The sequence below is a fragment of the Lacerta agilis genome, chromosome 8 (assembly GCF_009819535.1).
Source record: "Lacerta agilis isolate rLacAgi1 chromosome 8, rLacAgi1.pri, whole genome shotgun sequence".
Lineage (NCBI taxonomy): Eukaryota > Metazoa > Chordata > Lepidosauria > Squamata > Lacertidae > Lacerta > Lacerta agilis.
The window spans coordinates 1,188,610-1,330,895 of NC_046319.1; the positions used below are offsets into that span (position 1 = coordinate 1,188,610).

The 142,286-nt window shown below is 46.2% G+C and overlaps 5 protein-coding genes and 1 non-coding gene across 6 annotated transcripts; 2 read left to right on the forward strand and 4 right to left on the reverse strand.

The window, feature by feature from the left end:
* Positions 1–13,537: 13,537 nt before the first annotated feature.
* Positions 13,538–39,656, reverse strand: SH2D6 (SH2 domain containing 6). Its single transcript, XM_033158998.1, has 16 exons — positions 39,507–39,656; positions 35,251–35,285; positions 34,818–34,834; positions 34,421–34,538; positions 32,008–32,069; positions 31,253–31,328; positions 28,652–28,771; positions 26,249–26,277; positions 25,698–25,746; positions 21,862–21,931; positions 20,300–20,330; positions 19,581–19,605; positions 18,759–18,790; positions 17,549–17,632; positions 14,918–15,076; positions 13,538–14,177 (listed from the first exon to the last, which is right to left on the reverse strand). The coding sequence occupies exons 4-16, from the start codon at positions 34,452–34,454 to the stop codon at positions 14,061–14,063; spliced, it is 888 nt and encodes a 295-aa protein (XP_033014889.1). The 5' UTR covers positions 34,455–34,538; positions 34,818–34,834; positions 35,251–35,285; positions 39,507–39,656; the 3' UTR covers positions 13,538–14,060.
* TRNAR-CCU lies at positions 27,403–27,476 on the reverse strand. The gene has a single exon. It is a non-coding gene; the product is annotated as a tRNA-Arg (tRNA).
* Positions 39,657–46,588: 6,932 nt separating the features above from the next.
* On the reverse strand, positions 46,589–65,261 carry LOC117050824 (N-acetylglucosamine-6-sulfatase-like). The gene is made up of 14 exons (XM_033156708.1): positions 65,062–65,261; positions 64,526–64,799; positions 62,174–62,233; positions 61,237–61,440; positions 61,021–61,086; positions 59,383–59,481; positions 57,732–57,896; positions 57,032–57,114; positions 55,953–56,071; positions 53,661–53,764; positions 52,500–52,601; positions 50,376–50,486; positions 48,327–48,434; positions 46,589–47,390 (listed from the first exon to the last, which is right to left on the reverse strand). Exons 1-14 carry the CDS (start codon positions 65,259–65,261, stop codon positions 47,247–47,249), a joined length of 1,839 nt encoding a protein of 612 aa, XP_033012599.1. The 3' UTR covers positions 46,589–47,246.
* Positions 64,910–80,688, forward strand: POLM (DNA polymerase mu). Its single transcript, XM_033158999.1, has 12 exons — positions 64,910–64,968; positions 67,453–67,669; positions 68,372–68,558; positions 70,424–70,522; positions 71,774–71,944; positions 72,577–72,648; positions 73,692–73,812; positions 75,216–75,348; positions 76,977–77,079; positions 77,790–78,077; positions 78,642–78,725; positions 80,402–80,688. The coding sequence occupies exons 2-12, from the start codon at positions 67,473–67,475 to the stop codon at positions 80,486–80,488; spliced, it is 1,542 nt and encodes a 513-aa protein (XP_033014890.1). The 5' UTR covers positions 64,910–64,968; positions 67,453–67,472; the 3' UTR covers positions 80,489–80,688.
* Positions 80,689–100,117: 19,429 nt separating this feature from the next.
* On the forward strand, positions 100,118–101,170 carry LOC117052217 (heparan sulfate glucosamine 3-O-sulfotransferase 1-like). The gene has a single exon (XM_033159001.1). It carries the CDS (start codon positions 100,125–100,127, stop codon positions 101,031–101,033), a length of 909 nt encoding a protein of 302 aa, XP_033014892.1. The 5' UTR covers positions 100,118–100,124; the 3' UTR covers positions 101,034–101,170.
* A 3,556-nt stretch (positions 101,171–104,726) lies between these two features.
* Positions 104,727–116,212, reverse strand: LOC117052218 (histone H2A.V). Its single transcript, XM_033159002.1, has 5 exons — positions 116,069–116,212; positions 110,476–110,553; positions 107,408–107,521; positions 105,930–106,059; positions 104,727–105,059 (listed from the first exon to the last, which is right to left on the reverse strand). Exons 1-5 carry the CDS (start codon positions 116,069–116,071, stop codon positions 104,998–105,000), a joined length of 387 nt encoding a protein of 128 aa, XP_033014893.1. The 5' UTR covers positions 116,072–116,212; the 3' UTR covers positions 104,727–104,997.
* Between the last annotated feature and the right edge of the window lie 26,074 nt (positions 116,213–142,286).

Sequence of the window (142,286 nt, forward strand, 5' to 3'; positions counted from 1 at the left end):
GGGACCAAACAATGGGAGCTCACCCCATTGCGGGGATTTGAACCGCCAACCTTCTGATCAGCAAGCCAAGGCTCAGTGGTTTAGACCACAGCACCACCCACGTCCCTTAGCCTGAGAAGATACACACATTCAACAGGACTTACAAATGAATCTTACAAATCTCGTACTTCCACACCAGAGACAAGATAGTAGCATTCAGCATCAACAGGCTTTCTTAAGAGGCACAGGCCAGGTAGAGGGGCACAACCTCCTCTCTCACTGCCCCCCATCAACTGCCTGAGGCAGCCCCCTCACTCTGCCTAATGGTAGAGCCCTCTCGGCTCATAGAAGCATCTAAAAGCAACCTGTGTAGCCTGCTTGCCCAGAGCCTGTCTCCTCCCAAGCCCTTGGGACTGTTTTCTCAAGCATCACACATGGAGGAAGCAACATCTGCACAATAAACATTAAAAGCAATGATGAATCTTGTTGCTCTGCCATAGTCAAAACAAAATAAAAAATAAAAAAATCCTTCCAGTAGCACCTTAGAGACCAACTACAGTAAGTTTGTTCTTGGTATGAGCTTTCGTATCTGAAGAAGTGTGCATGCACACGAAAGCTCATACCAAGAACAAACTTAGTTGGTCTCTAAGGTGCTATTGGAAGGAATTTTTTATTTTTTATTTTGTTTTGATGATGAATCTTGTGACACTTTAAAGACAGAATGCATTTTTAATGGCACAAGCTTTCATGGACTAGAATTATTTTCATCAGATTTGAGAAATATAAACTTAGACGTTTTCTGTAGCAACAGTAGACACACCTGAGCATTGTAGAGCAGCAAGCTGTAAGCTATGGGGTTAAATTAGCAGTGAAATGTGAAAAGTACAGTCTGTGCTGTCTTGACAAACAATACAATGTTTAGTGTTTGAAATTATCAGATCCCTGTCCTTCCAAAGGCAAAAACACTCCTCAAGGAAATCGTAAGCTCAGGAACAGGAGTCGTTTCAATACTTGGCATTTATCGCCAGCTCTGCTTCTCTGAGACCATCGAAGGTGCCTCCAGACATTTTGCTGGGTCAAGGGGAGGGGGGATTCCAGTTCGTGCCAGAAGTTAAGCTTTGCTGAGTTAAAGTGGATTAAAGTGCAACAAATCTATTTTAAAAAAAGAACAGACGTTTTATGCTTACGATGGGGAACAAATAATTAACAGTTACAGGTAGGTAGCCGTGTTGGTCTGCCATAATCAAAACAAAATATAAAATCAAAAATTCCTTCCAGTAGCACCTTAGAGACCAACTAAGCTTGTTCTTGGTATGAGCTTTCGTGTGCATGCACACTTCTTCAGATACACTGAAACAGAAGTCACCAGACCCTTATATATAGTGAGAGAGTGGGGAGGGGTATGACTCAGAAGGGTGGTGGGAATGGGGGATTGGCTGATGGGTGTGGAAAACCTGTTGACAACTGTTAACGACTGCAATTAGTCCTAAAGGAAAAAGCAAGGGGTGAGATGGCTAAAAATAGCTTTGTCGTGTATAATGAGATAAGAATCCAATGTCTTTGTTCAGAGCAGGTCTCTCCATGGTTTTAAGTTTGGTAATGAGTTGCAATTCAGCAACTTCTCTTTCCAGTCTATTTCTGAAATTCCTTTGTAGTAAGACAGCTACTTTGAGATCTTGTATAGAATGTCTTGGGAGATTGAAGTGTTCTCCTACTGATTTCTCTGTCTTGTGATTCCTGATATCAGATTTATGTCCATTTAACCCTACTCGCCAAAGGATTGTTAGGCCATTGTTCTCCTACCTAGCTGCTAGGTGAGCTAGCTGGGATGTGGGAAGGCCCACTCTTCTGTTCTATGGTACAGAGCAACTTCTTTGGTTATGCTAATCATGGTGCTTAACTAGTCAGCCAAAGCCATTGCCCAGAGAAGGAACTGGGCTGGAAAACTTGCTCTTACACATTCTACCCCCACAGATACAGGATCCCAAGAGCTGGAAGAGACTGACCTACCGAATTCACCTTGTTGCTCCTTATTTGGGGAGTATAGGGTTAACTTAAGGCACATCCCTCCTTTGTGGGTGGGACATTTTAAAGCTCCACACTTCCATGAACAGGTATCCCAAGGAGAGGAGGAAGGGAATGACAGGGAAAGTCTATAAATGCAGAAAGACAGGCAGATAAGAGACAGGTGGAGCAAGGGGATCTCAGTGTGATTACAAAAGTTTTCAAGCCTAGGAAGGAGGCTTCAAGGAACAAAGAGCTACATGTGAGTAAGGATTCCGCTGAAAGCCTGGTGAATTTTAGGGTCGGAATGATAAGAGTATTGTGTTTACTCAGTTTTGGTTTGTTTTTTGCTCCAAATGGAATGTTTTGGGTTTTTGAAATTTTGTGGGATGCAGCATTTGCATGCCTTATAGTCCACATTTCTTCCATCATAGTAAACTCACTTTTTGTTTGATAACCTTTGTGTGGACTTAGCTTATTCCAACCACTCTCACACCTAAATTCTTAGATTCCATGGTACTGTATCTAAGGGGGCAGCAGAGAGACTCCAGGGAACTTGTGGAGGCTGGTAAGAGGCAGCCCAGCAAATACCGTATATTGCGGCGTATAAGAGGACTGGGCGTATAAGACGACCCCCAACTTTTCCAGTTAAAATATAGAGTTTGAGATATACTCAACCACAGATTTTCCACCCGGCGTATAAGACGACCCCCGACTTTTGAGAAGATTTTCCTGGATTAAAAAGTAGTCTTATACGCCAGAATATACTGTAATATCTTACCTGGTAGCAGCAAGTACTTCAAAGGGGGAAGAGGAGGGTACAAGAGAGGGGTACCCTCTGTTGTGGCTAGATCAGGGGTCAGCAACCTTTTTCAGCTGTGGGCCAGTCCACTGTCCCTCAGACCTTGTGGGGCGCCGGACTATATTTTGAAGGGGGTAAATGAACGAATTCCTATGCCCCACAAATAACCCAGAGATGCATTTTAAATAAAAGCACACATTCTACTCATGTAAAAAACATGCTGATTGCCGAACTGTCCGCAAGCCGGATTGAGAAGGCGATTGGGCCACATCCGGTTGGTTGCCTACCCCTGGGCTAGATCTCCCGTCCCCTGGTGGTTGCGACATGGCTATCCCACATATAAATTGGCATATTTATGGTTATGCGCAAGTGTCAACCTGAAACTCCTGAGAACTGGGTCCAATCTGGGGTGTTTCCTCTTCCTCCAGCAGGCCTGTGCCTCAGCTCACCTTGTTCACCCACCCCAGCCCTTCAGAGGGTTTTTTTCAGGGGGCTGAAGAAGGGAGGGAGAGATGGACAGTTTTCCCTCTGGGAACGTACTCAGCTTGACTTCTCATAAGATCCAGGGTTCCAGGCCATAGTAAAAAACAAAACAATCTTACAGTCTGAGCAAAAAGCATCTTGGCATTCAATTTAGATACTAAATATACTAGGTAGGTGGCCTTTTAAAAGACTGTATGTATTATCTAGGCCCGGGGTATTCCCTCCCATAGAAAGAAAGAACAAGAATGTCATCACGGGATGCAGTAAGAAGGTGGCAGGGGGAGGGGGAGCTCAAATGAAATGAGGCGATGATTCAGTCCGACCTCCACCCTGGCCAAACCTTTCCCTTCTCAAGCTGCCCTCTCCTCTGTTCCAGGTCTTCTGTAGCAGTTGCCAAGGCAACACAATGGTTCAGCATCAGGTGATTTGGCATTGAGATCCCTGCCTGGGGTTTCTTTGGGCTGCCAAGAAACAAAAGATGGCACAGATCGTCTTTTCTCTCGTCCTCCGTCCATCCGCTTTTTAGAGCCAAATGTGCCCTAAAGCGGATTCCAAAAATTATTCAGCCTTTGATCACGCATACTCCATTGAACAACTCACTAAATGGATGAATGAGTGAAAGAATGAATGAGCAAACAAACAGCGCATCTGTGCATTTATATGTGAACTGTGTCACAAAAGCAATCAAGTATGTACATTTGACACATTTCACAGAAAACTCAAGAAAAGTGGAGCGGATACCTCTCTCAGACAAACTGATCATGGGCTCGGCAGCAGCTGCTCACATTAGTCACATTTACTGACTAATGGCCAAGCTTATTAACACACCTTGTAATATATCTTGGTATTCAGAAACAAAAACCCAATAGAATTGTCCAAGAGATGTTGATAAATAAAATGTCTCTCTGAGCATAATTTACATTTACACAGTAAGTAAATGAGAGAGAAAATTTGTTACCATTGTCTAAGGTGCAGACAGCAATGGTCACCCCTAACTGTATGGGCAGGGTGGGGGGAGGGAAGAAAGGCATATGCAGCGGGAAGAAAGGGAAACAGCAGATGCGGAGAAGCTTGAGGCTCAGGTGGCCTCAGTGGCCAGAGTGCCTTCCACCCATTAGCTTCGGCTGGTGGCCCCGCCCTGCCCCCACCTGGACAGAGATAAACAGCTTTACTTCTCTTCTCTTTGATCTAGTAGCTTCTGGGTTAGATTACTGCAACACGTTACATGTGGGGCTGCCTCTAAAGATGGTTCAGAAGCTTCAGCTGGTGCAGAATTTGGTGGCCAGGTTGCTCACTGGGGCAAGCAGATTACGCCGACCCTGGCCTGATGGCACTGGCTGCCAAATAGTTTCTGGGCCCAAGGTAAAGTGCTCGTTTTGACCTGGAAAGTCTTAAACCTCTCAGCAATACCTCAAGGACTGCCTCTCTCCATACAAACCTACCTGGACCCTGCAAGCACTAAATGAGGCCCTTTTTCGTGTGCCTCCCCAGCAAGAGGTCTGGATGGGCCTTTTTTGCAGTGGCTCCCTGCTTGTGGAATGCCCTGCCCAGGCAGGGAGGCACGCTGCGCACCTTCATTATGGGTCTTTAGACACCGGGCAAAAATGTTTCCCTTCAACCAGGCCTTTGATTAACATCCTGTATCCTTTTAAATGTGATTGTGGGAGGGGGTGGGGTGGGGTGGTAATTAGTTGGTTCTGTTCTTGTTTTTATGTTATATTTTGTGTTTTTATCTTGTATATTTATGCTGTGAACTGCCCTGAGATCTTCAGATGAAGGGCAGTGTACAAATTTAATAAATAAATAAAATAAAAATTAAATAAAATTAATAACTTGCAGCCCCCCCACATTGCACATTCAGGGTGTTTTGGGGGCGGTCACACACAATTCTACTTTCAATACTTTTTGCGCCTGTAAAAGTTTTTTGGTTTTCATACTGCTTCATTTCCATTCAGTGCCTATGCTGTAACATTCTTCTGAAATCCCAAAACCTTTCCATGCCATGGCTTTCTCTTGCTGTGTTCTCCCAGTTTTGTTGTGCTACAGCAATCTGAATACTTCAAGGCCTCCCCACACCCACATTTCATCCTCACAGCGTCCCTGCAGGGTAGGCTAGATTAAGAGTGTGTGACAGGCAGCTCAAGTGAACTGAACCCTTTGATGCTGTTGCAGACGCTATAATAAGGTCCTGTAAAAGTGTTCCTTGAATAGATATGGGCACAAAGTTGGTGACTGGATTTATTGTAGGATCCAGACCCTGTCTTGGTGCCTCTTTAGAGTGGCCTGTTCTTGGTGCTGAGGAGCTGTACTCGGTTGGAGGACTGCCTAAATATGTCGAATCACGAGTCAGAAAATGCAACCTCTCGCCCTGGCAAAGAAAACACAAAGAAATCGTGAAAGGTTCTGGCCCTCTGGGGTTTTGTTTGTTATCCCTTGTTGGAGAGGCAAGATCTAGTGAAAACTGAGGACACCTTCGGGTCATTCAATGAGTTACCAGTAGATTGACATTTCCGATTTTTTTTTTAATCCTTGTTGAGTTCTGCAAAGAAAAAAACCTCCCAAATGCACAACGGGCCAAACCTTTATTAGGACCCCTCAAAATATCACAAAACAGGCATGTAGTTTGGCCAGATGCAGAAGAGACCAGGACTCCTGCACTTTTGATGATTGCATTGTCCTTCTGCATGCAAGACAGTTGCTCCACCGCGGAGCTACAGCGCTCACCCTTCTTTTTTTTTTTTTTTTTTTTTAATTAAATTTTATTATACAGCAAAATCATACACATAACTCAACAGAATACATAACAATTTCAAAACACACACAGAAAGGAAACACACACACCTCTATATACAACCCGTACATAATTTAACAATATTAAAAGAATAATCCTAAAAAGAGGGTCAAAGGACAAACGAAAAAGATAAAAAAAGAGTGGGATTAGGAGGGAATGGGAAAAAGGAAGGGGGGGAGGAAGAAAGAAAAAAAAGGGGGGGAAAGCAAAAGGGGAAAGGGAAAAAAGAAAAGAGAAGGAGTAAAAAAAACTACATTAATTTTACAACTTACAACACTAATACAATATACAAATACATAAATTGGACTTCCGTTCGTGTTCTTTGTTTCTTTATCTTAACCTTTTTTTTTTCTCACACAGGTCTTGTTACATCCAGTCTAGTCTTCTATTTCTTTCTAATGATATGTTGATATTCAGTACCTACGCAGATTTCACCTTCCTATTGCCAGGAGATTTTGATGTTACTGTACTGGTTTAAATAATCAATAAAAACTTCCCATTCTTTTTGTGTTTTTTGTTTGAATTGACCTCTCATTCTTCCCGTCATTGCCGCTAACTGCATATATTCTGTCATTAAAGCTTGCCAATCACATATTGTGGGGATACTCTCTCCCTTCCAGTTTCTCGCTAAAAGAATTCTGGCCGCTGTGAGGGCATACATTGTTAATGATCTTTTTTCTGTCTTAATTTCTGGAGGTAGTATTCCCAGGAGAAAGGTTTCTGGCTTTTTCTTTATAGAGATTTTCAGAAGTTTTTTTAATTCATTATGAACCTTTCCCCAGTACTCCTTAACTTTCTCACATTCCCACCACATGTGGAAGTACGTTCCCAAACTACTTTTACATTTCCAACACAGGGGCGACTGATTTTTAAACATTTTTGATAATTTGACTGGGCTATAGTGCCACCTGTATATCATTTTCATGACATTTTCCCTTAAATTAATACAGGCTGTAAATCTGATGTCATCTTTCCACAGTTTCTCCCATTGCGTCATGAGAATATTGTGCCCAATATCTTGAGCCCACTTTATCATGGCACTTTTTACCAGTTCTTCTTTGGTTTCCCATTCTAGTATCAGATCGTACATTTTGGAAATGTATTTTCCTTTAGATTGAATTAACTGCGCCTCAAATTTAGATGTTTCATTGGCTATTCCCTCCTTTTTATCTGTCTTGAACCTTTCATTTAACTGGAAGTACTGTAACCATCCTGTCAGTTGATTACTTATCTCTTTGTACTCTTTTAATACAATATTTCCATTCTCCTCCTTTATTAATGTTCTATATCTTGCCCATTTGCCCTGCATATTCTTCCTCCTCACTGTGATTGTTTCTATTGGCGATGTCCATAATGGGATTTTTGGCTCCAGCATCCATCTATGTTTTGTCCAGATTTTAAACAGGGACTTTCTTATAATGTGGTTCAAGAAACCTTTATGGGCGCTTACCTTCCCGTATAACAGGTAGGAGTGCCACCCAAAGCGGTTATCAAACCCCTCCAAATCTAATGTTTCGGGATTTTCCAGATCTATCCAATCTTTTAACCATGTTAAGGCAGCAGCTGTATGATATATCTCTAATTCTGGAAGGGCAAAGCCACCTCTCTCTTTTTTATCTATAAGGATCTGATGCTTTATCCTGGGTTTTCTCCCGCTCCAGATAAATTTAGATATGTCTTTCCTCCATTTTTTAAAGCAGTCCATCCCTCCTAATATAGGGATGGTCTGGAATAAATAACACATCTTAGGCAAAATATTCATTTTCACCACAGCTATCCTTCCTGTTAGCGAGAGGTACAACTTATTCCATGTTTCCATATTACTTTTTATTTCATTCCATGCCTTGGTGTAGTTGTCCTGGTACAGATTGATGCACTTTGCTGTGATCCACACACCCAGGTATTTAACTTTGTTTTTGATTTCCAGGCCAGTTATCAATTGTAATTTTTTAGCTTCTTCTATTTCCATATTTTTAATTAAAAGATTTGTTTTTTTCCCATTCAGCTTGAATCCAGCTAAGTTCCCAAAAGTATTAATCGTTTCCAGTGCTGCTGGGATACTGTTTTGAGGTTCCTCAGTAGTGATTATTATATCATCCGCGAATGCCCGGATCTTATGGGATGTTGCTCCTATTTTGATTCCTCTAATTCTTTCATTATTCCTAATTGAATTTAGCAGAGTTTCCAATACCAAAATGAATAGTAATGGAGAGAGGGGACACCCCTGTCTCGTGCCCTTCTCAATTGCAATTCTTTCCGTAATATTTCCGTTGATTATTAAGTTTGCACTTTGTTTATTATAAATTGCTCCAATCCCTCTCTCAAACTCCTTTCCTAATTTCATTAATTGTATTTGTTTCTTCATAAACTCCCATGAAATGTTGTCGAACGCTTTTTCAGCGTCGATCAACATTAGGGCTGCAGGTTTATCATGATTAAATTCCAGGTATTCTAGGATATTGATAATATTTCTAGTATTGTTCTGGATGTACCTTCCCGGCAAGAAACCCGCTTGATTATGATGTATTATGTCCTTCAAAATCTCTTTTAGCCTATTTGCCAATATTGTTGTAAAAAGTTTGTAATCGCTGTTTAATAGCGATATTGGCCTATAGTTTGTCATCTGTTCAGGGTCCCCACCTTGTTTCGGTATTAATGTAATAAATCCTTCTGTCCATGAGCTCGGTACATCACCCTTTTCCATAACCTCATTGAATAGTTCTTTTAGTTGTTTACATATTGTATCCTCTATCTTTTTATAAAATTCAGCTGGTAATCCATCAGGGCCTGGTGTTTTCCCTGCTTTAGATTTCTTTATTGCGTCTTTAATATCCATTATTGTTATCGGAGCATTCAATATTTTTATTTTATCTTCTGTAATAATTGGTAGTTTGTGATTAATTAAATATTGTTCCATATCTTCTATATTCTGTTTTCCTTTTTTGTACAGATTTCCATAATGTTTTACAAAATTTTGTATTATTAATTTCGGGTCATCAATATAATTTTCTTCAATTTTTAATCTTGTAATTAGCCTCTCGTTTTGTTTTTTCTTCAACTGCCACGCTAAGAATTTGCCTGGCTTATTCGCAAATTCAAAGCAGCGTTGTTTCATTACTTTTAAATTCCATTCTAATTCTTGATCTATTACATTAGAATATTCAATTTTTAATAACCTAATTTCTTGTTTCAATTTCTCATTTTTTTGATCCTTATTCAATTCTTTCTCCTTCTTTTTTAATTCCTCCATTATTTTATTCTTTTTCTCCTCTTTCTTTTTTCTACTTATAACATTTTGTTGAATGAAGTAGCCCCTGATAACTGATTTTCCTGCATCCCACGTTATCTGTCTGTTGACCTCTTTATTCCAATTATGCTCAAAATATTCCATCATTACTTTTTTGGCCCCAATTACTACGTTTTCATCATTTAGTAGGGTAGTATTTAATCTCCACCTTCTCCTTCCTTGCTGGACTTTCCCCCTTAATGTCAATGAGACTGGGTTGTGGTCTGATATCGTTCTAGGTGAAATCTCTGTTTTCCCTATCCTTTCAATTAGTTCTTTCGTCATCCAAATGGCATCAATCCTACTGGCCGAATTGTTTGGTTCTGAAAAGTACGTAAAGTCCTTTTCAGACCTATGCTTGAATCTCCATACATCCACCAAGTCCATGGTTTTGACCAACTCAAAGAAGCTCCGAGGTAGCTTCCCCTCCTTTTTCCCTTTTTTACTTGTAGATCTGTCTATCTCTGGATCAATAACTCCATTAAAGTCACCCATGAGTATCATTTTCCTCCCAACGTACTCCAACATTTTCCCCTCCAGTCCTCTAAAAAATTCTGCCTTTCCTTCATTAGGAGCATATATTCCAATTACAATTATTTCCTCTCCTTGATTTTTAATTTTGATTATTAATATCCTGCCAATATCATCTTTGTATTGTAATTCCGGTTCAAGATTTGGCTTAATGTACATTACCACCCCCCTCTTTTTGACTTTATCTGATGCCACAAAAGTTGATCCCAATTTTGGATTTATCAGAATTCTCCTATGATCTTTTTTTACATGTGTTTCTTGGAGGCATGTAATGTCTAATTTTTTTCTTGCCAATATATGCTCAATCTTGTTTCTTTTTTTCTTTTCATTTAATCCATTAACATTCCACGATAGGATGGACAAGCTCATTCTTTATTTATATATATTCAACGTTTGTTAATTTCAGCAATGTAAAGTAAAGAATGGGGAAGAGAAAAAGAGAAAAAAGGGAAGGAGGAAAAATAAAAAGGGGGGAGGGGAAGAGGGGGGAAGGGAGTGAAGGAAGGGGGAAAAAGGGGGGAGGGAGGGAAAAGATAGGATAGGTGGGGAGTAAAGAAGTTTCAAAGTATCAATAAATGTTAGCAGCTAAAATGGACTGCAAGTTTAAGGTTAACTATAGATTACACTTTGTACACTGAAAAGATTTGGGAGTTTTGAATTAAGGTTTTTACTCGCTCTCAAGTTCATTTTCCGGAGCCACAGATTCACCATCTATTCCTGGTCCTTTTCCTCCTAATGGTTTCCAGTATTTCCTCCAAAATATTTTGGCATCTTCACGTGTTTCCATTCTCCTCCTTTTTCCTTTATATGTAAAAGAAATTCCCTGTGGGAATTCCCATTTAAAGAAAATTGAATTTGCCTTAAGTGCTTTAGTTAAAAATTGGAAGTTGTCTCTTTTTTTCAATAGGCGTGGTGGGATTTCTTTCCGTATGATGACTTCTTGTTCCTCTATTTTTAGTTTTTTCTTTCCTTGCGTTTGTAATATTAGATTTTTCATTTTGTTCGTAGTAAATGTTATCAGGCAATCTCCAGGCCAATTGTTTGATTTTGCTTTTTTGGAGTTTACTCTAAATGCACTTTCTACATTTTGTGATACTTCTACTTCTTCCATATCAAGCCAAGCTGCTAGTTCTTTAATAATTTTTATTTGTACATTTTCCTCCGCATTTTCTGGTATCCCCCTCATTCTCAAAATCCTCTCCTTTGACTGCATCTGAAGGATTGCCATTGCATCCCATGTGGCTTCTTGAGTTATTTTGAATTCCTCATTGTCCTTTTTTATTCTTTCACATTCTTTCCTATTGTCTCTAGATTCTTTTGATAATTTTTTATTTATTTCCTCTAAATTTTGGACTTTAATTTGGAGTTCTTTTATTATCTTTATTGTTTCCTCATTTTTCCCTTCTACTTGTTTTATTTTTTGGTTTAACTCCACAATTGATTTGGAGTTTTCCTCTATTTTCCCTCCCATGTTGTCCAATTTATCATTAATATCTCTCACTTTCCCAGTCAGTTCTGTCTTTAATTCATTGAACTCCTTTTTCATGTCTCCAATATCACTTTTTAAACTCCAAATTAAGTCCTTCAAATCCATTTCCGGATCTACACCAGAATTCCTCCTTACCTGTTGGCTCACCCTTCTTAGCGTTCCTTTTCTTTAAACTGGACTTGGACTGAGCAGGCCTTCAAATACAGGATGGCTTAAAATAGAGGACCATCCTCTGTAAAGGAGGGCACCTGGCCACCTTCCTCTTTATAATGTTTTATTGAGTTCACATGGCAGGTCATACTGAAAACAACGAACAGAACAAACCCACAAATAAGTCAACCAAGTTGAGAATAAGCATTATCATTTTAGAAAAATCACCACAAACTAGAAAGCAATATATTCTGAGGCAATTAGTACAGATACATAGTTTTGTACTGATTTGGCTGGTTCTCGTGGGCATTCTCTACATGTTCCTGGAAGCCATTCTCCCGAAGCTCCTTTGTGCTGAATAGGAGGGGAGAATGCTTTTCTACTAGATGGGCTGTAATTTGCAAGTCATGCAGGGCCTTGCATCAATTTCATGCAGAATAAAATCCTTGTAGTTATTAGAAAATACAGCAACAGATGAGTTGAGTTAATATGTTACCGTAATTCATTTTTCTTCTGAGGATGAGCAGCCAGGGAAATTGGAATAATGTTTTCAAAAGAAAAGCCTGGGCTTTGCAATGTAAAATATTTTAACATACATTAAAACAAAACTGTATATCAATACTATATACGAAAACCAATATTTTCTAGAATTGGGGTGAGCAGAAGTGAGACAGGGATCTACTGGCAGATTTCAGGGTGATTTGCAGTAGATCAGAAAGGGTTTATGACTCCCAATGTTTTAACAATAGCAAAAGGAAACTTACATTTCCCCCCAGATAAATTAGGCTACTAAAATGAAGGCGAAAGCCTGCCAGGAGTGGATTTTTATGTCAGCTAATACTGGCAGTTCTTGCGAATTTAGGAAAAGACAAAGTAGATCCAACAAGCCTGAAAGCTACCCACCTTTGAGTTGAGGGTGTGGTGTTTTGAGTTTCAGGCTGGGGCTGGTGGCTAGGCTGTATGCCTGAGTCCCTTCCAATTCCTGGATTCAACAAGGACTCATTTGCTGGAATGGCCTGACAAATTTCTTGGTAATGGCCCCCAAAGTATGGGTCATTAATGTACCAAAGGAAGTGGCCCATGCCAGAGGGCAAATGGGTGGGTCCCCATTCCTCAATTGTCTGTTAGTTAGAAAGACAAAACACAGACTTTCTCCTGATTGAAGTGCAGAGTGTTTGAGGACTGGGACATTCACAGGGAAACCAAAATGCTTGTTTACAACGTGTACTACCAACCTTACTGTATGCTTGTGAAACATGGACCACTTATAAACACCATCTCCAACTCCTTGAAAGATTCCATCAATGGTGTCTCCGAAATTTTTTACACATCACTTGGGAAGAAAGGCAAACTAATACCAGTGTCCTGGAAGAAGCAAAGATCACCAGTGTTGAAGCAATTATTCTTCAACATCAACTTCGTTGGACTGGTCATGTTGTGCGGATGCCTGATCATCTTCTTCCAAAGCAACTACTCTATTCTGAACTTAAAAATGGAAAGCGTAATGCTGGTGGTCAACAAAAGCAGTTTAAAGACTCTCTCAAGACAAATTTTAAAAAAATGTGGTATAAACACCAACAATTGGGAAACACTTGCCTGCAAGCGCTCCAGTTGGAGAACAGCCTTTACCCAAGGTGTCATAGGTTTTGAAGACACTCGACCTCAGGACGCAAGGGAGAAACATGCTAAGAGGAAGGCACACTTGGCAAATCCACACCGTGATCAACTCCCACCTGGAAACCGATGTCCACGCTGTGGAAGGATGTGTGGGTCCAGAATTGGCCTCCACAGTCACTTACGGACTCATTGTTAAAACAGTGTTTATGGAAGACAATCTTACTCGGCTACGAGGGATCGCCAAAGAAAGAAGAAGAAAGACAAAAGGCCAGAGTTGAGGTGTGTGAGCGGGAAGCTGGCAGCAGGAGGCTGCAGGCTGGGCAGCTGAGAGATAGGGCCATGCCTGGTTTCTGTTTGAATCCAAGGCTGTGCCTATGGGAGAAGCAAGACGCTCTTGGGGTGCTAATGCTGTGAGCCCTTCCATTGTAGGCTCAGTGTACATAAGTCACATATCCTAAAGATGCCACAGTCTCCGCTGCCCCTCATTCCGAGGAAACTAAGCCCTGGGGAAGCGCCTGGAACCCCTGGAATCTCTCACTGCTCAGAGATTGGAGTGGTGTGCAACAGTGTTATTAACTCGGTACAACACATCAATTTTATAACAAATAAAACAAACAGCAGGACTGGTGCCTTAGGTGGGAATTCCTGCTAAACTCTCCCTTCCATCCCACCAGCCCACAAGTTCCCTTGCTTTGCCGTATCAGTACCAGTGGAATATTTTTGCAGATGCACTGCTGTTTGCCAGAAGAAGGCTACTGAGGAATACCGAAGAATGATTCATAAGAACCTTTTGCAGAATGCCAGGGTGCCACGCTGATCCGTTGGCCTTGTGTCAGTCCAGCCAGGCAAAAGAAGCCGTTCCGTGCCTGAGGTCAGGGATGACACCCCATCTTCCCCCGCAGCTGGTCCTACTCCCCAGGCCCCAAAGTCATGGCTTCACTGGAAACAGCAAGCAAGTCTGTTCCTTGGCAGAAGTGCTGCCATCAACCAGCACCAAGGGTCGCTCAGTGTAGCTTTGGATGATGCTGGAAACGCTGTCGAAGAGCTGGCAAGGAAAAGAGCAGAACAGGGAGCAGGTCAGCTTCTTTCTGTACCTCAAGTGACTGGCTTTTTTAGTCCAGTTTCCCTCAAGTCATGAGGTGGCTGCCTCAGGTGGTTGATTCGGAGCTCTGCTGACTGAGGTCACATTCACCCTATATATTGAACATACACCTAGGCCACTTTAAGAATCCTGGGGACAGTAGTTTGCCAAGGGTGCTGGGAGTTGTTAGGGGGTCCTCAACCACTACAGCTCCCAGAATCCTTTGGGGAAAGCCATGGCTCTTGAGGTGGTACAGCAGTGCTTTAACATGCAGAGTGTGGGTGGGAACTGAGAGGGAGATGGGCACATTTGTTTCCTCCATCATGGAACTCTGGGTGGTGGGCAGGGGGTTACCAGGTGGTTATCCAGACACTGAGGAGACCTGGACCTCCTTCTGCAAGGTGGCCCTCCGGCTGGGGATGGGAGAGAAAAACAGTTCAGTTCACATTTCAGTGTAAACTTAACTAATTTGCGATTCCTGAATCAGCACACAAACTGGCATACAGCTTTCTCTGAATTCTATCATGCAGTTCTCTGACCAAAAAATGTCTAAGGAACTACTAGGGAGACTAAGCTGATTGCCAGTGGAGCTCCAGGATTGCAAAGAGAGGGTCTCTCAGCCTTTTCTGCAGGTGCTGGGGCCTTCTGCATGCTCTCCGGCTGCGCCACGGACGGCCCTCCTAACCTAGAAAGAGAGCACTCACCTCTTTGTGGCTCCTGCCGTCCTTGCCAAGTGTATATTGACGACTGCCCTCTAAGTAGCGGATGGGGATGTTGTAGACGTGCTTCTTGAAAAGCACAGCCAGAGTGAACGGCTGGTTCCAGGCATGTCGTGAGCTCTGCCTCACCAGGTAGGCACTGTCCTTTTGGGAAAAGAGAGGGTGGAGACATTCAGGTTAAGGGAGGAGATATCAAATGCAGGTGAAAATCTGGATCTTGGAATTGGAATAGGTTTTCTCCCCCAGCCCATAATTTAAGTGTCAACCGCACTGCTAAATAGGGCAAGTGCAGCCGACACCTGCTTGCCGGTACCTCCCTTGACTCTAGTTCTCCCTTGTGGAGCAACTGCTCCATCTCCTCCTTTTCAGCCCTTGGGATAACCCCCCCATATTTTTTTTGCTGATTTTTCATTGCATGTATACAATAAATTCAACACAAAGAGAAAATGTAAAGCCAAATTTCCTCCTCCTCTTGTTAAAAGCCAGTAACTATTATTCATATTCTACTGTACAATCTTCAATCCTGTTTTACTATACATTCTTATCATTCCTTCAACCAAATCTTGTATACCAAATCATCATGGTCTCCATCAACCAAAGGAGACAAGACACACATGACCTTAGTTTTAAGAAAAGGTAAAACCAGTGTGAGAGACAGTGTGGTGCAATGGTCACAGTTTCAGACTAGTACCTGGGAGACTAGGGTTCGAATTCCCACTCAGCCACGAAGCTCACTGGGTGACCTTGGGCCAATCACCATCTCTTACCCTAACTTACCTCACAGGGTTGTTGGGGAGGAGGAGAACCATATACAACAACTTTAGTTCCTTGGAAGGAAAGGTGTTATATAAATGTAATAAATAAATTATTATCTCCATAAGTGCCATTCACCATACAGTCTTAAAACATTAATCTAGTCCTTTCCCTTGTAAAATCTGCCAGATTCTCGCTGCAACTAGTAAAATTCTTAACAGGCCCTCAGTGTCTTCATTTACCCCCTCAGAAGGAGAGAGCATGGCCATTCTGAGGACTATGCTGCAATGACTGCACTTCTTCCTTCTCCAGGCTAAACATATCCAGCTCTTTGGATTTCCCAACTCTCACCATCCTGGCTGCCTCCCCCCCCCATGGACACTCCAGCTGGTCAATGGAGCATAGGAAGCTTCCTCATGCAGAGCGCTGATCCAGCCAACCTTGTACTGCCAACACTGACTGGCAGTGTCTCCACAGGATTCCAGCTCTCCCTGAAGATGCCAGTGGGGGTTGACCCTGGGGCCTTTGGGATGCAAGGCTTGTGCTGTGCCCCCGAACGGAGGCCCTTCTTGAAACATGGTGCCCAGAACTGGACACACTACTTCAGGTGTGCTCTGACCCAAGGCCGGCCCAGCCATGAGGTGGACTGAGGCAGCTGCTTCAAGGCAGCAGAATGCCCAGAGGTGGTTCCCTCCTGGGTTCCCCACTCACTTTGCCACCTCTGCTGCTGGTGGAGAAGTGGCGGCGGCAGCAGTGTCTTCTGGCAAGATCTCAGGAGATCTCATTGAAATTGCGCAAGATCTTGCTGGGATCTTCCACCACCACTTTGCGGCAGTGCTGTCAAGTATCCCGTTTTCCCCGGGAATCTCCCTTATTTCAAGCAGTTTCCTGCTGCTATCCCTTATTTTTTATATCCCTTTAATTTCCCGTTTTTTCAAAGGAAGCAGCTCCTCCCCCTCCCCCTGCTGCCCAGGGACTGGGAAGACTTCACCTCCTTGCAGCCTCAAAGCAAGTGGGAGCCATTTCCCGCGCTTACAGGTGCCGTAGCCCACGGGCAGTGTTCCCAAAATACAGTAAGCCTACTGCGCGCGTTCACACCAGTGTCGCCCACTTTTGCTTCTGGCTCCACCCACCACTGCCATGTGACTGTCCCCAGGATAGGTGAGGCTGCTGACCCCTTATTTTCAAATCTGAAACTTGACAGCTATGCTTTGCGGGCACTGCTGCAAAATGCAGGTAAGGGAGGTGGTGGTGGGGAGGGGCAGTGGGGCTTCCTGTTGCACCCCAGGCAGCAAAATGGGATGTGCTGCCCCATGTCCAACCAGCACTGATTAGAGATTTAATATTATTTGAAAATCACCTCTCTGGACTCATCATCTGGACATCCTGTTGTGCTGCGTTTCTAGGCTTAAGTGTGTGCTTTAAAGCTCTGTGTCTGAGTATTCCCCCCCATTTGTCATTTATTCCAATTCAGAGTTAAAGAGCAAAAGGTTTAGAAAAAACATCGCACAGACCTGTGCCTCGAAAGCACAGGGCAAAAAGAAAGTGTGGAGAAAGCCTCTGAGTTTGGTGTGTGTGCCCAAGGGTGTCTTCTGTGGAAAATTCCTCCCTGACGCCTTTAAAATGGAGCCCCCAAACCTGCCTCCCAAGCTGGCTCCCTGCAGGGTCTCTCTCTCTTCTGGTCTCATGACATTCAGAAATCCAATTCAGCCACAGCTGCTGGACCTCGGAGTTAGTGCGCTGCAGCTAATTCAGCTGGTGAGCAGCCTGGAGACTTTGTGGCTCCAGAAGGCAAAGGGATTGGAAGAACCTCTTCCTTGAACAGCAGCAGCTGCTTTATGACAGTCTTGCAGGGCAACTTACCTTATTAAACCGGAGGAGGGCAGCCTCAGCTGTATGTCGGCCACAGCTACCTGCATACCAGGCCTTGTTTTCCATGCAAAAATCCTAAGGGAATGTAACAGGTGATAAGGCAAGCCCAGTCACAGGGAACGGTAGGGGGGTAGGGGCACAGCTTCTTTTCACACAGACTAAAGTGGCAGTTCCATTCGGACCGTCACTGAAGACCTCCGCCCACAGGTACCATTTCAGATTTCCCTGGGGAGGTGGCAAGATTACTGCTGCAGAGCTATAGAAAACTTGGGAGATGGGAGACACCTGGAAACCATATGTTAAAAGTGCTCTTTGTTCTAGTCAGAGGAGCAGAGAACAAGGGCAGATTAAACAAATGCCATGTCAAGCAAAGGTGAAAGGCTCCCTCCTGGGTGTTTTTAAAGTCCAACTGTAAAAAAATAAAAAAAAATAAGGCAAAGCAAAACTCAACAAAAAGTAAAGTTTTATGAGCACTGGTTGAGATCACACACACACACACACACACACACACACACAAACGTACCATAGAGAGGTTCAGTGCGAGGGTGGGGAGAAATGTGATTTTGCTTGCATTTTGATGAGAAACTATATAAATTTGCACTTCTCAAAATTTTGCAGTGCATTTCTCAATCAAACAATGAGTACAAAAATGCATCCGCAGGGTCAATTGTGCATAATAATGTATAAGTTTTTGAAAACAACATACAAAGTTTATATGGGGGGGGGAACTGCTTTAAAATGTGTGTATTAGGAGGAAAGGGCACTAAAATGACAACTTTTAACAGGGACTTAAAAATATTAAGCACACACTGAAAAAACCCACGGTGGAATGAAATGGACAGATTTGCCCACCCATAATACCACTCTTGGGCACATTGCAGCAATAAAGTAAACTCAAAACCCCAAACCCACTGCAATTCTAAATAAATATGTGCCCTGATAGTGGGAGGGGAAGGAAGAGGCCACAAAACCTTATGTCATAATAAATGCATTATCCTTAAGATACTGCAAGACTCTTTGCTTGTTGGTTACAATCCTGTGCTGGCTACAGCAGTGCCACCCCCTGCAGCAGCAATGCCCTTCCCTCTCTCTGGTGTTATGCTTAGCCCCATGGGATTAGGGAGGTTAAACTTTAACTGCTGCTCTATAAGCAAGAGGACAGGGCAGCCAAAGAATCCTCAGGCAAGATCTTCTTGCTCACCTCTGGCACGGATCCACTCTTCAGACACACACCTGAAACAGAGATAACATTTCAGGGTTTCTGAGATATGTATTACATAGCCAAATATTCCCTGTGCCACATCAGTGCATGAATGACACACACATTGTGTGAGCAATCAAGATCAGGGCACAGCTATCGCTTGGGGATCGGGAATCTGCTCTGCATGAAGATGATCCCTGGTTCAATCTTCATGTACAGCTGAGCAGGGGCACCAAGCCCCCCTGCAAAAAAAATTCAAGGCAGGGGCTAGACCCCTTCAAAATTCCATGGCAGCCGTGCAAGTCGTGCAAAGAGATATTCAACACACTTGACTAAAGCCATTAACTCAAAAAGAGACTTATTTGATAATTTTAGCAATCTCTGTTTTTACAGAATTTCATCTTACAGATATGAAACCACAGACTAGGAGGGGGTTCCAAAGATGGCCACTAGAATAAGCCCCCAATCCTCAGCATCACATGGCCCTGCTGGTTGGGGCTGGTGCATTCACCCCGCAAGTGTCCTGGAAAAAAACAGGACACCCCCCCCCCCCGGTCACCATGTTGTCACACAATTTTGCGCCAAGATCTTGCCCCAGAAACAATCTTCTTTTCAGGGCCACGATCTTGTGCAGCACCCCAAAACACGCATTTTGGGGCATAGTGAGAGCACGGTCCTGAAAAAAGCACATCCTTTGGGCTCCATGATCTCGTGCGCCCGAGTTTTGGGACTCCACATGTTGGAGGCTATGCTGGTGGGAGCTGTAGTCCAACAACATCTGGAGGGGCCAGGTTGGCAAAGACTTCAGAGTGTGGCACTTACCTTTGCACAGGTTTTCCGCAAAGGCCTGGAAAGAAAACGAGCGCACAGAGTTTTCACTTCCTGGTCCCATAACCTAGGTATCACTACCTATTGCCCAGCAATTGCATAGGGCTAACTCCATGCACCCCTGTTCCCAAACATCCTCTTCCTCAACACAGGCCTGATTTATAAACCAGCACACACAAAAATTACAAACTCACTAAACTAAAAGCAATAAATCCATTTATAAAAATTCACAGGTTTTATTCCCTAAAATGACTTCACGTACTTCAGGGCAAGCCTCCTTAAACAAAAATGTTATCAAGGAGCCAGGCACCTGTCTAATTTCAGTTTGTGGTTTACTCCAGAGGGCTGGAGCTGCAACCCTAAAAGCCAGCCCTCAAGTGCTTATTAAGTGAGAACTCTAAGTTCTCTTAGTGATGCCTCCTCTGAGGAGTGCAATTGCCAAGCAGGAAAATCTGAGGCAAAGTGGTCCCATAGGTCCCTTTTCTTCTCATGAACAAGTTCCTCTCTTCCCTCCCCCCATTTTTGCAGCACAACAGCCCTGTAGGTTAAGCAGTTCGGTTTGCTGCATCCTGAGTTTGTGGTGGCCTGCCTTAGCATAGCAAAACAAAACAAAACAACAGTTAAGCCCATGAATGCAAAGTTCCAGAGACCTCCCCTGGCCACCATCCTCATCTCAAGCGCTCTGGTGCTCCCTTGTTAGTCCCCACACCTACCTTCTGGGGTCCTGATGGAGTGACTGCTGGCCTAACATCAGAGAGAGAGAGAGAGAGAGGAGAATAGGATTGTGGTGTGACATTGGTCCTGTGATGTTTAGGATCTAGAACCTCGTGATCCACAAATTTGCAAACCAAGGTCTCAGACTGAGCATTTGATTATGAAAAGGGAACAAACTGTGAGCATGTCCAGTCCCTTGGTGAATTTCAGAGAGCAGTTAATCTCTGTTCAAAACAGCGCTGCTTCTCAACAACAACTACTGTCTTTATTTCATGCACTTACATGCTGTTTTTTATCCCATTGTGATCTCAAAGTGAAACACAATGTAATTCCAATTCATAATACATAGTTAAAAACCAGTGCTTTCCCCCCCTAAAAAATGTTTAGGGGTATTCTCATTTTCCTACTCATATTGAAATACTGCACCTCAATGAGGCCAAACTTAGATTCACAAAATGTTTAGGGGTATGCCTACCCCTGCATCCCTCCAGAAAAAAAAACACTGGTTAAAACCATTAACAGTTTAAATGGCAGCAACAGTAAAGAGAAGCCTTGGTAGACACACTTCAGAAATCTGAGAAGGAGCAGCTCACAGGGTGAGGCAAGAGCTTCTGGGCAGGTGAGTTGGGGTTGGGGAATCCATGCCCTGCAAATGTGCTGGGGGGAGTTCTGGAATGGCTCCACTGCTGTCCATGCACTGCACGGAACCCTCTGCCTCTCGCCCTCTCAGTAAACAACAGTGACCTGTTGGGGAGCTAGCGCAGCCACATTGTGCAGCTGCCCAGCCTGACTGCTTCTGAATCAGAACAGGAAATTTCTAGAGCATGCAAAACTGTGCTCAGACCACCTTGGACCAGGGATGACCATAGCTGTTGAACCAGCTGCAGCTGCAAAAAGGTGCTCCTTGGCACAAGACCTGGGTCTCAAGCAACAAGGCTGGATCCAGGAGCACAGCCAGCCTAGGTACTGGTTCCTCCAGTCTAGAACAGGCCAGCTCACTATGCTGATCGCTGAGCACTTGTTCAGGGCAGGGCTAGTAGTGGTTAGTGAGGCAGTGCAGGGGACCCCTCCCTAATACTGAGCATCACCACTGGCTTCTGAAAGGGGGGGGTGTGTGAGCTCAGTGCGGTGCAAGTACAGAAGCAAGAGTGTCGGATTGACCCCTGGCTCAAAGAAAGACCACTTCACTCAGCTCTCAGACTCTCCAGTGCAGTGAGTCCCAGAATGCAGGGCTAAGGTGAAGGATACCTGCCAGGGACCCTGAAAAACAGCTGCCCCTCTGTAGAGACTAATATCCTGCCTCAGTGTTCATGGATCTTTTCACTCTCCTCCTTCTTGACTAATGGCCATGGTGCAGTGGCTGATGAGGGTTGGAGCAGAGGTTGGGTGGCCACCTGTCATGGATGCATTGCAGGGGGTTGGACTGGATGACCTTTGGGGTCGCTTCCAACTCTACGATTCTGAGATTCTTTGAATATCTGGAGGGCACCATGTGGGCTTCCCCTGATGTACAGATCCTGGGATTTTCTCTGACCTACTTCTGGAAGGAGGACACACTCACCTGGCTTGCTTCAGAGGCTGGATAGGAGGCACTGGGGTTGGACAAGGAAGCACTTTGTGGGGCACGGAGGCTGGAAGGAAAAAAAGAGAGGATCAGGCCACAAGGAAGGCGGCAGGCTGGAGCTCAGCACCCCTCTTTGGGCGGGTTTGGTACCAGCTGGTGTCTGCTGGATACAAGCACCTAGCACCACTGGGGAGCATGTGAAGCTGCCTTATTCCAGATACATCAGACCATCCATCCATTTGTCACAGGTTTGGATCACTCAGATGATCACCCTTAACAAAATAAAAAAGCCCTAGCAGTGGGTTAACAATAAAGTCCAATATGCAACAAATGCAGGCTCCCTCGGCCTGAAAGCGAGGTCAGTGCCACACCCCATCGTCACCTTTGAATGGACCTAAGTGTCGAGAGTTTGGACCAAACGTGATCCACCTGGAGGAGGAACTGGCAACCCACTCCAGTATCCCTGCCAAGAAAACTCCATGGACAAAGACAACAGGCATATAAAAGATATGACGCTGGAAGATGAGCCCCTCAGGTCGGAAGGCGTCCAACATGCTACTGGGGAAGAGCGGAGGACAAGTACAAGTAGATCCAGAGCTGATGAAGCGGCTGGGCCAAAGCCGAAAGGACGCTCGGTTGTGGATATGCCTGGAAGCGAAAGGAAAGTCCAATGCTGTAAAGAAAAGTATTGCATAGGAACCTGGAATGTAAGAACCATGAACCTTGGAAAGCTGGATGTGGTAAAAAATGAGATGGCAAGAATAAACATTGACATCCTAGGCATCAGTGAACTAAAATGGACGGGAATGGGCGAATTCAGTTCGGATGACTATCATATCTACTACTGTGGGCAGGAATCGCGTAAAAGAAATGGAGTGGCCCTCATAGTCAACAAAAGAGTGGCGAAAGCTGTACTGGGATGCAATTTCAAAAATGATAGAATGATCTCGATACGAATCCAAGGCAGACCTTTTAACATCACAGTAATCCAAATTTATGCACCAACTACCAGTGCTGAAGAAACTGAAATTGATCAATTCTATGAAGACTTACAACACCTTATAGAAATGACACCAAAGAAGGATGTTCTTCTCATTATAGGGGATTGGAATGCTAAAGTAGGGAGTCAAGAGATAAAAGGAACAACTGGCAAGTTTGGCCTTGGAGTTCAAAATGAAGCAGGGCAAAGGCTAATAGAGTTCTGTCAAGAGAACAAGCTGGTCATCACAAACACTCTTTTCCAACAACACAAGAGACGACTCTACACATGGACATCACCAGATGGGCAACATCGAAATCAGATTGATTATATTCTCTGCAGCCAAAGATGGAGAAGCTCTATACACTCAGCAAAAACAAGACCTGGAGCTGACTGTGGCTCAGATCATCAGCTTCTTATAGCAAAATTCCAGCTTAAACTGAAGAAAGTAGGAAAAACCACTGGGCCAGTAAGATTCAATCTAAATCAAATTCCTTATGAATACACAGTTGAAGTGAAGAACAGGTTCAAGGATTTAGATTTGGTGGATAGAGTGCCTGAAGAACTGTGGATGGAGGCTCGTAACATTATACAGGAGACAGCAACGAAAACCATCCCAATGAAAAAGAAATGCAAGAAAGCAAAGTGGCTGTCCAATGAGGCCTTACAAATAGCGGGGGAGAGAAGACAAGCAAAATGCGAGGGAGATCGTGAAAGATACAGGAAATTGAATGCAGATTTCCAAAGAATAGCAAGGAGAGACAAGAGGGCCTTTCTAAACGAGCAATGCAAAGAAATAGAGGAAAATAACAGAATGGGGAAAACCAGAGATTTGTTCAAGAAAATTGGAGATATGAAAGGAAGATTTCGTACAAAGATTACCACAATTAAGGACAAAAGTGGAAAGGACCTAACAGAAGCAGAAGACATCAAGAAGAGGTGGCAAGAATACACAGAGGAATTATACCAGAAAGATACGGAGGTGTCATACACCCCAGGTAATGTGGTTGCTGACCTTGAGCCAGACATCCTGGAGAGTGAAGTCAAATGGGCCTTAGAAAGCCTGGCTAACAACAAGGCCAGTGGAAGTGATGATATTCCAGCTGAACTATTAAAAATTTTAAAAGATGATGCTGTTAAGGTGCTACACTCAATATGCCAGCAAATTTGGAAAACTCAGCAGTGGCCAGAGGATTGGAGAAGATCAGTCTACATCCCAATCCCAAAGAAGGGCAGTGCCAAAGAATGCTCCAACTACCGCACAATCGCACTCATTTCACACGCTAGCAAGGTTATGCTTAAAATTCTACAAGGCAGGCTTAAGCAGTATGTGGACCGAGAACTCCCAGAAGTGCAAGCTGGATTTCGAAGGGGCAGAGGAACCAGAGACCAAATTGCAAACATGCGCTGGATTATGGAGAAAGCTAGAGAGTTCCAGAAAAACATCTACTTCTGCTTCATTGACTACGCAAAAGCATTTGACTGTGTCGACCACAACAAACTATGGCAAGTTCTTAAAGAAATGGGAGTGCCGGATCACCTCATTTGTCTCCTGAGAAATCTCTATGTGGGACAAGAAGCTACAGTTAGAACTGGATATGGAACAACTGATTGGTTCAAAATTGGGAAAGGAGTACGACAAGGCTGTATATTGTCTCCCTGCTTATTTAACTTATATGCAGAATTCATCATGCGAAAGGCTGGACTGGATGAATCCCAAACCGGAATTAAGATTGCTGGAAAAAATATCAACAACCTCAGATATGCTGATGATACTACCTTGATGGCAGAAAGTGAGGAGGAATTAAAGAACCTTTTAATGAGGGTGAAAGAGGAGAGCGCAAAATATGGTCTGAAGCTCAACATCAAAAAAACTAAGATCATGGCCACTGGTCCCATCACCTCCTGGCAAATAGAAGGGGAAGAAATGGAGGCAGTGAGAGATTTCACTTTCTTGGGTTCCATGATCACTGCAGATGGTGACAGCAGTCACGAAATTAGAAGACGCCTGCTTCTTGGGAGAAAAGCAATGACAAACCTAGACAGCATCTTAAAAAGCAGAGACATCACCTTGCCGACAAAGGTCCGTATAGTTAAAGCTATGGTTTTCCCAGTAGTAATGTACGGAAGTGAGAGCTGGACCATAAAGAAGGCTGATCGCCGAAGAATTGATGCTTTTGAATTATGGTGCTGGAGGAGACTCTTGAGAGTCCCATGGACTGCAAGAAGATCAAACCTATCCATTCTCAAAGAAATCAGGCCTGAGTGCTCACTAGAAGGACAGATCCTGAAGTTGAGGCTCCAGTACTTTGGCCACCTCATGAGGAGAGAAGACTCCCTAGAAAAGACCCTGATGTTGGGAAAGATGGAGGGCACAAGGAGAAGGGGACGACAGAGGATGAGATGGTTGGACAGTGTTCTCGAAGCTACTAACATGAGTCTGGCCAAACTGCGAGAGGCAGTGAAGGATAGGCGTGCCTGGCGTGCTCTGGTCCATGGGGTCACGAAGAGTCGGACACGACTGAACGACTGAACAACAACAACAACAACAAGTGTCGAGGGGCCCTTTACCTTTTTACCTTGATATGGCTTAAAACACAGAGGATTGTTCTGCTGTCAGTGGGGGCGGGGACAAGATGGGTCTGGGAGCAGCCCTTAAGAAGGCCCCAAAGGTCCTGGACAAAAGGTCTTTCCCATCCTAAGTCACTTGAGGTCCTTTAATCAGAGATGGCAGGCAGGCAGGCATTGGTGAACCCGGGACCTTCTGCTTGCTAAGCCTGTGACCCAGAACTGAGCTACAGTCCTTTCCTAGAAGCATCCCAGTGGTGGCTTCTGGTGGGGAAAGGGGCTTCACCTGTTCTGGGCTCACATTCCACGTAGATCGATTCCTCCTGGGTCTCCTCCTGGGGGTGGGGGGGGGGAGAGATTGAGAGAGAGGGAGAGGGAGAGGGAGAGGGAGAGAACATCACTCAGATGTTGATCACTTGCTTCCCTCTGATTTCTTCTTCTCCAGCCAGGGCTGTCCTTATCATTAGGCCAAATGAGGCAACAGCCTCAGGCAGCAGATGCTGGAGAAGGAAGCGGCAACAGCCCCTGCCCTGGCAGTTCCTCCTCAGCTCCTCCCGCCATTGGAAGACATGGCCTGCCTGGGTCCCCTAAATCTAGCCTGCTTTCCTCAGGTTCCTTGGGAGAACTATTCTTTCTTCAGTGCTGGAGATTCAGCAGCCAGACAGGTCAGCTTCTGCCCATGGAATGGCGAGGGAGTGCCCACCTTGTCCTTCCTAAAGGTCTTGGTCGTGTCTCCAGCTGCCCACAGGAAAACTTCACCTGCAAGTTACCCTTGCTGCAAATGGGCTAACCAGGGGCCGTAATCTGAAGCAGCAAATGTTCTTAGTTCTTAGTTACCTCGTCATCTTTCAGGGCTGGCAAAGGATCTGCAAAGTGGTGCAAAGGAAGACAAGAATTAGCAGCCAACAGCAATTCCTCTTCTGCCAAGCTCCCACCCCCAGCCACCATTCTCTTCACCCCTCCCTCCCAAAGGCAGCAGGAGTAGGGCTTCCTTTCAGCCAGAGCTAAGCAGAGCTCAGTTCCAGCACCTCTCAGGTGGGCGCCATTGCCATTCTAAGAGAACAAGGGAAAAGTTCATGGTGAGCTCCAGCACCTATTTTTTCTAGAAAAACAGCACTGAGCATGAGCCCCTGTATTCCAAAACATCTGGAGGGCACCAGGTTGGCTGAACCAGACTCCAATTTTATATGCTGCCTTTCCACAAAGGAAATTGTGCTCAAGACAGCTTACAATATGCAAGGTATACAGACCAGAACAGAAATACATAAAACTAAACATTAAGCAGTTCAATAATAATCAACCGCAGTACATTTCAAACATGTAATAACATCATTTCAAGAATGTCCAAATAAAAATTCATTCATTCATTCATTCATTTTTTTAAAAAAACGCAGTTCAAACGAAAATATCTGCATATATATTAAGATCTGACTCTACAAAGGCACCACTAACAATCAGCCCAGTAATGGGAATTGTTCAGTGTTGTACCCCTGATATTGGTAGGGCAGAGAGCAGGGAGCCCCACAGCTGATGGCGCCAGAGCCAATGACGGGCAGAGACAAGGAATGCTAGTTTGGTCCCCATCTTCTTCCTCCTTGTTGATACTGGGTATGTCAGAAGGCAGGCACTTGGGGCTGGGGGGGAGGGGAGTGCCCTGTTTGCCCCCAAACCCAACAAACTTTCTGGCAACTTGCCTCACACCTGTGATACCTCTCCCCCCATCTATCACCTGGGGCCATGGCTCTCCCCCTCCCCACACCAGAGGCATTCTCAGCATATTACCCCATATAGTTAGGGCTATTTGGCTGTCACCTTGGCAGAGGCTCGTCCCCTGGGGCTCTGGCCCACCAACCCCACTCTAAGTCAGCTTCCACCTGCCTGCCAGGAGGTGGCACCATCTGTCATCTTAGAATCTTGGAAGGTTAAAATCATAGAGATGGACGGGACCCCTGAGGGTCATCTAGTCCGGCCCCTGCAATGCAGGAATCTTTTGCCCCAACATGGGGCTTGAACCCATGACCCTGAGATTAGGAGTCTCATGCTCTACCAACTGAGCTATCCCAGCTCCCTCCTTCTTAGTGTAAATGAAGCCATATATCCTAAAGACACCTCAGTCTCTAGTGACCTTCATTCCAAGGAAGCCGAACCCTGGGTAAGTGCTGGCACACCTGGAGTCTCTGGAAACTCAGACATTGGGGTGGTGTGTAACATAAGGTTACCAGACATCCCCGTTTCCTGGGAACAGTACCTGGATTTACAAATCAGTCCCCTGACAAAATCCTATAATTCCTATTGAAGTTGAAAAATGTCCCCAGATTCATTGAAAAAAATCTGGTAACCTTAGTGTAACACATATGTTCCCACACTACTCAGCAAGTGGGATGTGCTCACCAACACATTAACATCTCATTCCTGAGCCTACTTTTCCCACAGGGCCTCAAGCAGCCCCTATGCAAAGTGAACCAAACTGGCGTCATTTTTAGACCCTGGGGTGGAGAGTCTCCCAGGCCCCTAAGCTGGAAGTCAGGCTGCCAACAGAGGACAAAGCTACAAGGAGTGGGCTCAGCCTGGCATGGGCTCTGGCTCCAGCTACTGTTGCAAATGATCCAACACTCTGCTGATAAAAGCTGGGACACGGGCCTTGCGCCTCTTTCCCAGAGCCCTGCCAGCCCTGCCTTAGGGAAGAAGAAGGCACAGTGCTCTGACTCCCCCCAAAGCCCGGCAGGCGTTTGGCGACTCAGGAAAAGAGGCAGGTGGGCTCCAGCAGCCTGCCAGTCTCACGCCTCCTTCCCAAAGGCCGGGAAGTGCTCCTGCACAATGCCACTGCTGTCGCAGGAGCTGCTTCTGCCAGCCCCATCCGCAGTCAGTGCAAAATCAGGGCACCGTCCCCGGGACGAAGGTTGAGCCCAGGGCGCCTTGAAGGAAAGCATGGTTGTCCCGGTTAAATTGGGGCACCTAGAAGGGATGCTGTAGGTCTCCCTGCCTTCTCCCCCCCCCACCCCAAAGACCACTGGGCTGATGGGAGTTGTAGTCTAAAATAGCACCAGGTTGGTGAAGGTTGGTAGTCTAATCTATGAGACAAGGAGACAAGCAGGCAGAGGATCTTCAGGTATAACTTGGGAATGATTTTTACTTATTAATCTGGAAGACCCTTAGCTGCCTGTCTCCAGTCAACTGAAGTAAGAACTTACTCAGTCACAGATTCCAATGAGGCCACAGCTGGCTAGCAATTCCACCTACCTCTGCTGGCGGCAGCTTTTGCTTGGGACCCAGAGGGACCCAGGACTGGCAGAGACCCCCGTCGGGCTGAGAGAGGAAGAGGCGGCGGCACAGACTGCTTCATCATCCCTTTTTGTAGAGCTGCAAAGAAAGGATCTGCATTACTTCTGAGCATGAGCAAAGTGCTTTCCACACACCACCCGGTAATTGCAAGCCAACATGTAGGATTTGAGGAAGGGCTTCTAGGCAAGGACCAGCACCTCTCAGGTTGAGAAGAATATTTATTTCATAGCACTTTGGAGTAAACTGTTTGCCTCTGTTCAAGAACCCTGTAAAGTAGAGCCATGCTATCATAGCCTTATTACGGATTCTGGATTGAGACTGAATGCAACTGGGCGACCTTGTGACTTCATTGTGACATTAAACCAGAGAATGTCCTGGAGGAAGCTGATAGCACAAGCTTAACCATGCCTACTCAGAAGTAAGCCCAATTGAATTCAATGGAGCTTACTCACAGAAAAGTGGGGTTAAGATTGCAACCTTAGGCCGCATATACATCATACATTTGAAGCACCTCACCCCTCAAAAATACTGGGAACTGTGGCCTACCCCTCCAGCGCTACAATTCCCAGCACCTTTAGCAAACTACAGTTCCCAGGATTATTTGGGGATGTTAAGTGTTTTAAATGTATGGGGTGCTTGGGGAGGGGCAGTGCCTCTGGTGGGGGCACATTGTGCTCCTTCTGGCGTGGTTTGTGCACCTTTGGTCCCTACCATGTACTCAGCTCTCACCTGTGGCTCTTAGAAGCTGTCAGCAGGCGACAGCAGCAGCCACACCCCAGGGAATGGCTTCCACTGGCTGGCTAAACCAGGAGAGGGGAGCCAATGGGTTTTAAACTGACTGTCCCCTGCATGCAAAGAGAGGCTCCAGCACATTGAGCAGATGAGAACAATAGGGAGTCCACTAGTCAAGAAGGCAGTTTCTGCCTCTGCTGGAGAGGGAAGTGAGGGGCAGGTGGGGTTCATTCACCTGGGAAGCAAACCCAACTAGGAGGGAAAAAAACCCTCTGATTCTGAACCTCTACTTCCTTGTGGGATATTTTTGGGAGAAGTAAAGGCTGAGGACTGAACCCAACACAAACCTGGAGTGGAGTCCCTAAGAGGGTTGGATGGCGCCTTGTACGCCTCCTTCCGGCAACTCCTGCGGCCAAGTTGGTTCCAAGCGTATTGCTCTGCTTTCCTTTGGACCACATCAGCCAGGCCATTTTGGAGCCGCCAATGCAGCAGTTTGATTTCACCCCTCCCCCGCACACTCCATTGTCTCTTGAGACAGACGGATGCTAACAATGCTGCCTTTGTCCATGCACTGCTATAAAACAAGTTAAGCGCTCCCTCCTCTTTGTTGAAGAGCCTTGGACTCTTGGATATTTAATCTGGAAAGTGGCACAGACATGCTTCATGCATTATGTTCTAAGCCTGTCTGTCTCTCACTGTGCCACAGCTTTCTTCAACCCCGCCCCCCCCCCCGGCTTTTCCAGGGTCAGGTGAACAAGCAGCTAGACTCTTTGCCTTGACAGCTTCAGAACATGACAATCACCCCATAATGATCACAAGACCTTAGGGTTGTACTGGGTAGCTCAGCGAAGAAGTTGACCCAGTGTGCAGCAGCTGTGAAAAAGGCAATTTCCATGCCAAGGACCGTAAGAAAAGGAATTGAAAATAAAATTGCTGATGTCATTATATAACCCCATAGCACACTTGGAGTCCAGTGCGCAGTTCTGATCACCTCTTCTCAAAAAGGAGATTTAGTGTTCAAAAGGTTCAGAAAACGGCAACGAAAATGTTCAAGACTCCTCTTTGAGGACAGGTTGCAGAATTTGGACTTTTAAGTTCAGAGAAAAGGTGAGCAAGAGGTGACATGAGAGGAGTACACAAAATTATGCATGTCATGAAGAAAGTGGAGAAAGTTTATATCCCCCTCTCAAGATGCTAGAACTCATGAATATCCAATGAAGCTGAACGTTGGAAGATTCAGGACAGAAAAAAAGAACAACGCACAGGTAAACTATGGAACTCCCTCCCACAGGACACAGTGATGGCCACCAACTCGGGTGGCTTTCAAAGAGGATTGGGTGAATTCATGGGCTCCTAGTCCTGGTGGCTCTGCCCTGCCCTGCCTCCACAGCAATGCTTCTGAATACCAGTTGCACGGGAGGAGAGCGTTCTTGTGCTTGGGTCCTGCTTGCTGGTTCCCCTTTGGGGCATCTGGTTGACCATTATGAGAACAGAATGCTATAATAATAATAGTAATAAATTAATCTGGCTGGGTTTCCCCAGCCACTCTGGGAAGCTTCCAACAAAAGATTAAAAATACAATAAAACATCATTCTTCAGATACGATTCCCTAAACAGGGCTGCCTTCAGATGTCTTCTAAATGCCAGATAGTTGTTTATTTCCTTGACATCTGATGGGAGGGCGTTCCACAGGGCGGGCGCCACCACCGAGAAGGCCCTCTGCCTAGATGGGCCATGGCTCTGCAGACATCCTCAGTCCCCAGGAAGGCATCATCCACCCGGTCCCGTCTACCTGCTCCACTCCTCAGCCCAGCCCCTTCCTCTGACCTCTTTCTATGGCCAGGAAGTTGAATGTCCCATCACTGGTGTCGTCGTCAGAATCTGCTCCCGGCTTGGGCAGGAACTGCAAGGCATGAAAGAGAACTGAATTATGCTTCACACTGAAATGCAGGCACTCCAGACATTCTTTTAATTCTGTATTCATGATGATTTCTGCTCATGGTGGTATTGGTAGGGCTAGACAAGATCCCGCTTTCAACACTGCTTGTGCTTGTGGAAGTTTTGGAGCGGATAGACATAGTTTTGCTTCCAGTCAGTACATGCCCTGTAACTTTTCATGCCATGCATTTACGGTGGGGTGTTATCCTGATATTTATAGTGCTCTATTGCCATCTGAAGGGACACCCATGCAGTAATACTGGGGAAGCAAGACAGAATAACTAAAAAAACACAAGGGTGTGTGGATGGTTCACTATAAATCCACCACTAATACACAATTTTTGGGGCCAATGATGCTGCAGAAAAACACCAAGCTGGAGAAGGCCCATGTGTTTCTCGAGCCCTTGTGCAAAAGAAATTTTGCTTTTCAAAAAAGGACACATCCCAAATCCAAAAGATTTCATTTCTTAAATTAAAGCTTATAAAAAGTAGGAAAATGATTTAAAATGCTGAACATACAATTTCTCCCTGCAGTTTTAATGGCCTGAAAGTTAGCCAGAGAGATGATACTTGTCTGTCTGGTTATGCTCACCCCAGTATGGAGAGCACAGCTGTCCTGCCTGTACATGCAAAACATCACTCACCGGAAGGGACTTGGGCTGGAGAAGGTTGTTTGGCTCAGAGAAGCGCCTCAAGGCTGGGCGATCTAAGGACAGAGAGACAACCTGAGAGGGAACTGGAGATCACAAGTCCCAGCTATGACTCTTGCTCCCCCACAAGCACCTTTCACCTTTCACCTCTCCCTGGTCAACATGGCTCACTCCACCCACCCACCCTCTTCCCTCTAGAATCCTAGGGGGGGAGGGGCCTTGCAGGTGATGCAGTCACCTTGCTCGAGGCAGGTGCAGCTTCTGCTTAAAGACCTCCAATGAGGGAGACCTCGACCCATCTAGGTAATTGATCTCATTGACAAACAGCTCTTCTTTTCAAGTAGCGATGGGCAAATCTGTCAATTTCAGTTTCTTTCAGTTTCTCAGTCTTCCACTCTTATATTCAGTTTTCTACATTTCCGCATCAGTTTGCAATTATTGCTATTTTGGATCCTCATGAAAATTCATTAGCAATTTAGTACAAATTTCTCCTCATAAACACATGTTTGATGTACTTTTGCCTAATATGCACATTTTGCAATGCAATTTCCCCTAATATAATACATTTTCCTGCATCATTTTCACAAATATATGCATTTTTATGGATGCTTAATTCCAGTGTATGTATTTGTGTACATGTTACTTGGCTGGACAACTGCAATTTCGAATGGCTGTGTTTCTGTCTGCATAGTGTTTAGGAAAGTTCAAATTAGGAAGGCTTCCTTATAGATACGAACTGAACTGAATTGTCCCCTATCCTTATTGTCAAGAAAGTTCTTCTAATGTTCAGCCAAAATCCACCTGCAACTCAAACCCATCTAGTTCTGCCCTCTGGGCGGCAGAAGAGAAGAAGTCCTTGCCCTCTTCTGTGTGACAGGCAGATCCTTGTAACGTCATTGTGTGCCCTCTTAGCTCTCTCTTCTCTAGGCTGTCCATATCCAGTTCCTTCAGCCCTTCCCCTCCATGTCCCCAACCATCTGCAAAGCAGTTGTGCCTCATCTGCACATTTGTTAAGAATCCTAATGTCAGTGTACTGGAAAAAGCAAAGACCACCAGTGTCAAAGCAGTGATTCTTCAACATCAACTTCGTTGGACTGGTCATGTTGTTTGGATGCCAGATTATCATCTTCCAAGGCAACTACTCTATTCTGAACTTTAAAATGAAAAGTGTAATGCTGGTGGTCACCAGGGGAGGTTTAAAGGCATTCTCAAGGCAAATCTTTAAAAAGCACAGTAGTATAAACACTGACAAATTGGGCCAACACTGCCCTCGAGCGCTCCAATTGGAGAACAGCCTTTACCAAAGGTGTCATGGACTTTGAAGATGCTCAAACTCAGGACGCAAGGGAGAAACGTGCTAAGAGGAAGGCACACTTGGCAAACCCTCACCATGATCAACTTCCACCTGAAAACCTATGTCCCCACTGTGAAAGGATGTGTGGATCCAGAATTGGCCTTCACAGTCACCTACAGACACACCATTAAGACCATGTTCATGGAAGACAATCTTACTCGGCTACGAGTGATAGAAGAAGAATTAGGACTGGGAGCCTGCCATCCTCGGCGTTCTTTGACTCCAGCTCCCACCACCAACAGCCTGCGTGGTCAGGTGTGGAGGGAGATATGCCCAACATCATCTGGTGGGCCAAAGGTGTGTGATCTCTGTTCACAGTCATTGGTAAAATATGGACAGGTACCAGGTGCAGAACAGAGCCTTGTGGCCCTCCACTTGAAGCTTCCTTTTGATTCACTGATGAGCACTCTCTGCGTACAGTTTTCCAACCAGGAATAAGCCTACCTGGCAAAACTGTCATTTAACCTGCAATTAACCAGTTTGATAATCAAAATGGCCCAGGGAGCTTTGCTGGTTGTGATGATGGCTCCAGAGTAGGGATGGGGGAATCTCTCAATTGATTCTGTTTCCTCATTTTTCCACTCTTAAGTTTATTTCTCCACATTCCCACATCACTTTGCAATTTTTTAAAAAAGTCCTCATAAAAATCCAGCAATGTTTCATTTTTAATTGCTCCTAATATAGATTTGTAGACCCAAGGGTCATCTAGTCCACCCCATCTTTGTTTGCAATGCTGCCTGATAAACACGTTTTTGCAAAGCCATTTCCCCTTATATACCCTTTTGTTTGCTATTTTCACCAGTATATGCAATTTTATGGACACTTTGCCCCAGTATATGCATTTTTTATGCACATTACTTGGCCAGAAAACTGCATTGCAAAATTCAGAGGAGTGCAGCCTTCAAAGGACGGCTGTGCTTTGGTTCACATATTATTTCAGAAAGTTCAAAATAGGCAGGCTTACCTATCAACGTAAACCACATCAAATTCCCCCCCCCCCCGGGACTCTGGAGAGTCCCATTTCCAGAGTCTTACCAACCCTTCCCAGCTTACCAAGATATATGTTCTCTGCAACCGCTGGAACCATTTGCTTGCTCTGCCCTTTACTTGGGGGGACTTCATATGTATACAGATCGCCTTCCTCCTCCTCCTCTTGAGCATCAGTGTGAACCTACAAGAATGTTAGGAGGAAGCTGGGTGAGGCCCTCACATTCTCGAATATGCGCTAGTCCAGGCTGTGTTGCAGTCATGGAAGGCTAGGGAGCAGCCACAAAAGACACCACTCTAGGCCTTATGAACAAAATGGAAGCCAGCAAATAGCCAGATCCAGAGGACACCCACCTGAGAGTGTGCAGCATACGTTGGCATTAGGGAGCAGGTGTCAAGAGGGCTCTGGGGTTAAGATAGCAAGGATAGTGCTGGGAATTGGCTGGCTGTGCAAAATACTTACCCCCTGCTGCTGTTTCTCTGAAACACACAAAGAGCATTGGCTCAGCCATGTTTTTATCCTTCCTCAAAGTGTTTCCCAAAAAACAGACATCAACAACAAAATCAACAAGAATCATAAGATACCATTTAAAACATTCATATTAATAAACAGATTCAGTCTCTCAAGGCAGCCATTGAAAGCATAACTGGGCAGCTCAGTTCAAAGGTGCCCAGGGGCTTAAGGACACCATAATAAAGGAGTTTTGGAGGCTTCCTTATATTCTAAGGTCACATCTGCACCAAACGTTTAAAGCATTATGATACACCCCTTTACACAGCCATGGCTTCTCCAAAGATTAATGGGAGCTGAAGTTTGTTAAGGGGCTGAGAGTTAAAAGGGGACACACACACCCCACTTCTTTGTGATGAAAGCAACACAGGCATCCACTGCTTACCTGGTCGCTTGGGAGGCACAGGTGGGACTCTGGACCTTTTAAGATGGGGAGGGACAAAATCAGACATTCAGAAGCTTCATGAGATAAGATGGCAATCTCCCTGTTCCTCTTCCCCTTGGCCCTGGGAAGTTGTGTCCAAAAAGGACTAAACAAGTATCTGCTAGAGTTGCTCTATAGCAGTGCATTAGACATATTCCTCCCTCAGGACCCTTCTCCTTTCCCCAGAAAACTGTCTATGGAAGAACCTCTGTGCCTTGCATAATCTTCTGGGGATGGACAATGTGTTTTTCTGATGAATCAATTTTTATTGAAAGTTTTCTTTTTTACAAAAAATTTATTGGTTTTCCATATTAATTATAACAAATAACTCAAATACAAAAAAGAAAAAAACATTAAAACAACAACAACAAATAATAACAACAAAAGCAAACACTACAAATAACATCAACAAAATAGAAAAAAGACAGATACATACCTTACACACACCAACTATTATTCATAATCTTATTCCACATCTTAATCAAAAGAATTTCCCCAATCTCTCTCCTGCGTTCAATTCTATATTTACTTTACTTTAGTAACTTATCTAGTTGTTTTAAACAATCCATTCACCATCATTCTTATTCTTTCTTTCAACTTCAAACATCATTTTAGTTCTAAATACAATTAAAAATTACCACCTCATATTGCAAATCTTAATTCTTATAACCTTAACCTTTCTTCATTCCATAAAACTGCTGCTTTATTACTTCTCAATCAAATCTTCTAAGATATTACACTAATATTAAATCATAAAAAACTGGATATTTGTTCTCTATTTCAAGTCCAATTTCGCTCTCTGACGTCGGGGTACCATAATAATCCTTCCTATCAACCATATACCATTCTTTTCACCCTACCCCTCTTCTCACCATCTTCACCCCTCCCAGCACCGTCCCCCACCAGTCCTCTCGACAGCCATTGACCGAATCATTGTCCAGAATGTCATCTTTTTCTTGATGCCAAGAAACCAAAGCATTGTCCCAGGGTTCCTTTACTAGTCTTTCCAAGGAAAATAAAGTTTCACCGTCAAGCAGCTCCACTTCAGTCGTCAAATCAACATGTAGTTTCCAAAATTGTTGTTCCTTCGTTTCCGGGCTCTCACCCCAGAAAACCGTTATAATGTTAGAACATACATCCCTAGACCTCTCACGTCGATAGGGATGTTCCTGTTCTTCTTGGAGTTGCGTCTTCTGTTCTTCAACAAAGTTTGCCAAACTTCGCTCTCTAAATACTTCTTTAAGTTCTTTAATTTCCTTAGCAAGGTCCTTAAAGTCAGTTCCAATATCAATGACATTCTGTTGCAAAAGTTCTAGTTTCAAAAGTATTTTCCGCTGTCCAGGAGTCATTCCCCAGTCCAAAGCCATCGTGAAAACGAAACCAGAAGGGCAGGCAGAAAAAAAACAAGAATCAGTAATTTTCCATCTTCCAGTCTCAAATTACAACCGCCATTTCCCCCCTGATCAGAGTGCAGAAATTCTTCATCTTATAATCCACCATCAAACCGAAGAAATACCTCAAAATTCTTATCTCTCACCCTAACCGGGGTTTCTTAATGAATCAATCCAGTCAAAATGAGCAGGAAAACTTTGTATCAACCGAAAGTAGCAACAGCCAAAGTCGATGTTACTGTTGCTTTTTCCAAACAGAAGAGAAACGGACTCCCTTTTTGAAGTTTCTCTCCCTAAAGCCAATTAAGCTAATTTGCAGTCTGATTAAGTCCCGTACTTACGGCTTACGGGTTTCTTCTTACTTTAAATCCAATTAGGGAAGAACGGGAGCGCTCAGAAGCCAGCGGCGGCCGCCGCTTGATTTTGCCGGATGGGGACGGTCTCCACAGCCCCGTGCCGCTACCCATTCACTCGAACCCCCCTTTTACAAGGGAGGCTCGAGAATGGGGCGACACAAAGGGGCCCGCTGGAGAGCCCAGTCTGCGGGACGCCCCTCCCGTGGCTTACCGGAGCCCGCAGTGCGGTTGCGGGTCTCCCAGCCCCCGGCAAAACCGGAGCTGTTTCACAACGAAAACAGCTCCCTGCCGCCGGCCATGGCGTCCTCGCCGGAAGTCTTTTATTGAAAGTTTTCAACATAAAATACAACAAAAGCCAAGCTAATCTAAGAGAGAAAGATAGCAAAGAAACAAAGGAAGAAGAGAAGAAAAAAGAGAGAAAAGAAAAAGAAAAGAAGGGGGGGGGGAAGAGGACAAGAATACCAATCTCTTTATCACAACTATACCTAAACCCTTATTCCACACACTGAAGAGTGAACCCTCCAGTGACAATTTCATTTCCCAGAAGGTGGAGAAAGCAACAAGGGGATCAACTATTTTGGACCTGATCCTCGTTAACAGCTAAGAACGGATCAATGAGGTGGAAGTAGTGGGAACCTTGGGAGAAAGTGATCATGTCCTCTTGGGATTCATTATACAGAGGAAAGGGAAAGCTGAGGGTAGTTGGACACACACACTGCACTTTAACAAAGCTGATTTCAAAATGATTAAGGAATTACTGGGTGAAATCCCATGGGCTGAAAACTCAAAAGAGAAGGGAGTCAGTGATGGATGGTTTCTTTAAGGTGAGATACTGAAGGCACAATTGCAAACATTTCTTACAAGAAAGAAAAGTGGGAGACATCTAAAAACAACAGTGAGACTGCATAAGGAGCTTGCATAAGGAGCTAAGATTTAAAAGAGGCATGTGTAAGGAATGGAAGAAGGGGCAAATCATGAAGGAAGAATATAAATGAGTAGCCAACACTTGCAGGGCGAAGGTCAGGTGGGCTAAAGCTCAGAATAAGCTCAAGCTTGCAAGGAGGTTCAAGATAATAAAAAGGTTTCTTCGACTATGTTTGAAGCAAGAGGAAGAACAAGCAAGTGGTAGGTCCTCTGCATGGAGAAGGCAGAGAAGGGCTGTTGGATGACAGAGAGAAGGCGGAACTGTTCAACCTGTTCCCAGTGGTGGAGCTTCATGCTCCGGCACTGGGGGTGGAGAGCAGGAGGGGGCGGGGCTGGCGCGTGTCCCAGGGGTGGGGTTCGCTGCCTGCAGGGGCGTGGTGTGTGTTCTGTGACGGGGCCTGCGGGGCGGGGGGCAGCCGCGTTGGAACCCCACCGGGATCACGCTGCCAGGGGCGGTGTGCCCTCCGCCCCTGCCTGTACCTGCCTCTGTCTTCTTCCTAAAGGAAAACAGTGCCCAACCTGGTGATAGTAGAATAAAGGATGAAGAGGAAAAAATGAGAAACAGTTGCCACAGGCCCAGTGTTGCTCAGCATCTTTGGATATGACTTGAATAAAGGAATTAAGGGGATGCTCATCAAATGTGAAGATGACACTAAACTAGGAGGGGTAGCTAATACCTACCTAATAACTAAGATAGAACCAAGTTCAAGAGGATCTTACAAAAGTGAAGAACTGAGTCAAAACTAATAAAATGAATTTCAATAGGGACAAATGTCAGGTTATGCACTTAGGCAGGAAGAACCAGGTGCGCAAATGTAAGATGGGGGACACCTGGATTGCCTGTAGGACATGTGAAAATAATCTAGGGGTCTTGGTGGACTACAGGTTTAACATGAGTCAACAGTGTTACTGCAGCAGCAAAAAATGCTAATGCAATTCTGGGCTGCAACAACAGAAGTATAATGTCCAGATCAAGGAAAGCCATAGTCCCATTCTGTTCTTCCTTGGTCAGACCACACCTGGAATACTGTGCCCAGTTCTGAACACTACAATTTAAGGAAGATATTGACAAGCTGGAAGGTGTGCAGAGGAGGGCGTCTAAGATGACCAAGGGTCAGGAAACCGAGCCTTATGTGTAATGGTTGAGGGAGCTGGGTTTGCTTAGCCTGGATAAGAGAAGTGATACAATAACCTTATTCAAATATCTGAAGGACTGCCATACTGAATGGAATAAGCTTGGTTTTTTTGCTGTTCCAGAGAGAGGGGATTCAATGGGTTCAAATTACATGACAGGAGATTCTGACTAAATGTGAGGGAAAAGTTTCTGATGGTAAGAGCTGCCTCCCTCATCAAGTAAATAAATAAAAATACGCAACTAAGTGACCAATCATGTAGCAGACAGCTCAGTTCTTTCCCCCCAACACAATTCCTGGCTACACCTGTGCTTCCAACTCTGCCATTCTACGATTCTGTGGCTCTATGAGTCTAAGCCCACTTCTCTGCTTGCAGTTGAGGATAAGCCACAAGTCAATAAAAGGTTGCTTACGGAGTCTTATTCTTCCCAAATATGTTCTGCAAAAAGAAGGAAAGGAAATTATAGAGAGAAAACGAAATTAAAACCTTCCTCTTATATTTGTTAATCAAGAATCCCCTTGGGTAGTATGGAGCCAAACTGTTTGGAAACAAAATAGAGCCATGCAAAAACTAAGTAGAGATTGCTGCACATAAGGACTCACATTAAAAAGCTACAGAATATTGAGGGTGCTTTTTTTGGTGCAGGGCGGGTGGGTAAGGATGGGCATGAAGGCGGCTCAATAAAGACTACCGTATTTTGGAGGTGGTGGTGCTTCTGGGGATGTATGCCTTGAGGTCAAGCAACTCCCCTCCCTATTCTAATCAGGGAGGATTCTGGAAGTAGGAAAGAAAAGGCACACATTTTTCTTTTCTCATTGTCCAGAAACCACCAACCTGGCTGAGCAAAAGCTCCCAGATTTGGTCCCCAGGATCGTGCTTCCACACTTTGCATTTAGTACGAAAATAAAATGCTTTGTTCACTCTTTTTTTATGAAGCATTCACATAAAAGAGAAAACCAGATTAAATGTACGGGCTGGAATTCTTGATGACATTGTTGGTATGCAAACACTGTGAAAAACATGCATGCACAAGGCATTGATAGAATGTGGCTGTTACTGGATTTTAATAATTGAAAATTAATAAAAAACATTTACAAAAAAACATGTCACAGTTGCATTTTTAAGCGCACAGACAACACAAATAACCAGGTCTCAAAAAGCCCATGAGGACAACACAGACAACACTGGAATGCAATGATGTGATGACAACGTTGTGCAGATGCTCTGTAAAATGTGAGTGAACAAAGGATAACAATCCTAGAACAAAAGGCAACACAGAAGCAACTGTGGATTGGCCTGACCCAGTCATATGAATCCTGCAGTCTGTAATGTATCTCTACAAGAGTTCACATGCTAAGAGGTGTCCTGGGCAGACCTTGCAATGTGCCCGTCCTTCTTCCACATACTCCCCACCCATTATAGTGGCAGTTGCTAGTCCTCAGTGTTTAACAGATGTGACATGAAACCAATCACAGTTCCAGTCCCCTGACAACCGAGGGGCAGAGGACCACCAACTGCTTAGTACATTTTATTCCCAAAGAAGACAGCTTCTCTGAAACAAGAAGCGTAAAGATGGCTACCACAATTTTTATTAGGCTTTGGGAACACCTAGGAATGTCAATTTCATTTTCTCATCTTTCAAATCTTCTGTTTACCACATTTCTCTATCAGTTTGCCATTTTTAAAAATAAGTCCCCACAAGCCACACAGTTGGACTCACTTTTAGCTGACCCCAATTCCCAGCAGAAAGCTCTCCTGAGCTCTGGATTCCTCACCCACCAACCCTAAAATACCCGGGCAGAAAGCAAACGGCAATTTTACCATTGTGGAAGAAGCGGAGCTCCACTCAGCCCAGCCAGGTGCCATGCAAATGGGGGCCTGCCTTGCCAAGCAGGCACAAAACACCACTGTGCCTCATATTTGCATACACCTTCCAAAGGATAGATTTACACAGAAATGGCAACAACAAAGGGGGGGGGCTTAAAAAAGAAGGGAGGGGTAGCTAATGTCGCAGAAGACAGAATCAGAATTCAAAATTATTTTAACAGATTGGAGAACTGGGTGCAAGCTAACAAAACGAATTTCAATGGGGACAAATGTAAGGCAGGAAGAAGCAGATGCCCAAATATAGGATGGGGGACACCTGGCTTACTAGCAGTACCTGTGAAAAGGATCTAGGGGTCTTGGTGGATCACAAGCTTAACATGAGTCAACAGTGTGATGCACAGCAAAAAAAGCTAATGCTATTCTAGGCTACATCAACAGAAGTCTAGTGTCCCAATCAAGAGAAGTCATAGACCCACTCTATTCTTCCTTGGTCAGGCCACACCTGGAATACTGGGTTCAATTCTGGGCATCACAATTTAAGGATATTGACATGCTGGAAGGAGTGCAGAGGATGACCAAAATGATCAAGGGTCTGGAAACCGAGCCTTATGAGGAAAGGTTGAAGGGGGTGGGTATGTTTAGCCTGGAGAAGAGGAGACTGAGAGAAGATACGAGAGCCATCTTCAAATCCCTTAAGGGCTGTCACATGGAGCAGGCTTGTTTTCTCCTGCTCTGGAGGAGCAATGGCTTCAAGTTGCAAGAAAGAAGATTCCAACTAAACATTCAGAAAACCTTTCTGACAGTAAGAGCTGTTCGGCAGTGGAAGACTGCCATGAGAGGTGGTGGACTCTCCTTCCTCAAAGGTTTTTAAGCCAAGGTTGCACGGTCATCTGCCATTGATGCTTTAGCTGGGATTCCTGCATTGCAGGGGGTTGGACTAATGACTGTCATGGTCCCAGTCTACTTCTGAATCAGAACAAACATCAGTGAGGTTTTCTGCAAATTGACAATTGTACTGATTCAGCGGTAAACAGTGGGTTTCCCAGGGAACCCAATGGGACAAAGAGTAGCCTCTTGAATGGAAGAGATTGCAGGACAGAGAGTGGGGATGAGCCCACAGAGAGGAGCTGCCTTATAACTAAGCTGACCATTGGTATTGGCAACACCAATAGATTGAGGGCGGTGTGGGAGGTTCCCCCCCCCATACAGGGCGCACAGTTGAGAAGATCAATCACTGAGAAGATCCATTTGGGGGCGCCAAATTGTGGCCTTGCTCAGGGCACCCCACTACCAAAGAGCCCCAAGGTCTGCTCCAAGGTGGGGATCTTCCCAGCCTTACCTGAGGTGTTGAGGATTGAAGTACCACTGAAGCAACCTTTAAAAATAATGTTTGAATCAACCTTCTGTTCCAATTTATGCTTATTTAAATGTTATTTCCCAATTACAGTACTCTTCAGGACTTGTACAATTAAAAAAAAAAGTTAATTGGCATGTTAAGAGTAAATTTGAAACACGCACATCACTAGAATGATAAATATAAGGGCAGAGGGCTTCCGGTTTGGGCGCCATTCCAGCCAGTCGGGAGCTGAAGAGCTCCGGTTTCCTCGGGAGAAAGGGGTTACCGTACCCGCGCTACGGGCCCCCTAAAGCCGCGGGAAGAGCGTCCCGCGGACGGCCACTCTTGCAGGCTCCACGACGTGCCGTCCCCGTTCCCGATTGACCCTCGTAAGGGGGGAAATCGGGCGAGCGGGGCTCCGGCACGGAGCTGAAGAAGTCAGTGCACCCGAGGCACGAAGCAGCGATTCTGGCGGATTTGAGCGCCCGGCACTTTCTTGATTGGATTATAAATTTGAAGCTCTGTAAGTAGCAACCTTCAATTGATTTTAAATTTCGGAAATTTGGACCTGCAGAGAGAACGTAAAAAAGGAAGCCCATTCTCTTTGACTGTTTAAAGATCAAAAGTAACACAGTATCTGGTTGTTGCTACTTGTGCCGATACAATTGTATTTGAAGATTTTCGTTTAATCTTTTGTGAAGAAGTCCCTATTTAGGGACAATTGAGACTTTTGTGGTATTTCTGTTTAAAGATTGTGGATTATAAAGAAGAACCTTTTGCACTCTGATTGAGGGAAATGGCAGCCGTAATTTGACACTTCATGATGGAAAAGTACTGAACTTTGCTATTGCCTGCCTACTTCTGCCTTTTCTGCTTTCATTTTGAAAAATGCCTCCAGACCCAGAAATGATTTTAGAAAGAACCCTTTCGAATCTAGAACTGGTGAAACAGAATGCTATTGAAATGTTAGAGATCAGAAGGCTTTTGGAGAACATTGCTAAGGAATGAGAAGAAGAAAAAACTAAAGAGCAAACCCCAGAGATCTTATCTGATGTGGAAAAGAAGCATCTTCAGGAAGAAGAACAGCCTGGTCGACGTGGGAGGTCAAGGGCTGGACAATGTGACATTATAACGGTTTTTTGGGGTGAGAGCCCAGAACACCTGGAATTTCAATGCTGGGAGCTATAATCACAATTTGATTTGATGACTGAACTGGAGAAGCTTGGAGATAGTGTATCCTTTCTTTTGAAGAGCTTGGCAAAGAAACTTTCGGACAATGCTCTGGCGTTTGGATACCAAGTGAAAGATGATATTCCGGACGATGGTGCTGGGAAAAACTGGGGGGAGGCCTGGTGGTTGCTTAAGGAAGGTGAAGAGAAAGTGGCAAGAAGGGGGGTAGGGTGAGAGAGTATAGATGTTAAAACAGGCAGGTCTACCATGGTCCCTGACGTCAGAGAGCAAGAATCGATTTGGATTAGAAGTTTCCCGATTCCTTTCTTTTTTATTTTTTAAATTTAGTGTGGAGTAATACTTTAGAATGGTATGAAGTAAGCAATAGCTTTATGATATAAGAAGTTAAGATTGGTAATAAGATGTTATATTTTGACATTTAGATGTTAAAAGATATAAATTGTGTTTTTGTTTAAGCTGGATATGTAGTAAGATGTAGGAGACAAGTTAATTATCGGAAATAATATTAAGAAGAGATGAAGTTACTAAAGTAAATTGGTACTGAACGCAGTCAAGAGAATGGGGGAAGCCCCCGCATAAGATTCGAAATTCAAATTTCAATAAGCATATTATGATTTAATGTCGGTGTGTTAGGTGATAGGTATGTATAAGTTTTCTTTTTTCCTTTTCTTTAGTGTTTGTTTTTTCCCCCTCTTTAATGTAATTGTATTTGTATCTGTTGTGTTTTTGTTGTTTATTGTGGAAAATCAATAAAATGTCTTATAAAAAAAAGATAAATATAAGGGCAGAGGTGTGCAATGGGTTTAAAATACATATATTTAAAAATAGGATTACAATTCTCTTTCATTTTAGTGCAATTGCACAAATTTTACATTTTCAATAACCATTTTTTGTGCTGATTAAAGTGTTGATTTTAAAAAGTGTGTGTGTTATAATGGCACCAACCAGAAAAGTATTTGTGGTGGTGTGCCGTGGCTGTAGACTGACCATCCTGATCTGTCACATGTCAAAGCCAAGACAAGAGGAGCAGCAGCAGCAGCAGCAGCAGCACTGAGGTCACTCACAGCTGAGAGAAACTGCCTTGCTCTTCTAGCCTCTTCAGGCAAGCAGGAGAAATGGAAGCAGAATGGGGAAAACACAGGGCAACAACTTGATGAAAACGTGAGTGAGTGAAGAAGAAGAGTTTGGATTTGATATCCCGCTTTTCACTACCCTAAGGAGTCTCAAAGCGGCTAACATTCTCCTTTCCCTTCCTCCCCCACAACAAACACTCTGTGAGGTGAGTGGGGCTGAGAGACTTCAGAGAAGTGTGACTAGCCCAAGGTCACCCAGCAGCTGCATGTGGAGGAGTGGAGACGCGAACCCGGTTCCCCAGATTACGAGTCTACCACTCTTAACCACTACACCACACTGGCTCTCACGATATGCCCCTATAGCAATTTGCATCACTGCTTTTAAATATATCATGACATATTGTAGTGTGGCACATTATTGTGTATTGCTTTTAGGACTCTGAAAGCTACTTTGAGTACTGTACGTATTTGTAGAAAAGAGGGACATAAATTCTACCAATCAACCCATAATTACACATCTATACGCACCAGGCAAAAACACTTCTCTTCTGCCAGGACTTTGGCTTTTAATGATCTATGGCCTCCTTTAGTGGATGGGGTGCTTTAATTCTGCCTTTTAAAAATACATTTGAAAGATTTTTCTGTTTTGTTTTATAGTTTTAATGTAAATGCTATTTAATCATTGTTGTAAATTGCTTTGCAATACTTTTGGTTTAAAAAAGGCAACACATAAATTTAATCCGCAATAATGATTTCAGTTCTTTCAGGCACATTTTTTTGCTCCCAGCTCTGTGCACTGATGGCACACCAGGAATCAGATATGGGGAGACTCAGGCTCAGACCTCTCTAATCTGACCCTCGGGGCTCATTCCAGAACACACTGCTTCTTGCTCTCCTGGAGTGTTTCTGCCTGCCTGGAATGTGTCCTTGGACTCTGACCCTTACTTCTGCTGAGGTGGAGAGGGGGTTAGAGAGGCATGTGCGACTGCGCAGAGAGCCTAGGCTACTGCACAAAGGTAACATTTCTATTCCTCGCTCTGGCCTCTTTTTGTCTCAGGCCCTGCCCACCACTGCAGACATGTGGCCCCTGGAAGATGGTCCAGAAGGAAATGTCATTCTCAGGCAGAAGTTGGTTCCCCACCCCTGCTACAAGGAGGAATGATTTTCAAGCTTTGGATTTCTTAATGCTTTTGCAGCCCTAACTATGGGTGGGATACAAAATCAAAGGAAGAAATCCATTTGTTAACAGTTTTCAGGTATAGCTCTCCATGAAGCTTTAGCATAGAGGTAAATGCCCCTACCCGCACTGCAATTTGTCTTGGAAAAAGTTCTCTCTTGGCTCCAAAAAAAAGGCTTTCCTCCCAAGCCTAAAACCTGCTTGTGGAAGAACAGGCAAGGGGCTAATGGGAGCCCCCCCCCCCCCCCCGAGACTGGCGCTCTAAACCTGCTTTGGTGGATGTGTCCAGCTGGCTAAGCCCAGTCCGTGGGCATGCAATGGGGCCCAATAAAAACCTTTCATTTGCACCCCAAAGTCTCAGGATCTGGTTTGCAAATGCACACCTTTGCCAGAGGCTGCCAGTGGGGCGGGGGGGGGGAGTCAAGGTCTTCTAGGATTAGAATAATGACAGTGATTGGGAGATAAGGAAGTCCTTAAAGAGGGAGCAAAATTCTCCTTTGCCCCAACCCTTGGAGAGCACATCCCTCCTGGCCCCAATTCTGCCTCCTTCCCTTAGTGTCAGGTATGTTGGTTATGAAACATGCAAATAGGGCTGAGATGTGGTTTGGGATTGGTGCAAAAGCTGACGATGCAACAATGGCACAGATACCTCCCCTTACGGAAGGGGATGGGGTTCCAGCCAAGAATGAATGTTACAGGTTCCCCAAACACTGTTGGGTATCTGACTCTCTTCTCAGAAGTCAGTCAGTACTCGCAGCTGACACCGTGGATGTTTTAAACCGGCACAACTGTGGGAAATGACATTTACTGTAGGGAAGCAGGTCTTTGTGTGGCTCTTGAGGTCCGGCTACAGAGCTGAAGCCATCATAGTCCATGCAAAGGGCGAGATCAGTTTTTCTAACAAACAAGTCCTTTATTCCATTCTATTTCTTTTCACAGCACTTCAGGCAGAGAGGCAAAGGCGAGACAACACAGCAACTGCCCGAGCGGCTGCAGGAGTTGATCAGAATCAGGAGTTACAAGGCACATGACAGTCACAAAAGGACAGGCAGCACCTCCAGCTCTCTGGAGGAAAAAGAAGGCGCTGCAGGGCAGGATCTGCAATACTGATTCATGATTAAAGGAGGGGTCCCATACACCCCCCACAAGGCAGGGGAGAGGAGGGGAAGCAATCTTTCACCAGCTGGCCACAGGGAACCCCTGAGAGTGGGGGTGCTGGTCAGCCCTGCCCCCCCCCCCGTGGTGAAATCCGACCTGCCAGTTGCCAAGTCTGGTGGCAAAGGCAAGGTGTAGGTGGAGCAGCAAGAGGCAGAATGGGATATCGGAGCATTTCGATGGGGAAATCTGGCACAGGCACTTTCACCCCCCCCATCCCTCTCACCCTCTCTTCTGCCAACCACCACCCTCCAGGAAAGGACCCAGAACGGGGAAAATCAGCATCAACTTTGGCTTAAGAGCAGAGAAAAGAGAGAGAGAAAGGAGAGACCCAGAATGGGCTCCGTGTCCCCCTCGGCACAGACCCACAGCAAGAGCCGCGCAGCAGCTCCCTCAGGAGCGGCAGGTGACACCAGAGCAGGCCTGCAGCTTGATCAGCCTCTGATTCATCTGCTCCAGCTGTGAAGGGTCCACAGTTTTCACCACGTTGACGAGCTGGTGTGGGTCTGAAGTCAGGTTATAGACTTCTACAAAATTCTGCAAGAGAAAAGACAGGGAGAAAGAGAGACCCCCCCCCAAGGGGAGGGGCAGGAGTCACAATTTGCTAAAGGACAGAAGACAAAATCCTCAACAACTTCTAGTACTACAATGTACTGTATGTGGGGCTGCCCTTGAAGACAGTTCAGAAGCTGCAACTGCTGCAATAACTCATCATCCAGCCAGCAGGACACCTACTATTCATGTCCTAAAAGACCTGCACGGATTGCCAGTTTGCTTCTGAGCCAAATTTAAGCTGGTTGTGCTAACGTAGAAAGCCTTAAATGACCCGGGTTCAAAATACCTGAAGAAGTGCCTTGTCCTACAGGACACAGACCAGCCTGAATGTTATGATCAGCAGAGGAGGCCCTATCAGAAGTGACTCTCGAGGTACAGAACTCCTTCCCCTCAGAAGTACATCTGGCACCGGCATTGTACTCTTTGCGTCCGTTAGGGGAGAGACACCTCTTCTCCCAGGCTTTGGGGAGCTATTTTAGATCAGATTGTTCCCCTGTTCCCCTGTTCCCCCTGCCGCTTCTGCACAGTAATGATTGTTGAGTTTCAATTATGGTTTTAAGCGGTGCTTTAACTGTATTTCATATGTTCTACTGAATGTATGCACCCCACCCTGGGAACTTGTGATGAAAGGCTGGAAACAAATTAAATTCAACAGAATATTTTAAACCTAAGCCTGACCCAGGCCGAGAGTGAGGGCTAGCTGGTCCTGGGCACATCCTTCTGTGATTTACACGTGCAGAATATGCACCAGACTCCTCTGCTATGGCTCCTCAGTGACTGACGTCCGCATGAAGAGGCTGGGAAGTTCTGAAAAAGGTTGCTCTCCTTTGAAGGCCACTGCTGACCATCAACAGGGGAAGGGTGTGGCCCTCGCTCTGGGCCTCGGTCAGGACAGGTGGGGCAGACGGTGGTGCTCACCTGGGCATCTGCAAACTCACAGTACTGCAGGTTGATGGGGCTAAGTGTGCGCACACAGGCATAGGTGTTGTTGAAGGCATCCTCGCACACACAGTCAGGGAAGCATTGCTGCCAAAGGGAGAGAGAGGCTTTATTGAAATCTAACACCCACCCAAGACTGCAACATTCCCCCCAGCAACAAACTCAGCTGGCGAGTGCCAACGGGACTGTTGCCGAAAAGGGCCCCCTGAGGAACACGAGGGAGATAAGGGTGGCAGAAATACCCAGAATCAGAAGCACCCTGCTACCAAGGGAGACCACTGGCCCATCTTCTTCAGGACTGTCTACATGGACGGGAAGCAGCTCTCCAAGAGGCCAGGAATCAAACTTGGGACCTTTTACCCACACAGCAGAAGTCCCTATCACTGAGCTACGGCCCTTGCCCAATTTTTTTTTTTTTGTGGGGAGGGGGCCTGAGAAGGTAGCCTGCCCTTTTCAAAACAGCCCAAATGAGAGCTGAGTGTGCTCAGTGGCCATGCTGAGCATTCCATAGGAGGAGAGGATGGAATGGAGTCTCCTGAAAAGGGCATGGCTGGCTGAAGCATGCTGTACCTGCAACATTGTGCAGGTCCTTGGGTTTCCAAAGAACACAACTTTCAACGCTTCCCCCGCTCTCTTTCAACCCTTTGAAAGCAGGTTTGGAAAGGAAGGTGCATTTCCCCTGCAGACACGTGGGGTTGTCTCCAATCCACTGAAAGCAACGTACATGCCTAATTTAGGGCCACTAATTTCAAAGGGTCTAATCTGAGCACAACCCCAATATGATGGGCAAAAGGCATAATTCCAACCCGTGCTAAGCAACTGGACACTCTAAGTGGGAAATGATGTGGGAGCTGGGAATGTGGACTGCAAGATAACAGCTGGAATGAATGAGGAGAAGAGCGTTGGCTTCCCTGGTGCTGTGGGCAGGGGGATTGAGGCTGAAGGAGACTTTATGTAAACTAAGGTGAGCAAATCCCCTTTGCATAGGCAAATTTCAAGCCCTGCAAGCCTGAGGGCAAAACTTCCTACTGCAGAGGAACATGCACATCCCTTTAGCACCACCTCTGGGGGAGTGGCAGAGCAGGACCTGTTCCTCTGCTGCACAAGGCATCCCTCTCTTGAAAAGTAAAGCTAGGCAGAGCTCATTTGTTACATTTTTTTATCCTACCCTTCCTCCATCTAAAACCAACCCTGTGGGAGAGTGGCTAGTTCAAGGTCACCTGGTGAGTGCCAGGGCAGACTGGGGATTTGAACCCAGGCTCAGAAAGCAATAACTAAAAGAGAGTGAGAGAGAACAACAACAAAAAACCCCAGAAAATTTCTGCCTCTACAGAAAAAAAACCTTATTTCTTCCTATATACATAAAAACGTAAGACTGTCATCACGCTCTCCCAATAGACGGCCATGCCACCTGCAGTATGACAAGCTGCAAGTAGGCGGGCGAGTGAGGAAGCAGAGCATGTTGCAGGAGGGGAAGAGGAGAGGTGCTGTGTAAACATGTCTACTTAGAAGTAGGCTCTCCTGCTCTGTTAAATCCCACCTCCTTTAAAAGGAGGTGGGGCAAGCTGTGGAGGAGGTGTAAAGGGAGGGGGCTTGGTCAGGAGGAAAGGAGAATGGGAAAGCAGAGCAAGAAGGGGGGCAGCGCCTCTTTTTTTTTTAAAAAAAAAAAACCTGTAATCATTGGGAGGCACCAAGGGGAACCACACTGAGTACCCCATGGCATAGCTGTCAACTTTTCCCTTTTCTTGCGAGGAATCCTATTCGGAATAAGGGAATTTCCCTTAAAAAAGGGAAAAGTTGACAGCTATGCCCCATGGCCAAATCAAGTAATTTTTTTGGGTGAAATCCTCCCCTCCAGACACAATCAACAGATTTATGCCACTTTGCACCCCGTGTATAATTTCTACGCAGTCTGCAGGATCCAGTTTCTCTTGTAGCAGAACATTTGGACATTTGTTAGAAATGCGGAGTGGTCTAGGCACCTGTGTGCCTCGTGCTGTCAGGGATTCCTCGAGAGCAAGCACTTACCGACACCCCTGGCCCCAAGGCAGGGCAGTGGGGGTCCTGGTGAGTGTGGCCTTCACCAGTGTATTCCACCAGGAAATCTGACCGCCACCTGCTCTTGTGCGTCTGGTTCACCTGGAGCCAAGGAAACACATTTCAGAAAGCATCCCCTGCTGTGACAAAATTCCACTTCTGCACCACGGCCTCCAAACAGAGGAAGAGAGTGCGGCAGCACTTCCCCTTTGGAACTCCCTGATCATTGACATTTGGCAGGCACCTTTACTGGGAAACCTTTTTATTTTATTTTGGCATGCCTAACCTAGATATGCAAAGTTGACATGCATTTTAATAAATGATTTTAAATAATGCATATATTTAATAGCTGGTTTTATTTATATTTTGGAATTTTTTTAAAGGCCTGCTTGTTTTTATCTTCTGAATTTTTATAGGTAATTTTGATCCATATTTTATGTAAATTCATTTTAAATCTTTTAAAAATAATAATATTTAATCACTATACAGGTTTGGTAAATAAAAATAAAAACTCTCAAGACCGCATCCCTGGCAGGCTCTCTGGGTTTTCTGGCCCAGTCTAGACACCCAGAGCAAATGCCCTGAAATGGCAGCCTGTCCCCACTACTGTTGCATGTCAAGAATACAGCCACAGGTGAAGGTGAAGGTGTGTTCTGGAGCACAGATAGGGTACCTGTGACCTTCCAGAAGTTGTTGGGACTCCAACTCTCATCATCCCCAGACAGCAGGGTCAAGGGTCAATGGGAGTTGATGGGAGTTGTAGTCCAGCAACAGCTGAAGGGCTGACATTCCCCATTCCAGCTCTAGAGTTTGTGTGGGAGGTCCAAGGGGTCTGCAGAAGTCCCATGGCAGCAGGAAGGACAGACAAAGGCACAAGCTAGCTAAGGGAGCAGCAGCCAGAGGTCCACCAGCAGCAATCTAGTCCCACTTCCAATATGTCATGCATACCACAATTCTTATAGCACAGCTCTTTGTTTCTGCCATATCCTTTTAAATGCACTTCCTACGCTGCATCTATTGCTCATGGATACCAAATGCATAGGACAGCCCACACTTCCTCCTCAGAGCCCAGAATCCCTTTCAAGCAAAAACCTCTGGCTTTATTCTATTAAAAAAAAAAAACAGGGCTGCTTCTATGCAGGCTTCACCTAGGCCAGGCATAGGCAACCTTCGGCTCTCCAGATGTTTTGGCCTACAACTCCCATGATCCCTAGCTAACAAGACCAGTGGTCAGGGATGGTGGGAATTGTAGTCCAAAACATCTGGAGAGCCGAAGGTTGCCTATGCCTGACCTAGGCCAACCTGGGGTCCTCTGGGGATTTTGAACTCAGCTGGGACATATTGCAGATATCCACCCTCAACATGCAGCTGTCAGGGAAGAGGCCAGGGAAGTCTCAGGAGCAGCACCAGTAGATGGGTCCCGCAGTTCCTTGTACACAACAAGACTCTCTCAAGGCAAGCAATATGCAAAGGGAGCTTGAGAGTCTTTTGCTTCCAATGATGCACAGAAACTGAAGATGTGGAGTTATTTCCAGACGCATCGTTGTACATAGCAGAGTTTCCTTCAGGACTTACATGACAAGAGTTCTGAGCAAAGGATCCTTTGGCAGAAAGAATACCATGTGGTTTGAAATTTTACTTGTAACAGGAATGTCCAACAGGTAGATCGTGATCTACCGGTAGATCACTGGACGTCTGTGGTAGATCACCGGTAGATCAGTGGCTCCCCCAAAGAAGCTAAAAAACTTTGTCTCCCCTAAAAAAAAACACCTCAACATCTTTGCCCTGCACTCCTAAAATGACCTAAACCACCAAAAACAGGGCTTTCCTTCCTAAGAAAAAGCTCAATGTCGCTTTCCTCCTCCCTAAGGAAGCTCAACAACGTTTACGTGAACCCCAAAAAACAGGACTTTCCTTCCTACAAAAAAGCTCAAGAACTTTTGACCTGAACCCCCCAAAAGGGGGTAGATCACTGCCAGTTTTTAACTCTGTGAGTAGATTACATTCTCTTGGAAGTTGGCCACCCCTGGTCTACAGGACTCCAGAGAACTCCTTTATTCAACACACACACACCTAATCCCCGTTTATTCTAGAAGGTTCTGGGCAAATTATTACCAACAGGGGCAAGAAAGACTGTCCGTCCATGGAGGTCTGAGATGCATCGATACCTGCGATATCCAGGAAGGTGGGTCCCAGATCGATATTGAGGACAGGTTCCTGAGAGGAAGACAATATGGGACAAAGTTACAGAGGCCATCCAGCTATCCAGTTCAAGGCAATTATTTCTTCGTAGTAGTCTAGGAATGCCAAGAAACTAAAAAGTGCAGTTTCGGAAGGTTCAGCCCACCATCTCATTTCAAAATGACACCCAACTTTATTCAGACAAAAACCACATTGTTGGACTCAGGAACCATCATGTAAAAATTGGTTTCCAAATGCATAGCACCAGACAGTTTCCCAAAACATAGAGTAGTTGATAGAAGAAGACAGAGAGACTGACACAAGAGTCAAAACCTCCTGACTGTACAGTATGTGACAAGGCCACTTGGAATTATACGCTGGACATTTATTGTAAAATGGGATACATGCCTGTGCATTCACCAGAATGATTCATTTTATCTAATAGGCTGTTTTTGTTGTTACAATTTGAAAAATAAAAAGATGTTAAAAAATCAAACTCTTGACTGTAGAAAAATAGTATGTCAGGAAGGAAGGTTCTAACTCAGCTTTATTCCGGAAATGTTAGAATTCTACATTTTTGGACGTGAGTTCGCTGACTATAGTTCCCAACTCCACAAAATGTCCACAGGGACAGAGATTCAGGCTTTGAGTGCAATGACCACCCAGCAAATATTTACGGTTGAAAATTTAGGGGACACCTTTACTCTCACCCAGGAAGCTGCCTTCTACCAACTCAGGCCCTTGGCCCATCCAGTTCAGCATTGCTTTCTACGCTGACTGGCAGAAGCTTTCCAGGACCTCAGGCAGGGTCTTCTCCCAGCCCTACCGTGGGAAGCCAGAGATTTAACTTGAGACATTTACATACAGGGCAGATGCTCTGAGCTTATGAAGACATGGCTTTGCCAGACAGCCTAGTATTGAGGCTCCCTAGAGGCTTCAGGCAGAAATCTTTCCCCATCCTTCAGCAACCTGAGATCTTTTTAACTGGAGGTGGTCAGAGCAGAACCTGGGATTTTCTGCAAGGAAAGCAGCACCTGAGTTAGGACTCCTTCAGCTCAAACACTTGAGTCGGGGAAAAGAAAGAAACACACCCACCAGGTGAGTCTGGTTTGGCTTGATGCCTGGACCTCGCACTAGCAGTGGCACCCGGATGTCAAACTCATAAAGCTGCCTCTTGTCAATGGGCAGTGAAAACTGACCTGTGGAGGCAAAAACAAGTCCTAACTGGAGTTCCTCCCCGAAAAAGCAGTACCTATTTATTTATTTCTAACATTTGCATCCCACATTTCCTTCAAGAAGCTCAGGGCAATGCAAGTGAGGCAGGTTAGGCTGAGAGAGTACGACCATCCCAAGGTCACCCAGTGAGCTCCATGGCCAAGTGAGGATTTGAACCCAGGTCTCCACATTCCTAGTTCAACACTTTTAACAACCTGCTTTGGACTGCAACTCCCACCAGCCCCAGCCATCAGGAGGGCACCAGGTTGGCAAAGACCAGTCTTAGCCATTAGGCCCCCCCCATGAGCTCTCACTGGAGGACAGCAGAAGGTGGGGTGGCACTTGGGGCACAAAACCCCATTGGGAATGAAACACGCTCCCCACTCATCCCTTAGGAAGATGTTCCTCCCACCTGAGAGCTTCCTTTCGCTGCTTATTCAGCCCCAGAGGTCAAGGGTCTGTTCTTGCAGCAATCAGGGCTCTGGCCACCTCAGGGCCTTGGAGGGGCCCCCTCATGAAATCACCCTTCCCTGCATTTACGGTTCCCTTTTTCTAAGTAAACCACTAAACATTTACAGAGATATGAAGAAAAAGGTGTGAGCATCAATCTACTTGAATGTTAGAATGCAAGCAGTTAACCCCACTAGGATCATCTGGCATAATTTTTAATGTAAACCACAGGGTGGGGGTGGGGAATTGACTGTTTTTTTAAAAAGTATTCAATTCCCCCCCCCCACCCTGTGATTTACATTAAAAATTATGCCACGTGAACATCACTGTATGTCAGCCAGAGAGTTACGTGCATAGCCAGTGGTGAGAAACTAGACCCCAGTCTTAGTTTTTTTGCCAATTTTCATGGACAACAGTCCCTTGGCTTCCACCCCCAGCACAAAAGGAGTTCTGGTTAGAGGCCTACACAAGAGGCGGAAAGCAGGTGCTGCTGGACTACAACTCCCATGATTCCTACCCCTTGGCCACACGGACTGGGACTGGTTGAAGCAGCAGCAGCTCACACCATCATTATTTTAATTTATTACAATTCCTTCACCCTCAGGCCCTAGGGAGAGTTGCATAATCTCAAATACATTATAAGAAGCTTAAAACAGCTGATAATCACAAAAGTAGGGTGGGTCCTAAAAGTATGCACCTCAAGTGTCAGAGGGCAAGGTAAAGAGGTTTGCTTTCAGCATTCTCCAGAGACCGAAGTGAGCAGGAATGATATTAGATAAGCACATTAACTATGATTTGAAAGTTCTGGCCAGGTCTTCTTTTTTTAGGAGAGGGACCAGTACCACACACAGAGGAGATAAGCAACCCTTATCATCCCCGGTGCAAAGCGCGAAGCCCACGCAGGAAGTCGAGCCACAGCGGCCACCCCCTCCATGCTTTTGCTCTCCCTTTCCTTTCCGTTGACTCGTCAGCTACTCCCCTCCCACTTTCTGTCTGCCCTCACCCAAAATGGCCACCTCACCACATGACTTCTAAACGCTTTAAGCCACTGGCACCCTCAAGCAAGATGGCGGTTGTTGCTTCCCCCCCCCCATCCTATACACAGGGCCTAAGTGGCGTTCAGCCTCCTCAGGACCTGCTGAGAGAGGCTGAGGATTAGGGAGAGGAGCTGCTTCCTTTGAAATAAGGGAATTTTAAGGGATATCAAAAATAAGGGAGAGCAGCGGGAAACGGCTTGGAATAAGGGAGTTTCCCGCCAAAAAAGGAATACTTGCCCAGTTTCTGAGGGTGGAGGAATGGCCAAGAGGGCCCCCCCACCCCCTGCTGATCTTGGTATTCCAGGTGTTCTTCAAGGAAGGAGGCAGTCTTTTCAGACACCCGGAGTCAAAGTTTAGGGCTTTAAACTCCAATGTGAGCACCTTGAATTAGCCCACAAACAAATCGACAGCCAATGCAGCTGTTTTAGAAACAGGGGTTACATGAGTTCTTAAAGCAACTCCAGTCAGCAATCTGGCCACTGCATTTTGGACTAAGGAAAGTTTCCAAGTTGTCTTCAAGGGCAGCTCCAGGGACAGCCCATTGCCATACTCCATCCTGTTGGCAACCCTGGCCTAATTCACCCCTCCCTACACATTCCACCAGTTTGCCATTGGAGCTATTCCCCCACCATCCCAGAGGTTCCCCCCCCACAAGGTTCTGAGCCAAAAGCAGGCCTCAACCCACCTGTGTGGTAACCATGATCTGAAGTATAGAACACGTATGTGCTGTCCAACAGGTGAAGGGACTTCAATTTATCCAAAATCTTCTCTACCATGTCATCCACAGACAACAGAGTTTGCCACCTGCAAGAAAATGAGGACATACTATATATTGCAGAGGTAGCAATGTGGTACCCTGCAGATGTTGTGGGCTACGACTCCCATCAGTCTCAGCCTGAAACGGGATGATGGGAGTTGTAGTTCAACCACATTTTGGTGCAACAGATCAAGCTACCCCAATAAACTGCATTATTGAAGCAGCAGGGAAGCCACTCAGTGTATAAGGGAAGAGTCCATGCCTCTGCTGTTGACCCTGCACAAACAGGCAATCTTCAAAGAGTCCTGCTGGGTCAGACCAAAGGTCCATAGTCCAATGTTCACTTTCCAACAGCAGCTAGGCAAATGCTTCTGTAAAGCTTGCAAGTTGGGGTCCTGAAAGGGAATGTCCTGTTCTGGTTCCATGATGATGCCCAGACAGGAAGGTCCAAGTGAGCAGGCCTTAAAGGGCCAAACCTCTGTCTGAAGGAGGACCCTTCTCCTGGGCTCCATGCGTCCCGCTTAGTGCACTCCCTGCACTGGTTTGGGAGGCACTCAATTGGTCAGGCCCGGGGAAGGGGGCCTGTGAGGGTCCTGGCTCCGGTTCAATGTGTCCTGGAGCTGTGGGGCGTGCTTCAGGGCCCTCCTGCCTGCCAGATGGAGTTCCACAACATCCAGAGGCCCACATGTTTCCCATTCCTGAAGACTCAATACTACAGTTAGGCAGTGTGGAATTGTGCCCATTACTCCTTTACCAGGTACTTCTCACCTCACAGCTTCACCATACATCACATCTCACATCACATCTGCACTGGCAATGGCTGGTGGGAGTTGTAGTCCAAAGCATCTGAAGGAAGCTGCGCAACACCTCCTGAGCCTCACTGCCTCTCAGACGTCTGTCTCCATCAGGGTCTCCCAGCCACCACCAATGTTTCCCACCCATGGCCTCACTCCTTTCAAGCTGGTTCCCCCCAGCTCCTACGAGTGGCGTTTCGGATCCTTTCTCACCGTTCCCTGTAGACGTTGTCCAGGAACTCAATGGATGTGTTTGACATGGGAGTCTTTGCTTGCCTTATCAACCAGTGCTTGTCCTGTAAAGGGAGGGAGATTGTGGAGGCTTCATCAACAGAATCCAGATGGCAAATATTTGGAGAAAGGACTCGGACCCTCACCTGATGACACCATCACCCTTGCGCTCTTCCCCCTCGCCCCTCCCCCGTGTATTTAACACTTGCCATTTTTAAGTTCTGATTTACTTCTTTAAAAACAAAATACAGTAAGAAATGCACATAAGTGCCATAATTCTTTGATTACTATTGTCCCTGCTATCTTAAGAAGAAAAGAGCTACATCACAGCAGTTCTCTGGGACCAAGGAATGAAATCTCCTGCTTCCTCACTTGTCCTCTACTGTGTACTGATTATGACTCCAGCAGCGGCAGCAACTTGCCACTTAAGAAGGTATCTTCCAAGGCAGAAGAGCCTGGCAAGCTGCCCACCATTTAGATCCTGGTGTTCCTGTTGAAGTGACCTCCCTGTTCCCAGCTGGCAACACAGGGCTACCTGAGAACCATCTTGCCTGAGAGGAGGAGGAGGAGGAGGAGGAAGAGAGAGAGAGAGAGAGAGAGAGAGAGAGAGAGAGAGAGAAGCCTATGGAGCTGCCCATAAGACCTTCAAGCCCGCTGCCCACATCAAGGCCCTTGAACTCACCTTTCCGTGGACATTGAAGCTTCCATTGCGCGGCGCTTTGATGCTGCTGTATGCCGACTTGTAGTGGGGGGCTGCCGTCCAGGGGGAGTGAGCAGCAGGTGGAGCCAGAACCATGAGAAAAGGAGGGTGGGAAAGCTTCTCCAGGAATTGGAGGCTCCGGTTGGTCTGCAGCAGGGAAGGGATGGGGAAGGACAGAGAAAGAGACGAATGGCTCAAGCCATGGGAGGGAATCCTAGGGAGGCATGGAAGGGGTAAAATACAGCTGTACCTTAGTTTTCAAACAGCTTAGTTCTTGAACATTTTGGCTCCCAAATGCCGCAAATCCGGAAGTTAGTGTTCTGGTTTGCAAACTGTTTTTGGAAGCCGAACATTAGACGGAACTTCCTGCAGCCAATCAGAAGCCACGCTTTGGTTTCCAAACATTTAGGAAGTCGAACGGATTTCCGGAACATATTCTGTTTGACTTCCAAGTATGACTGTACCTTGCTCCACAGGTTAAGTGTTTTGAAAGAGAAATAGATAGCATATTTCCCATTCACATGTCTTTCCTCTGAAGTCCCATTTTCACAGATGTGGAAATTGTGGCTTTCCAGATGTTGAGCAGACTCCAGCTGCCATCAGCTCAGCCAGCACAGACCGTGGCCAACAAGATCTAGAGGGCTCCCCAACCTGTCCTAAGGATTTTGATGGAGTTTCTAAAGTGCCAGTTTATCATGCAGTCATATACAATCTTTCTCTCTCTATCGTGCTTAGTTTCCATGTGCTGGTAGAAGTGTGTGTTTTCCTGACTTCCAACGAACAGCAGGGGAAACTGTTTTGCTTGTCCTGCAAAAGTGCACATGAAAACACTCTACCCACTTCACTGAATCAGAGCTGGGGAAACACTTTCAAAGAGATGCCTGCATTCCTCCCTAGGCAATCTTCTGGGGAACCACATGCCTGTGGGGGGCAGGGCCAGAGGCAAAAAGAGGTGGGCAATGAGTATCAATTTTATCTGCAAGCTAGTCTCTACACAAACCCCTCTCCATCCACCATCCAGGCAAATGAGAGTCATGATCAGAGTTTAAGGACCCATTCTAGCCAGGAAAGAACACACAAGGAGGATGTGAAGGAAGGCTGGGGCCAGAGAGGCCTAGAAGGGTGCCTTTGGCCCCTCGCAGCCTGAGGCTGCCCACCGCTGCCCAAAGGCTCCTCTCGGCCTCGGTGCCCCATCTACTACAGACGCCAACTGAGTCACTGACTTGGGTGGCTGGCTGCTGCAACAGAGAAGCATAGGCAGAGGTGGAGGCCTCTTGTTTGCTTGGAAAAGCTCTTCTTCTGAAAGCCGAGAGTGAAGAAGTGGGAGAAAAAGAGGCAGGGAGGGAGTACTACAGATCCTTTCCACGAAGGGAGAGTTTTTGGAGGGAAGAGATGAACGTCAGAGACTTGGCAGACTGTCTTCCACCTTCAATGTTCTCTTTCTCACTTTAGTTCTTTCCTTGTCAGACATAAGTGAGCCAATAGAATATGACTCTTTTTTAGACTAATTGATGACACCGAAAAAAAGCATTCTGACTCTGTCGAATGGGGCTGCGCTTCAAGTGGTCTAGCTACTTGATCGCAGGGGGATCTGGGAAGCCAGAAACAAAGGTGACATGGAGGAACAACTCACAATGATGTCCGTGAGATAGTCTTCTTCATAATGCTCCCCGTGCTTCTCCTCATGTCCGTTGGCTGAAAGAGTGTAGTTATAGTACTTGGAATTCCCCACCTATGGAAAGAGGCACAAAGTGATGATGAGTTGAGTCACCGAAGAGCCAGCTCTGGAAAATGTTCTGAACACCAGGCTCTTGGCACTGGGCCACCCCACAATAAGGAGGTACAGTATTACAGATGGAAGCCAGCCTAGGATATTTTGGTGCCTGGGGGGGGGGAACCCAAAGGAAACTCTCTCTCCAAACAAAGGACGATCACTCAATGGCAGGGCCCATGTTTTGCATGCTGACGGTCCCTGCTTCAACCCCTGACACCTCCAGTTAAAAGACAACAGGGCAGATGATGGAGAAGCCCTCTCTGCTTGAGACACCCTGGAGAACTGTCGTCACTGTAGGAGACACACCAATTGTCTGAGGAACTGCTTCTACTATTACTGGTGATCCTAACTTCCAAATCTGCATTTTAATAGCTGCTCACTCTGTTCCCATAGTCTCACAGTGTTGCAATACTAATCTAGCTTTGTTTGCGTCTTCTTTCTCCCATTCACTAGGAACACAGGAAGCACCCCCCGTTTATTTATTTGTTATTAATAAATATTACTCCTTTCTCTCCCACTCCCTTTCCCCTCAGAGGAGGGAGACCCCCTTTCCCCCTCCGGCACCTTGAACTTCTCTTTCTCCTGGTCACTTTTACTCACCACGCACCAATGTGCTGGCATTGGTCCATCCAAAATGCTATGGCCTGGCTAGGGGACAGGGCTGTGGAAATGAGGCTCCCATCGATGTGGCTGAAGGCCCCCTGGTGTGTCCTGACCAATGACATGAAACCTTGGTCTCCAGGGAATCTCAAGGGTTTCAGGCAGGGTTCTCTCCCAATCCTACCTGGAGGCACCAAGGATTGAACCCAGGGACCTCCTGCATGCAAGGCAGCTGCTCTGCTGCAAGAACCCTGAGAGGACGGCTGGAGAGCTCCGCTGGTTTGAGCGTGGTGCTGACAACGCCAAGGTTTGATCCCCATAAGGGAGAGCTGCATATTCCTGCACTGAAGGTTGGACTAGATCATGGGTAGGCAAGCTAAGGCCCGGGGGCAGGATCCGGCGCCATCGCCTTCGCAACCCAGCCCGCGGATGGTCCGGGAAACAGCGCGTTTTTACATGAGTAAAGTGTGTGCTTTTATTTAAAATGCATCTCTGGGTTATTTCTGGGGCATAGGAATTCGTTCATTTTTTCCCCCAAAATATAGTCCACCCCCCCCCACAAGGTCTGAGGGACAGTGGACTGCCCCCTGCTGAAAAAGTTTGCTGACCCCTGGACTAGATGATCCTCAGGGTCCCTTCCAACTCTACAATTGAGATGCCTCTGAGATCTACAAAAATGTAGATTCAGCAGCTTATTGTCTCTTAGCAAAGGCCACCTGGCAAACTTCAGTTCTGATCACAGGTGTGAATCTGGATCCTGCACATCAAAGTCCAGCACTCTGCCCCATGGATCTCACTGGGCTACCTTGCCCGCTGTGAACTTAGGAGAGAGAAGGAGGAGAGAGAGAGAGAGAGAGAGAGAGAGAGAGAGAGAGAGAGAGAATGGCACCTACTCACCAGACCTAACCAGTAGCTCCAGCCCGGTGGCATGTATTGAATGCCTCCTGCTTTGGGGTCCCCATACTGTAATAGAGGAGAGTTGCCAAGTCAGATGCAACGGGCATGCACACGGCTTTTAAAGGCAAGGAGAGGTGATGCGGATGCCCGCAGAATGCCCATCATCTGCGCATAACATTTTTGGCATCGGTGGCATTTGTCTGCAGAAGGCTTTACCTGGTTGAGATATTTGCCAGCATAGTAGGTCTGGTAGCCTTGCCTCTGTAGGTAAACCGGGAAGGTGAACGGCTCCTGAAACCTCTGCCAGGCTGGGCTGCTGCAGTTGCCCTCCAAGGAATTGTTCCTCACCAGGTGGTTGTGAGGGTACCTGCCGGTCAGGATGCTGCTGCGGCTCGGACAGCACAGAGGAGTGACTGCAAACTGGAGGGTGACATGTCCATTCAGGAGGTCAGCCTCTGCCCTACAAATTAAGACTTCCTCCCTCCCCAATCTGTGGACTGTCCCAAGCATCTCCCCAAACTCAGCAGGGCAAACAGGGGTCGTTTGCAGCAGCTTAATATTAATAGTAATTATTTATTTCTCCTACCCCACCCATGTGACTGGGTTGCCCCAGCCACTCCTTCAGGTCTACAGGGCCAAGGCTCTTTAAAGGTCAGCACCAGCACTTTGAGTTGTGCTCGGAAATGTACTGGGAGTCAATCTTTCAGGACTGGTGTTATGTGGTTCCAGCAGCTGTTCCCAGTCTAGCAGCTGGGGTGTTTTAGCTTAGGAAAAAACCTAAAGTGGACACAAGCTAGCAGGTTATATATAATAAAAAACAGCATGGAGAGGGGAGAAAGAGGAAACCACCCCCTCTCTGCTTCATGGCTGTCTCTTATTACCAGGGGCCCCCAAACTAAGGCCCGTGGATGGTCCGGGAATCAGTGTGTTTTTACATGAGTAGAATCTGTCCTTTTATTTAAAATACATCTCTGGGTTATTTGTGGGGCATAGGAATTCATTCATTTTTTCCCCAAAATATAGTCGGGCCCCCCACAAGGTCTGAGGGACAGTGAAAAAGTTTGCTGACCCCTGCTTATTACCAATGCATCTAGGATTACAATCAGTTTAAACTTCCCAGAGCAATTCTCAGCGGCATTGTCCAGATACTTACTGCGTTGGCAAAAGTGGCACCTAACTGACCGATCAGGGATGTTGTCTTCTTCATGGGGGTCTGAAAGATAGAGCAAAACAGTCACATCTGGGCCACAGGCCTGAAAATAAGCCTGCGAACACACAGCTGATCACCTAACCAACAAACTCTCATGTTACTCATCGCTGCCTCTGGTCCTGCTGGCTGCAAGGGACAGGAGTTGGAATCCAAGAAAAGGCTACCGGTTCCCCCAAACCCTGATACAGAAGATGGTTGGGATGATGGCAGAATGGCCTTCTCCTTTCCATGTTCTGCAGCCTACAATCATTTTCAGGAACACCTGCCACAAAATGTTCTTATGAGTGTTTGGGGGTAATTTTCTTTTTCTGCAATTTAATCTTCAAAGCAATCCTTTGAGTCTGGCTCAATACACACATCCACTCCCCAAAATACCTTTGTGCCTCATCAATAAAGGCAAAATGGCATTCTTTGTCCATTGTGGCACAATGGTAGCCTAAAATACAGGTCTTGAACCAAGAGGTCAAGACCTCCGCCATTTTTAACATTTTTGTTTTTAAGAGAAGAGAGTAAGAGTGAGTGAAAGAAAATGAGCTAAAAGTAGATATGTCAAAAATGTGCCTTCCCTTACATCAGCCTTCACCAACCTGGCGCCTTCCAGATGTTGTTGGACTGCAACTCCCATCAGCCACAGACCCCACAGGTCTCCTTTGTGAACTATCTCTCAGGGCTAAGAGACATGTTATGTTAGCTACACAGGTGTCTATTTAAGTGCACAGTTTTTGTTTGTTCTCACTCAAATTGCCCCTGTGGGGAACCTGATCCAAACAAGGACCACACACCCACCCCTGCAAACACACACACACATGCACACCTTGACTTGATTCATAGAATCATAGAGTTGGAAGAGACCACAAGGGCCATCCAGTCCAACCCCCTGCCAAGCAGGAAACATTCAACACTCAGGAGAGCAAGCCCAAGCTTGCTCTGAATATGAGAGGGTTTTGTATGTGCAGGGGCGTCGCAGGGGGGGGGTCGGAGGGGGCGGGGGGCCCCGGGCAGCGCCCCTGCTGGGGGTGACCCATGGGGGGCTGCCCCGCCCACTGGGCTTTTTTTCTACATTTTTTTTTTAAATTCTTTTTAGGCTATTTTCGGCACTGCCGGGGTGGAGCTGCAGGGGCCGCCAGCGAGTCGGGGTGTCACCCGCCTCGCTGGCCGCTCCTGCGGCTCTGCCCCGGCAGCACCCAAAATAGCCCCCGCGCCCTCCAGTGGCTTTTCGCGGGCTGCAGAGGCTCCAAAAGCCTGCGCCCGGCACCCCCCGGGGGCGGGGAGTCGCCGTGTGTGCGTGCGTCATGACGCACACGCCGCGATGCCCCGCTCCCGGGGATGCCGGGCGGGAACTTGGGGAGCCTTTTTGGGCTGCAAAGAGTCCTGAAGCCGCTGCTGTAGCACCCCCTTTGTGCTACAGCAGCGGCTTCAGGACTCTTTGCAGCCCAAAAAGGCTCCAAAAGCCCCCGCCCGGGCACCCCGCGGGGGCGGGGCATCGCCTCGCCCGCGCCCCGCTCCCGCCCGGCGCCCGCGCGCGCCATGACGCGCGCGCGCAGGGCGACGCCCCGCCCCCAGGGGTGCCTCTTGGCTTCCCGCCCCGGGCAGCCAAGGGGCTAGGAACGCCCCTGTGTATGTGGGGCATCAAAAGCAGCAAAGCAAACATGCATTTGGGACCATATGGGGTGCATCTCTCCCCCGCCCCATTAGAGAATAATAACTGGGACTAGCCGTCAAAAGTCACAGATCAGACATGCTCATATTTTTCATAGATATAGCAGCTAAAGGTCAGAGATGCTACTGAGTTAAAGGTGATCTGTAAAACCCAGTGACACAGCATCCCCACAGAAAGTAAGAAGCTGGAAGTAGGTTCTTCATTGTGGCTTTTCTGAGGCACGTAGCGCTAGTCACCATGATGTCAGTGATTGTGAGCAACTGAGCTTCCTAAATCCTGACTCTAGCACTGTGTTCTGTTTGAGAAAATAAATCAGAAATTGTTTTATGACTTGTTTTCACAATTTTTAAAAAATAAGTAAACAATTTCAAATTCTGTGCTTTATAATATATCTGTGTTTGAAATATGATTGGCGGGGGGTGGGGGTGGGGGTGGGCGCCAGAAGGTGATCTCGCCTAGGGCGCAAAAACCCCCAGCACCGGCCCTGGTTGTATTCTTTTCGCTAGGCCGCCAACCTCACAGCTGAGCCGAAGCATTAAGCAGCCAGGAGCCACACGTGCACTTCGTATCCTAGATGCCGTTACTGTGATTCTGAGTAATGTGGAGACTGAGGCGGACCCCGCCCCGGCACTTACCATGCCCCCGATCTCTCGGTCTTGGTCATCGGTCAGGATTAGCAGGATATTGTCCTTGGCTCTCCCCCTTCCCCCTCCGGCTGCTGCTTCCAGGAGAAGGCAGGCCGCGAACAGAACGCCGAGGAGCCCGGACCCCCGCTTCAAGAAGCCCCCCATGAGAAGCTGCGCGGCAAAGGCGCCTCCGCTCCGCGCCCCACTGGCCAGGAAGTGGCGCTTCCCTGCGCTGCCCCACGGAGACCCTTCTTGCCCCGCGGCGTCTCTGGGGTTCGGGTGCCTTTTTTTTTTTTGCAAAGCGCGTCACTTTCAGTTCCACAAAAGCAGGAGGGGGGGGAGGGGGGGCGGGGCCGCAGGGAAGGTTTGCATGGAAGGGGCGGGGCCAGGGAAGCTTGCTCCATCGGCCCGGATCCCGGGAGCGCGCAGGAGCCGGAAAGCCGCCTGCGCAGGTGAGCCGCGAGCACGAAGGAGGGAGGGAGGGAGGGAGACAGACGAGCGCCGGATCCCGTGCCTCTTTCCACGGGGGTGAGTCCCCCCCCTGCCCGCCCGGCCTCCTTCGGTCCGCCGGGTGGCGCTGCAGGCAGGGGCTCGAGTCGGCCCGGCGGGAACTGGGAGGCGCAGCCCTGCGCGCCCTCTCCTGGGACTCCGGCTGCTCCCCTTGGCCGCTCAGCGCTCCTGCTCCGCCGAGCTTACCTCGCAGGGTTGTTGCGCGGATGAACCGGGACGGGGGAGGGAGAACCATCTACTGAAGGGGAGTCAGGATGCGTCCGCTCGCTGGACCGCTTTGATGTGCTCCTTCCGCGCATCTTTTTGGGGGGCGGGGGCAGCAGCACCCACCGTTTGAAACATGTTGACGTTGGGCAGGAGCCTTTCTTTACTTTTTTCGGTGCCTGCTAAAAGCATATTTTGCTTCGACAAGCCTACCCAGATAATGTGGAATGTTGATAACATTTTAACCTGTTTTTAGCTTTTTATTGATCTTAAATTGTTTTTCAGTGTTACTGCATACGGCACCTGTTTTGACTGATGGTTTTATTCTTTACGTAAGCCACTTTGAGGTTTTTCAAAATACATTCAAGCAGTATCTAAACTTTATGAAATAAGTAAAAGCGAGTGAATGCAATCATAGAGGCTTCTCCAGCTGAGTGTGGGTTTTTTTTAACTTGCCCTCCTTCCTCCATGGGGTCCTTCCAGGAACTGCACTGACACCCATCCCCGCTTCTCCCATCCCCATCTTGGCTTTCATGAGGGCCCATGGGCCACATTCCCTGCTAGCCAACTTCTGGGCCCGCTGGCCAGTGGTGGGCGTGGCCAGAAGCAAAAGTGGGTGGAGCAACACATACTGGGAATTTTACCTTTGTACAGAAAAGGTACAGAAAAACCACAGAGCCTGGGGCTTCCTGATCGGAAGGTCGGCGGTTTGAATCCCTGCAATGGGGTGAGCTCCTGTTGCTTGGTCCTTGCTCCTGCCCACCTAGCAGTTCGAAAGCACGTCAAAAGTGCAAGTAGATAAATAGGTACCGCTCCGACAGGAAGGTAAACGGCATTTCTGTGCGCTGCTCTGGTTCACCAGAAGCGGCTTAGTCCTGCTGGCCACATGACCTGGAAGCTGTACGCCAGCTCCCTCAGCCAATAAAGCGAGATGAGCGCCGCAACCCCAGAGTCGGACACGACTGGACCTAATGGTCAGGGGTCCCTTTACCTTTACCTTTACAGAGAGACCAGCCTCCTCACTGACACCCCCTTCTCCTGTTGCCCTGGGCATTCAAGGACATGAAGTGTGGCCCTCACAGGGTCTCCCCACCCCTGTGTTAGGATGGGCAGAACTCTGCTGCAGAATCATTTTTAATTCCTTTGCTCAGTCTTGGGTAGGACATTGCTGTGTTTTTCTTACTGCCTCTGCTCTTCATCTCTTAATAGCAGCCTGAGAGTTTGGATTTAGTTGCAAGGAAAAGCTTCCTCTGCTTAACTATCTCCAGCAACATTCTAAGAGATAAAAAGTTTTAGCTAAGTCTACCATTCAAGATAAAGGAGAAAGGCAGGCAAAAAGCAATATACGGTACGCCTGGCATATATTAATGTTATTATTCACTGGGAACATAGGAAATGGCGCTATGCGATGTGACACTCTTTGTCTCCCTAGTCCAGAGTTGTCTCTTCTGACTGACAGCCCAAAAGAGCAACGCTATACCTGTCTACTCAGGAGTAAACCCCCATTGAATCTGATAGGTCTTACTTGTAGGAAAGAGTGTCTAGGATTGCAGCCTACTGCTCTGGTCTTTTGTATAATTTCCCCCGCCTTTCATGGATAGGAAAGCTGTGGTCCTGAGCATATCCATTTTGCAAATTTGCTCCAGCAGGCAAATTAGGATTTCTCTTGTCCTCTTGCTGGACAGCTGGGATTAAATATTGTGCAGGCAGGTGGGGGGGGGGGCTTCTTTTGACATAACCGTTAGATTAAATACTATGTGGCAGGGATTCCATTTTTAATTACTATTTTGTGGATTGAAGGTTGGCCTGTCAAAATAATTCCTCTCCCTGCATTTTATTTATTTAATATCTATTATATCTTGTTTCATAAAATTTATATGTTGCTTGTTCATAAGAAAACCTCAGAGCTGTTTACAAAAGAACAAACAGTAAAATCCAGAAAAAATTACAACAATACTTTAAAACAAGCTTTGAATCTCCCTGAGATCTTCAAATGGGCAGAATTAGTATTTAATTTGAAAAAAACCAACCCTAAAAATGAAATAAAATGTACAAAAGATGAAATCCTAAAGCAGATTAAAATTACCTCAGCTTTCCAAGCATCTGGATAGGCTTGTTTAAACAAGAATGATTTTAGCAGGCACTGCAAATAGTGCAGGGGAGGCCCCTGCCCTCTTTGCTCTGGTCTCTCAGTTTTGACTGCTTTCTTCCTTTTGGGGAAGGGTCTTCCTTCGCTGAGCCAATGACGTCGCAGTTTCCAGTGAAGAAGAAGAAGAAGCAGCGCTTGCAGCTGCCCGGCCCTGCAGCTCGCCTGGCGCATCCTGTGCGCTTCCCCAAAGTGGTGCTGTGCCTGGTGGAGAAGAGGATGGGAGCCACACGCAAGGCTTTCCTTACCACTCTGGCCCGCCAAAGGGGTTTCTGCGTGGAGGATGCCAACAGGTAAAAAGGGAGGTGGGCCAGACTCTCCCTCTGAAGAAGGAAGAGAAAAAGAGGGCAGCCCACCCTGGATTTTCATGCCACAAATGCCCTGGGCGCATTTTGTTCTGTTATGGTGCAAGAGTACTGCTCCAAAGAGCAATAATGTGGTAGCATGAGGAGGCCAAACACCTGATAAAGTGGAGTGATGTGTGAATGGCCCCTGCTAGGACAGTGACATGTTGCAGGACACCCCTGCTCCCCCCCTCCCAAGCCTGGCAGTGATGGAGGAAGGGGTGTGGGGGTGCGGACTGCCCCGGGTGTCATCATTGAGGGGGGTGACAAAATGATAAAAATGTTTTTGTTTTTTTTAATGGGCTCACGAAACTTTTTAGTTCAGTCAACAAACGTAACAAAATGCAGCTGGCACTGGGCACCACACTGTGGGGGCCGGCACTTGCCTCCCTACAGCTGAGGGGAAGGCGGCGGAGAGGCTGCACGCAGCTTGCCTCGCCCCCATGGGTGTCTTGCCTTGCCCCATGCCATGCCCCCATGCCCCACGCCCGGCTTCAGGACACGTGTGATGCACCCAGCACCCGACCGGCTAGCTACGCCACGGCAGTCTGGAGGGACCCTCTGCTTGCTGGGCTGGATTGACTGGGTTGGGTTTGCGCAGCGATGTTGCTCAGAGTCTTCTCTCCCCCTCCTCCATGTGGTGCTTTCCAGTGACAGAGTTACCCACGTGGTGTCGGAGGGCAACTCTGGAGATGAGGTGGTTGAGTGGCTGCTGAAGAACGGGAGACACGGCATCGATGTTTTGGGTTGCTGCCCGGCGCTGCTGAACATCAGCTGGTTCACAGAGAGCATGGGTGCTGGGCGGCCTGCAGAGATTGAACCCAGGCACTGTCTCCAGGTGAGGAAGTAACCTAGCAGACCCTTGTCCTGGGTTCCAGCCAGATTCAGGTACACCATCATTACCATTGTAAGCTTTACAGTGGTGCCTCCGGTTACAGACTGGTAATTCATTCCAGAGGTCTGTTTGTAACCCAAAACTGTTCTTAACGTGAGGCGCACTTTTGCTAATGGCGCCTCCCTTGCCGCTGGTGCGCTACTTCTACTCGCATCCCGGGGCAAAGTTCGCAACTGGGAGCATCTACTTCCAGGTTAGCAGAGCTCGTAACCCGAAGCTTTCGTAAGGAGGACAGTACGTACCACGAGGTTCCACTGTATTGATTACTTACGGAAACTCCTTTCTAGGCCTCCAATGCACCTCACAACAGTAAAACTGCGCTGCTCCTATCAGTCAGATGCTGAGTGCCAATGTCTGTGCAGTTGCAACAGGACTGCTGAGAAATTGGAGGTGGGGCTCTCAGCATACCTGGCAGGGTGGGGGGTCCCAAGTATATAGGAGTGCAAATGGTATTTAGGAAAAAGTCACCTAGGAGAGCAACCCCCCATCAAACCTGCCTGTGAGGACTGAGTTTTGTTGTGTGCGCTGCAATCTCTGAGAGGCAAGACACTCTGGGTGCCAGCGCTTCCCTGGGTCTGGTAGAGTATGAGACCCTTAATCCCGGGGTCGTAGGTTCGAGCCCCATGTTGGGCAAAAGACTCCTGCATTGCAGGGGGTTGAACTAGATGATCCTCATGGTCCCTTCCAAGCCTACAACTATGATTCTATGAATGTAGGTTGATGGAGACAGTGGTGTCCTTAGGCTACGTGCTTTTATTTACACATATGCAACCTGAGCAAAGGATGGAGGGGTTCACAGCATGAAAGCTCCAACTGATAATGCTTTTAACTTTGAGTCAAGCTCAGGGCAGGCATGTCTCTGGGTCTCCAGCATAAGCCAAAACTCAACTACTAACTCCCCTCCCCCCCGGCCTATTGTTCTCCTTTGTAGGATGACCACCCAGCCAGGTGAGGGGTGGGAGGGAGGGGAAATGCCTGCCCACTGCTGGAAGCATCTTTAGTTGTCACTATGGCAACACATCTCTTCTTTGAGGTGCTGAGGAGGCCAGCCAAGGAACAGGTCTGGAAGGGGCCCATGGGTGTCACGACAGGCTAATCCCCCAAACCCATAGTAATAGGGCTGGCTGACGGCAACCCTGAACAGAAGCTCTCTCTACTGCAACATTTCATTGTGAGTCCCGCAGAGGAACAAGGTCAGGCAAGGCCCAGCATTGTTTAACACTTGCTCTTAATGGCGTTTGTCTAGAATAGCTGTGTGGGTTTTTTTTGGGGGGGGGGTGTGTGATCTGTAAGTAGGGAGGTAGACAAAGTCTGCCCAGCACCATTCCCAGAGTGGTTTAACAATCAATCCCTCTTTCCAGGGAACTCTGGGAATTGTAGCTCGTGACAACTCTTCACACCCTTAACCACAGCTCTCAGAATTATTTGGGGGAAGCCATGGTTGTTTAAAGCGGTATTATAGCACTCTAAATGTATGGTATGAATGTGGCCTTGGAGTGGCTTGAGTGCTGTCATATTTTGTGCAATTAGTAATTCCTTACCAGAAAAACAGGGTGGAGGGTGCCTCTCTAATGCCATCACTCTCTCTCTCTCTCCCCGCAAACACAGTTTCCCAATTTCTCTCTTCCTGCCCCCCCCCCCCCCAGTTTCTTGCTCGTGCTCTGTTGTGACACTACTAGAGTGTGACTAAGAGGAAGCGTTTGGGGAACTGAAATTTACACAGAAGGAGGATGTAAAGTATAAAAACTATTTTTAGTTACTGACACTGAGCCCTTCAATGCAGGGGAGCTAAATGTTCTGTCTTTCAGGTGGCTGCCCAGGCAGAGACGCTGGAGGCCAGGTGCCAGGTGCCAGTGTATGCTTGCCAGCGCCGAACTCTGCTCATGCACAGGAATCAGACACTCACGGTAATAGTTTGGGCATCACCTTGGAGAGATTGAGCAGAGAACAAGGCTGCAGGGACAGAGAGTGTCTCTGTCACACTCATGACAAATTATTTAATACTTATGAAAATAATTGCAGATAAATGCAGAAGCAGGAAACCAGAAGCACATGGGAAACATTTTGAGCCCATTGGAATGGATGAACAATAAGGGATGGAACAAAAGCAGCTCAGCCTAAACATGGCAAATGGGAGGGCCTAATATGGGAGGTTTCTTCCTTGCTCGCCCAGCTCAAACACTGAGTAGGCCACATGGTGCAACCTCACTATACTGCATAGCTCAGGTACTGAGTGCAACCCCGTGATAGAAAGAAGGGTTCCACCGCTTTACCAGCCTTGACAAGCAGCCTGTCAGCCACAAAAAAGCAGGTAGAGAGTTTCCTAGGGTGGAGGCAAACAGCAAATCTTGCATCTACCTCCCCCTCTGCCTGCTTTTAAATCACCTTTGGGAAAAAAATGTGGGTGTCTGGCTGTTCCAATGCATCCGCTTATTGTGTGTGTTGCTGATTTGTTTATGTGTTTTTAAAAAACTTGTAAGTTGTCTTAAAAATGGAGTAATAGTAAGAACAATAATTTTATTATTTGTACCCCGCCCATCTGACTAGGTTGCCCCAGCCACTCTGGGCAGCTTCCAACATAATATAAAAACACAACAGAACATCACACATGTAAAACTTCCCTTCAGATGTCTTCTGAAGGTTGAGTAGTTCTTTATCTCCTTGACATCTGATGGGAGGGCATTCCACAGGGAGGGTGCCACTACTGAGAAGGCCTTCTGCCTGGTGCCCTGTAACCTCACTTCTTGACCTCAGCGCCCATGCTGAATGGTGGGAGTGGAGATGCCCCTTCGGGTATACTGGGCCGAGGGTATCAATTCTGCTCAGAAATAAGTGGTCAGGAAAGGTTCAGGTGCTAAGCCCTTTGCATGTCAGGCTGTTGTTGGGGGCACAGGAATGGTAAAGATGGCAACCCTAAGTCAGAGTCTTGCTGTGTTCAAAGCTAGCAGGTCAGGGTAAACCCTTCTGCTCTGTCCTTCTCCCTGGTGTGCTAGCTTTACCCATGCGGGGAGAGTCTGCCTTGATGCAGCTGCATTCAGAAGCGTGATACTTTGCATATGGAGTTGGTGAGATGGTCGGATCCTCTTTTGAGTGTTTGAACTTGCTTTTGCCGGGGAGCCCCCTTTGAGAATGATCCTTAATTGCCTTTCCCTTGACAGGAAGTTCTGCAAACGATGGCAGAGGAGGCACACTTTTGTGGCAGTGAAGCCCGCAGCCTGGCCTTCTCCAGGGCTGCCTCTGTCCTCAAGTCCTTACCCTGGACAGTCAGAAGCGTGCAGGACCTGCGTTCCCTTCCCTGCATAGGAGAGCACTCCAAGAGAATCATTCAGGTGATGGCGCTCCCTGGATCTTCCTCTCTTTCCTCCACAGCCTTGGCTTCTGCCTTTCTGCCACGTTCTGCATGCTAACAGAAGGTTTCCTTGCTGACTTTGCACCCAGAAGGAAATGTGACCTTCAGGCTGATAAAACTTCTCCACTTCTACTCCGCCCCCTGTTCCCTAAAGGAATGCAGACCTCCAGGAGTGGCAGGGAACGTTTACCTGGCTCTGATGGAGCCGAAACAGTGTCTGTTCTGATGCCCTTGCACACCTCCAGGCAGGAAGCACCGTGGTTTAGCCTGCTACAGCAACTGGCTTTTGCCACTCCCAGGACACAGGTCTTTGGATAATCCTTTTCCTAGACACAATACTGGTGTATTTCACCTTGAGTAGCAGCTGGTACTTCGTTATTCTTTGAATAATGTCTCTTCTGATGTCTTGAGCAGAGAGAGATCTGCCTTTCCCATCCACTTCTGGCCAATCCCAATCCCCTTCTTTTAACCTGTGTCTGCTGTTGAACCTTCCACACGCCCGCCTGGGCACTGCAGCTGAGCTGTGCTCTCTTCCAGAGTGTCAGAGCTCCGTGCATCTTTTATCAGTTGTGTCGTGGCTGAGACAGCTCTGCCTTTGTCTCCCCTGACCAGGAGGTGCTGGAAGACGGAGCATCGGCAGAGGTGGAGCAAGTCAAGCATTCCGAGAGATACCAGGCAATGAAGGTGTGATGGCTGTTATCGAATGGCTTTTGGCCCGGTGTGGGTAACCTGTGGCCCACCAGAGGATGTTGGCCTAGAGCTCCTGCCAGCCCCAGTGTTGGGGAACATACAGTGGCCCTTGGGCATGTGTTCTGTGCCCTTGGGAAACCTTGGAACAGGGCTTTGTGTGTCTCCGTTATGTGAGGGTAGAGAGGAAATGTTGAGAGCCAGTGTGGTGTAGTGGTTAAGAGCGGTAGACTCGTAATCTGGGGAACCGGGTTCGCGTCTCCACTCCTCCACATGCAGCTGCTGGGTGACCTTGGGCTGGTCACACTTCTCTGAAGTCTCTCAGCCCCACTCACCTCACAGAGTGTTTGTTGTGGGGGAGGAAGAGAAAGGAGAATGTGAGCTGCTTTAAGACTCCTTCAGGTAGTGATAAAGCGGGATATCAAATCCAAACTCTTCTTGTTCTTCTTCCCTGTAGTGGGAAGAGTGCTGTTGTGCTCAGGTCCTGCTTTTTGGATTTCCATAGACCACTGTGAGAACTGTTGGCCACTGTGAAAACAGAATGTTGGGCTAGATGGCCTTGGGCCTGATCCTGCAGACTCTTCACAAATCAAATCAGATCAGATCTTTATTGTCACAATCAATGACCAGCATTAAGAAAGCCAGTTGTTCCTGAAAAACTTCAGTCAGTGATTTGAACCCATCTAGAACATCTTAAAAACATTTCCTCACTGCTATTAATGACATGGTTGCCATAACCAGTATTGGCCATCAAGTGCCTGGGTAAACAGGAATATTTTTAAATTTCTGAAAGATAGCAGTGAGGAAGATGCAGCAGGGTGTGCATTGCACAAACACGGAGCCACCATCGAGAAGGCCCTGTCACAAGTCGGCGTCAGTCAGGTAGCAGCCAGAGGAGGTGCCACCACAATGCAAGTCTCTTTGTACATGGCAGGGCAATGCTAAGGCACATCTGTAGGCCTTTGCCCTGTGCAGTGAACTGAATAGATGCCCTTGAATTTGCTCCAGAATCCTTCCATCAACAAACTTTCACTCTGCAGGTTTTCACAAAGATCTTTGGGGTTGGGGTGAAGACGGCCAGCCGGTGGTATCAGGAAGGACTGAGGACGCTGGCCGATCTGCAGGTGCATCGAGCAAAGCTGAGCAAGGTGCAGGAAGTTGGTAAGTATCCATGCAGTAAGAAGAGGGACTTGGGGGTTAAAGTAAGGGGAAAAGGAGCAAGAGAATAAAGTGGGGGGGGGTGCAGGAGGTAGTGTCTCAGTCTATGTCCTTGGCATGTTAGCTTGGCATGTGTTCTCATCAATTTCATGTTGTTGGCATGTATATATCTACACACATGTTGCTTTCCTCATTGTATCAGCAATTTCATTTTAAAACCCATGAAATTATGCATTTTTTGTACACATTTTGCTCCAAAGTATTCATAGTTTGAATATTTTAACATATAATAAGTATTTTAACATAAAGATCCACGTTATTTATATATGAATTTTTGACCCAGGCTTTAGAAACTGAGTTTGTGGTTTAATAGTAGTTGCTTTTTCTTTCTATTTATTTTCTTTTCTTTTATTTTTAGAAAAAGGTAACTGGAGCCGATTTTTTTATTTTTTATTTTTTATTTTGTTTTGACTATGGCAGACCAACATGGCTACCTACCTGTAACTGGAGCTGATCCTGTTCCACTATAGATGCCAAATATATATGTTAAGTGAATCATTAATAAAAAATAAATAAACCAAATAAATAAATAAATAATAAGTTTTCATAGAAAACTGAAATTACTGAAAATTGGTATAACAACTCGTCAATTTTTAAACAATTAAATCTCTTTGGGTTGTAGCCAACTAAATTTTACTCTGAGTAGGTCCATTGAAATGAATAGACTGAAGTTAGTTGCAATCATTAATTTCAGTGGGTCTCCTGGGTATGCCTAGCAACGCATACAGGTTGTTTTTTCACAAAATAACACTCATCTAGTTTTTGTTAATTAGCAAAAGTGTCAAACCAGAAGAAAAAAATTATATTTTATTCTTGTAAGATTAATTTTCCATTAAATGAGCTGTGAGGTGCCTAGCTCTAGTTTTGGCCTGTTATGACTGGGATTTGCCATCCTCAGTGGCTCCCAAATTAGGGCTTTGGGTCACCACCAGTGGCTGCCCAATTCCTACTTGAGTACCGTACTTTGTGGAGAGTCACAGATGTGCCTGCTTTGCGGCTGCCTTGGACCCTTTGCCCAGCCCTGGCGTGGGCTCTTGCCTCCAGGGCAGAAGCAAGAAGTTGCAAGAGCCCAGAGCACCATGCCTTATACCATGTCAGAGTCTGACCCCTTGGTCTATCTAGCTCAGTGTTGTCTGCACTGACTGACAGTGACTCCATGGGGTTTCCGACAGGACCTTCCCTGCCCTCCCTGGGATGTTCTGCGTTTTCTGCCATTGTGTTGTGGTCTTTTCCTCATCTGTATCGAATGGACAGAAATCTTCTGCCTTCCTATCGCCTCGCTTTTTCGTCCTCAAGTGCTGAGGGGCTCCTGAACACACCTGCTGGTGGGTTTCTTTTCCCCGCAGGGCTCCTTCATTACGACGACCTCAACACCCCAGTGGAGCGCTCTGACGCAGACGCCATTAGCCAGGTGGTGCGAGGCGCAGTGGGGCAGTGCTTGCCTGGAGCTTCTGTGACGTTGGCTGGTGGCTTTAGAAGGTGAGGGTGGGCTCTTGACAAACATGCTGGGAATCCTGTGCCAAGAATGTGCCAATGTTGATTCATAGAATCATAGAATCCTAGAGTTGGAAGAGACCCCAAGGGCCATCCAGTCCAACCCCCTGCCAAGCAGGAAACACCATCAAAGCATTCCTGACAGATGGCTGTCAAGCCTCTGCTTAAAGACCTCCAAAGAAGGAGCAATGGATTCTTCTCATTCCCAGGAGGTACTTCCTCCTGCAGTGGGGCAGGAGACTAATTTGCCCCTCTGGTAGAGCATAAGTCACTTTCAGAATCTGCTTATAAATGCCACATTGCAGGGAACTCTGGAAATTGCCCAGCAAAGCAGGATAGGGATCTATCGCAGATATTTTCAGCACCCTCTCAAAATGATGGTCATTCCTGGGCATCTTGAGAGAGGCTATGACTGGTTTTCAGGGCACGTTTGTCTGTAGCATAGATAGGCCTTGCCTTTGCTTCTGATGAGGAAGAATTCAGGGAATGATGTTTGCAGTGGGCCAGGGGAGACTGGCACCAAGTACAACTGTCACATCCCGATGAGGAAAGGAACACGGGTGTAAGTCCTCCTCTGCCATTCTTCCTTGGAGGCCAGCAGGTAGATGGGGAGTGCAGAAAGAGGAAGATCTGCAGTCACGTTTTATTCAGCCGAGCATTTATTTAACCCAGCAAAGCAGGCCTGCCTTTGTTCCAACACTGGCTGCCTTTGCATGTCCTAACCAATAGTTGAGTGTGATGCCGATGTGCCGCAGGAAGCCTTCCGTTTCCACGCTGCCTCCTGCTCCCCACACATCCAGCAGGAGGAGGAGATGGGGAGCTTCTGCCTTTCCTCCACCACAGCTTGCGATTTAGTCACACTTCAGGGTCCAGCTAGACAACTTGACAGCGATTTATTTTAAACAAGCCAGACCCGCCGACTTTGGGTGGTATTCCTATCAGTTTTACTCAGAATAAACTCACTTAAATTCACGGCCGTGACTAAGCTAGGTCTACTGTGAGCAAAACATACTTGAATGACAGCCCATGGTTTGAGGTTGACCTGTTTGAACTAGCCATAGCTAATAGCTAGCTACAGGTCTACACCAGTGCTTCTCAGTGTTGTTCTCAGACTACAACTCCCATCATCCCTGACCACTGGTCCCACTAGCAGAGCTGTCAACCTTCCTTTCTTTGCATTGGGAAACGGCGCTGGAATAAGGGAATTTCCCGCAAAAAAGGGAAAGTTGACAGCTATGGCCACTAGCTAGGAATGATAGGCGTTGTAGTCCAACAACAGCTGCAGACCGAAGTTTGAGAAACTGGCACAGTGAGCCTATGATTAAACCAAAGCCGAAGCTCCAAGCCACACAGGAGCAAAGAGGCTCACAGCGCTCCTTCCCATGGCATTAAACCGTCTTTCATGTAAACCTATCTATTAAATGAGCAAAGATTTGCCATGTGGCAATGAGCAAACCAGGCTAGTTCTGACTTGGCTTAGGTGATGCGCACAGCAAGAAAATAAACTGGAGTCATTGACCAGAGCCGGACTGGACAGAACAAGAGAGCACAGCCTGTTCCTTCTGCCTGCCTTCCCCATGACTCGTTGGTTCCTGCCATGTCTTCCCTAACAGAGGGAAACAAACCGGCCACGATGTTGACTTGCTTCTCACACACCCCACGGAAGGCCAAGAAGTGGGACTGCTAAAGAAAGTCATCAGCTGTCTGGAGAAGCAGGTTGGAGCAGAGTTGGGTCCAGGGGGGAATATGGTGGAGAATCATAAGGATTACTGGGAAAGCGGAACGTGGAACATTTCAGACACTCTCCAAGCAGAGGTAGCACAGTGACCCTCTAGATCCCAAGCCATTGGCCATGCTGGCTGGGAGCTGGCGTCTGACAGCATCTGGAGGGCCACAGCTTCCCCCACGCCAGTCCTAAAGCCTTGATATTGGTAATTCCCAAACTGCAAAGGACAGAGGCTGCATGGGAGTGGGGGAATTAAGGGGTTAAAAGCTGCTGTGAGCACTAAGTGCCCACCTACAGAAGAGCCAGCCCCTTGCATCTCTGCAGGTTCTATCGCTCCAGCATTCCCTTATTCCTATCAGCTTCCACACTGTGGGTGGAGTGGGTGGGGGATTCTGTTGTGCGTTGCCAACCCAGGAGGCTGCTTGTTGCATCTCTGCAGGAGTCATTGTTCTGAGCGTGACCATGTGTGTCCAAATCAGAAGCTTCAGCAGGAGCATAGAATCAGAGAATTGTAGAGTTGGGAGGGACCCCCTGCAATGCATAGGGTGTGGGGTCTTCTGCAACATGAAAGCCTATTTCTGCACCTTTTCCAGGTGCCAGTGGGATACATGCCTCAGCCATCAGGTGTTCAGAAAACCCTTGGCCCTATAAATGCTGAGGAGTGGTGTGACTTTTGCCTTATGCCTTCCTGTCTTTCTAGGGCTTCTTGCTCTATCACAGCAGCCGGAGAAGCACTTTCCAGTCTCTCGAAGACCTGGAGCTGTGGAGTGGCAGCACTGCAAGTACAATGGACCATTTTGAGCGATGTCTCTCCATTTTCTGCCTTCACCTTCCTGGGGGTGTTCAGATAGGTGCCGGGGCTCAGAAGCCTGGTGGTGCAGTGACAGGTTCTGGAGTGTCCAGTTTCTGGAAAGCTGTGAGGGTGGACTTGGTTGTGACTCCCTTCAGTCAGTTTCCATTTGCTTTGCTTGGCTGGACAGGCTCAAAGGTGAGTTCAACGGGTATCTTGCCTGGGACTGGAGTTTTCCATCTTGGATACTGGTTCCGTGTTTCAATTTGCATCTCCCTTTCTTTTTCAAAACTTGGAAGGCCATAACACACTGTAAAGAATCCTTTCAGCAGTTAGTAAATGTCTCGGGCCAGCACTAGGAACTGCATTGGCATGACCACCTCCTGCTTTAGGGAGCCATTTCTTAGCATTTTATACACGGCATTTATACCCCACTGTTTAGCCAAAAAGGCTCCCAGATACATAACATTTCCCCCTAATTCTGGGTAATCTTTACATCGGGAAGGGACTGTGTAGTCCACTTGATACTGGTTGCAAGAGATCTAGTAGAATTGCATGCACTCCACAGAAAGCAGAAGTGAATTAAAAGGAGGCGAGAACAGTTAATCTTTCAGAGACCCTGCAGACACACTTTTGGTGGGTATGTACTTCAGGTTTAAGAGCCTTTAATTACAGAATGAATGCAATTCTCATGTGAGCCGTTTGGCAGGGACTGCCTTGACAACCCGTCTCCTTTCTTCTCTCCCCTTGGCTACGTCCCAGAATTTTGAGCGCGACCTCAGGCGCTACTCCAAGCACGAGAAGAAGATGGCTCTCAGCAATCATGGCCTTTATCACCTGGAGCAGGTACATGGCTTTTGGACAGAGGAGCATCGGAGAAGGAAGGATCTTTCCACCTGGGTCGCCTGCGGCTCTGCGCCTGGTTTAGCCTTCTAGAACTGGGGAGGGGGGGCATTTTGGGCTCCTTTATAGGTCTTCTGTTTGTGGCCCTTCCTCATGGGCCAACACCAACAGGTGGGTGGGGCAACCTGTCTGTCAAATCACATGATGCCACATGATTGACGGGCATGTCCTGCCCACCTGCCATCATCCCTTGTGCAGGGATTGCCAAAGTGGTGGGGAGGGCAAAACTTGACTTGCAAAACACCCCTCTGGTTTCTCCCCCCACCCTTACGCTTGGCAGGGAAGGGAAGGGAGAGACTCCTCATGCTTGCAGAAGGCACCTTTCTTTCTGTTTGCCTTTCCGTCCCCAGCAGGGAGGTCGTGCATACCACCAAACTGAGCAGGATGAAGCCCCTGCTCATCAGCTGACAAGCAGGGAGCTAAATCCTGTTTTGTGCCTGTTTCTGCAGCAAAGGCAGAAAGGAAACCCTTCCTTCCTTCCCTTCCATGATATCAGCTGGTGGGAAGGTGGGCGGGGGAGAATCTGTACCTGCTGCCCTGCAGGAAATCTTTGGGAGAAGAAAAGTCTGAGGAGTGAACCCTACACAAATCTGGAGTGGAGTCCCTGAGAGGGTTGGATGGCGCCTTGTACGCCTCCTTCTGGCAACTCCGGCAGCCAAGATGGTGCCAAAGGTCTTGCTCTGCTTCCCTTTGGACCACATCAGTGAGGCTGACGGGGGGGGGGTGTCTTGCTGTCTGGGCAGCCCAGGACCTCCAAACATACTGCCCAGGCTTGTGCAGCTTGACTTCACCCCTGGACCCTTTGTGCTACAGCAGCGGCTTCAGGACTCTTTGCAGCCCAAAAACGCTCCAAAAGCCCCCGCCCGGCACCCCGTGGGGGCGGGGCGTCGCCCCCAGGGGTGCCTCTTGGCTTCCCGCCCCGGGCAGCCAAGGGGCTAGGAACGCCCCTGCCCCTGGAGGCACACTCCATTGTCTCTCCAGACAGATGGATGCCAACAACACTGGCACTGCTGCAGAATTTTCCATTTGTCCCCACCCCCACCCCCAAATAAACGCAGGTTTCCAGGCCTTTTCAACAGCTTGTGCAATGTCACCAGCTGTGATGGTTGCACTATGCCTCCAAGCAATGCTTCTGGAAAGCACTAGAGGGCAGCATGCTCTTGTGCTCAGATCCTGCCTGCAGGTTTCACACAGGCATCTGGTTGGCCCTGTGAGAACAGGATGCTGTGAGACTAGGTGGGCCATTGGCCTGATCCAGGAAGGCCCTTCTTGCATACTTAGACAAGGTGAGGGGTGAAGAAGACTTTCTGGCTGCCGCATCCTAGTCCTTTACCATTAAGCATCCAAAGTAGAAGCGTTGCCCCTTTCCTACAGCGCCCGAGACAGGAGTGACACAAATTCTGCAAAACAAGGATGTTTGCATGCAATCTCTTTTAAGATGCATAATTTGTGCAGCTTACAAAGTCTGGTGCAAATTTTTTGTGGTGGTTCCCCCCCCCCCCCCGAACGGAGTCTGCAGAGCCCTGCCTCATGGGCGTAGGGAGAAGGTAGGATGTGGAGGAAATAATTTCAGCCTCTGGTTAATTTGTTTATGTGTGTGTCTTTTAAACCCCCTCCAGAAAACATTTTTGACTGCTGCCTCTGAAGAAGAAATTTTCCAGCATTTAGACTTGGAGTATGTACCCCCAGAAGAGAGAAACTCCTGATTTCTGCCATGCAAATCACCTACTTCATCTCACAGAAATCACTGGCTCATCCAAGTGAAATGGGAACACATTGCAGCACCTTGGAATTGCCTGGCACTCTTTCTGTTGGAACAGGGAGAGCCTCTTGCCTTTTTACACTGATTTCAGAAATAGGCCTGTTAGATCAGAAACCTCGGTGGGTGGGTGGGTTGTCCTATTCTTTGTTAATGGATTTTAAGGAAATAAACAACCGTGTTTCTCATAAAATAAGACGTGCCTATAAAATAAGCCATGGCAGGATTTTCAAGCATTCACAAAATATAAGACATACCCCAAAAATAAGCCGTAGTGCTGGGCGCAGTTCTAGAGGGCGCCAAAGAAGAGGAAGAGGCCTGTCGGGTTGGCACCCAGACCCGGATGTTGCTGCTGGTGCAGCCCCATCAAAACGCCCAGCAACCCAGCAAGAGCCGCAGCACGCGCCGCCTGGAGCCACGAGCCAGCAGGACCCAGCAAGAGCCGCCTCCTCCTCCTGTTGGCTTCCGGAGGCTCGGGGCGCTCAGCGCAGCGCTGCTGGAAGCCGACCTGGCAAGCCGCCTCCTCCTGCTGCTGCGACTCGGGGCGCTCCGTGCAGCGTTGCTGGGCACCGACCCGGCAACCCGCTTTCTGCCGCCGCGGCTCGGGGCGCTCCGTGCGGCGCTGCTAGGTGCCAACCCGGCAAGCCGCCTCCTCCTCCTCCTGCCGCGGCTCGGGGCGCTCCGTGCGGCGCTGCTGGGCACTTTGTCAGTACTTCAGCAGCAGCAGCAACAGCCAGTTCCGGGCGCCAAGCCGCAGCAGAAAGAGGAGGAGGCTTGCCAGGTCGCTGCCCACCGCCCTGAGCCTCCGGGAGCCAGCAGGAAGAGGAGGTGGCCTGCCGGGTCGGCGCCAAGCAGGGCCGCGTGCCCCGAGACAGCTGGACCAAGCAGCAGCAACGCAGGCCGCGGCAGGAGGAGGCAGGTGCCCAGAACTATACGGTACTTAATAATAATAAAAAAGACACCCCCGAAAATAAGCCATAGGCTTATTTTCTTAAGTAAAATAAATATAAGATGGTGTCTTATTTTTGGAGAAACATGGAAGTACTTTTTTCTGTGTCTGCGCTGCCTCAGTTTCTGTCTTGAATTTTTCTTAGCACAGCAAATGGTGGAGGTAGCCTGTGTGTTTGCATGGTTCCTGTCACAGTTTGACTGCTTTGCAAATCTGCCCACAAGCCCAAAGGTGTTGGTGAGCCTTGCAAGTACAAGGGGGTGCCTCGTATTTTGCTTCTGTGTTGGGGACTGGCAGGCAGGCAGGCAGGCAGGCATTCCCAGTGGGGCAGAGTGCAGGGTTCATGTGCTGGTTGCAGTGGAAGTGAGACATGGCAGCCTCCCCTGGTGCATGCTTGTAGGAAAGTGAGACTGGGCCCGTCCAACCATTAGGCAGCAGGTGCTGGAGTAGCTGTGGGGTCCTGGAGGACAGAGCTGTGTGTGCCCCCCAAGTGTCAGCAGCCAAGGGCAAGTCAGTAATAAGACACCTGGTGTCCGTGAAGTTAACTCTTTATTCCAGGAAACCCAAACAGTGCAGGCCTACCGATCCCAGTAGGTCTTGCCCGAATGAGGCCGTTGTGAGGACTGAAGGTCCCACCTTCTCACAGTTCACCAAATTCCCTCTTCCGCTGGGTCCTTCCCCAGCAACCTGAGGCTCTGTAGTGGAAACTCGCGGAAGATCTTTGTAATCACGAGGAGTCCATCCTCAGTCTTGAAATTAGCAAAGTAAAGTTGCTGGTGAGGAAGATACAATTAGTTGAGAACACCTTCAGCTGCCAATGACCTTAGCCAAGCCACACCCAGGTGCCTGATTCCCTGACCAGTCAGGAATGGTACCTGATAGCCGGGTGGAAACAATCAAACTTAAGTTAACTATATAAACGAAGGAATGGAGGGGACAGATTGGGCTTCGCCACACACCAGGTACTGGGCGCTGTGGGTTTCCTGGTGTGAGGGATCTCTCCCGCTGCTCCCTTGGGGCCCCGGGCGGCAGAAGAGGAGATTGTGCTTGGGCTTTTATCAGGTATGCTACATTTGTCTGCTACTGATTGTATCTAGGAATAAAAGCATATTTGTTCTTCTTCCATTTGTGTGTTTCATTGGATCCAGATCCCAAAAAGAACCCTGCCCCTTGGCAGAACAGGCTCCTTTACCTGTCTCTCTTCATGTTCAGGGAGACCAGAGGGGAAGGGAGCTGCTTGCAGCAGGAGGGGGAGACCAGCTGACTACTTGATCTCTGCCTCTTGACCCCCCCCCCCCTTCTCTGCAGCCTCTGAGTCTGGACTGCTCTCTGCATGAGCCTCTTCCGGCTCATTAAATCCACTTTCCTTTTCAGCTCCCAGCCTTTTCCCTCTGACCATTCATTGGTGTCCCACCACCAACCCCCTGGCTCTGAGCCTTCTTCCCCTGGTGGTTCCCCAGCTGCTGCCTCACACCACTCCTCTGCATCCAGCCAGTTCTGCGTAAGCTTGCTGCTGCTGCTGCTGCTGCTGCCTCTTCCCTTACAGGTGATGCTGTCCTGCCACCAGTCTTGAATGAGATGCAACTCCCAGGCTGATCAGATTTTGTGCAAGGCAGGGTAAAGGTAAAGGGACCCTTGACCGTTGGGTCCAGTTGCGGACAACACGGGTTGCACGCTCATCTCGCTCTGTAGGCTGAGGGAGCCGGTGTTTGTCCGCTGACAGCTTCTGGGTTATGTGGCCAGCATGACCAGAGCAGCACACAGAAATGCTGTTTACCTTTCCACCAGAGCAGTACCTATTTATCTACTTGCACTTGATGGGCTTTTGAACTGCTAGGTTGGCAGGAGCTAGGACAGAGCAATGGGAGCTCACCCCGTCATGGCCATTCAAACTGCCTACCTTCTGATCGGCAAGCCCACATTCTGGTTTAGACCACAGCGGAACCCTTTTTATTGTCCTGCTCAGGCAGCAAAATGTCTTTAGCCATCCCTGAAGGAGAAGTGTCTTCCTGAGCATTATTTCTCAGAGCTATTAAGAACCTGGAATAGTAATAATAACCCACTTGCCCCCTTGTCCCAGAGATCAACTGCTGCCCTGGGGCTGACTAAAGTTTTGTCTTCTGCTGCTTTTCACTGGATTTTTTTTTTTTTTTTGCTGTGATACATCTGGAGGATAAGGCTCTCAGTGGTCCCCGCTCCAATGGCTGCGCTCTGACTCCACTGTTGGAGGCAACATGCCTTCTGACTGCAACTTGCTATAGATCACAAATGAGGGAGAGGGCTCTTGCACTTGGTCCTGCTTGTGGGCTTCTCAGAGGCATTGGGTGGCCACTGGGAGAACAAGAGGCTGGACCAGATGGAATTTGCGGCTGATCCAGCAAGGTGCATGCTTCAATGTAAACTGGTTCTGTCCCTGAACATGTTTCTGAAGTGTCAGTTACAAATATCACACCCCCACCTCCTCTCTGACTGTGGCAGTTACTGACTGCCCCCCCCCCACCCGGTGGTGGAAACAGGTCAAGCAGGAGGCCTTAAGATTGGTTGGACTTGGCATGGTTGGGTGTTGCTCTCAGACGAGCCCACCTGCCTCCTTCCTTGTTCCAGTTTGCTCAAATCTGCAGTGTTGCGTGACCCCCCCCACCTCAGTGGCACAGCTTCCGTGAGTGGGACCAAAGTCTTTGCGCTGTGCCCAGCTCTCCCCACCACTGGGGACTCTGCCCAGTCAAATCCAATAAGCGTTCACCACTCTCCCGCTGCACGGACTTTGAGGGGGGTCTTGCATATTTCATGGTGGTTCTTGCTGTGACCCTGGACCCACGACTCCTTGCCATAATCTGCTACCCTCCTCCCAAATGGATTATTTATGGCAGCGTACCCTCAACATAATGGGGAAGCAACGGGTTTTCCGCTACAATGCTTGGGTGGATGAACAAGTGCTTTTACTTCCCAATCTCCCACTCCTCCCGACTGCAAAATGTGCTCCAAGAGATCAGGCAGAGTTCAACTTCCTTCCTTGAAAGGTGGGCTACCTATGTAGGTGGATGAAAGTCTGGTTGGGTCGCAATTTTTAAGCAGCTGTTGGAGTCACCAGTGGGAGAAGTTCCAGGGCATAACAGCTGTTCGCAACAAAGGGTCACAAAACATTTTTTACCGTGTGAAAGATGTGACTTTGGTCACAATCCTTTTGTCCTACTCTCTAGGGCTTTGTATACACAACCATTTTTGGCAGGAGTTCTAACCCTGGCAGTTGGTGTACTTTGCTACCTTGAAGCATCCTCTGCCAGTCTTCTCCAATGTGGTGCTCTCCAGTTGTCTTGGACTACAACTCCCATCTGCCCCAGTCAGCATGATCACATAGTGCCGGGGCGCATGGGGGCATGGCGGATGGTGCCAGGCTGGTTAAAGCAGAAGTTTACCCAGGTGGGCTGGTGGGCTGGATCCACTCCCTCGTGAGTAGGAGGACAACTGTGTGCCAGGGGAGCCTACGTTGGCAAGTCCTGTTTTCCCTTTGCCCCTTAATGTTGAGTCCCTTTCCTCCTTGACAGATAGGTTAAGAGAACAAATCGCCCCCCCCCATCCCCGCTTGCTTTGCCACTTAGAGGTGTGGAACCTTTTTCAGCCAAAGGGCCGCACTCCCTCATGGAGAGCCTTCCAGGGGCCAATGGTGGGCAGGGCCAGGAGTCGAAAGTGGTGGAGAAAAAGGTGGGATGCTCACCATAGGCTACCTTTCAGCTGCCCAAAAGGCATACACAGCGCTCCATCGTTCATTCTGGCAAGTGAGGGGCATCGGAATAGTTCAAGCACACCTTTCTGACGGGAGAATGTGGGACGGGATTGGTGAGGTGCGTGGCCTAGGGACAGGCCAGCTCCCAAGCCCTACAGGGTGACATTTTGCCCTGCAATTGGTGAGCAACAGAAAGCAATGCTGCTGTTTGGATCTGATGCTATGAAAGCAAGAGAAAGAGAGTTGCATCAAGCATGTTAAACCTGTTGCTCAAAATTAGCTGTCCAGAGCGAAATGGGAAAGGAGGCGTTCAATGATGCCTTCTTAAGTGGAGTTTACCTAGCTATGAATCCGGTCTCATAGGACAAAGCAGTAGGAAGCAGATTAATGAGAAATCTTATCACCACAGCCCAACTTGCAAAAAGTCCCTGGAGGGACAAAGCGCTTTTGGTAGTTCTACTGCCCACAGAAGCTTTGGGAGTTGGTGACCCAGGAGAGGGCCAACTCTGTGGTGGCACCTAAGCTGCTGGATTTGGTCTGGACAGAGGTGTGCCTGGAACCTTCTCTGTACACCTTTTGGTGAATGCTGAAGATGCAGCCCTCTGCCATGCATGAGATGTTTATTTCTAGAGAAAACATACCCCCTTCTAGTCATTTCATTAAGCTGTTTTTAATGTATTTGTTGTGACCTGCCCAGGGTCTTGCCCTCAACCTGCTATATACATATTACCTTTAAAGCACACTGCGAGCCAGTGTGGTGTAGTGGTTAAGAGCGGTAGACTCGTAATCTGGCGAACTGGGTTCGCGTCTCCCCTCCACATGCAGCTGCTGGGTGACCTTGGGCTAGTCACACTTCTCTGAAGTCTCTCAGCCCCACTCACCTCACAGAGGGTTTGTTGTGGGGGAGGAAGGGAAAGGAGAATGTGAGCCGCTTTGAGACTCCTTCGGGTAGTGAAAAGCGGGATATCAAATCCAAACTCTTCTTCTTCTTCTTAAAAATTTCTAGGCACTATAGTTTACCCATTACAGAGCTACAATTGCCAGTAATCCTAAACATAATTTTCGGGGGGGGGGGGAGATGTGCTTTGAATGTGCTTCAAGGGTCTAGTAGTGTGTGGACTGCCCTCCCTTCTTTGGGAAATGACACAAACAGGAGTGAGGCAGGCAATTAATTTCAGCACCGTTTGTGCCTTACAGAATCTGCTGCCACCATGAGGAGGAGTGAGCAGCGGCCTCAGGCAGCAAGTGCTGGGGGGGGGGGGGCTGGCGTTGAGAATGGACAGGGCTGTGGGTACCATGACCTGCACTCCCTAAACTAGCCTGCTGCCCTTGGACGCAGAAGAGGCTGGCTGCCCCAATGCCAGAGCAGAAGGAGCAGTCGGCTGCCCTGGGTGAGTCTCAACTTTAGGACCTGTTATGGAGGAAGATACAATCCTGTCCTTTGCCTCAAGCCAGCCCTGGTTGCCACAAGGTGTGTCAATGGGTGCTAACACAGAAGCCTTTAAAGGGGAGTTAGACAACTTCCTGGAGGACTTCTATATCGGAGACTATTTACTATGGTGATGAAAGTTGATCTTCACATTTGGAGGCACTGAACCTCTGGGCACTATTTGCTGAAAAGCAGGCAGACTGCAAGAAACGGCTGTGTTGCTTCCATGACCTCTTTGTGACAGACCTGGGGGTGTCTGGCTTGCCTGTCGCTGCTGAAAGGAAGATGCTGGACTAAGTGGATGTTTGATGAGCTGCAGTTTTAAGAACTTGAGCTCGAGCTTGTTTCTCCCTCTTCTTCCTTTGTCCTCGTGTGCCATAGCTGCAAAGAGTGTGGGTGCAGCACCATGGCTTTGCAGGACTTGTGCTTGTGCTCAGGCACTGTCTTTATACCAATTTTTGTAAGCTGCTCCAAAAGCCTTTTTGACTAAAGGGTATTAAATGCCATAAATAAATAAGATCCAGGATCCAATAAAGCTCCCAGAGAGGAGGAGGAGGAGGAGGAGGAGGAGGAGGAGGAGGAGATTCAATTTTGTCTGCATTTTAATGAGAAGATCTCTACATTTGCACTTCTTTAACTAATATTCAGTCCAATATAGCTATCCTTCAAACATCACACTTCTCTGAATTTTTGCAGCACAGTTCTCCAACCACCGTGTACAAACTTGCATATATGACTGAAAATAACATATAGATATGCACATTAGAAAAAATTGCTTGCAAAAGAATGAGTGCATTAGTCAAAACTGCATACTATGCAACATGTTTAGTTGCATAAATTTGCACTAAAATACTGAAGAATATATATATTTAACCATAAATTGCTGCAGAAATGTGGAGAACTGAATTTAATATTGAAAACAGAACAAACTGAGGGAACCCAAAATTACCAGATTTGCCCACCCCTACCTACAGTAGAAGAAATGGACCCCTGGAATGGGACATTAAGGAATGCTGAGCAGAGACTAGAGGAAAGGAGCAGAACCTTCTCCTCATATACTTGTGAGGAGGGGGGAAAAGGTTCATGGAATTACCCAGATTATGTCACGATTGTAACATGCTGATTTGTAAAACCTTCCTTAATTATTTAGTGCCCTTCCAGTGAAATGGCAACCACCTCTGGGAGGGCGAGGGTGAGGTCAGTGGATTATGAACTGTGGTTGAACCTGTTCCTGTCATCTGCGTGCTGCTGCATCGCTCAGGACAGTTTGACGCCTAAGGCAGACAATCCAACTGACAAGGGCAACAATCCACCGGGAAACTCTCCAGCACCGGACTCATTGTGAGTTCAGCCCATGGTGTGTGAATTCAGTAGGCCAGGCCTGGCAAAAGGGGTGGCCCTCCAGGTGTTGTTGTGATGGGAGTTGTAGTCCAATAACTGCTGGAGAACAACAGGTTCCCCTGCCCTACTGGACAAACAAACATACACCTGCTCCCCTTTGCCAATCTATCCATGTTTCTGAACAGTGAAAACACAAGAGCAAGCAGCTGCTCGCCTTAGCAGGATTCCTGCATTGCAGGGGGCTGGACTAGATGACCCTTGGGGTCCTTTCCAACTCTACAATTCTATGATTCTATGGGTCCTCAACTGGTGGGCGAGGGGGCCCCACTGGACAGCAGCTACCAGACCGCTGACTAGCTTGGAAAAACTCCTCCTAACAACAGAGGGACACAGCAGAGGGATGGTACTGACAATATATAAAATACTACTCCAAGACACCACAAACCCCCACACCACAATTAAAAATCAATGGGAACACGACATAGGATTTGAAATAAACTCTACGCAATAGTCAAAATGTGGTCTAAACTACCATTTAAATCCATCTCAGCCAAAAAATGAGAACTTCCTATGAAACTTATCTACAAATGGTACCTAACACCAAGGAAATTGTCACTAATACACTCAGGAAGCTCATCCAAATGCTGGAGAGGCTGCACCTCCATAGGCACATAGCTCCACATGTGGTGGGAATGCCCCAAAGTACAATCCTTTGGGATATCAGTGCTGCAGGAAACCCCCAAAATAACAAAACAGGTAACAGAAGTAACTCCAGAATTAGCCTTGTTAAATACCTTCCAGGATAACAATGCAAATGCACATGACAAGGAACTCATAAATCACTTATTCTCAGCAGCAAAAACAACAACATCGTAACTAGGCACTGGGAGGACCCTATGAGGAGTGAAGATAAACCACTGGTACCAAAATGTATGGGAAACTGCCCTACTAGAAGAGCTAACTAACAAACTTAAATTAGCACAGGGACAAGCAAAGGAGGATGCCTTCACCCCAGTGTGGTTCCCCTTTATCACATACACAGCACAACAGGACAATGACCTGTCCCCCACCCCAACAGCATTTGAATCAATCTGACTAACCTGACCCAACAACCCCCCACCCACCCCACCCCACAAAAACAAGCTACACTGCAACCAACTGAACACAACCAACCAAACTTGGGACCCCCTAATCTCTCGCAATGTCTCTCTATATCTCTATACCTCTCTATACCATAAGGACCTACCCATGTGATGCTGGCATTACCCCTACACTGTGGGTAGGCAAACTAAGGCCTGGGGGCCGGATCTGGCCCAATCGCCTTCTAAATCTGGCCCATGGAAGGTCCAGAAATCAGCATGTTTTTACATGAGTAGAATGTGTCATTTTATTTAAAATGCATCTCTGGGTTATTTGTGGGGCATAGGAATTTGTTCATCCCCCCCCCCAAATAGTCTGGCCCCCCACAAGGTCTGAGGGACAGTGGACCGGCCCCCTGCTGAAAAAGTTTGCTGACCCCTGCTCTGCACTAACACTAAGCAATAGAATGAAAGAACAACACCCCCACCTCCCTCCCTCTTTCTCTCTCCCCTCTTTCCCCCTATTGTACTTCTCACTGTTTATTTGTATGTTTTGTAACACGATAAAATCTTTAATAAAAACTAATTTACAACCCCCCCCCAAAAGAAGAATGCCTCACAGGAAGCAGGGTTCACTCCATCACCTTTGCAGAAAGAACAGCTCCATCAGGCCCTTCCTGCCCCTGAACTCTGACAGCTGGTCTTCACAAGAACGGCTATTTTAAAATTGGGGCCTGGGTTTTATTCTTATTTTTCCTCTTCCCTCCTTGTCCCTTGTGTAATTTTTTTTTTTTTTTTTAGATTGTAAGGCTGTGGGCAGGATCTGTCCAGTTTTAATTGATTGTATGTGACAGTTGGGAGCTTTGGGGGCTGGAGAGTGGAGTGCAAATGCTCAAAGTAAATAAGTAACATTTTACTACTACTACTTCTACTGCAAAGTTGGTCCCATGCTATCCTGCATGTCTGGACTAAGCGGGAATTCCAATTCATGCTTGTGTGCCTCCTTTCATGAGATTAACACCTGCTATTCATATGCTGCTTCCAGAGCGTTCAGCAAAGGCATCCCATGGATCTTCTCATAAACCTTACTACAGTCCTAGAAGTACCAGTCTTCTGGCTGAGGCTGCGCACGTGTACAATTACAGCACATTCCTTCTCCCAAGAATCCTAGGAATGGCAGATGGTTAAGGGTGCTGGGTGGGAGCTGTAGCTCTGTGGAGGATAACTGCACTTCCCAGGAAAGTCATGCACCATAATGATATGTAAATATAAGGTGTGTATACAGACAGTGCGCTCTAAGCTTTAATATTGCTGGACTTTGCCTGGGGAGATCCGGTGGGTGCAGAGCCAGGGCGCTGTTGGCTCAGTCACTCTCTTCGCCAGACCTACCTACCTACCTAGGTTATTGTGGGGATGAACATTGGCAAAGTATACCACCAGGGATGGGGAAGATTTGAAGTGAGGTGGCAGGCTGGAAGTGTGTTGCTAAACATCACCTCCCCCCCCCCCCCCCAGCTGCTTCCACTAACCCACATTTCTCATGCAGAGCTTACTTCTAGTCTTGGGACCTGGCCTGCAATCCTTGGATACAATGGCGGGATACAATGTGATACCTATCACAGGCCGCTTCCAGATGAGCTGTTTCCTCAACATTCACCCTGATTTGTTTGCACAAAGTTTGCAGCGAGTTTAGATGATGCCGCCGATTTAAACTGAGCATTTGTTCTGATGGGTTTGCCTCAAAGCATGTTTCCCTGGCCTACCCCATCGTTTTCCTTATTGCAAAAAGTTTGATTAGGGAGGAGGAATTGCCCCTCCACCGAGGGTGTTTCCCGAATAGTCTTGTAAGCAGTGGGACAAGCCAGTGGAGGGTGACTGAGTGTGCTTTGCTTCTGCCCTGCAGTCCCAGAGCAAGTGCCAACTGGAGCCCCTTTTTGTCCTGGCAGGGATGGAGGGAAGGAAGCTCCTTGCAGCTGCTGCTTCTCTGGCCAAACGGTGGGGCTCATGTATGAGGAGTCAAGACTCTGTAGAGGTGGCACAATACCATTTTAAAAAATGTTCTGAGATGCAGGTCAGTTTCTGAGGTGCTTCCAATTAGTTCCTTGTTTTGAAGCTCTTCAGGGGTCAGACTCCCTAAGTATAGCTGTACACTTAAGGGTGGCATGAGGCTTAACCCCCCCCCCCATCCCAATTCCCCTGGAGGGGCTTAGCTGGGCCCCACAGGCACCAGACTCTGCCAGGGATATTGGCAGGCTCATGGTTGGCCTATCCAGCTCCCTGACTCCCTCCATCTCTCATCTTTCTGCCGCAAGCAGAACATCAACCTTTCCTCAGCTGCACAGACCATTGCATCGCTTGTTATTCTCTCTAACACTGTCCCCTGAAGACTGCAATGCTCTCTCTTTCTCTCCCTCTCCAAGGAAAGAGGGCAGGACAGGATTTCTGCTCAGAGAGAGCACCATGTGCTTGTGGGCGGGCAAGAGACACAGTACAAAGAGGCTGTCCCTGGGCAGAGGAGCTAGAGGGAGGCAGGCAGAGACAGCCTGAGCGCAGAGGCTGATGGAGACCGCTGCTTCCTCTGGAGCCCTTTGCTTGGAACTGGACAGGTAAGAATTTGATTATGGGGAGATGGAGGCGATAGACCAGCCTGTGCAATGCTGCCAAATTGGCTTCTCTTGAGTTTTAGCTAATGCACATTGATCTCCAGTTTTGCTAATACTGTATAAAAACCATAATTTTGCTGTTTATTTTTTCCCTCCCAAGGGGTCTGTGTGTGTTTCAATTAGGAGAAAAAAATGAATAAATACTAGTTTTTATAATATTGAAAATAAGAGGGGGCATTATCATTATTTTTGGTCCCACTGACCTGGATGCATCTTACAAAGGGGGCTAATCCTCCTTGAGGGGCTAAATCCAGTTATGTCTGCATAACCTTTCTTCCTGTATTGTAGTTCAAAATTCTTATGAATTGCAAACTTGGGGTACCCTGTACACTACCCCAGTTTTAATATCCTTGATTAATAGAGTGGGAGAACGCAGAAGTGTGCTCATTATTTTAAGGCATTTTAGTTGGTCCTAATAAAGATCTTGCTTTGTAACTTGTGGGTTTGGAGTTGATTTATTTTGTAATTATCCGGCCCTGCTGCCTATGCTCTGTCCCCTCTCCTGAACAGGTCTTAGATGCTGATGTGGGGCATAGCATTTTGGGGTGTAGACTTGGGGTTCTTAGCACAGTGGTGTCAGAGCACCTGCTTGGTCTCTTGGACGGAAATCCAAAACAACACCTGGGAGAGGAGCACTTGTTGTCTTCTGTGTTCCTCTGTGTTTGGCATTGCAGAGAGGGTGTGATACTCCTGCAGAAATGTAGCCTAGCACTTCTCATAATCCATGCCAACTTCTTTTCACTTCCAAACACCTTCCTTCTCTTGCATGGCCTGGGGTTCAGTGCCCAATGGCATCTCCAGGTGGAGCTGGGAGAGACTTCTGCCTGAAATCCTGGTGAGCCAAGGCCAGCCAGAGCAGGCCAGTACTGAGCTGGATGAACCAAGGGTCGAACTCCATATAAGGCAACTTCTTGTGTTCCTCTATTTCTCCTCCACAAATGTGAAATTGCATCCTCCATTCCCTTGTCACCCCCCTCACTTTGCACTGATGTTTTCCCTTGTTTACAAATGTGCACACACCTTGCCCCTTCGCTTTATCCTTCTGCAACAGACCTCAGACCTCTGCCTCCTTGTTTATTTAAATTTATTTATTCCTGCATTGATATCCTATCTTTTGTCCAAGGGGGCATGGGCAGTACATGGTTCTTCCCCCACTCTTTTTACCACAACATCCCTGTGGGGTAGGCTAGGGTAAGAGACAGAGAATGGCCCATGGTCACCCAATGAACTTCATGGTTGAGTGGGGATTTGAACCCGGGTTTCCCAGGTCCTAGTCCCATATTCTAAGCACTACACCACATTGGGTCTTCTCCTGTGTGCCTAGTTACTTGGGTCACAAACCTTCCAACAGGGTTGCTGGCTCATATTCCACCTGATGTACTAGCAATGGCAGTGGTTATGATAATGACAGCCTTCACCAACCTGGTCCTCTCCAGATGTTTTGGACTACAAATGCCATCAACTCATGCCAGAATTGAATTCATTTAAATGAACTCAAATCTCCAGGGCCTGATGAGCTGCATCCAAGGGTACTAATCCTGCCCACAGCCATTCCTGGGTGGGCTCGAACCACCAACCTTCTGGTTAACAGCCAGACACAATGACCTACTGCTCCACCCTATAATAAACGCAGGGAAATTGTGATATCAAAGGCTCTTCTCCAATTTTTCCTTTTAAGCAGGGAAAACACTAAGCTGTCGCTGGTTCAGTGTCTCAGATAAAATGGTGTATTGCCTGAGGAAGGAACCTCGGGCCAAACTTGCAGTCCACAAGTCACTTGGGATCTTCAGGTCAAGGTCTTAGGGCCAGCCCATGGCAGAAACTGGACTGTAGTCTGTAAAGTGCCCCAAGACCCTTTGTCGATTTAGCCAAACCTACCTGTCACCAGCAGCTTGATCTGCTGAAATAAGCTGGTAATGCTTTTATCACCATGGGGATAAATATTATCACCTGCAAACATGTACAAATAAAGCTGCTGTTAAAGGCAATGGGGAGCAAAGAGAGGGGGGGGGGAATGGCAACCCCTAAATGACTGGTGCTACCTGACATGCACCACAATCACAGGAAGCTTTAATTTAACTTTCAAGTTCTCTTTTTGACAACATCTAAAACTAATGCTTCCTTTCTGGCACAGTTAATATTTTGGCAGTGCTTTGAATTTTTGCCCAGCATTATGTCCGTGTTTCTGTAACTTAAACTTCACTGAATTTTTGTAACAGATAATATAGAAAAACATTAAGCAGAACTCCCCACCCTTACTACAAAAACAAAAAACAATTACAATACAATTCCCCTCCCTGGTTGCTCATGCTTATATGCATTCTGGATACTAAATGAAAGCCATCTATCAGGTACTGATGATAAAGCTGTAGCAAGAGCTCATTTGGGAATGGACTGGCAGCCAAATTAGCCAAATCCTAATAACAAATCCACATGCTAATTAGATTCTCAAAAAGTGCATTTCTTAAAAAATCTGAATTGCGAGATTGCATGGCTTGACTGAACCTTTTTGTGTTAACCTTTTCCTCCTGTCTCTATTTTTTAGGAACTGATTCATCTGCTGTGTTCTGATGCTGCACATAGAATAAGCAACCCTAGGCTAACCCATCACTGCCAGTAGAGGTACAGTCGGTATAAACATTTAACACCGTATCTTCCCCATTGAATCACAGAATGGTAGAGTTGGACGGGACCAACCCCCTACACAATGCAAGAATCTTTTTGCCCAGTGTGGGGCTGGAACCCATGACCCTGAGATTAAGAGTCATGATCCACTGACAGAGCCATCCCCCCTCCCCCTCAAACATTGCAAATTCCACTTTTTCCTTCCTCTTCAGTCTTTCTGATGTCCTGGTTCTTATATATCACCAGAAGTGGGCTGAAGGGTACAGAGGATCGCTGGTCCTTGCAAGCGGAGCTGCTTTTTGTGTTGGTCAGGGGTCTAGGCAAGAGCTGCTGCTCTCTCCAGGTGCATTGGGATCTCTTGCTTTTACAGCAAAGAACCACCCTCTATATCCTTTGTGCTGCTCATAGGCGAGCATGTCAAAGTTGGCTACTAGTTCCAAGTTTCTTGTTTCCCAACAGTCCCAGCCAGCATGACGGACGTTGAAGTCCAGCAACATGTGGAGCAACATTGCAGGTTTCTTACTCTAGGGTGTCCAGGTGCAAAAGCATACAGGGCACCTCAACCATTAAAGTTTGCCAAGAAGGGTTGGTTTCCAGGGCCAGGCATCGTTGGGCAACTGTCAGGGCTCAGCAGGGCTCCCGAGCCCCCTGTTATGAGGGAAAGAACAGCCTGCCATTTGAGCAGTGTCCTGCCGTGGTCTGGCATTGTTTGGTGGGAAATTAAAATTCAGCCTGCCTCTCCTGTTGCTCAGAGGACTGCTGCCAGATATGCCCAAAGATGTCTTACAGAGTTGGGGGAAAGAATTTCCTATTTTGTTTCGACTATGGCAGACCAACACGGCTACCCATCTGTAACTGGAATTACAGAGTTGGGGGAAGGGATCCAAAGCTCCTTTGTTCAGGATCCCATCAAATTGGGAGATGAGTCCAGAGATGCTGGCAGGTCCAAGGGGGAAAACAGCTGCAACATGAGAATCTGCCTTATACCCAAGCCAGGCCTTGTAGGCTCAGTATTGTCTACACTGACTGGCAGGGACTCTCCAGGGTTTCAGGCAGCCCTACCTGAGATGCCGGGGATTGAACCTGGGATCTCAGCATGCAGAGCAGATGCTCTGCCACTGAGCTAAGGCCTGCTGAAATGCTACATGCTCACCTACCCTCCTTTACACCTGGCTTGCCTGTTATGTCACACTGGCCTTCTGGTGTTTAGGAAGCGCTGGCCTGTCCATCAGCCATCCTTCAAATCCCCCTTCCTTCTTCTGCAAAGATCTCCCCTCCTTTTCTCTCCTGCCTTCCTCTCCTGTGTCCCCTTACACCTTTTTGCAGCTCTGGTTGCCCTGGCAACCCCTGGTACGCCAGCTGCCCGCCCCAGGGACCCCAAACATGTCATACTCTATCATTAGCAAGTCTTAGGAAGTGGAAACCATTCCCCACCGGAGGGATCTTTCTCATTACAGAAAAGCAAGGTGCCAGGAAAACAACTTCCAAACAGTGTCCATTGCCATCAGTCACTGCACCTTGTTGCCCACCTGCAGGGGCAGGTAGCAGTAGCAGCAACAGGTCATGACATCCAACAGCACTGGCTTGTGTGCCCCTGTAGTGAGAGCGCATAGTTGGCAGCCACAAGGGCCCACATGAATATACAGGCAAAAGCTGTAGCTTGGTGGTAGAGCATGTGCTTTAGGTCCTCAGCATCTCCAGGGAGGGCTTGGAAAGACTCCATGTCTGAAGCCCAAGGGAGCCACTTCCAGCTGGTGTAACGAAGGCAGCACTGAGCTAGCTGTGCCAATGGTCTAACAGCATAAGGCAACTTTGTATGTTCCTATAGGGCAGAGTTGGAAACTGCTGTCCTCCAGGTGGGGCTGGATTCCAGCTGCTGTCAGTCATGGCCAATGGTTAGGGAAGATGGGGGAGTTGTAGACCAACAATATATAGAGGGCCACATTTTCACCATCCCTGCTGTGGGGGGAAAGCCATCTCTCAATGGCTGAGCACATCGTCACATACAGAACGTCCCAAGCCCATCGCCAGCCGCATCTTGCTTGAGAACCTGGGAACTTCTTCCAGTCAATGCAAGTAACACGTGAGTGAGTTGGACCGTTGGCCAACCCTGTAGAATGGGTGTGGGGAACCTGTCACCCTCCAAATGTTGAGGGACTTCAACTCCCAACAGCCTGGGATGATGGGAATTGGGGTTCCGCAACACATTGGAGGGCCAAAGGTTCCTCATGCCTGCTGCAGGTGGCAGCTTTTTGTTTCCAGCAAGTTGACCTGTTGGTCTCTCCAACACAGTAAAATTGCCTGACTGGTGGCAGACCTCAAAGACCTCTTCCCTCTATGCTACTCTTGGAGATTCTGTGATCTGAAGACAGGATCGAATCTGGGGCATTTTGCATGCCAAGTATATGGTCTACCACTGAGCTGCAGCCCTACTTATGAAGCAAAGGCAAGCCAGCCACCTCAGGCTGCTTGATTCTTTTAAGGGATGGCAGAGCGAGAGACTGAGAGATTTGCCTTCGCGGGGACGACGCATCCATGGAGAGGTTCTTCTGGGCAAGCCCTGTCAAAATGCAGGGAAATTGCAGAAACCCAGTCCTCCTTTTAAGCAAGGTGAGGCGACCATGTCAGGCAGGACAGTTGGGGTGTGGGCTGAGTGCCGCAGAGTAGGATTCAGATCTGGTCTCCTGCAAAAGACCTGTTGACATGCACCGGAACTGAATGAGCACAGCCATTTGCACCCATTGATTAGCAGCGGGCAGTAATCTTGCCTTCACTTCGCAAGAGCCCCAGGAAGCAGCCACTTGACAGCCGCAGTGCGAAATTTGCCAGAGCTCAGTTAAACGTGTGCAGGGAACTGGAGTTGCCCCTGGAGTCTTCCAGCAGAGTTCATCAAACTGTTTAGAGCAGCAGTATGGCACCAAGTGACGCCACGTCAGACCCTGGAGAGGAATTTAGACAGATGCACACACCAAGAATCCTGAGCTCCAGCCTCCTGAGTCTCATTTAGGAGGAAGGAGAGCTGAAACATTCTTATGGGGTGGGGAGAAGGCAGGTCCATTATCTGCATGATCAGCTCAGTACACGCCAGCCTAGGACCTGCGTGTGTGTTTTTATAGTCTGATCTTTCCTTTACGGAACTCATAGTGTAATATAAGACCTTCCCTTCCTCCATTTTCCCAGCACTCTTGTGAGGTAGGCAAGGCTGAATATGACTGACAGTCACCCAATGAGCTTCAGACCGAGCAAAGGTTCAAAACTAGGGAGATAAATAGGATTGGTGGAGATCAGCACTGATTCCCCTTTGCCTAGCAACCAGCAAGGAGTGCCTGTGAGCTACAATTCTATGCAACAGCAGCTCCCTCTCCCAGAATTCAGCATCCTGAAAATCTGTTTGCATTTAAACCAACTCAGGATAAGTACCTTTTGAGTTATAGGCATGACTTCTCCTCTATTGAAATCAAGAGGATGGTAAAAGATCAACCATACATATGAAGATCCACTGGTCATATGAAGCAGGCATGCATGCATGTATTGTCTAACTAACTAACTACATATTCTGCCATCCTTCACAAAGACAGAATTTAAAATTTATTTTTTTAAAAATGAAACCAGAGTGCAATTGTATAAAAGGTGGAAAGTTCATGTGGGAATGAACACACACACCCTCCCACCCCAGCTGCTTTTTCCTCCACAAAGGAAAAGTCATGGGCACCTATAGACTTCCTCATTCTATGGTGATTTTTTATTTTTGCAGGGCAGGGGAGATTTTAAGCAGAAAACCCACCAGGGGAAACCTCCCCCGACCCATTTCTCACTTCTGACTGAAAGTTTTTTAGCTCAGACTTCCAAGCATGACCCTGTATGCTGCTAAAACTTTGGCTTGGATGGTGACTCTAGTTTCTAGGCCTGGCCATAGCAAAGATCTGGGGGAAACGTGCAGAATGCCTAGTCCAAGTTCAGGAGCCAGAAAGGCCCTTGTGAGATTTCCATGGGTTTAGGCTACCTCCCTTCCTCACAACATACAGGTATCAAAGTAAACATGCTCAGGCTGTTTTACATTACTATGCACATGCAAAATAAGAGAAATTGTGCAAAATCGTTTAATTTGTAGACTGCAGAATTTTAGCACGGAAGTGCAGGTTATCTAACCATGATATGGGGCTTTGGGCATAGAAACCCAAGGCTGTGGTAAGGGACAAGTGCTTGTGCAGAAAAAAAGACACTCCACCCCAGGAGAGAAACAGGCTTTTACAGACACAGCCTGCACACACTCGGATCTGTTTTTTCTTCTCATGGATAAACACAAACAAGTCCTGCTTTTCTTTTCATTCAAAATAATACTGAAATTCTCAGGCATCCCGCTCTCTGGCAGATACTCAATTACGTGTGCCATAGCAGCAGTTTACTCTCCCCAAGGGTTAGCCAGCACTGTTGTGTGTGTTCTGCATCCAGACCCCCCAAAATGCACATCTCTGTGCTCTACTCATCTGAGGGGTGCCCAAGACAGAGAAAACTGGGAGCAGCAGGTCTTTGCCTTAAATGCACCGCAGCTGCAATTCAGACATATGACAGGGTGTAAAAATGCAAGGCTTGGGTGATTTGGTGTGACTTACTGTACTGGTTGTATGAAGATACAAATAAGCATGCAAATACAGCTGTCCCAGTAGAGGCATGCATTGGTTTTGCAACGCCCTCCATTATGCTTACTAAGAAGTGTGTGCCAAATTCTGCCCACGGTGCCAATTTTTACGTGTATGATTCTCTGGATTGTGACTTTTGTACATATCTGGCAGCTACAGTGTGCCAACGATTTTGGGGGGCCAGCTGTAAAATCTGGGCTCTATCTGAATGGAAGAAAAAATAAATAAAAAGCTGGGCACAGGATATTCTCCCCACCTTTCTGGTCGTTCATGCTTGCTACCAGCATGGCTTTTTATTTTACTGAACATATAATTTGTAGACATAAGATGTAGAATGACCACTAGCTTAGATGGCTTTTAGGGGATTAGGCAAATTCCAAACAGAGAAGCCACTATCAACAGCTATGAATCACAACAGCTAATTAGGACTCCCATCTTCAGAGGCAGCCAAACCCTGAATGCTGGATAGGAACAGAAGATTGTGTTGCCTTCAAGCCCCAGTAGTGGGGCACTGGAAGCAACACTGGAACCTTAATCTGGGGGAGCAGGCTTATTCGTAGGTTAAATGTATTTAAATAAACTGCATCTGGCTACTTCCTCCTTACTAACATTTGTAACCTTCCATATTGTGTCCCACCTGCCAAACTGTGTCCCTCCTCTTCCATTAGAAAAAGATGGTACCTACCAGAGTAGGAAAAAGTGGCTAATGGGTATCTGGATTTTATTCATTCACATGTGTGTGTGCGTTGCTTCAATTATGAAAGTTTCCAAACAAGGCCTGTTACATTTTGCTTTCCACAGCACCTTTTGAGCCACCCACAATGATATTCTCATTTTCTCAGGTGGCAGCAACTTCCCTGAGCTAGGCTGTTGATAAGTGAATCACCTTTTTGTTGAAGTGATTTTGGAGATCCGCATTGCTGGAAGCTTCTGGCAGCAGAATCCAGAACTAGAACAGAAGCAGAGGCCATTGTGAAGACAGAAGATGCCTAGGTAAGAGCACAACTGCCTGCATGCAGTGAAATCCCAGTTAATAAGCCTGGAGATGGAATAGCTCAGCTAGGAAAAACAACACACAATTTTCCTCAGCACACTTTCACTCAGCCACTTCCCATCTCAAAGTGGGCTTAGAGATGGCTAGAGCCTGCTTACTGCTCCTGCTCCTGAAGATGTGTGGAATCAACACAGAGGAGGAAACAAAGATCCCCTGGGACTGGAAAGCCCCATGGAAAAGAAACAACACTCAGATCTCAAGTGAAGATTGGAAGCAACGGCTGCCCCAAAGCATAATTATTGGAGTGCGGAAAGGAGGCACACGGGCCCTGCTGGAGATGCTGAGTCTGCATCCCCAGGTGGCAGCTGCCCATTCCGAGGTGCATTTCTTCAATGTGGAGGAGAATTACCGCAAAGGACTTGGTTGGTACAGTCAGCAGATGCCTATTTCACACCCCACTCAAATCACCGTGGAAAAGACACCAGGCTATTTTTCTTCTCTCAAAGCCCCGGAAAGGATCCATGCCATGGACAGCTCAATGAAGCTCCTGCTGATCGTACGGGACCCTGTGGAAAGGTTGGTGTCCGATTACACACAAATCCTTCACAACCGCAAGGCGCGGCACAAGCCCTACCAAGCTCTGGAGCAGATTCTCTTGAGACAGGGCCAGGAACTCAACACCCGGTACAAAGCCATGCAGCGCAGCCTGTATGCCTTACACCTGGCTCGGTGGCTGGAGTTCTTTCCCCAGTCGCAGATTCATGTGGTGGATGGAGGCACCCTAATCCGGGAGCCACTCTCAGAGATGCGCCACGTAGAGCACTTCTTGGGACTGGAGCCTTACCTTGGCCCAGACAACTTTTACTTCAACCAGACCAAGGGCTTCTACTGCCTACAAGCAAAGGGATATCAGCACTGCCTAGACCAATCCAAAGGACGACCTCATCCCACCGTTGATGAAGTGCTGCTTGAGCAACTCTGCACATATTTCAGTGAGCACAACGAGAACTTCTTTGCCATGGTGGGTCGAACATTCAACTGGTGCTAAGTTCTGCTTTGGGGCTTACAGGAGTGCTCTGTTGAGACAGAGAAAAATCAGAGAATGGCCTCCAGATGTTTAGAAAAAGATTTTTGTGGTAGACGTCTGTACTCTCTTCTTTTGACTGGGCTGGGAAAAGAGCTCTATCGATATAGCCCAGTGATGGCGAACCTTTTAGAGATCGAGTGCCCAAACTGCAACCCAAAACCCACTTATTTATCGCAAAGTGCCAACATGGCAAATTAACCTGAATACTGAGGTTTTAGTTTAGAAGAGGTTGGAGCAATAATACAGTGGAACCTCGGTTTTGGAACAGCTTAGTTCTCGAACTACTAGGAACCTGAACACTTCAAGTGTGAAAATGAGTGATCCAGTTTTCGAACTTTTTTCGGAAGTGCAACGTGTTCTGTTCTTAGTATAACTTCCATTTTGAGTGCCACGCTTCCGTTTGCAGAGTGAGGGAAGGCGGGCTGGGTGGCAAGCAAGCAGGCAAGGGATGTCGCAGCCACACACACACACACACACACACACCAGCCTGCTCCGGGAGTGGGATTGGGCTGCTCTGCTAGGGAGCATTGCTGCCTGCACAAGAACAGGAGCTGGATCGAGGCTGCTCAGCAGGGGAGGTGCAGACTCCGTCACACTTTCCATTGAGGGGTTCGTGGCTGCACTCTCCTCAAAGGAGAAGTTTAAAGGAGCCCCCACCTCCGCATCAGATCCCCGTGAAGGCAGTCAGGCTGAATAGTTGCTGAGGTTGGGGAAGGTGGAGGCAGCCCGGAAGCTGCATCTGAGAGCCCCTGCCCCCTGCACCAAGCTGAAGGCAGCCAGGCGCTCCTCAGCTGAGCTGCCTGATCCCACTCCTACTTGTGTGCAAGCAGGAGTGAAGGCAGGGATCTCTCAGAAGTGGAGGTTTTGCGCTTCCCAGCTGAGAGATCCCCACCCTGCTCCTGCTTGCAGGCAAGTAGGAGTGGGATCGGGCAGCTCAGCTGGGGAGCGTGAAGCCTCCACTCCACTTCTGACTCCACTCCCATTGGCCCCAGCCAAAGCCTCAACCTTGCAGCAGCAGCAGCAGGAGGAGGAAGGCGGCTGCTTGGAACTCTCGGGAGGCTCACCAAGCGGTAGCGCGCTTCTGAGCGTGTGCATAGCGCTGCGCCCTCCCCACCCACAGCGGAGGCTCCCCATGGGAAAAGTCCTCAGCATACCCATCGGTCAGTCTTCCTCCTGGCGTGCCGGCAGATAGAGCTCTGCGTGCCAGCTGTGGCACGCGTGCCACGGGTTCGCCATCACTTATATAGGCTTTGCTCAGTGGTACACACGTTTAGAGGAAAACAGCACAACAAAAGTAGCTTTCACACTGGAGACTGGAAAGAGCGCTTTGACAAAAAAAATTCACAGCAAGTGGAGCTATATCCTCTGCAGCTGTGTGCCCAGGAAATGCTATATTCTAGGCCAGCCTTCCCCAAGCAGGTGCCCTCCAGATGCCTTGAACTACAACTCCTATCTTCCCTTACCATTGGGCCATGCTGGCTGAGGCTAGTGGGAATTGCAGTCCAAAATATAATCCATATCTTGTTTGTCGTCTATTCCCAGCAATTGTGTGCTGCATGAAAAGCCAAGGGTGAAAAGCCACCTGTTCTCAGCATTAACTGCCTCTCCAATATTCCCACACAACACAACCAGCTGCAGGAACTTCTGTTCCATCCACTTAATGCCCAACACCTGAAAGCCAAGTAATTCCTTTTCTGTTCAACAGAGGGCAGCAGTTCCAAAGACAAGAGTTCCTGAAGTACTGTACTCTGTAAGATCTGACTTGTGTAACTGAATACAGGACAGATAAGTCTGATATACCCATTTGGATATCTTGAATCTATTATAAATATATCAAGTCCTTATAGTCAGGCCACCAACTAGAATAAAGGGCAATTTTCATTTCAATCCACTCTCCTCTCATTGATTCACATACATGAGCCTTCACATACAAAGTCCCTTCTAATAGAATTGCATTCACGGACAATGTATAATCTGTCAAGAGAGAATGAGCATGCTCAATGAGGGTATATAGAGTAGTGTCAAATATACAGCGATGATTAGGGTAGGCCAACAGTACCAAGCATGTCACTTGTATGTAACTAACTGGCCCAAATGGACTGATAAAACTGAAATGTTTTTCTTGTCTCCCATCATCAAAAGGTTCAGTATTGCAGGGATTGGAACTTTCGGTAACAGCCTTCAGTACCAAGTGTGCTGCACCCTTCATTTTCTTTCCTCCATCATTGTGCTTACGATGTTATGGCACAGCTTCTAGCAAAGGGATAACTGAAATCAAACCAGGTCCAATTCACTGGCTTCTTTTGTTGGCACACACATGCTAAAATAAACTAGGCTTTGTTTGTCCAACATCCATCCACATTACATGACCAAAACTCCCAATCTAATATTCATATGAACAACTGCAGAAGCCAGCATCCTGTTCTCACAGTGGCCAACCAGACATCTGTAGGGTATCTTCAATCAGGACCCAAGCATAAGAACACTCCCCCCCCCCCTCCTGTAGTTTCCAGCAACCGGGATTTAGAAGCTTTACTACCTCTGGCTATGGAGACAGAGCACAGCCATGGTGCCTAGTAACCATTGATAGCCTTGCCCTATATATCACCCACCTAAACCATTATTTGCCTTATCCAGCAATTTGACAATTGTTTAAAAAAATAGAACAGGATACAATGGACAGAATTCATGAAAGCCATCCACATCACTAACAGGAATAGGTAAACAATCAGAGTCCTATATAATAAGGAATAATTGAGCCTCATTCATTTCCTACAATGCCCTAGCTTAAAGGTTACAACATATATATATGTCAGAGTGATTGTGAATGTTTGTCCCAATCTGAAACAATAATCCCAGGATACTGATTGAGAACTGATTCAGGCATGCCAAGAACCTGAAAGGCACTCAAGCAAATATACGAGTATAGGATTGGAGACCTTCCAGTTATTATTATTTGTCACCATATTGCCTGAAATTGCACTGTATGAAGCAGTCCTAACAACAGCTAAAAACATTAGTTTATTAGTGCTCCAACCTTACTCTTATGCACAGCCAGCCCAAGAACTACTACACACAGGGCTCAAATCACACACTGACAAGGTTGCTAATAAAAGCATGGCAGCACTGCTGGTTTAAGCACCGTGTTACAGAAAACTTTGTACATTATAGCACAACAAGGCATTGACACTGAAGCAAGAGTGATTGTGCTAGCTCAAGGACACAGCATAATTCAGTGCAAGGCAACTAACTCATAGGCAGTTCACCAGTTGAGGGCAGAAAAGATGCATTTTGGCTTCTTCCTACTATACACATCCCCACTATTTCCCATTATATCTTTACACCGTTCACATGTTCAGACAGTACTTCTATCCTGGGGCCGGGGGGAGAGCTTTAGCAGCCTCAATTGCATTAAACTCTGTATATTCTACTAAGTTTAAATTAAATGCTGGACTTAGATAATTGTGGTAGCTGTATTAGGAGATAAATATCAATCAGCTACAGGTAGAGAACACAGAAGTTAACCATGAACACAGCCACCATTAAAGTCTATAATTTGGAAATATTTTATTTTAAAATCTCTAATAGGATATTAGGACACTGATCTTTTTGCTGCAATGACCCTTTTACCCCAGAATGATACACAAGAACAAGTTTTGTAAAAAATGGTTTTATCAGTTCCATTTTTGTATAAAACACATGGGAGAAACCTAGCCAATCAACACACAAATTGCTGCCACGTAACAAGGTACTTTTGTGTCAAACTTTGAATCTAAAGAACATACAAATGTTTTAAGTCTACAGTCAATTGTCTATGCTCTTCCATTTAACTATTTTTTTAAAAAAATTCCACATATCCCCATATTTCTTCTGTCCCAGTTACAGTACAATGACAGGGAGGAAGAGGGCTGTTTAAAACTCCTCTCTATGCAGTTTTCTGCTGCCCCTTCTTTCCAATCAGAGACTTGTGGATGTGAGGAATTACACCTATAAAGAGAATAATGGATTAGAACTGAATAATACACAATAGTTCAGCACTCATATCAATACATGCTCAAATAACATATTTTGCTAACTCTGTTAGAACTATGCTTACCAAACCCTTCAATAAAAATCCACCTGAACACACAAAGAGAACTGGGATGTAGCTATGTAGCTGTATTAGATCGAATGTTGACTCAAGGCCTCATTTTCTTGTTACAAAGACAACTAAATCGTGCCACACAGAGTTACTATACTCTGGGGTGAGGGGTGGGGAGAAGGAGGGAATAATCTGGATTGTGTTCTTCAGGTTAGGTTCCCTCATGTTATACCAAGATGGATGTGAAGATTTACTGGGACATACTGAGAAGCAGAACTGCATTCCCTGGCCTGGTTTGGAGCCTCAATTAAAGAGTTATAAATGATTGGGGAGGAGTGCTTAGAATGCTCACCAACAACAGATGGTGCAAAACAGTTTACAGGAGACCTACTCTATACCAGATTCACCTAGTACAGTAGTCATGATGAAATACAAGAACCCATCACTATCAAAGCTGCTACTAAGTCAGCAAACTAAAAACCACACCCATTTGGTTCATACAGTGATAAGAACTTTCCACGGCAGTACATGCAACTACAACGTAAATCAACTGTGTAACATTTTGCCAAGCAAAATACCGGTAAGCAGTTTTCCACACACCCTGGCATAATCAGAAATCCAAGTAAGAAGAATATCATGATTCTACTTATCACTTGGAAAACTGCTTATCTATAACATCCTGCAGAGTAGTTAAAGGGATACTGTGAAGTTCAGCCACCCTGTCTCCAAATATACTTTTCATATCCAAGCTTTCCAGAAGCTCTAATACTACATACCTCCACCAGCAATGGTAGCTTTAATAAGGGAATCCAATTCCTCATCACCACGAATAGCAAGCTGCAAATGACGAGGAGTGATACGTTTTACCTTGAGATCCTTGGAGGCATTACCTGCCAATTCCAAAACCTGTTGGAAGAAACAGAGCTTTGTATGTCAGCCTCCTAGGAAAATACTGAACAGTGAAATACTGAAAATACTCAAAACTAAGTTACAAACTGCAAAACAGACTACTTTTTTCATACATTTAGTAGATTCAAGGCAAAAGCCCAGGTACCTAAAACTAAATTTTCTTTTTCTTTTTTAAAAACAACAATCTACTACTATTCCTTGAAGATGATCCAGCAGGCTCAGCCCTACTCCCTTGGTGCCTCAGATGATTTTGGTGGGAACTATTTCTCTTCTTGATCAGGGAAGGTCAAGGATGAGGGCAGCAGTGCTGCCTGAATAATCTTGAGCCACACTGGGCAAAATATTCCTTCACTGCAAGAGGTTGGACTAGATGACCCTCATGGTACCTTCCAACCCTACAATTCTATGCTTATGACTCCACATGGAGTCCCCGCTTTAAGAGCCTTTGGGGGCTATAAAGTAGGACCAGTATTCTAAACAAACAAGTCAGTTTAAGCTGGGGTGGGGGGCATCAGTTCCAGATAGAGATCTGGCCCTTGCAATTCTTCCTGGGTCACACCCCTCATAGGCCTGGTTTTGTACCTCAAGTGCTTTTGCCTGACTGGAATATGCCCTTGAATTCTGATAATGTTTCTTTTTTGTCTAGATGATGGTGTCACAGCATGTAAAATTTACATTATTTGCACAACACACTTTTGTCTGGCCCCCACCCACCACTGGCAAATACAGCTCAGGTTGCTCTTGAGCTGAAAAGGGTTCCCCACCCCTTGCTGCATGTTTTCCCCCATAGGTAGTGAGCTTTTCCCATAAAATGTTTTGCTTTCATATTCAGGATACAAATGTATCAAGTGTTCTGAACTGCAAATAACCTCTGGGTCAGATTCTGTCTTTACCTAAAAGGCACAAGTTCATTTTATTATCTCTCTCACACCCACACACCCCTATTCCTCACAATGTTTTAATGTGTGTCATATTCCCCACCCCACCCCACCCCACCCCACCCCAGGAATATGTTAGATGGGAAGTAAACAACTAAATTAAAAGTGTAGGCCAAGAAAGCAATTCTTTTTTTCTGGATTTAGCAGAAACACATACTCACCCCAAATTCAACCATGCAAAAAACTAAGCCAGAGAGAAAACATAATCAAGAGAGTATGTTAACCATTAAAGCTCTTGCAGAATTGTTTGATCTGGGCAGCTAAAACACAGGTTTTTAAAGAGAGCAGGAGCAGCTAGGTTATGCTACTCTGGAGGTTCCTGCCAGGCTCCACAGACCAATCTATTATCTGGGTCTTTGATTACATTCAGATCATGTAGTCTAACAAGATCAATTTTCAGAACATACCTCAGCAGTGAGATATTCGAGAATTGCAGCACTGTACACAGCAGCAGTAGCACCAACTCGTCCATGGCTTGTGGTGCGAGTCTTCAAGTGTCTATGGATACGACCCACTGGGAACTGAAAGCAGAAGGACCTGTTCAGCATACATGGTCAAAGCCAACACTGCTCTTCCAAAGGTAATTAATTCTGACATCTGGTTCAGTGAACTATTTCCAGAGAGAGAGAGAGAGGGTGCATTTAATACAGGCACCTCATCTAATAGAACTAGAGTCAGGATTTGAGTTACAGTTTTGTTTTTTAACAGACTGGTCATCAAATGCCAAGTCACACACAGTTCTTGCACTGCATTATCTCAAACTGGAAATGGAAGGGAGTGATGTGGTCTGTGTTGCAGTTCAAGCTGGGTTTCACAGGCCAAACTGCCCGGCACCAGGCTTCTTGACAATGCTTGCAAACCAGTACTGAGCTCCATGAGGTCATTCATAAATGTAAAAACAAATTTTCAGCACTAGAAAGTAAGCTATGTGTCTTATTCTTAAGGCAGTGTAACAGCTTCCACAGTGTATATGGTATTATATTCTTAATTTAATAAAATTCTAAAGAAGTTCATAGGGCAAGCATTCAAATAACTGGCAAAGATTAAGGACAACAAAGTCCCTGCAACTGACCTATCAGACACACTATTATTTTTCTTAATACAAGAAGCTTAACTTCTCCTCAAATAAACACACAACTCAACAAAAAACAGATTTTTGCCAGGAGTGGGAAGTTGGGGGCAGAAGAAAGAGACAAAACAGAAGAGTTGCCTCTTCTGGTTGAAGAGGCAGGAAAAATTATAACTTTCTCACAGGGAAGGGTGCTTATTTGCCAAAGCCATAGGAAGCACATGGACAAGTCAAACAAGTAAAAGACTTAGGATTATAAAAAGTGTCAAAATGGCAAACAAGCTGGAGAAAGGAAAACATGATTTAAACAAACAGGCAAAACATGACCAAAAAGATGACGGCTCCCAAGAGCTCATTTAGCATTTTACAAAGCTAGACTCAATTGGTTCCCATGGCCTCCAAATGAGATATTGGTGGGTTAGGTCTTGCTCCTAACAAGATTTATAGGTAAGTGAACAAGATTTCCACATATCAGTTCAGCAGCTCTGATGAGATATTCTCATGGATGGTAGTATCTCTAGCTATTATTTAAGGCTGTGTCTGCCAAAACTCAGGTGTCTAATGATGTGCAGGTTGTCACCAGGTTTCTACTCTACAGATGTCCATGGCAGGAATATTACCTGGAGGCTACTAAGGTAATTATCTTGTATCTGTTACTCTGATACTTAGATGCATTCTATGAAACCATTTGCCAAAACTGAGCTTGTCAAAAGATTTGTCTGAATACTGTATTACAGTACAGTATTGCAAAACACCACACCAAAACCCAGGTGTGGTCAATACAAAACTTCAGAATGTTCTAGATATCCAAGATGTACCAGACCTATCCTTATCAGTTTTTGGATCTCGGCAAGGGGGAAGTAAAGAGCTCATTTGGCTTAGGAAAGATAGTTTACACTGAATATAGCTAAAGGCTGTAGTCAGAGCACTTTACATTAAGGATTAGGGCAAAACACAGTATCTCTTTAGCTACTCAAAGCATGTTCAATTCCATGACACGTCTACCTGGTGTTAAAAATACCAGAAACAGTCTTTTAGGCCAAAGCTTAAACAGCATGCCCCTAACAATCTGAATAGGGCAGAAACCAGAGAACTAGTGTCAAGTTCCAGGCTGAAAGTCAATTGACTGTAAGGGGGCATCATGTAACTCCTGCCAGAAAATGCTTAATGTGCAGATGGTCTGATTTGTGTTTCCTCCTCTTATAAGAGATGGAACTGCCTTACGACGCTGATATTTGATTTCAGGGAAATGAGCACAAGGAGAGAGCAGACAGACAGGTGGTTGTGAGAGAGGGAAAGACAGGCAATCATGGAAGGTGACAAAAAATGCAGTAACGGGAAGGGAGACTCAGCTCCCCAGGGAAGCAGGAACCAAGTTATTTTTAATTAAAGTAATGCACAAATCCTATGCCAGCGTGGTGTAGTGGTTAAGAGCGGTAGACTTGTAATCTGGGGAACTGGGTTCGTGTCTCCGCTCCTCCATATGCAGCTACTGGGTGACCTTGGACTAGTCACACTTCTTTGAAGTCTCTCGGCCCCACTCACCTCACAGTGTTTGTTGTGGGGGAGGAAGGGAAAGGAGAATGTTAGCCGCTTTGAGACTCCTTCGGGTAGTGATAAAGCGGGATACCAAATCCAAACTCTTCTCCTCTTCTTCTTTTTCTATGCATGTCTACTGAGAAGTAAGGCCCACTTATTTTAATGGAACTTACCTTCAAATAGCATGCACAGGACTACAACTTTAATATTTCAGGGTTGATTTGGAATGAAAATTAGTTTTATTTAGTTGAATTTTTGAAAGACTTATAAAATGACAAAACTTTTGCTAACTCTCAGGAACCCTCAGGAACTAAAACTGTATGTTTCTTCAGTGTGGGAGTATCTAGGGAGGTTCCTCAAACTTCATCATACAACTAAGGGGCAACAGATAACAGCTGCCATCTATATTAGGTTCTAAGCATGGTAAAGCTTTCCCAGAAATCCTGTCCATTTTTATTTCAGGCAAGTTGATGTTAGGAGGGAGCAAGAATCATGCAGAACTGAATTAGAGATGATACAAGGTAGAAGAAAGCAAGGTAAGGTGAGATGAGATGGAGGGAGACAGAAATAAATAGGGAGGTGAAATGATACCGAAGGAGAGAAAAGGAAAGTATAAAAAATTATGAGAACAAAATGTGGAAAAAGACATAAGCAGAAAGAGAAATGAAGCAGATTGGTGCATGGTATATGGTGAGATGCTAGCACTATTAAGTATCAAGAACGAAATAAATAATACTATAATAATACCAACAATAATAATACTGCCTTTCATCCAAGGATCACAGGGCAGTTTATAATATTAAAACACAAAAATGTGAAGATTGCTAGTACAGTATACATCATAGTTATTACAATGAATGAACTTACCTGAAGTCCAGCTCTTTGTGAGCGAGACACTGCCTTTGCCTTAGCTTTTCCACTGTCCTTGCCAGCCTTGCCTCCAGCCTAAATAAGAAATAAAAACATGAACGAGATCTACTGCTGAACATGTCAGCTGAAAGGAGAAGAGCTTCTAAAAATCCTATCTTATCACCACTGTTGATAATACATGGTTGCTGGGGTAAAAAAATGTAATTATAGATCTCCTATAAATTCAAAACATGCAGTCTTGATGGAATATTTAGAATGCAATTTTGTTCTTCAGGTCATTCTCTGTTAAAACAAGTGCAAGAGGGCAACAGTAATTTAAAAGAACCTAAAGACTCTAAATTGCTTTTAAATATGCCAATATGTAGAGTATACAAGCTATTGCGCCACAATTCTAAGCATACTTTTAAATACATTTTAACTAAATCTAATTAGGGCTACAATCCTAGTTTATTTAATTTATTTTGGGGGGGATTTTTATACCATCCTTTACCAAATCGTAAGAGGTGATTTACAAATTTAAAATGTTATACATGCCAGCAGCTATTTTCTACATGCAAGATCATATGAAGACATGTTCATGTTCATGGATACAACTTGCAGTGGCCAACATTATTAAGGTAGTCCCAGAAGTGCTACTGTAATTATAAGAATGACAGCTATTGGCTGTATCTACATGAAGCCTAGTTCACAGAAAAGCACATTCAAATGGTCTCATGCATAAGGATCATGTAAAGCTGTTAAGTGGTTTGCAAACACAGGTGTGAGCAGGCCGATATGGAGTTTTTCATTTTAATACATCTCAGTGGTGTGGGACGGAAAATTTTCTAGAAAGTTTTCTGTTTTATAAATTCATTAGAATAGTAACAAAGTGTAGTTGCCAACTACAAATGCTATTAGGTAAGTCTGGCAGTTTCAAAGTTGTTGTTTTTTTGCTTTGTTTACCAAATGCAAGTGAAATAAACATGCTCAATTAGCTGTCTCTCTGGGACATCAGAATTTTTTTAATGCAAACTACACTGATTTGCATATTTTTTCACATATTTTCTAGGATGTTTCAAATCCTGAAAACTAAATGTTTTAGATTATACACACTTTTCAGGATTAAAAATATTGCTCACAAATAAGCTGACTTTAGTTGTGTGCTATAATACTCAAATCAAATTAAGTTTGCACAGAGAGCTTCTGGGAATCCTGAAAGCTATAAACTCTCTTTTCACAAGCTGAACCAATAGCTACATTCCTAAGCACTTGCCCAGGAAAAAGGTCTACTGAACACTTAAAGACTCACTGTACTTCTGAATAAAAATACATAGGATTACACTGTAAAATATCCAGGTTTTTATTACGTTTCTGCAGACCACACAAGTGCCAAGAGGAGTGTAGAGTTGCATTCATGAACTTCAGTCACCTAGAAAATATTTTGCAACTTATACATTGAATTAATTAAATAAAGTAAGGAAAGTGAATAATTTATAGACTACTTGGTTTTGACCCTATATTTTAAGGAATGTTAATAATTTGGGCATTTTATAATGTGAAACTCTAGTGCCAACAAGAGAACATACGGCCTACACCAGAGTTAACTTAATAGTGTTCATGCCATTTATCCGGATAGTAGTCAAAGGAGAAAAGCTAAGACAGGACCAAGTGAAGGTTTACATACAATGAATCAGAATCTGTATGTCAAATACACTGCCAGTGATGTACTTCAAAAACACAAGGTATAACAGTCAATCTGATCCTACAAATATGCTTTAGCTGCTGCACTGTAAATAGGTTTTCCCCCCAATATTAGCTAATGAAGGGTGTCACTGACCACCAACAGGCTTTAAAGGGGTATCACAATCTCTGTAAGGAAGAAATGGATGAGAACCATATATTTTCTCCACCTTTGGCAGCACATCTATGCTGGTACCACACCAGGAGCAATGACAGGTGTGGACTTGGTTTTGGGTCCCTAACACTCAAGTTATGTACTGATAAGCCAATTAAGAGACTCCCATCAAGCTAAATAATCTAACTGAACACGCATATATATCTTTAGCAAAGGAAATTATTTTTATCTACTTTATTGAAGAAGGAAAAGTGGTACAGATGCCAAATGATAATACCAGATATTTTATCGTATTTACTCAAAGATAATGCACACTTTTTTACCAAATTACCTGTATGTTCCAAAATTTAGAGAGTGCATGAGATTTGATGGCACATTTACATTCACCAGCAAATACTTTTTTGGTTTCAAGGTTTTGAAAATTGAAGTGAGCATGAGATTCGATGGCACATTAGATTCGTGTAAATACAGTACCTTATAACAACATGGCTGTAACTAGACTGTGTTCACTTAAGTGCTACTGAAACTTATGAACATGTGATTTAAGACAATTTCATTCAATAATCATTTCAGGTTACCTCCGTGTCAGGTTGAACAACCCTCACCAAGAAAAACACTTGTTTCAATGGGGCATATTCACAACCTGAGACAAATAGCTATTCAAAAGCTATTGACACAGCATTGAGATGCTCACATATTGCATAAACCAGGGGATTAGGAACTTGTTGCCCTCCAGATGCTGTTGGACTCCAATTCCCATCTCCCTGATCATTGGTCATATTGACTGAGGCTGATGGGAACCAACAGACACAGGCTGCTCATTCCTGACAATCACTTTTGTGCAACCCTCAGATATGGGTAAGTGTTGCATGTAAACACCTGCACATATTGAGAACCTTGCCTACTGTTTGGGCATTTTAACTGCAGTTAATGTCTTGCTGCTCCGTTGTCTCCATTTTTTTTTAAAAAAATAAGCTATATATTTTATATCCATATTTCCCAAGACTTCTCAAACTAAATTTGAATTTTCTGTTGAGACAAAATGCATTTTGTGCAAGCAAAGCTATGTGTTAGAGGATGTGTAAGATGAGGGACGCAGGTGGCGCTGTGGTCTAAACCACTGAGCCTAGGGCTTGCTGATCAGAAGGTTGGCAGTTTGAAGCCCTGCAACGGGGTGAGCTCCCATTGTTCAGTCCCAGCTCCTGCCCACCTAGCAGTTCGAAAGCATGTCAAAGTGCAAGTAGATAAATAGGTACCGCTCTGGTGGGAAGGTAAACGGTGTTTCCGTGCGCTGCTCTGGTTTGCCAGTCATGCTGGCCACATGGCCCAGAAGCTGTCTGCAGACAAACACCGGCTGCCTCGGCCTATAGAGCGAGATGAGCACCGCAACCCCAGAGTCGCCGCAACTGGACCTAATGGTCAGGGGTACCTTTACTTTTAAGATAATGGATATCTTAACAGGCTTACCTGGAACTAAATTATCACCAGATTAAACCTTATTAAGTTGCTAGTTTTTAAACCCCTGGTGTTGGTTTCACTTCTCACTGTTTTACTATTTTTATACTGTCTGTATTGGACTATTTAATTTAATTTATTTTTAAGCTGTATTAAACATGTTTAGTCAAAAGGCAGAGTAAAAAATGTCTTAAATATATCTTACAGTTTGCTCAAAGACTGACTTTACTATTAGTTTATAGTATTTTAAAGAAAAATGAAAGCCAATTATGTAATAAAAGTCAGGCTCAATGGGTTATAAAACCTTTTGCCAAGTATCAGTTCTGTCACATTATATTCAGTGGTTGAATTAACCATTTACCCAGTCACATCAGCTGCACCAAAAAAGATGAGCCCTGTAGTCTATGGTAAGCTTATGATGAAGTAGAAAGATAAGATCTTAGATCAGACTGTCAGTACTAAGCCTGTTTAGTCCAAACTGCCCCAAGTTCAAGGCAATGCTCCCTATGAGCTATGCTTAAGATTATATTTATATTATGAGACAAAAACAGTCAACACAGCTGGAATCTTACTTGAGATTCCTCTAAGGACACAATGCTAACTGCATGCAGACAGTACATTAACAAAAGCTGCTCATTTCTGCAAGTAATTTCTTTAGAATTTAGAATGCTATATCAAACTTGAGTACTGTAACTTGTAAAGTAAAATTGAAATATATTAAGTTACCGATATATCCAAGTGATATAGAAGAACTGAGCAGAATGAATAATAATTGCCAAATTTTCCAGAAAAGCTTTTAAGCTCTACATGCATAGCTTTTAAACTGGACAGGCAAACTTCAGTGCCACCTTATTGGGACAGTCTCTACATTAGGTTTATTATGTAAATAACTGTGATTAAAATGTTTTTCTATTGGGCATTCAACTATAAGAATATATAAATTATCTTGTATCCTTTAATAATTTACATTAACTTTGAATACATAGAGAACAGGTCAAGTCACTTGCAGCCAAAGCAAGAAGTGATAACTCCTTACCTATTAACCTGCTCACTGGAATTTACCATTAAGTAAAATACTTAACAAAATTCCTGCTTGGAAAACTAAAACCTTAAAGTAGAATTGCAACCACATTAGCAGTGAAAATTATTCTTTAGCCTGCAGGAACTGTCAACTGCCCATTTGCAGCCCAATCCTACATGGTTTTATAAAAATTAAGTCCCACTGAGACCAACTGGACTTAGCGCCAATTAAACATGGTTTAGATGGGTGTTAAGTCCCCTGCAACCAGTAGGATTTGCTTTTAAGTAAACATGCATAGGCTCACGCTGCATTGGAAGGCAGCACATCTTCAGACGTCATTCGCCTATAACCCCGTTGACTTGGCGAGGGGGGAGGAGCAGAAAGGCCACTTCCCGAAGTGGCAGGCAGGGGCTCCAGTGCGCCAGGCTGTCACATCGAGAGCCGCTTCTGGCGGGACCCGTCAGACTCAAGCTGAGGCCCGCGTGAGGAAATAAATCCGGAGCGCCTGACGTTTACAGCACTACGTTGCTAGGAAATCTCTTCCCAGATGTGCCTTAGAGAGGCGAGGAGGTGGTGACGAGCCGGCCTGGTGGCACCGCTTGGCAGCTGCCACCTACCACCTCCAATTGCCTGGAGAAGCAACGAGGCCCTCTGGCGCGTCTGGGACGGGAGAAGCCCGCTCCGTTAGTGAAGATGGCACATGCTCCGCAAGATTCCTCCCTGACCCAGAGCCAGGCTTCACACGTGACACAAGGCAGACCCCGGTTTGCCACCAAGCGCGCACATGCCTGACACTGGAAGTTGCTCCGCCCGGCTCTGTTTTCGCCACCACCAAGAGTATCCGCCTGAGACTCGCGTCACACGCGTTCACACCTTTCTTTTAAAAAACCACCTCCACCAGAAAACGAGGTACACTCCGAAGCGTGGAGGCCCCGACGGAGGCGGGGCTTCCAAGGCGCCTCGTAAAATAAAGGCAGGCAGCAGCGTCATCCCTCACTCCCCCCACCAGCCCTTACCAACGGGGGTTCCAGGTCACGCGTCCCTACCCCATGACACGCGAAGGTTTGCCGAGCCTCAATATCCCAACTCCAGGACGTCTCAGGAGAAGCCGGGAGCGCAACTTGCTCGGGTCCTTCCCCGCCCCCGACACCCTTCCCTTAGCGCCGGCGTTGGAAATAAGTCGGAACCCCGCAAGGTCTTCCTGCCTGGGGGTCCGGAGCTATTTCTCCACAAGGTTCGCTTCACCCTGCCCCGCGTCCTTATTTTTCTTCCCCGCTCACCATGGTTCCGTCGCTGCCCTGTGAGGACCGGTCCCGATTCCGAGCTAGAGCCGCCTCAGAAAGTCGACAGACAATAACCCGCCTGAGCGCGAGGAGGGAGCCTGGCCTGCCGCGGCCACCGCGAACCAATCAGGGCAAGCCATGCTAGTTTGAACCTCCCGCCTTGACCAATCCAATTACTGCTTCTTACTTCCTCGCGCAAGCTCCGCCCCACGGTCCGTTTAACGGCTGTTTTTTTTTTTTTTTAACAATCATCAACCACCCACCCCCCTCTTCCTTTGCACACGGCACGTAGAGAGCGAAGGGGGCGGAACAAGGCGTCGCTCCGCGTAGGAGGGAAGTGTGTGGAGTGACTACCCTTTTGACCAGTAAACGACAAAAACGGTCGTACAGGAGGCGGTATCAACTGAGTAACAGCACTTTGAACCAATCGGGAAGAAGGAGAGTTTCCCGCCCATATTGTCTCCCCCGCCCCTGCTTGTTTGTTTGCGCGAAGAGAGAAAAATGGAGATTGCGGCCTGCGCGGGGGAGGGGGGTGTTATTTCCCTCATATTCGAAGAGAGCGCTCGGTGGGTCTCTAGCCTGCGGACCTCATAAAGTCTCGCCATTAAGACAATCGCGCCTTCTATTTCGTCTGAAAACGGAGGACGTCAAGAGGAGGCGCTTCCACTTCCCCCCCGCCAAAAACTGCACAAACAAGGCGAACGCAGGAAGGAGACCGCGCGGGCTCCTTGCAGAGCCCTTCGTAACGGTCTCTTATTGTAGGCCGCCCTGCGATCCTTGGTTGGATGAAGGGCAGAGTAGAAATGCAATAACAGCAGCAGCAGCAGCTCCCCCTGCCGCGCATTCTTCCATGGAAGGAAGCCCCACCAAGTTCCTTCTGAGGAAACGTGGCTCTCCTTGCCTATCGCCTCCGGCGCAGCCCGATTCGGCTTTACTCGGGTGTAGCATCAAGTGAGAGAGACTTTTGTTGTTGTTGTTTAGTCGTTCAGTCGTATCCGACTCTTCATGAGCATGCCAGGCACTCCTGTCTTCCACTACCTCCTGCAGTTTGGTCAAACTCAAGTAGCTTCGAGCTCTCTTCTCATGAGGTGGCCAAAGAACTGGAGCCTCAGCTTCAGGATCTGCCCTTCCAGTGAGCACTCAGGGCTGATTTCTTTGAGAATGGATAGGTTTGATCTTCTTGCAGTCCATGGGACTCTCAAGAGTCTCCTCCAGCACCATAATTCAAAAGCATCAACTCTTTGGCAATCAGCCTTCTTTATGGTCCAGCTCTCACTTCCATACATCACTACTGGGAAAACCATAGCTTTAACTATACGGACCTTTGTCGGCAGGGTGATGTCTCTGCTTTTTAAGATGCTGTCTGTCTAGGTTTGTCATTGCTTTTCTCCCCAGAAGCAGGCGTCTTTTAATTTCGTGACTGCTGTCACCATCTGCAGTGATCATGGAAACCAAGAAAGTAAAATCTCTCACTGCCTCCATTTCTTCCCCTTCTATTTGCCAGGAGGTGATGGGACCAGTGGCCATGATCTTTGTTTTTTTTATGTTGAGCTTCAGACCATATTTTGCGCTCTCCTACCCTTACACCTCATGAGAAGAGAAGACTCCCTAGAAAAGACCCTGATATTGGGAAAGATGGAGGGCACAAGGAGAAGGGGACAACAGAGGATGAGATGGTTGGACAGTGTTCTCGAAGCTACTAACATGAGTTTGGCCAAACTGCGAGAGGCAGTGAAGGATAGGCGTGCCTGGCGTGCTCTGGTCCATGGGGTCACGAAGAGTCGGACACGACTGAACAACAACAACAACACCCTTACACGGTAATACATACACATGCTTAGTGGGGCATCCTGTGAGCTGAAAAGGTATCTGGTCATTTTATTACAGGAATAATAATATGCGTGCACACATGCTTCTCCCCATTTATTCCCACAACAACCCTGTGAGCAGGGCCGGTGCGTCCATTAAGGCGAACTAGGCAATTGCCTAGGGCGCCAAAATGGAGGGGGCGCTGGCCAGGCTTGGGCGCGCGCGCGGGGGGAACGGGCTAGCAGCAGCTTCGCTGTAGCAGAGAGGTGCTGCTTGCCCCCTACACCACCCCCCGGCTCCTGCTAAAGCAGGCTTTGGCGGGGGGCAGGACAGGTGAGCAGCAGCTTCTCCTCTGTAGCGGAGAGGTGCTGCTTGCCCCCTACACCACCCCCCGGCTCCTGCTAAAGCAGGCTTTGGCGGGGGCAGGGCGGGCTAGCAGCAGCTTCTCCGCTGTAGCGGAGAGGTGCTGCTTGCCCCCTACACCACCCCCCGGCTCCTGCTAAAGCAGGCTTTGGCGGGGGGCAGGACAGGTGAGCAGCAGCTTCTCCTCTGTAGCGGAGAGGTGCTGCTTGCCCCCTACACCACCCCCCGGCTCCTGCTAAAGCAGGCTTTGGCGGGGGCAGGGCGGGCTAGCAGCAGCTTCTCCGCTGTAGCGGAGAGGTGCTGCTTGCCCCCTACACCACCCCCCGGCTCCTGCTAAAGCAGGCTTTGGCGGGGGGCAGGACGGGTGAGCAGCAGCTTCTCTGCTATAGTGGAGAAACTGCTGCTTGCCCCTCCATCACCCCCACCTCCCGCCAAAGCAGGCTTTGGCGGGGGGCACCAGAAGGTGGTCTGCCTAGGGCACAAGAAACCCTAGCACCAGTCCTGCCTGTGAGGTAGGTTAGGCAGAGAGCAAGTGGCCCAAGTCACAAATGAGGTTCATCGCTAGTAGGGCAGTTCATTAAAAAAAACTTCTTTTTTAAATAAAATGCCTGCTCCAAAGGTCTTATTTTACTACAATAGGGATTACATGTATATAGCTACAGTATATCTAAAATTTCATGCATATCAGTTAATATCTTGACCCTCCATTGAATTGAAATTTCAGCCTTCATGACATAGGAAAAGCAGCTATTTTCATCACTTTATGACCAATTCAGCTTTATTTTGTAGGAATTGCATTTTTTAAGAACAATAAAAGATGCTGAATATGATTTACTTTATCCCAGCTATTTTCAATATATGGTTTTCTTTTATTATGTCTCAAAATATTAATAATCTGTCTTGTTCACAGGTGTGCAACTCTAATATTTTGGTTGAAGAGTCTGAGGAGTCAGTATTAAGTGAAAGACATTTAAGGAGTGAGAACAATAGACTATTAGATAATGGCAGCTTCACCATCAATAGCCACAAGAATATCTACAGATCAACTGGCGTTTGGTCAGCCGGCTGATTTGCCTGTGAGTGTACTTCCAACAGAATTGGATATTGCCAAGTGCTTCTTGCATTAGAAACAAAAATGGATGATTAAAAACTCTGCAAAAAAGGAGCCAGACAATTTTATTATTGCAGAGATTGTTGTGTCGAAAGTTGAAAGTGTTTATAAACGTGCATCCATACCAACAGTGTATGAAAGTGTATGAAAAGCGTCAAAGCATAATCAGAATACCAGCTGCCAGAAGGTATAAGAATTCAAAGTGTCCAAATCCCTATGATCTTTCAGACTTCTTCAAAAATAAGAAAGATGTGTTTCTGAAAGGAATTTCCTGTTTGTTTGAAGTTGTTGACAATGAGAATGTGCCAAAGATAGTGAATTTCTCAAAGATCAGCGATCTATTTGGAAGATGACCATAGGTAGTACATAAGTAGTACAGTGGATAAAGGCTACCAGGAAACAACAGCAGAAAGAGTCAAGTAAGAAAGCAGAGGGAACCAGGGCTGCACAACGACGAGAATCTCACTTTCAAATTGTTGCTGTCGATAATGTTGATACTGGTGACTGGTGAAGATAAAGTTGAAACAATAGAGGAAGATATTTGTCCTGCAAATAATTCAGACTTAGATTTAAGACCTAAATTTAAGTGTCACACACAAATGGTGGAGAGAGCTGTCAAGGAGGTGACAAAAACAAGCCAGAATGTAGTTGGTATGAAGTGACATGATGCAACTATAAAGACACCAAAGGAGAATTGGGCCAAATACCCGAAACGGGAATCAAGGAAGGATTTTGTCCCAAAATAGTTCACATTCACAGCTTTTTTTTATTTGTTCTTGAAGTAATGTAAATGTAACTTTACATGTCATTATTAGTATTAAGTTATGTCATAATAAAAGTTGGTATTCAATATTCATGTATCCAGTTGCTTAAATGTACAAATAATTGTCGTAGGTTCGTATGAGTCACATTTGGATTTAAATGTCAATACTATCATCATTTAAAGTTTTTTTTTTTTAAAGTACTGGTGTTCTATCAATTTGTATTCTGCATCTTTTATTGTTCTTTAAAAAATGCAATTCCTGCAAAATAAAGCTGAATTTGTCATAAAGTGACGAAATTAGCTGTTTACTTGGCCGTTTTCCTATGTCACGAAGGCTGAAATTTCAATTCAGTGGAGTAGGGTCAAGATATTAACTGATATGCATGAAATTTTAGATATAGCTATATAATCCCTATTGATGTAAGATAAGACCTTTGGAGCAGACTTTTTTTTTTAAAGAAAGTTTTTTATGAACCGCCCTAATGGCTAGGTGGGGATTTGAACTCTGGTCTCCCAGGTTTTAGAGTGATGCTCTGCCCACTATATCACCCTGCCAGATAAGGGACATCTGGGAATCGGGAGACCCTGAATTTCACCTCACTTCAGAGGTGATGTAAAACTCTTAGCCTCTGCCCGACATGCACAGGGTGCGAATATTTTATTTTTCATTATTATTCAGTTAAATTGTTTATATGCCAACTTTCTATATGCACATCATGACAGCTTATCACATCAACAAAAATAAAACTAAAAAGGGTAAATAATTCATTCAAACTAATTCATTGAACCAAACAAACTATGCTACAACCTCCTGTTCTGTCCAGCTCTGTCAAAAACAACAACTCTATAACAAATCAATTATAAAAGGAAATATTTGCAAAGCTTCCTAAAAACACGGAAGAGCAGCACCTCAACTTTTTAATTTTTAAGAAATATTTACAGGCTGCCATGGAGGGGGAAACTCACGAGGTGGTTTGCGTCAATAAAAATGCAACAATTTAAAGGTGGGATAGTATACTAGCAAAGTGCTTGGGACACTCTGGAAAGCACTATGCCCAGAAAATTCGTATTCCCAGCAGCCATGCCTAAGGAGTGCAGAGTTCTGCAGGATTTACTTCTGAACAAATATGTATCCAGCAAAAGGTGTCTTTTTTTTTAATAAAGAATTTATTGGTTTTTTTCATAACAAAGAATAATCCTACACCTACACCAACATTAACCCTGACAATTACCCACCCACAGTTATGACAAAACAAATACAAACATACCAAAGATTCTTTTTCTTATTTGAATAGACACACACACACAAAAAAATTCTTGTTCCGAATCTTTACGGTTGACTTCCCCTCCTTCTCTCCTTCGGTTTCAAATCCAAATTCTACTTTAATAACTTCACCTCTCTAAAAATTAAATTCATTAAAAAAATTCAAATCTAAACAATCTTCTTAAATTCTTATTTTTTAGTTTACAATAGTATCTCACTTTTATCTTGGATAAAATCAAATCATATTGTAACTTCATAATAACTGATAACAAAACTTCATTTCTTAACATATTATTCTTATATCAAAACAAAACACACCTCTTCTTTCCCTTAAACTGCTGCTAATAACGAAAAAATCAAAATATCCCTTTTCTTATTTAAAAAGACTTAATATCTTGACACACCTATTTCAGGGTACCATAACAAATCATTTATATTTTACCCTTAATACAATTCACCCTATCCCCCCTCTAACCATTGTCCTTCTCCACCTTACTCCGGAACCGCTCCTCAAATTGTCCTCTTTTCTTATAAGTCCACAGATCCAGACATAGTCCACAACAATCCTTGCATCGAGCATCAGGGTACACAGTTCATCTTCTTCTTCCAGCTTCTCCGGTTCAATGTTGCATTCTTCTTTTGTTTGTAAGCATCTTAATTTTTTGCCCATCACTCCCGAGCTCTCACCTCGAGGGTTGGATATAACAATCTTCACCGTCCTGGGTCTGCCACCCCCAAAGGACGTTTCTTTTTGCCGGAGTCGCCAAGCCATTTCACTCTGTTCTTCAATCATTCCCTTCAGCTTTTTGCCAAGGCTCTCTTCCATTGTATCAATAACCTGAAAGGTCTCCTCTGTGGGAAGCACATTTTTCTTCATGTCCCAGTTCAAGACCATCAGTTTCTGGTTAAGCAGTTCCAGTCTCAGAAAAGTAATCCTTTGTTCATCAGTTAATCCAGAGTTCAGAACAAGCTCAAAAACAAAACCCAACATGGTAGAAGCGGGCATAGGTGTCAAATTTCAGTTTCTATTTCAGTGTTTTTCCATCTTAATGCCAGTAGTTTTCCACTCCAACTCAGATTTTCGCAGCCATTTTCCCTGAAACCAGGGTGCAAAGACCATAACTTTAAAAAGAGATATTCTCCATTATCTTCCTCCCCAAAGGGAGATCTGAATAGTCTCACTTGTCCAAAGATCAAAACATTGTAACCATCATTGTAACAGCAGTCTATCAAAAAACCGTTATTTTCTTGCCACCGAAGGGAGGGAGGCAGGCTTCCTTTCCCTGAAACCTCCCGGATCATTAAATTCCACAAGTTAATCCAATCAAGTACTCACAGCCACCGGGCTTCTTTTCCTTTCATCTTTTAAAGGGAGAACGATGTTGCTCGTCGCGAGCGGCGGCCGCCGCTTCTCCGCCCGGTTGAGGCATGTCCCCTAATGGCCCAGCTCCGCAGTCCCTTCACCCCCACTCCCCCTTTACAGGGGGAACGAGGGAAGGGTACGGAGCCTAGCGGGCCCGCCGGGGAGCCCGAGGCGCGGGACGCCCTTCCCGCGCCTCACCGGAGCCCCGCTTAGCGGTAGTGGGGCTCCAACCCCCGGGCTGGACTGGGTCGCCTCGCTGCCGAGGCAACCCACGACCGCCCGCGATGGCGTCCTCGCCGGAAGTCCAGACCACTTTGCTGAAGTGTTGGTCTTCCTTGGAAGCATAGGATGGCTATGTTGCTGTTGCATTAATATGACGTATTTGCATTTCTGCAGTCATTAATAGTGAGGGTGTCCCAAGTTATGATCGATGAAACACGCTTCTGAACCAAATTAGGAAGCCCACCAAGCACCTTTGTTATGGCATGTCACTCATTTGGATGTAACTCCTGATTAGCAGGAGGTGAGTGCAGAGTAGTGACCCATCCATGGACACAATGACCCATATGCAGAGCCTAGGGCTTGCTGATTGGAAGGTCGGCGGTTCGAATCCCCGCAACAGGGTGAGCTCCTGTTGCTCGGTCCCTGCTCCTGCCAACCTGTTTGAAAGCATGCAGTTGTTATAACACAGTGCAAGTAGATAAATAGGTACCGCTTCGGCGGGAAGGTAAACGGTGTTCGCCAGAAGCGGCTTAGTCATGCTGGCCACATGACCCGGAAGCTCACCCCTTCGCTGGGATTTGAACCACGACCTTCTGATCGGCAAGCCCTAGGCTCTGTGGTTTAGACCACAGCGCCACCCGCGTCCCTCTATGTTAATTTTAATGTAGTCATTCTCTATCCCTTCTGAGCTGTCACAAATTTTCCTAATAATTCTCTCCTCCTTTCAGATAAGGTGCTATTGTACATCTGTCCACTAGAGGGCAAATCAACACTTCAGAAATTTAAAGTGAGATCGAGTAAATTGATAATTTTTATTAATCATGGTTGTGCTATCAAATGGTACTTCATAAGTCACCTTGAATACTTTTCTTTAAGTGGAAAGATGAGGTATAGGTATTTAAAAATGGATAAATAATTGCATATCCTAAAGATTCTAGATTCAGGTAGGTAGCCGTGTTGGTCTGACGTAGTAGAAATATATATAAAAAATTAAAAAAATTGTCCAGTAGCACCTTAGAGACATGAAAGCTCATACCAAGAACAAACTTAGTTGGTCTCTAAGGTGCTACTGGACAATTTTTTAATTTTTTAATTTATTTCTAAACACTGATATGCATTGTATGGGGAGGAAGTAACAGAACAAATGCTTTGCTTGCAGAAAGCCCCAGGATCAGTCGACTCCCCATATCTTTAGCTAAAAGGAACAGCTGTCAGGAAAGACCTCGACCTGAGCCCCTGTTGACTTGCAGATGAGCTTGCTCCCAGTTTCCTTGCACAATTGCCTTACCCTATATATGCCCACTCGACCATTCAGTCTGCAGTACTGGCAGTCCCTTAACCCCAGCCCGCCAGCATGGAGGGCACCCGGTTGGCAAAGGCTTTGTGAGAGTATGAGCCAAGGATAAGCAGCTGGATTCCAATTCCCCACTCAGCGAAGACCCAACCAGTCCTGAGTGACCTTGGGCCGGTGAGACAATCTCTCTATGCCTAGCCTTTCTCAAAGGGTTGTTGGGAGGATAAAATGGGCAGGGGAGAACTTTGTATGTTGTCTTGAGTTTCTTGGGAAATGGAACAAAACACTGAGTACAGGTAGTGACTATTTTGTGTGCGTTCAATTGATGCGTGACAGCCAACACGTGGGTCCTTTTGGAACCAAAAGAGGGCAGAACAGGGGTGGGGTGGGGCATAAGACGCTGGGCTGGGCTTATGCATGTTCCACCAACAATGTGGGGGCCAGGAACGAAACACCCACACAAAATGGTCTCTACCTGTAGTATGACACTATTTTGCAAATACCGTGTTTCTCCTAAAATAAGACATGGCCATAAAATAAGCCATAGCAGGATTTCTATGCATTTGCAAAATATAAGCCATTCCCCGAAAATAAGCCATACCCCAAAAATAAGCCATAGTGATGCAGCACCTCCCATTAAAACAGCCTGGAGAGGCGTGGCTATGCAGCGTACTGATGCGATGCGGTTAAAAAAAGACATCCCCTGAAAATAAGCCATAGTGTGTTTTGTTGAGGGGGAAAAAATATAAGACGGTGTCTTATTTTAGGAGAAACACGGGTAACAATAATTATACAACCACCTGGATCAGCCACTAGAGGGAGAAGTATTCACATATTTTCAAGATTGTCTATTTGCATTACAAATAAGCTACAAATGCCACAACCATTAACGACTCCTCACATGACCATCTTATTCCGTGTTCCTCATCGTTTCCTTGCACAGAGATGATGTGGATGTTAGATTATAGCCTGTTTTTACTGAGCTTTTGTTTTGTTTAGACAGCAGTTAGGCGACAAGCATTCATTCTGATTTCCATGAGTACATTGAACAACTTAACAAAAAAAAAAGTTCTCATTTGCACTGGTTTGAAGGTGGACTGCCTTGTTTCTCATTTTAGCTGAAGTGGTGTTCAAGTTGGTAGGTGGTCTGGGGTACAGGTGTTGGTCTCCCAACTGATTCTGGGCTCTTTAATGCCCAGTCTCATGGCTATTTAATACCATTTGATAGCACAACCATCTGAAGAAGTGTGCATGCACACGAAAGCTCATACCAATAACAAACTTAGTTGGTCTCTGAGGTGCTACTGGAAGGATTTTTTTTAATTTTGTTTCGGCTAATAAATACAAATTTTCTGCCTGCATATATTTAGATCAATTAATGTATGTGTGCAGATATGCAGTGGATGCAGTCATGTCTCCTCCCTAACATGATAAATAGAATATGAGGGAGGGTGGTCAGATACAAGTGAAATGACCTAATCCCATTGCTGTATCCATCACAATCTGTTCCTGATCCAAGTGGAGTAGTTGTATACAGATTGTATATAGCATTGTGTCAATGCTGCCAACTTCCCAACACATCTTTTCTTAAAAGGGAAAGTGGTGGCTTTCAGCTCCACTCTCTAGTTGTCTCCCTGCCCTTCCGCCTCCACCTCCATCCCCCCAGCGCAGTCACTCCCAGAGCCATAGTGCAAGTATACGGTGGCTCCCACAGTGTCAGCCTTTGTTTTATGGCTTATTTTAAGCACATGGCCCCATTTGCTTCCAAACTGAAGGGCATGAGACCATCCAAGTTTGGTCTTTTTAAAATTATGCTTGCATCCTGTTCTTCCTCCCAGGAGCCCTCGGTAGCATACATGCTCCCTCTCACACACGTATTATCCTCAAAACCACCCTTGGCTGAGACACAGCGATGAGTGCAGTTTTGAAGCTGGCCTCTGTCGGACACTCTGACCACTACCACTACCATGCCGGGTATAAATTGATAGATGTCATGCCTTAGTATTCCATACTTGGCAGCTGACAGCTTATGACATTTCATATTTGATGCTTGCCTGAACAATACTAACAAGTATAAAGCACTTTAATGTGAAGCTAATTTTCACATTCAAAAAACGAAGTTAAATGCTGAGTTTGAAATGAGGACCAAAACTAGAAATTTCAGCAAGTTTCACACACTTGCAAATATTTGTGTCAGCTCTTATTTCACTCCATTGCTAACCTTTTCAAGGCAAAAATTCTCAACAGCAGCATGAGACTCTGCAGGTGCAAAGTCCTAACAGTGCAGCCCTAAGCATTTCTGCTCTGAAGCAGGTCCCTTTGCTACTGGGCTAGGTTCAAGGTTCTTGTATTAATTTTACAAGACCCTTCTCAATTTGGCTCCAGAATATCTTAAGGACCACCTTATATCTTATCCCGATCACTGAGATATTGCGGAGAGTCTCTTTTGGTGGTCCCTCAAAGTGAAGTGTATGGCTCACAACTCCTAGAATTTGTGCATTCAGCGTGGTGAGCTCAGGCAGGTGGAAGTCTCTCCCAACTGAGATCAGACAGACCCGCTTCTTCTTGCTGAACATTGGGTGCAAGACTGAGACTTTCTTGTTCCAGCAGGCATTTGAAGATAGTGCTCAGTTTTATGATAAACATTTTATTTTATTGTTTCATTTTCTGTGGTCTGCATTTTTGTACACTGCTTAGAAATGTGAATGACTTTTCGTATATTAATGTCTTAAGTAAATAAATTATGGACAGATTGATTTCAGTGCAGCTTACTTGCTGGTAAATGGGCACAGGATTTGCAGCCTAGTAATTCTAAGTCAGTTTCTACCCCTGCACGAGAGCTGAAGAGAATTCACTAGGAAATAACAATACTGAACCGCCATGGTGAGCTTCCATCTGTCCGAAGCTCTTCTCCCAGCTGACATTAGCCTGCCTTGTGGAACCCGCCTGCATAACTTGCGGCTCATTCCATTTGTGCATCCTGCCAGAGCTTGCTGTCGGGCCAGAGGCCTTCACAATAGGTTGCATTCAGAGGATTCTGCCGCACCTGCCCCTTTGATAGAGGAGCCAGTATCTGCGGCAAAGCCCAAAGTGGCATCAAAGGTCAGGGCGGGGACAAGAGCAGCTGAAAGGCCACCAAGCCCAAGCGAAGCGGAAGTGAAGTTCTGGATTCTGTGGAAGGCAGGGAGAGAGAGAGAGAGAGAGAGAGAGAGAGAGAGAGAGAGAGAGACATTTGCTCCACGGCTGCCCCCCAACACCTGTTGAGGCAGCTCAGTGGAGGTGTTGTTTTCCACTTTGGTATTCTGAAGGCCATAAAACAAGTCAGTGGGTTGTAAGCATATAAGGGAACATGGGAGGTTAACTCCAAGGAGTGGGGAGAAGGCATGTGGGGTGGGGGAAACAGCTGCTCTCTTGTCTTTGAGCGAGAGGCTTTAACCCAGCCTTTGCCAACCAGGTGCCCTCCAGATGTTTTGGCTTACAACTCCCAGCAGCCCCAGCCAGCATGACTGCATACCCTCCAAGTATCCTTTTTTCCAGGGAAACTCATAGAATTATGAAAGGCATCCTGGCTTCTGATTTGGTCCTGATAGGGAAAAGTTCCAGCCGTCACCTTCCCCCACCTCTATGTCTCCCTGCTAGCGAGTGCGGGACTATTAAATTCACGAAACCCCCCCGACGATGAGCGGGGCGCCCCTTCCCCCTTGTTCCTGCCATTCCCCTTCACACTAGTTGCACAAGCACCCACATAAACCCTCGCGATAAAGGGTTCCCTCAAAAGTCCCGATATGCGCCCCGAAAGGCCTCCGAGAAGCGCTCCTGTCAAACGTTCCTCGTATCCTCCATTTTCTCAATGAACGGCAAGTCCACCAATCAGAAGCATGCATTCAGCCCAGCCTGCAAAATGGAACGTTCAGCTCAGCTACTGTGATGTACTCAACACCTTCACACTTGATTGCACGCTAAGTGGGTATTGACAGGCTCCCTGCTGCGAGAACAATGGAACTGAAACTAAAATGTATCCAGCAAGGGAGGTTATTAATTATAACTTGTTACAATGTAGCAACTGGACAATTTGGACTCTGGGTGGCCGGTTTGACAGCTCAAAACGTTTATTATTGTAAAAATCCATATCTCCTGAATGCAATGTCCGATTTGCTCGAATCTGGTGTCTATCTTCTCCTTAGGAAATAACCTTTCTAGCCCCTCAGTCCCCGCCATCCTCCAATCATCGGAAGGTTATTATTCTGATACTGTATAATTTTCTGACCTCCATCTCAGTGACTTTCATAATCCTTTAAGCGAGCGATCACGTACTCATCCAGGTGCAAGAGGAAATGCACCCATCCCGGTAATCCACCCAAGCACCCTCCGATCAGTTGCCATGGTAGCAGACATCCTCTCAGGAGTTTCCTATTGTTCTCTCCCAGTGGAAACTCTCAATGTATATTGTACCCACCCTAAATCCATTCACCGGTTCCTGCCATCCTTCCTGATATGTAAAACTTGTTTACCTGTATGTAAATCTTGCTAGAACCTCCTCTCTCCCCCTCCCTTCCCTGACGTAACTGTGATGTATTTTGCAATGTATTCTGGGCAATTGCGGGAAGTTTTAAAAGTCCATGACACCCTTTGTTCGGGGTTCGGATCCTCCTGAACCTTGTTGCGCAATAAACTCCTTTGCTTTTGCTCCTATCTCCGGCTGGTCTCCATTGCCTCCGCAGCGAACCACGGGCTTCCTCCGTAGGACCGGGAGCTGAGCAGCCTCGACCCGGTAATTTCCGTAACAGTCCTGGGGTGCCCTATTCTCCCTGTCAGTCCCGCTGCCACTGAGCTCAGGGAGGAAGAGGAATTGGTGCGGCAGCAGTGGTGGCGGCTGCTGCTGCTGCTGCTGCGAGGGAGCACCCTGTGGCCTCCTCTCCATAGCCTCTCCATGACTGCCGCTGCTGGCCTCCTCCTTTGGGCAGCTCATAGCAGGAGAGGCCAAGGCCCAGCCTCAGATAATGTGCTGGCTCTGAGGGGCAGGCAGAGGACATTTTGTAAAAGAATGCTTTGTGTGTCCACTTTGTGCATCTTGCCCCTTTCTAAAATTTATTTATTGGTGTGGGCTTTTATATTTGTAAATCTACCAAAGAATAAAATAAAATAGGGATTGAGAGGTTTTCTCAGCCCGGTGAAGGCACAGGAGCCAACTCCTAAGGGCCAAGGTTCCTTTAATGGCATAGTGTGGGTGGGTGGCACCCAGGGCAGGTAAGCTGCCACTGGAGCGATCTCCCCCCCACCAGAGTCATGTGGGGCCACACTGCGCAGCCTGCTCGACCACGCAGTGGGGAGCCCAGCTGGCCAATGTGACCCTTGGCAGACAAATCCATCCAATGCCCACAGAGAGGAGTGCCAGGCCAAGCCATGCTGTGGTTGCCGCTTGCCTGCCTCCCTCCCTCCATGCCCGCTCACAGTAGGCCTGGGCTGCTCTCCTGCCTTCACTGGGGTGGAAAGCCAGCGTATGTGTGGGGGCAACTGGTTGCACCCAGGGCCATGCTCCCCCCTGCCCCTCCCACTACACCACTGGGTCCTTTTGGCTCCCCCAATAAAATATTTAACGGAGTCGGGGGGCCCCCCCAAGTTGATGGGCATTGCCATTCAAATGGTGTTTGTGTGCCGTGTCATGTAATTGATTATATGGGGCGGGACTTACCTGCCCCCCAAAATATTTTCTTCAAGCTGGCACCCCTGGGTGAAGGACATGTGTGCTGCGTCCCATTGGTGAAGTTGTGGTGGCACTTGCCCTTCTGATAGGAAAAGTCCCTATGTTCATCTGAGGAGTGTTGGAGGGTATGTGACTGTCCAAAACATGGGTAGGCAAACTAAGGCCCGGAGGCTGGATCTGGCCCAATCACCTTCTAAATCCGGCCCACGGACAGTCCGGGAATCAGTGTGCTTTTACATGAGTAGAATGTGTCGTTTTATTTAAAATGCATCTCTGGGTTATTTGTGGGGCATAGGAATTCGTTCATTATTATTTTTTCAAAATATTGTCTGGCCCCCCACAAGGTCTGAGGGACAGTGGACCGGCCCCCTGCTGAAAAAGTTTGCTGACCCCTGATCCAAAACATCTGAAGCAGACTGGGTTGGCAAAGGCTGCCTTCCAAGCCCAATTCTTTTCTTTTGAACTGCAAGGTTTCTGCGCAAACACTCTCATTTCTAAAAACAAACACAATTTTAAGAAAAAAAGTGAAGTCACATATCAAAAGTTCAATAACTTTTATACTTTAGGGTAATAACCTAAAGGTGGTTGGCGCAATAATTTAACGCAGTGACGAAACGGGCATTTCTAGCAGCAATTGGAGATACTAACATCATGGTGATATTCTACTGCTAATATAGAACTACTGAGAACTAATATAGAACTAATACTACTGAGAGGCGGAAATCTGCATTAATGTTGAACCTTATGCCTTTGCTTCCAGATGTCAAGGGGTAGGGCAAATGCAAAGAAACTAATTAGTATACAAGAAACTAAAACTAGTAAACAAGATGCGGGTGGCGCTGTGGTCCAAACCACAGAGCCTTGGGCTTGCCGATCAGAAGGTCCCCACAATGGGGTGAGCTCCCGTTGCTCGGTCCCAGCTCCTGCCAACCTAGCCATTCGAAAGCACATCAAAGTGCAAGTAGATAAATAGGTACTGCTCCAGCGGGAAGGTAAACGCCGTTTCCGTGCGCTGCTCTGGTTCGCCAGGCAATAAAGCGAGATGAGCGCCGCAACCCCAGAGTTGGACACAACTGGACCTAACGGTCAGGGGTCCCTTTACCTTTATCTTTATACAAGAAAAAAAGGTTGGGGTGAAATTTCCCCCCCCCTCCCAATAAGACATACATATCTTGGACTCTATGCGTGGTATCCAATTATGTTTTGCTAACAGTACACCTATTGAAACTAATGGACTAAATGAGCCATGTCTCAATGAATCCATTCTGAGTATGAGTTGCATTAGATATAACCCTGTTGTCCTAAAGTGAAATAAAGAGACTCCATTTTTTATGAGCACTCAGATTTTAATTTCAACCAGGGCTCAACCCCAGAAACTATTTTCAGTGCTGAGATGCAGACGTGTAATATTTGAATAAATGCAATAAGGTTCCTTCTTTTTTTTTTTTTTTTTTTTAAGAACTATTTATTCAGAAGATATAAATACCTCTTAACAAAAATCTGCAGCTGATTTACAGAAAAAAGAATCATCGTACAATAAGATATGCACAAAGTTCAGAATACAATTAATACATTTCGAATGCGTCATTTAAAACAGCCACTAAACAAGGTAGCACTCTCAAGCATCTCCAATAGACCTTTTCTTTTTCTTTTTCTTTTTCTTTTCCCCCCTCCCCCTCCCCTCCCACCCTCCCCTCTGGACAGACCTTCGTTCTTCAGATCTTTATCCATGTACACAGTCTGTTCATTCGAGCTTGTATATTTGGGTTGGCTTCACCCCTTTCTATCCAATTCCTATAAAATGCCCATTTATTTGTAATTCTTTGGCATTTATTTTCCCAACTATCCTCTGCCGCTATCTGTGCAAATATTTCAGATTGTACGTATTCAAAAACATAATCATTCCATTTTCCCATTTCCCATTTAGCCTTTTCTTTCCATCCCAGTGCAATAACTGCCATTCCGGCTAGAATCATAATCTTATACAGCTCTTGCATATTACTTTTTACTTTGTTATTTCCCAGTATTCCCGAAAATAGTAAATCCCTATTCACTTCTATATTTATTTGAAATAATCCAGAAATTACCTTTGTAATCTTTTGCCAATATTCCTTAACCAGACTGCATTCCCACCACATGTGGGAATAAAATCCTTTTTCCTGACCGCAATGCCAACATTTGGGACTAAACCCTTTCACTATATACGCCATTTGTGCCGGAGTTCTATACCATTTTAATAAAAATTTTCTACTTAATTCTTTAAACTTTTCTATTTTAATATTATTTATATTCTTCATTAATTCTTGGACTACACTTTGATGAATAACACCCTCGTGCTCCCATTTACTCTGTATTATTCTTATCATTCTTTCTTTATCCCTCACCATGAATCCGTACAACATCCCCGCTATCCCCTTCTCTGTTGTTTGTCTTCTGTTCAACACCAAATCCACTTTCATCTCCGTCCTCCTCATCTCCTCCGCTCTTTCTGTTTTTATCAAATCATAAAGTCCTTCCACTTTCAACCAATATTGTTTTCCTATTTTTTCCAAAAAAACATTTTTTTTAATTAAACTCCCTTCATCATCATACATATTCCCCAATATAACAAATCCCCGATCCTCCAATCTCCTCCACCAGCCCGGTTCCCCCTGACTCTCCAGCAAGTATTTTAACGGCATCCATCTTGAGAGAGTTGGCATCCATTTCGTATTCCATTTCTTCCAGATTCCTAGCGCAGATTTTCTTGGTCCTATTGTCTTCTTACAAGCCAAGTTAATATCTCTAATAAATATCCCCTCTCTTCCTATTCCTTCATTTATTTCATTTTCCAGCCTAATCCATTTAGTCCTATCCTTATATCCAATGTCTATTAAATTTTTTAGTTGAAATGTTTCGTAATAAAATTCTAAGTTTGGTATTCCCCATCCCATCTCTTCTTGCGGTGAGTAATTTACTATGTCTGGGGTTCTAACTCTTTTGCTTCCAAAAATCCAATTTTTAAATACCTTATTCCATGTTTTGAACCATATTTTCCTAATGGGTAGTGCAATTACTTGAAATAAATATAATAATTTCGGTACCAGAAACATTTTAACTGCTCTAATCCTACCTAGAATAGATAAATTCTTATTTTTCCATGATTTTATATCCTTCTTGATCTTCCTCCATGCTTCTTTGTAATTTACATCTGGAATCCTAGCAATATTTTTTATGATATTTACCCCCAAATATTTAATTTTTTTCTTATTAATATCCATCCTTGTCATTTTTGCAATTTCCTTCTTCTCCTCTTTGTTTACGTCCCAGAACAGAATTTCGGACTTTTCCAAATTTACTCCCAATCCTGACTCCTCTTTAAAGTCCTTCAGGATTATCATAAGTTCTCTTACGCCCTCAAGGGGGTTTGTAAATAATAATAGGATATCATCTGCATACATGTTCAACTTAATTTCCTCCTTTCCTTTCTTATATCCTTTTATCCTTACTGAATTTCGTATCCTGTCTGCCAAGTACTCCATACCCAACACAAATAGTAGCGGTGAGAGTGGGCATCCTTGTTTAACTCCTCTTTGTATATTGAATTGATCTGAAACCCCCTCATTCACTCTGACCACAGCCTTCCCTTCTCTATACACTTCTCGGATTGCTTCCACAAAGTTTTCTCCTAATCCTACCTCCCGCATGATGTTCCATAAGAACTTATGTCTAATCGTGTCAAAGGCCTTATACACATCCAATTTTAAAACCGCCAGTTTACCTTTTACCCTGCTTGTTAGTACGTTTAATACGTTTCTTATAGGGTGTCCTATGTATCTTCCCTTAACAAATCCATATTGATCTTCCTTAATTATTTTGGGTAGTACCTTTTCCAATCGTCTTGCTAGGATCTTTGTAAATATCTTATAGTCTTGATTTAATAAACTGATTGGTCTGTATGACCCCACCTCTGTAGGGTCCTTTTGTGGTTTTTCAATCACTACTATTTCCGCTAGTTTCCAGGTATCTGGGGCTTTCCCCCCTTCTAGGATATTATTAAATACTTTTTTTAGTTCTGCGCCCAGGATATGAATTGTTTCTTTATAAAAGTCTGCAGTAATTCCATCTAATCCTGGTGATTTCTTACTCTTAAATGATTTAACTACATTCTCTATTTCTTCCAGAGAGATTTCCTCCTTCAGTCTCAATCTATCACTTTCTTCAATTTTAAACCCTAAGCTTTCCCTACTGATATTTTTATTTTCTTCTGTATATAGAGATTGATAGAATTCTGCAAATTCTTTCCTTATTTCTTTAGAGCTTTGTGTGAGTGTTTTCCTTCTGGTCTTAATGGCCTTCACCCTCTGTTTGTCCCTTCTTTTCTTTAAATAGTTTGCAAGTCTCTTATATGATCCTATTGAGGTTCTCTGAAAATCGTTTTTGATCATATTATCTCTCTTCCACACCGCAACTATATCCAACTCATCCAGTTCCTGTTTTAACTTTCTTAACTGCTCCTTCCTACTCCTTAGATATTTTACCTGTTGCTGTTGTTGCAAGAATTCAATCTCTTTAATTTTTTCCTGTCTCCCCGAGTACCACTTCTTCTTAATAGCATTCTCTTTCAGTATACAATGTCCTCTTATAACAGCTTTGAAAGCGTCCCACACTACCGGGATCTCGGCTGAGCCATTATTCTCTTTAAAGTACCAGTCAATTTGATTTCTGATATATTCCCTATCAATCTCTTTTGCCATTATTAGATTATTATACCGCCATCTCCTACTTTTCCCATCTTCTTCCAGCCCCAGCTCCACAAATAGTGGAGCATGGTCTGATATCCATATTCCCATAGTATTTGCCGTTTTAACGCTAATTTCATTCCCCTCTTTAATTAACACATAATCGATATAAGAAAAACTCTTGTGTCTGTTGGAAAAAAAAAAAGTAGGTTTAGTGCTGGGATTACCCATCTCAAACACATCCTTTAATCCCCATTTAGATAATCTAAATGTGTTATCGTTTTTTATATTCCAGTTAAAATCTGCTGTAACGATAACTTCCCCTTCAGCGTAAAGCTGCAGTTTATTCAAGATTTTCTTTATAAATTTTTTCTGTCTTGTGTTTGGACTATATATATTAGCTATTGTAAAGATTTTTTGTGACACTTTGATTTTTAAGAATATAAATCTACCATCATTATCTTTTTTCCGGCTCAGAACCTCTGGCCTGAGATTTGCATTACATAGTATAGCGACCCCTCTAGCCTTGTTCGTCGCTTTTGATTCTTCTATTAATAAGGTTCCTTCTTTCGGCGTGTGCAAAGGGTCTTTAAACCACAACTAGTTCTTGTACATCTGGGATCCGAGAGAAGGGTGTCTAGGCCAGGGGTTCCCACAATCCCCTCCCCCTGCGCCAGAGCACTTGAACATTGCTGAGGATCTTGGCAGACCACTTCATGATTTTTCTGCCTGCTGTAGCAGCTGTAATTCCATAGAATCCAGACTGTAATACAATAAACTACAACATTCTGGAACTTCCTGCCTATTGAGATCAGGCAGGCATCTTCGCTGTTCTCTTTTTGGCACCTGCTTACCCAGACATGTAGAATGTTGGTGTATGTTTTAAACTGTTTTCACTTGCTGTTTTTTTCTTTTAAATGTTTTAAAATATTGTTTTTTTGCTGTTTTTACTGATAGTTTTATTGTTTTATTCTCTTTGTAAACCACTTTTTTAAAAAAACAATCAAACAGGGTATAATTTTTAGTAAATAAATAAATAAGAAATAAAAGAAGCCACAAGAATACAATTAATAACCAATATGAATGTTCAACACGCTGGATGTGCCATCTCCCGTCTTAAACCACACATCCATGGGCATGCCATGGACCACCTGAATGAAGCTTGTGGGCCACTGGTGGTTCGTGGACAACAGTTTGGAAACCCTGGCTATCAGAGGGAACCTGGCCATGAGGTCAGCATGCTAGTGGAGGAGCAAAGATAAGGAGAAGACTGCCACTCCCATTGTCCCTGACCATTGGCCATGCTGGCTGGGATTGATGGGAGTTGGAGTCCATCAGCATTTTGAGGGTCACAGGCTTCCCCATCCCCAGGCACTTGAGGATGACATGTTGGGCTAGGCATCTTTGCAGCTTCCACTACCCGTCAGCCAGATCCAACTGGTTCCACCCCCTGAGTCAGGGGCCTGACAGGATGAATCCAAAAGTGAATGGGACAGACCTATCCGTTTATTCAGGTTGACCCATGACATATTGGTGCCCCAGGCACTAATTGCCCACCCAAGCAGTATGCCCCAAGAGCCCTCACAGCCATATGCTACCTATGAGTTGCATTAAAGGGTTCTCTGTCATCTATCTAGTAAGGGATTATTACCCCCCTTGCTTGGAACGTGTGTATCTGACACATGGAAACCTGGTTCCTTTGTCCTCTTAAGGTGCCCTCAATTGAGCTGGTGCAAGGGAAACTGCTTCTCTCTGCGGCTCCTGACTCTATTTCTGCCAGTCAGGTGTACCATTCAGGTGTACACAGATCTCCTCACCTTGGTTGCCAGCCCTTGTCGGTGTGGCAGCTATAAACAGGCTATATGGAGCCTTGGAGAACAAATGGAGGTGCTTTGGCAACAGGCAATACAATGAGTTTCTCAAGCAACATTTTGGTCACTTGCGCAGTTGGGTCATCTCAAGCTGTCCTGGAGTTCCCATGGCTCGGCAGAGGAGGAGGAACAACACACAGCCCACGTCCCAAACCTGCAAGGGAGGAAATGGCTGCAAGCATGAAAGGAGAAGCAAGTGCCTTAGCCCAACACTGGCCCGTGGGATATGGTGGAAAGCAAATGGGATTGATTAGAACTAAGGAAGCAGAAAGGGGGAAAGAATTTATAGATAATGCAATGATCCTATTCCCCTTCCAGGGGAACTTCATGGGATTAGGTGAGCAATGCACAATATGTCCTAGAAAGAAGTTGGCATTGTTTCAGAATGAAGATGACTGTAAAAATTTAGAGCACTGGGGTCAGTTTCAAGGCCTCCTTACCATGATTCAGAGCAAATGTAACCTTTTGTTTTTGTGAGTGGGGTGAGAAGAGGTTCTGGAGCAGAAAAAGGAGCTGATCCTGTGGAGATCCAGCTGTGGAGGCAGGGCTGGATGAACCATTAAGCAAACTCAGCACCTGCTTAGGGCATCAAGGGAAGGGGGAATCATGGACATTTTCCATTGCTGGATTTTAAACATTAATGTTTACAAATTGCTCAGATGAGCGTCCATTTTCTCATCTAAAGTATATTAAAAATCCCAACTGAACAACTGTGCAACAAAACAGGCTGGATGCATTATCTCTACAGTTCTAAGTATAGAAGCATATGTGTTACCTAAGATTAGTTTTGAGGATCTGATCAAAGACTTTGCAATTAGAAAAAGTAGGAGATTTTTCAAATATAAATAAAGTGGAAGGATACAAAAATAAAAATTATTTTCCAACTTTCAAAAAATAAAATTGTTTATATTTTGAATTAGAGATATATGGGGGCACCCAAATCTTAAATGCTTAGCTCTTCTAAAGGTCTTAATCCGACCCTGTGTGGAGGGGACCTCTGGGCAAACTCCCGTCATGTCACCCACATTCTAAGCTCCCAGCTGTTTAAAACATGCATGTATTGTGGCAGGAGAAACACTGACAAGAATATGAATCAATGTGCACTCTATAGCTTTAAAAATAGGAGTGGGAAGTCTTTCTAAGCCACCTTGGAAGGGCAGCCTTCAGGGTGGAGGGAAGCATGCCAGGAGAGGTTGGGAATCGAAGCAAAAGCACCCCGGGAGCAGCAGGGGTGACACTTGCCTTTGTACAAGAGGGCACATCTAGGCAAGCAGGAGGCATTGTTAAAATTCAAGGACTCATCCTTGCCAGGCAAAAGTGGGTAAGGAGCGGGGTGTGTGTGTGTGTGTGTGTGTGTGGGACGCCTGGAGGGTGCCCTCACCATCACTGCCTTAAATGAGACCGTGGCCTGCCCAGTAGTCCAGGGGAGAGGAGGGACAAGGCTGATGGATGATCCAGAGTTTTGACAGGCTGGTATGCAATGCAGGTTGCCAGGCTGGGTGAAGAACCAACTGCAACAACTGTCTTCACACTCAATTAGTTCAATAACTTACGAATACAACCCCTATACATGAGTAAAGGGCTCTCCAGACATGGTTTCCATTGTGCATTAAGGATGGTCTGTGTTCCTGTTGGGTTTTTTTTTGGGGGGGGGGGTTATACAAGTTCCTGCTTTCAACGCTGCTTGTTCCTGCAGGCGTTTTGGGACAGACATGCTGCTTTGTTTTCAGTCCTGTAGCTTCTGGCTGAAATCCACACCACAAATGTTCCCAGGGGCGAGTGTTTCTATCCCGCTTCTTTTGCACTATAGAACAAGGGTGCCCTTCCAAGCAAGAATAATTTGGTAACATTACAGAAGCATCACGGAACAACTAATAAAGCAGAATTATGTGTGGATGGTCCAGTATAAATCCACCACTAATGCATGATTAGTGCATCAATGACAAGTTGCAGAATAACCCCCCAAAAAAACATGCACACATGCCAGGGGGGACCCTAACAACCCAATCCTCGTTCAGTTATCGTCCACAATAAAAACTGCTTATATGCTCAAGAGTTTTGATTCCTATTAGCTATGTGGGTTGACCACCAGGTGGCAGCCTTTCTCCAAATATGACTCAACAGGGCACAATATTTGTACTGTTTGTACCCAAGCTTAGAAATTAACAGGCTGTCTCAATAGGCTTCCATAACTTACTTCCTGCCAACAGGCTAAAATCCCCCAGGATGAGCTGAAACCTGGCACCTGGGAGATGTTGGCAGGATACAGCTGGGCTGTGTGGGCTGAGGTGGGGTGGGATTCTAGGAAGCTCGCCTGTAATGCAGCAGCAGGAGGAGAGCAAGCAAAAGAAGACAGCGGCCCAGCTCAGAAGAGGTTCTGGTTTGCAAGTAACAGGCTCTCAGCAATCCAGCGGTCTTGTTTAATCTATATGAAGTGGAAGGGAGCGTACGCAGTTCCCCTGCTACCCCAAGCGGTCCTCTCAACAATCCTGTAAGGCGGGACAGGCTGAAAGAGAATGCCTGGCTCAAGGACAGCCAGTGAGCTTAGCGTGGCTGAGTGGGGACCTCGGCTCTCCCTGCTCCTATTCCAACCCTCTAACCAGTACACCACTCTGGATTTCCACCAGATTATCAGTTTGGAATCCTTGACCCAGAGCTTCAGCATCATTTGAATTCCTGTTTGGGGAGAGGAATTCCTGCCTTAGCCTCCTCCTCTTCCAACTTGTACTCTTGCTTGCCTGAGGCTTGCTATTCCCACGAGGAACTGCTGCCTCGCAGTCCAATTTAGCAGTGCACTGAGAAATACTGAAAACTCACACAATAAGATTGCCAAAAGTCTCCTACAAAGACCATTTATCTGCAGGCACATGCAAGAATTCTCAGAAGGGTTACTTGATGAGGGTCAATTGATACAACTCCCAGGTTCCGGCAGTAAAGTTTTTCCTGGGGCTTGACTACTGCAGGCTGCAGTTGAGAATGAGAGCACCCTGGACATGGTGGTAGTGGGGGTGATGTCAGGGAGAACTTGGCTGAAGTTTTCTCCCTGTACTGCTAGTTTTCTATGGGCAAGGAGTCAGGGATTTTCTGAGAGACAGAGACAGAGAGACAGAGAGACAGACAGACAGACAGACAGACAGACAGACAGACAGAGAGGGATGAGCCTTGCAGCTTCTCCTACCTGTAGCCTGAGCACTAAAGTCCAGGAAAATATCCACCATGTGTTTGTACCAAATGCAGAAATATGCATTTTGAATACAGTATTTCCTAGGGCAGAAAATGTATTATATTTTGCCTCCCAGCCAATCACAAGGTTTACCTGTATGTGACAAGTGGACAGTTCCTACTTTCAGGACTGATTAAGGCTGCAGAATTTGTTGCAGTTCACTGATGCTCAATGCCAAGAACACGTCAGCACAGTGTGTGTGCATACACAAACCTTGCCCCCAATCCCAGTGCTCTGGGTATTGCAATGCATTACATGGGGCCTGTGCTTTTAGTGACTTTTAGCAGAACTTGAGATCCCTTTAAGTGCCTTTTATCCACTCTCTAATTCGGTTTGGCCTTTCCCCTGCTGTTTCTATTTCCTATTTCATGTTATTGTTTTTCTTTTGTTATTACTGCATTTTATTGTGTTTTAGTGTTCTGTACTGCAAATGGTATTGGGACCCTCTTCTGGGACAAAAGGTGGGGTGTGTGTGTAACTGCTATAAAATATGAAATAAAAGCTGTGCAAAGTTCCAGTTCTGAAGGTCTGAAGATACCACAACCGTCAGGTATGTCCAGAAACCTGTCACCTGCACATTAGGCCAGGCTCTGCCCCATTGCTTCCACACAATTGTGTATACCCCATGCATTTAAGGCACATTTTCCCCCAGCTAAAGAATCGTGGGAGCTGTGGTTTCTTCAGGTGCTGGGGATTGTAGCTCTGTGAAGTGTAAAGTTCCCAGAAGTCTTTGTGTGTGTGGGGGGGGGGAGTCCCTTAAACCAAAGCTGTAGCTAAGGGAGGTAGCCAGTTTTTTTGCCCTGGATGAAGCCGCCAGAGGGGCGCCATTGAGGCTCCCAGCCTGTGTGTGTATGGATGCAAATTTTGTTTGTTTGTTTTTGCCAAACAGCGTCTTTGTCCCGCGTGAAAATGAGCCTAGTTTCGCCCCAGCTTAAATGCACATGGTCTGGGTGTGTGTGAACCATGCTAAAGACAAAGCTATTCCCTGCCGGCTGTACACATTTGCCTGGATTTGCATAGACAAGATTTGTCTGCAGAATTGGGGGAGGGGGGTGAGCCGCACTTGTGGGATTGTGCTGCATTGGGTGTCATCCCCAATGCGCCGTAGATTGGGAACCAAAGAAGGTGGGGAGTGGTCTTAGTGGAGACCATTCGTCCAAGTTACAAAACCATCTGGTTAAGCTGCATATCCCCTTTATTTCCATATGTCAAGTGCAAAGGAACAGGAAGGTGTGCACACGACAACAGCCACTTGGTGCTGTGTCTTTTTGCAAAGATCCCTAGGCTCCGCCAAGCGAGCAGAATCAGAGCTTATTGTCTTCTTCCCCAACACCCCCCCCCCCGATATGCTTGTCCACTGACCAAATTTTGCCCGCTGCTTTGCGGATTTCTTCTATCCGCTATAGCAATGTCGGGGTGAAGCGCTTTGTATTTTGTGGAGGATAAACTTAAAGCTTATCAACATACAAAAGGCGGGCACGGCCTGCTGGAGAAATGCGGGGGGGGGGGCCGGGGGGCGACAGTTTTTTGGCCATCCAGGGTTGCAGCGGACAGCCTCTCAAATGCAGAGCAGATTTGGCTTGCTAGAATTCCTGACGGCGGCAGGTGAGTATCTGAAACCCCGTGGCGACCCCGGCATTCAGACCTGTATCGATCACGTCCATTAATCTTCTCTCTCCCCACCCCCCACCCCCGCGCTCCTTTTGGCGCATTCATTCATGGGGAAGGCTTGGAACAGATGGAAGAGCAGCCGAGGGCATCTGAGGACACAGGCTGGGAAGGGGCTGGCAAGGAGCAGGCTGCTGCCTCTGCCGTCTCCATGAAGCAGCGCAGCGCACGGAGGACGAGTGCTGCGCGTGTGCCGAGCATGCTCGATGCGGCGTCGGCTGAAGGACACAGCGGGGCAACGGGGAGCGTTTCTGTTCCCCCGCTAGCGAGCAGGAGGCTGGCTTTCAGCAAGATGGCAAGCCCAGCAGCAGCCATTTCAGGGAGCAGCGGGTCTGCGTGTTGTTCAAGGCCCCATCTCTGGTTCTGCGAATGCACCAGCCACGCAGGGCACAGCCCAGCTCCCCTTCTTTCCAAGGAGGCGCATGCAGGAGAACTCCCCAGAGGATTGTCTCTTGCACAGCCAGGGGCATAGCAAGGTAAATTGGTACCCGGGGGCAAAAAAAAAAAAAAATTGTCACCCCCCCCAGAGGCATAGGGAGGTCAGGTGGTACCCAGTGCGGAAAATTTCTTGTCAACCCCCCCATTGATCCCCCCCCGCAAAAATGGTTTTGCGTTATTTCATATTTTCTTACAAAGGAATAATAACAAGTAATAATAAAAAACCTTTTATTTATATCCCACCCTCCCCTGTCGAAGTCGGGCTCAGGGTGGCTAACATCAGATACATAACATTGGTATAAAATCAGACAATAATTAAATTACCTCCTAAAAACACCTCAAAATCAAATTAAAGTCTAATTAGATGGCTTTCCACAGGGTTAGGGTTGGGAACAGTAAGT

Excerpts from the sequence above, each read along its gene's own strand:
- SH2D6 (XM_033158998.1), bottom strand. The coding sequence starts at position 34,454 with ATGGTTCCAGCGGTTGCAGAGAACATATATCTTG. Across the intron at positions 25,747-26,248 it reads CAGCCCTGAAAGATGACGAG|GAGGAGACCCAGGAGGAATC; the intron begins GTAACTAAGAAC and ends CCCCACCCCCAG. Across the intron at positions 17,633-18,758 it reads AGAGTGGATCCGTGCCAGAG|GATTTTTGCATGGAAAACAA; the intron begins GTGAGCAAGAAG and ends ACATTCCCTTAG.
- LOC117050824 (XM_033156708.1), bottom strand. The coding sequence starts at position 65,261 with ATGGTTCTCCCTCCCCCGTCCCGGTTCATCCGCGCAACAACCCTGCGA. Across the intron at positions 52,602-53,660 it reads AGCCAAACCAGACTCACCTG|GAACCTGTCCTCAATATCGA; the intron begins GTGGGTGTGTTT and ends TCTTCCTCTCAG. Across the intron at positions 47,391-48,326 it reads GTGAGTTTGCAGATGCCCAG|AATTTTGTAGAAGTCTATAA; the intron begins GTGAGCACCACC and ends TTTCTCTTGCAG.
- POLM (XM_033158999.1), top strand. The coding sequence starts at position 67,473 with ATGACGTCGCAGTTTCCAGTGAAGAAGAAGAAGAAGCAGCGCTTGCAG. Across the intron at positions 68,559-70,423 it reads AACCCAGGCACTGTCTCCAG|GTGGCTGCCCAGGCAGAGAC; the intron begins GTGAGGAAGTAA and ends TCTGTCTTTCAG. Across the intron at positions 72,649-73,691 it reads AGAGATACCAGGCAATGAAG|GTTTTCACAAAGATCTTTGG; the intron begins GTGTGATGGCTG and ends TTCACTCTGCAG.
- LOC117052217 (XM_033159001.1), top strand. The coding sequence starts at position 100,125 with ATGGCTAGAGCCTGCTTACTGCTCCTGCTCCTGAAGATGTGTGGAATC.
- LOC117052218 (XM_033159002.1), bottom strand. Across the intron at positions 107,522-110,475 it reads CACAAAGAGCTGGACTTCAG|TTCCCAGTGGGTCGTATCCA; the intron begins GTAAGTTCATTC and ends TTCTGCTTTCAG. Across the intron at positions 106,060-107,407 it reads TCGAATATCTCACTGCTGAG|GTTTTGGAATTGGCAGGTAA; the intron begins GTATGTTCTGAA and ends TTCTTCCAACAG.